Source organism: Lissotriton vulgaris, chromosome 2_1 (assembly GCF_964263255.1).
Source record: "Lissotriton vulgaris chromosome 2_1, aLisVul1.2, whole genome shotgun sequence".
NCBI classification, from domain to species: Eukaryota; Metazoa; Chordata; class Amphibia; order Caudata; family Salamandridae; genus Lissotriton; species Lissotriton vulgaris.
Genome location: NC_141687.1, coordinates 186,431,245 through 186,575,423, shown reverse-complemented (window position 1 = coordinate 186,575,423; position 144,179 = coordinate 186,431,245). Strand labels below are relative to the sequence as shown.

At 46.7% G+C, this 144,179-nt stretch overlaps 1 protein-coding gene across 1 annotated transcript; it reads left to right on the top strand.

The window, feature by feature from the left end:
• The first annotated feature begins 37,781 nt into the window (after positions 1-37,781).
• On the top strand, positions 37,782-122,628 carry LOC147729806 (C-C motif chemokine 5-like). The gene is made up of 3 exons (XM_086954711.1): positions 37,782-38,120; positions 92,039-92,150; positions 118,825-122,628. The coding sequence occupies exons 1-3, from the start codon at positions 38,048-38,050 to the stop codon at positions 118,910-118,912; spliced, it is 273 nt and encodes a 90-aa protein (XP_086810837.1). The 5' UTR covers positions 37,782-38,047; the 3' UTR covers positions 118,913-122,628.
• The last annotated feature ends 21,551 nt before the right edge of the window (positions 122,629-144,179 follow it).

Sequence of the window (144,179 nt, the reverse complement as noted above, 5' to 3'; positions counted from 1 at the left end):
GAGTGGTCCACCTCATTGAGAAGGCCACTCGCTTCAAGATACCAGCAGTTCTGGTAGGCATCGACGCCGAGAAGGCCTTCGTTCGTGTAGATTGGAGCTTTCTATTCCGGATCTTAGAGGCGTTTGGCTTTTCGTCTAAGTTTATCACGATGCTTAGGGCGAACTACAGCACGCCCCGATCAAGAGTCGAGGTGAACGGCCACTGCTCTGCCTACTTCCCACACTCCCGGGGCATGCGGCAGGGTTGCCCTCTGTCGCCCCTACTTTTTGCATTGAGTATCGAACCTTTGGCCGTGGCGATCAGAGAGAATCCAGACATCCGGGGATTACCCTTTACAGGGGAACAGCATAAGATCTCTCTCTTTGCGGACGACGTTCTGCTGTCGCTGGCGGATCCCGCCCACTCTCTCCCCTGTGTCCAGGAGACCCTGGAGAGATTCGAGAATGTAGTGGGTTTTAAAGTCAACCTAACTAAATCCTATATTCTCAGCCTTACCCTTCCCACTGCTGAGGTTGACCGCCTTCGACTTTTGTCACCACTTCCATGGTCGCTCACATCCTTAGTGTACTTGGGGATCCACCTGACCCCCACCATTGGGAAGCTATATGCCGCCAACTTTCCCCCGCTCTTGACGACGATCCAAGGTGACCTAAACCGCTGGAAATCGATGTTTATCTCGTGGCTTGGGCGGATCCACGCGATCAAAATTTCTCTCTTTCCCAAACTGCTGTACCTTTTTCAGGCCCTACCCATCATTCCTGAAGGCGACTTCTTTGGCCGCCTCTGTTCCATGATGCGCCGCTACATCTGGCAGGGGGGTCGCGCCCAATTCTCCTTCGATACCCTCCGGCGTCCGCAGAAGAAGGGAGGAGTGGGCCTTCCAGATATGCAGTGGTATTACAAGGCGGCACAACTCCGGGTCCTTGTAGAATGGTCGCAGCCCATGTCTGAGAAGCATTGGTTACACATGGACCGCTCAGTGCGGGGAGAACGATCTGGGACTTAGCATGGAAACCGAAAAAGGATAGACCCAAGAATGCGTACGTTAGTACCCCTACAAGTACCACCCTGAAGGTGTGGGACTCGGTCTCCCATGATGAGCGGTGGACGTCCTTCCTGTCCCCTTACACACCGTTCCATTTTAATCCCACCTTCCCCCCTGCAGAACAGGAGGCCCTTTCGACTCCTAGCGGACCAGGGGCTGCCACGCCCTTACACACCTCTTTCATGGTGATGTACCACTCACGTTCGCCAACTGCATGCAAGACTATTCGGTCCCACCACTCGAGCAATTCCGCCACACCCAGTTGCTTCACTGGGCACTGTCACCGTCAGTCAAAGATGCGGCCACCAAGCCGCCCACGGTCTTTGAAGCATTCCTTGCAAGAACCTCCAGCATGCGAGGTACCATCTCCTTTCTATACGACCTCCTGCTCTCCACCTCTTTAGCGCCTAGGCCGAGATATATGGGTCTCTGGGAGGATCTCCTAGGGCATCCCATATCTGACGAAGAGTGGACTCATCTATGGCATGACATCGCAAAGCACAACCACTCACTGGACCTCCGGGAGGCCCATCTTAAAACCACGATGGACTGGTACATGTACCCTTCCAAATTGAAAAGGATTTTTCCGGACTCCTCGGATGGGTGCTGGACAGGCTGTGGATGCTGGGCGACTTTCGCCACATATGGTGGGATTGCCCGGTCATTCGTCCGTATTGGGCGGAAATCCTCTCCCATATCAAAGAGATCTTGGGCTATCCTATCAAGGACACGCTAGATCACGTTTTGCTAGGACTTCGAGACCCGGATCTCGAACACCAGACGCAAGCTGATAAAAAGATACATTGGCTATGTACAGGTGCTGCCAAGCTAACCTTGGCTGTGGTATGGAAGAAAAAAGAGGCTCTGGCACTCTCTCTATGGCATGCGAGACTTTGGAGGTTATAAAGTATGGAACGAATGGCGGACATCTTTCATGGCGATTTTAAGAACTTCACCTTTCGCTGGGGTCCTCTGGTCCGGTTTCTATCCAGCAGCTTCCCCTCTGCGGTTTGCTCTCCCTCATTGCGTAGCCTTCATCTATTTCAGACCTGAATTATTTTGCCTGTATGATTCTGTGAGTGAATGTGTGTTACCACTACTGGGGAGCGGGGTGGGAAGGGGTGGGAGGTGGGCGGGGCTATTGGGAAGGAGTTTTGGCGACGACAGCACGATCACTTGGCGGCAGTGTAAGCGATACAGACTATGATGTCAAGCTGTTTACTCGGCGAACTAGCAATGCACCGCTCTGATCTGAAGCCCGTTGCGGGCCAGGAGCCCCTTATGTACGAACTGAACTTTGTTCCCATGCACGATGCGTGGTTTGCGGACCTTGGGCCAATACTACTAATCAGCCGAGTTCAATGACCTCTGTATTCCTACACTGTACCCCCCTGCGAGGGAAGTTAAGCGGTATTGTCGCTTTTAGTGGTTTCAAATTTTCAAAATGTCAATAAAAACAACTTTTACAAAAAAAAAGCATATAACCAATTCACAAAAATGATCTTTGAAAAATACCAGCCAATGAGAGAGGTGATGATTTTAGGGTCATCCCTAACCTAGGGGGGGGGGGGGGGAGCAGATGCCATGAACACAAAGAGCATGTCATGCTGAACGATTCAGTGGCGGTCCCATCCTCCTAGGACCACCCCAAGCAAAGTTATGGGCAAAAGTACAATGCCAACCAAAGGCCCAGCAAAGCATTATGGGGCGAGATTCTAGAGTTTAGTGAATATTATAGTATTAGCTCTCAGCTGAGCCTGGAGAGTCTGCCCCTTGAGGAGTGTTCTGATATTGGATACTATAATATTCACTGCACTCTAGAATCTCGTCACATAATGCTTTGCAGGGCCTTTGGTCGGGATTGTATTTTTGTTCATAACTGTGCTTGGAGTGGTCCTAGAAGGATGAGAACACCATCAATTATTCAGCACGATGTGCTCTTTGTGTTCAAGGCATCTGCTTTGTTCTCTCCCTAGGTTAGTAAGGACACCAAAATCATCACCTCTGTCACTGCTTGCTGTATTTCATTTTCACTTTTGTGAGATGACTATATGCATTTTTGCATGTAATGATAGATGTACTTGTTGTTATATCAAGGGTATGTGAGATTTCAGTTTTCTTAATTGGGGTGAGTTGCGGAGCAGAGTTTTTTATCAATTCTGCAGAAATCTGGGTAGTTGTACTCCGCCAAAGCTGTCTCGTTGGGCACATCTCCTTGCTGTCTGAGATGCGGAGCCTCACCCCAGCACATCTGTGTGACATCATTTCCGTGTGTCCCAGACGGGACTACAGAAAATAGGTTGCCTCATGGGGGATGAAAATGAAATGAAATGAAAAATTATATTTATATCGCGCATGAACTACCCGGAGGCCTTGCAGTGCGTTGACTGATTTGCAGGATAGTCTACTGGGTAGGTTAACACGCTCTTCCGAACAAGTGAGTTTTTAAATCTCTTCTGAATGCCATCTGGTTGTTGTTTCCTCTAAGGGCAAGAGGCAGGGAATTCCATGCCCCAGAGAGCCTTCTTTATTTTGGTCGTAGTGGTAGATGCAGCGAGCTGGAACGAAGGGCTCTGGGAGGAAGGTAGGGGGTGACTAAGGGGTGTATTATAGCTGGTCCTGTTTGGTGAATGGCTTTATGAACAAGGCACATAGCCTTGAATTATACCCTTGCGGCCACAGAGAGCCAATGTAACTTCTTTAGGGCCTGTTTGGCTGACTGCCAGCGTGGAATATTAAAGAGTAGAGCCGCACAGTTTTGAGTGACCTTGAGTTTACTGATCGCTGTTACCGGGGGCTCCAAGATATAAAGCATTGCCGTAATCCAGGCGGGAGAGTATTAAGGCCTGGACCATAACTCTCCTCACCTGGAACAGAAGCAAGGGGAGCACTTTCCGGAGCATTCTCATAAGCCCGAAACAGGTAGATGCAGTTTTTGTGGCCTGGAAAGTGAAGTCTAGCGAATTATCAAGCCAAACTCCCAGGCTCTTTATCTGAGGTTTAGGAAGGGGAGGAGGACCTAGACACGAGGGCCAGATGGAAACCAGAGTGGTCGGTGCAGGATTGCCCAGAAGCATGATCTCGGTCTTCTCCTTGTTTAATCTGAGGCAGGAGCATTCCATCCACTTGGCCACTGCCTCTAAACAGGGGCCCAGTGTACTGGACGACCCCTCAGTGTGGTCCAATGAGACCACCAACTGAGTGTCATCAGCGTAGGTGATAATACGCACGCCAAAGGGATGGACTATCTCCGCTAAAGGCCTCATGTAGGCATTGAAAAGTGTGGGGCTCAGGGCAGAGCCCTGGGGGACCCCACAGCTGAGTGGCTGCTTGATGGAAGCTACCTCCCCCAACACCTGGAAGAAGCGCTCTTCCAGAAAGGAAGTCAGCCATGTCAGGGCCGCGCCCGACACACCCATGCCTTTCAAACGATGTAAAAGGGTGGCATGGTTAACCGTGTCGAACGCGGCGCTGAGATCTAATAAAATGATGGCTGCTTTCCCTCCCTGGTCCAGCACCGATCTTGTTTCTTCCGTCACTGCCAGTAAGGCTGTTTCAGTACCATGTTGAGGGCGGAATCCCGTCTGGGAGGTGCTTAGCAGATTATTAGATTCGCAATAATCTACTAAAATATTGTTAATGTGCTTTTCAAGCAACTTACTCATCCAAGGGAGTAAAGAAATGGGATGGAAGTTTGCTAGATTATTTTGATCGAAAGTGTTATTTTTTAGTAAAGCTTTGACCTTTGCACATTTCCACGCGATCGGGACAATGCTTGATGTGATGGAGGAGTTGAGGACATCGAGGATGACCGGACGGATAACATCAATGACCGTGGCAAGAACCTGCGTAGGTGCTGGATCACTAGGGGATCCCGAGATGACTTTAGGGATTATCCTATCTAGCGTGACGGAATCTAGGAGAGGAAAGTTGTCCAGTTTACAAGGAACTCGGGAAACAGGGCTAGCTATAGTGGCAACATCTGTGTCGTGTCTGTTTGTGACAAAGGAAGAATAGATGGTCTGAATCTTCTGGGAAAAGAAAATGGCCAGATTGTTGCATCGTGCTAATGCACCCTCTGTTGACATACGCTCAGGGGGAGGGGAAATCAACGATTTGGCTATTTTAAAAATCTCTTTGGGGGCGTTTGCAGCCAGATTGATTTTTGATTCATAGAATATGGCTTGTGCTGACTTAATTTTCTTTTTATATAGCCTGATTCCAGCTCTATACTCTGCCTTCTTAGACTGTGAATAATCCTGCCTCCAGGCTCTTTGCAATTTACGGCAGGATTGTTTCCTGACTCTTAGAGTAGGGGAATACCATGGAGCTACCTTAGGCCTCTTTATAGATTGCAAAGATTCCTTCGGAAGGACTGAATCAAGGGAGTGAGAAATCCAGTTATCAAAATTGGTACTGGCTCTATTGGGGTTTGTAGCCTTCGGAGGTTTAAGTTCGGAGAGCGCCAATTCCCACTTGGAGGAGGGAAGTGATGCCCATTTCCTACCCCAATACTTTTTAGGATCTTGTGTTATGGGGGAGGTCTTAGTGGTCCATGTAAAGGGTATTAAATAATGGTCAGTCCAAGGCAGTGGTATAGGCGACTCGACGTTTAGGCTATCAAGATTGCTGTAAATATGATCTAATAGATGCCCCTTGGCATGAGTGGAAAGGAATCCTTTCTGAATCAGGTCGATAGCTTGAAGATTCAGTAGAAAACTATTAGCTGCTGAATCTAGAGGATCGTCTAAGTGCAAATTTAAGTCGCCTAACACAGTAAAATTTGCAGAAGTAAGCACTAAGTTGGCAACTAGGTCTGTTGTGTTTGCGACAAATTGACCAAGGGCACCAGGCGGTTGATAGATTAGAAGGCATGTAAAGGTGTTAGTGGGGGAGAGCTCTAGAGTAAAGAGTAGGCTCTCACAGACTGACGTAGTGGAAGGGGTAAGGCGACACTTATAATGATCCCTGTAGATGATGGCTAGCCCCCCCTCCTCTACCCGTCTTGCGGTCCAATCTCTTTAAGGTGTACCCTTGTGGGGTGGCCCAAACTGTAGTCTGATCAACTTCCAGCTGGAACCATGTCTCTGTTAGAAAGAGAGCGTCAGGCTTATATTCTTCAATCAACAAAGCCAGTTCTGTGCAATGTTTGGGCATCAACGGCAGTTGAGGAGAAACATCTTCCAAATGTGGTCGTTAGAGTGTCTTCCCATAACTTTAGGGAATAGTTCCCAGTTGCAAGCATTACAACGGGCCCTGCTATTCGTAGAGCGCACCGAGTGCCGACAGTGAGGGTTAATGGTTGGTCTGAGCGCGTGCAGGGAGGAGGAATCATAGGTGAGTCGAATCCCTACCATGATGCCGGAATCTAGGAGCGGATGGACGCGAACTGGTGCAGACTGGCATCTCTTAGGCGCCTCTTTGGCACGTCTACGGCGCTCCCGCTGCACGTAACCGCTGCGCGAAGGGACAGGGGATATAAGTAGATTGGGCTTGGGAAAAGACTGGAGCGTCACCCTGCTAAGATGGCCGCCCACTAATGGCACCACCAGGAAGTGGAAGCGCTCTCTTCTCCCTCCACAACAAACAGCATAAATCGCTGCGGTGGACCGGGGAGTCAGCACACGATTAACAGTAGCAACAACAAATTTAAAAACTGATTTTAGTTTAAAATCACTTGCAGCAATAGTTTACGATGTTGCCACCCGAAGCGCTAGTGCAGCAATGATCAGTTTGAGTTTGCTCGAGCGCGTAGGCGCTGTGAACTTATGTAGTCAGGGCTCGGGAAAAGACTAGAGCATCACCCTGCTAAGATGGCCGCCCACTAATGGCACCACCAGGAAGTGGAAGCGCTCAGGGATGAAGTCACTCTCACTGGGTAACCATGTTTACTGACATACACCTGAATTTTCAATTAATGTAGACAACTTTATTGTTTTGTAATTTCATTTTCATCGATCGTGTTGAGTTACGTATATGGAAATCTCATATTGGCCAGATACTGTGTTATGTGACACCCATAGTTTGTGCAAAATGCGGGTGCGAGCCAAGAGCACGTAAATGAGTTATATTAGAGGAAGGGCACTTAAAAACATTATTATTATGCTTGTACCAGCCAACTCACGTTATACCATCAAACTGGCGTTACCTTGTTTCATCAGAGAGGGCGTCAATTCTTACATCTAGAATGTGATATACCATATTTGTTGAACCATACAGTATATTGTGCATCTCTGTCTCGTAGTCCCCTTGTGTTTCAAAGCACGAATGAGAGATGGTTATCATGTTCTCTTGGGAGTAGGAAGTGCATACGGACCCATGGTGTACATGCCCCGCTATCTGTATTAATTCAGTTGAACCTCAATGATCATGTTTCTAGAGTTATAGGGAGCCTAAGTTGTTAGTGCCCCTTTATCTGGGTTGGTTCAGCTGATTCCAAGGTATGGAGTAGTTAAGTCCCTGGATGTGCATCTGCAGCCAATAAACCCACTGCTGTTCCTTCTCTAGTAGTATTTTTGATAAGTTAATACCACTTTTTACCTTCTCAATGATGGTCCATTCTAGATCATTGTCCGTGATGTCCCTTCTCAACATAATGGGCAGTAAGTCTGGTAGCCACGATTGCTTGTCTGATTGTGCTCCTATGCTCACTTATTCATACCTTCACCTTCCTAGTGGCCATGCCAATGTATTTGTCCTTGCAGGGGCATGTGATCATATATACTGTGTTCTCTGTATTACAATTTGTATAGTCCCTTTGTTCCCATGGCGTGCCAGACCCAAATCTACACTAGTGCTGTGAGTGGTGAACCAGCAGACCACACACGAGCTACAAGAGTAATGGCCCTTCACCTGTGGGTGACTCCACAGCGTAAGTTGCGTGTTTTGTTTCTGTTTCCAACTGTCAGTGTGAATCAGAGTGTCCCTAATGCTTTTGTTGTGTGTAAAAGAAAACATGGGTTTTTCAAATGTCTGTTAGTTTGTTGTGAGTACATGCCCTTTTTTATAAAATATTTTCTTCATGGCATTGGATGATGAATTGTAAGTGGTGATACATATTAGTGCTTCAGTTTCTCTCTTTGTGTTTGCTTCTAACAGGGCTGCCTGTGGTGTGCTGCGGGACCTTTTTCGAGCCTGTTCAATCATCATCTTAGGGTAGGATTTCTCCCCCACAGGCCTAATAGTCACCAATGAACCTAGAATCTTCCTATAAGACCCTGTTTTCAAGAAGGAATGGTCACTTATCACGTGGAGATGCACGCGAGATTGGTTAATTTAAATTATTAATACTGCGAAACGCCTGTCTGAAGCCCTACTCGTCAACATCAAAACGAGTGAAGAAGCATTGAACACACAAATCAAGATAACAGTATATCAGAAGACACTAGAGGAGGTCAACAAGGAAATCAGTGAACACAAAGACTACCTCATGCAAAGCAAAATCAACAAGTTGCAAAATTACCTGAAAAAGTTTTCCCATGAAAAAGTCTACCCATATATTAGGGACGACTATAACAAACAGCCGGATACAGCTACTGGCTCATCACATAGAAGTGACTAAGGATCCACATACTCAGACCAGGAGATTTGGTCTAGTGACAATTCGTCCAAGAGCAGGAGACACAAGTCTAGAAGACAGAGCAGAGGGGGTTATTATCAATCATGCCCTCTACCACAGATGTACCCGTGGCCAGGACCATACGGCCCCCAAAGGTATCAAGGACTCCCCCCAGTACCAGAACATGCCATACTTCCAGTCTTACCAAAACCAGCAAAATTTTATAGGCCTGTGCTAGAGAACTGGCACACACGGGAGACCTTGGCAACACCCACTGTCTGCACAATGCTCCCCGACAATCCTTGGCTGACATGGCTGGGCCCATTACTGGGATACAAGACTGTCTAGTCAGACAGGCACCAGCGATGACGGCACAGAGTTGGCACAGATGCGCAGGACAACGGAGACCATGGAGCAGATGCAGGCTGCAAGTATGGCTGCCACGTAAGGGTGGGTGGTAAATTCCGTTCCGCTCGCAAAATTTGCTAAAATTCTGCGATTCCACATTCTGCATGGAACGCGGAATTGCTGATAATTCTGCGATCCGCGGCGTAACGGAGCTTTCTCCTCATATCTACAGTCAAAAATTAGCTGTGATGCTTGATGGAGGTCTTCCTTTGCATCCATGACCTTCTCGGGCGCAAACCCAGTGTGGTTCTTGTGACCAGGAGGATCTCTCTCCTCATCTGCTGCTCTGATAGGTCTCTGACCTTTTATAAACAAGAGGCATTTGAACTCTCATATAAGCCCCGCCCCCCACACACTAGTGGTATGCAATGTCTTCCCGCACTTTACCCACTATGATGGACAGCTCACTCAAGGGACCCTGGCGCCTTTTGGCGCAGTGGCAAAGTTACAGACACACATGGTCACTGGAGACAACTCTTCTGCCCCTTTACGCAGCTGTAGTGTAGGAAAGGTACTATACATTAACCCAATGAGGTAGCACTTACTGATTAGCCAGTAGTACTCCAGTTGACTAGAGGTATTGCACAAAACGGTGGCATCTTCTTGGATAATATGCTGGGCAGGATTCATTCTGGCACGATGCGCCTGTCACAAAAATGAAACCTCAACAGGATGCACTTACAGATGTAAACCACATGCCCGAGTTAAAGCTCGAATTCGGTAACGCTTTAATCAGCCCAAAAAAATTGTGCGCTCGGTCGAGGATGGGCAGGTGTGCTTTCTCCCCATATCTACCGTCAATAATTAGCTGTGATGCTTGATCGAGGTCTTTGCATCCAATCCCTGTGTAGTTCCTGTGACCAGGAGGTTTTCTCTCCTCATCTGCTGCTCTGCTGCTCTGATTGGTCTGTGACCTTTTATAAACAAGAGGCATGTGAACCTGCATAGAGGCCCCGCCCACATACACACTAGTGGTATGCAACGTCTTCCCGCTCTTTACCCACTATGATGGACAGCTTACTGAAGGGACCCTGGCGCCTTTTGGAGCGGTGACAAAGTTACAGACGCATGTGGTCACTGGAGACAACAATTCTTCTGGCGGCACAAGCAATACTGCGAGATCGCAGAATTGTGCGTGCGAGCAGAGATTTTTTGCCATTTCGCAGAACTTTGCGTAGCGCGACTACGCAAATTCCGCCCACCCCAGCTGCCATGGCTGAACACCAGCGAGATGTAGCTAGGATCTTCCATGCCTTGCAGTTCCTCATATTGCCCTTGCTGCTGATCCTCTCCCAGATTACTGCAGCAGGTACTTTGACACACACATCTCCGACCCCTGATGTGTCAGTAGCACACAGTGATGCATCCCTATCACCTACACACCCTGATGTGTCAATGGCACACAGTGATGCAGCCATTACACCACCACACACACCAGACACACCGGACACAGAAGAAGTATCAGAGGAGTAAGATGTGGATGGAAATGACTATGTGATGAAGGAGGTAGTGGTATCCATTCCCGCCATATGGCCTGTCCCTGCCTGGTTTTGTCCTATGCATCATGCCCCAGGACAACACCTCCGACTGACCTCCGGAACACTCTAGACATTCACCTAGACCCTAACAGGGACTGCCACATCTTCACTGGTTGACAATTACAAAGCAATCCTGCTGCGGACTGCACTCTCCCTCTTCCAAATCACTTATTAATCCCCAAAGGACTCTGGGTGGCTCACCACTGGGCTACCATGTCATGTGGGCTTGGCATGGCCATGTACAGCTCCAGCTCTGGCCTTCACCAGAATATGAATAAAACATTCGAAATCACACCGATGTGTCATGTCTATATTCACTCAAGTATGAAAGTATGGATGTATGTAGGGGCATTGATTGCAAGGGGACGCGCTCTTTGACACTGCAACTTCCATTTCTCTACCTGACTACGGAGTCAGTTACCTGCCAGCAGTAGCGCCGTGAGTGAAACGGCACTCGGCACCTTGCTAACGCCGTGAGGGGAATGGCCAACGGTGTCTCCTTTCAGGGACCGGACCGGACCACATTTCCCAGAAGCCCAAGCCCAGGCGCCTGCTAACAGCGTCATCAGGCGGCGCCAGGGCTTCACAAAAGACCAGCCGGTGCCCCGCAGCGCGGGATGCGCTCTTTGACACTGCAACTTCCATTTCTCTACCTGACTACGGAGTCAGTTACCTGCCAGCAGTAGCGCCGTGAGTGAAACGGCACTCGGCACCTTGCTAACGCCGTGAGGGGAATGGCCAACGGTGTCTCCTTTCAGGGACCAGACCGGACCACATTTCTCAGAAGCCCAAGCCCAGGCGCCTGCTAACAGCGTCATCAGGCGGTGCCAGGGATTCACAAAAGACCAGCCGGTGCCCCGCAGCGCGGGCGTTCGCCGGGCGAAGCCCGGGCCAAGGGCGGGCCAGTTTCAGCCCGTTCCAGACTGAGCCAGGCTGGGCTGGGCCACCCCCCTTTATCATTTTCTTACGGACATTGCCTAAAGGTATTGATTTTTTCACCCTTTGGTATTGGACAATTGTTTAACCATTTATTGAGACCATAAACTGTTATAACCATGACTAGGGGTTTAAGAAGTAAAACAGCCCTCAAAGCTGCCTCATTTACAGGTCCTATTGATCTATTTATTTCTAAAACAACTGAGGCTATTAATCAGAACATTGCTGTCCTAGAACGTAGGGTCTCTCAGGACCTTGCAATTGCCCGGAGATCCTCATTGGGCCCCTTAGCAACTGCCCTAACTCCATTGCCATCAGTTACCTCTATCCCAATCCTGATACAATCTGGCACCATAGCACAAGTTCATTCCATCCCTAGTGCGGTGGATTTATCAGCCACTAATCTATCATTGGAATCGGATTTAATGGAGAATCTTGAGACAACCCCTGACCTTGAGCATATTCTTTCTGAAGATCCGGGTCAGGATCCTGTACAAACTAACAAACTTAGGGGGGTCAGGGAGGGCGCCGTTCCAAAGCAGCCCGAACAGCATAAAAAGGGGAACACTAAACCAAACTCTCATATCACCAGTAAAAAGAAAGGGCCAACTATCGCACCATCCAAAAATGCCTCTTCTAGTAAATCTTCTGCTACATCAGATCCTCCTAGTCCTGAATGTCCCACATTGGTCAATGTCCAAGAGGGCGGCCATAACCAGATGGACACATCACAACTCCTTGCTATTCTCAGGGACCTATTAAAAGTCCACCTCCAACCCTTGGAGAAGAGCATCATGGCAATAGAAAAGCAACTTGCCATACTCCTCACCAAACTTCCTAACCAGACCAGGGCGGGTAATACCAAAACTGGAGGGGGACCTACCACTACCACTACCACCACCAATTTAGGGATTACACTGACCAATTCCCCCAGACTGCCGGTTACACCTAAAGTACAGGCAAAATCCAAAGAGCTTTTAACTACCACTTTACCTGCCCCAAACAAGAGTGTATCTGCCAAGCCTAAGGCCAAATCTATATCACAACCTGTACCGCAGCCTCATTTTACTAGTCAACAAAACCCAATTCAACAACCTTCTGCAGTTTTACCCCCTGTTGCCATTACCACCACTGCACAGGGGTCACAGCAGCCACCCCAAGATAAATTTACGGTCACTCAAAAATCAAATCCTATGGATACTAAGAGGGGGCCCAGGCCAAAACGTCCAGTTCATCTCCCACCAGAGGTCACACCATTCACAGTAATCCTAACGGGAGTCCCGGAACTTCCAGTGGGTACTGATGAACCCTCCTGGTCCCTTTTGAACAAAAACCTTCAATGGCTTAGCATCAACAGGCCACTAAAGCCTACCAATACTTGCAGAATATCTTCTGTTCGTAGGGTTTCATGGGTGGGGGCGACTCCCAAAAGTATTCAGGGGGATTGCGTCATTGTTACCTGCGAAGACGCATCCTCGGTGAATCATATTTGTTCTTGGCCAGAGTTGGAGAAGAAAGGGGGAATCGATACCCAGCGGCTCTCCTTTTTCTATCCAGCAGTATTTAATTTCCACGCTCCAATATTAGCCCCTAACTGGGTTATCCCCCAAGAACAACCCTGGAATTTTGGAGGCCCCTGGGTGACCCAAAAGAGCAGGAAAAGGGATTGGCTACCCCGCCCCTGGTATCCTAACAAAGGCCAACACTTGGGGAATGGATGGCAAGGTATCCATACTAGCAACAGATTTGACTGTCTGGAGATGGTCGACTGACGTAGTGCCCCACTACCTTTTAGCGAGCTCGCCACTAAGGTATCTGCTCATGATAAAGTTACGGCACCCCGTATGTCGGAATGTGTACCCACTGGTGTATGGGTGGGCAGACGATATGATACGGTAAAAGAGGGAAATCCCAACGAACAATCTACTTTTTATACTGCTTCCAGTAACAACCCAAACACTCCCCCCTTTAAAGGTACCCATTGTATTGGTCCTGATGCGAGTACACCCATTGATGCCCCTAGACCAGGCTCAGTTACCAGCACCCAGGAAATTAGTTCAACTATACCTCTTGTTACTCAACCGGGGGCTGCTATCCACGACACCAGCAAGTCAGCCGGTCTTACCCTTATCTCCTGGAACATCTCTGGTATTGCAGGGAAACTAGACTCACCCTTTTGGACCAGGTTTATTGGGGAAGGATTTGATATAATCCTCCTCCAGGAAACCTGGTGCCAGGAACAAATCAATATCGAAGGTTAATCATCCCATTGCCTTAAAGCTACCAAATCCAGCTCAGGTAGGGCTAAGGGAGGTCTACTGCTGCTCCTGTCCAACAGGTTGAATAACTGTGTGGTTAGAAGTAGTACGATGGTGGGATCCCACAGCCAGGTGGTGAGGATTAAGTGCAGTAAGGGGATCGATCTGGTTATTGTTAATTTTTATAACAATATCTTCGATGCCTCCAGAGGGAACATTTTATACCCCCTTGAGAAGGAAATTGCAAGGGTCATGGGCATTTCGAATAGAAAGGCTGAGGTTATATGGGCAGGGGACTTTAACCTACAGCCATGCCATCTGTCCAATGGGAATTCCTGCGGTTTAGGAGTAGCAATGTCCAACCAATGGGGGGGAATGGGAGAGAAGGAGGAATTCCTCCACTTCCCACCCTGTCATTATGGCACATTGCTTAACAAAATGTTAACTAAGCTAGACCTGCACCTGTTAAACTGTAATAGAAACACACAGGCAATTACATGTCCTACCTTCACAGGAAGGGATGCTGGGACATTCATAGATCACATCCTGCTGTCCAGTACCGGAGACTTTTCTAATTTATATATTAAAGAAGAAAGTCTCAGCGACCACAATAGTATTTGTATTACTCTCCTGGGTCATGGTACATTATCATCAGAGTTAGGAGAAAAATGCTCTACTGACCTAGTACCCATCAGACCGAATGGTCTAAGGATTAGATGGTCTGGAACTAATTCAAAGGCCAAGCAGAAGGAGGTTATAACTAGCTGTAAATCCCATATAAGCTATTGTCTAAGCAATGTAATTAACCCTGAGCCCCTATTGTCACATTTTATCAACATCAATACCATTATCGAAGGTATTTTTACTAGGGCACCTTCTTCCGTCCGAGGTGTAAAGCGGGGGTGGTTTGATAAACCCTGCATGCTTGCCCTTCGGCAATTAAAGAAGGCATTGGGTATCAAACCACGAGATAGGGATGGAATTAAACTCCTTAGGGCCAACTATAAAATGGCAATCATCAATTGGAAAAAAACTCCTACATCGTGAGGCATGGGATAAGATACAGGAAGCAGCAGAGACCAAAAACTGCAAATTATATTGGGAAACGATTAATAGCCCTTTTCTCAATAATGACGACATCCCGGAACTAACTTCCTATGTCGCATGCAATGATTGGATTACCCACTTTTCCAATATCTTCAACCCGGAAGGGATACCCCTCGAGGCACTAACTATCGAGGCCACACCTTGGATATCCCTACCTTTGGGAGTAACGTTCGAGGAAGTCTATGATGGGCTCTCTGATAGCAAAGGAGGAAAAGCTCCAGGCCTGGATGGGGTCCCGATCGACTTGTTAAAAGCCGGACCGCATCTGTGGGCCCCCATCCTGGCTAGGATCTTTAATTGTGCGGCAGAAGATAATTTTCCTCCTTCCTGGGGCCAATCAGTTATAATTCCCCTATTTAAGAAGGGCAGTAAATCTGAGGCCTCCAACTACCGTCCAATTTCTCTGTTGGATGCCTCAGTCAAGGTTATGAGTCGGATTCTGCTCAAAAGGTTAGAAAGCTGGGCAACTGATTCGAACATTTTAACTAAAGTACAATTTGGATTCCGTAAAGGTATGGGCACCCTGGAACAATGTGTTAATTTGGACCTTATTATTAACAAATATACTGTGGCCAAAAAAGGCAACCTCTTTTTATGTTTTGCTGATTTGAGCAGCGCGTTTGATTTAGTTAATCATGCTATTCTTTGGGAGGTTCTGCTCGAATCTGGGGCACCGAAGGAAACAGTCCACTCTTTAGCCAGGCTTTATGTAAAACTTTCATGTAAGGTCCGTTATGGCACCCTAGGCGAATGCACACCATTTTTCAAAGTTTCACGGGGAATACGCCAGGTATGCGTTTTGGCTCCTCTTTTTTTTTCCCTTTTTATTAATGGCGTTGACCGTATCCTGGTCGATACCCCTGCTGATGCCCCTTTGATTGGAGGAAAACCTGTCCCACTTTTACTTTATGCGGACGACGCTGTTCTTTTATCACGCACACAGATTGCCTCCAGCGCTTAATCAATAGTTTTATGTTGTTCATTCAAAACAGGAGGCTTCATGTGAACAAATCCAAAACATATGTTATGGCATGCGGGCAGGCTGCAAATAAGACGAAGCATAGCTTTTTCCTGGACAAAGATAAAATGACATACGTTAAAACTTTCTGTTATTTGGGAATCACGTATAACAACAGTGGGTCTTGGATTTCTGAATTTGACAACATCAGACTGAAAATGTTACGGTCCACCAGCAGCATATTTCGTTTTGCTTCCAAACTTGGCTCTAGAAGTTTCCCAGATATGATTAATATATATAATGTTCGCTGTGTCTCTTCTGCACTGTACGGGGCAGGTGTATGGGGCCATAGTGAAGGCCCTTCGCTCCAAGTTGATGAAAATAAATTTCTAAAGCGATTGTTATGTGTTCCTTCCTCCGCCTCTGTACAACTGATCCATGATGAGGTAGGGATCGAGTTTATATCTGACTTAGCAGCCGTTCGGCCACTCTTATTGTGGCGTTCTATTTGGGCTAAGCCAGAGACTCGATTCACTCAAGAGATTATTCTTGATTGTATAGGTCTTGACCACTCATTACGTATACAGTGGATGAGATACAGTCATTTCTGGTTTAACCTTCTATTTGATATCGATGTTTTTCTTGACCCAGAGCAGGCTGCTGCCATTTCCAAAAAAGAAATCAAGTCAACATTTCTAAACTTTAAAAAGGTTGAGCGAGACAAAGTGTATGGTAAGCTAGCCACCGTGAAGTTTTATAAAGACCTGAATTTAACTCCGGGGCTACAATCTTACCTTGTGAACGTGACCCGTCCATCTCACCAATTTGTACTAACCCGTGTTAGATTGGGTATCGTACACCACCTTGTTGCGTTGCCAACTCAGAAAGTCAGATCAGAGACTCCCTGCCCGTGTGATAATACTTCGCGACAGAGTTGTTGCCACTTCTTACTTTTTTGTAAATTTTATCATTTTCTTAGGTTAAAATACCTTAAGCCTATTTTTATAAAATATAATATTCACACCACAAAGATAGCATTAATACTATTATCCTCAATGGAGAATGTGGATATTTGCTTTTTTTGGCTACCTATATCTTGAAATGTACAGCTGCCAGGAAAAGTATAGTGCTGTAACCCCCTTATACTTACCTGTCTGTAATTCTTTTGAGATGTACAGCTGCCAGGAAGTGTATAGTGCTGCTATTATTTTATACATTCCTGTCTGTACATAAAAGTTTTTATTAGTTGTAAATATGGAATGGTTACTCATGTTTTACGTCCACAGTATGTATTGTAAGGTCCCTCTTTACACTCCAAAAATTCCATGTACAGCTGCCAGGAAACCTCATCTGTGTGTTAAATATACTGATTTCCTGTCTGTACATATCTGTATATATTCCCATATCACTTCCTTTCTTAAATCATTGTTGCCCAATAACTGATGTATATGTTTTTTACCTTACCTTTTTCCGCATTTTTAATGTGAATATTGTGTACTACTTGTATATATATGGTGTTGTATTTTTAATGTTGCTTGTATGATTTGTATTTTCAAATCGAATAAAAGCTTATGAACTGAACTGAACTGATTGCACAAGAAGGTACACCCTGGTAAATGACATCAATGCACACGTTTGACCCTGAGGCACATGGCCAATTAGATGACTGTGAAGGTGTGAACTAGCTGTGGCCTCATTGCACAGGAACACCAATCCCGCTACCCCCCAACGTAGGCGCACGTCCATGTATTGAATAGGTCCGTTTGTAGAAATGACCAGATCGGTAGCAGGACAGAAGTGGTGTCCTACATCACATGTGACAACTGAACGTCACTTCGCATACCTACTCACACAAATCTGTGTGGACACATTCTGTTTTGATGTATAACATTGCTAGGGGTTGGACGCCATACACACATTGCTGAAGACATGTAAGTGCACAGGTCTGCCAGCAACTATCCCAAACACAATGTCTGGCTCACAGAGGTGGAGCTTTCAAAATGGACCTACTCCCATTGTACATGCATCAGTCAGTCCCTCCCTGTATAGGGACGGTGCTCATTGTGGCACATGATTTGTCACTCCAATCAACACTCATCACAGTTAGCCACTAGTGTAATTGCGTATACTTTATTGGCATGTGTGTGTCAGTACGGACAAGGCAACTGCCACAACATGCAGGGAAATGCTGAAGACACTTACACGCAGCATGGGAACATGTCGAGGTGCAAGAAATGGAAAGGCAAAAATGTACACAAAATGCTGACAGATGGCAACGGTCTCAGCCCACCTTGCCTTGCTGGACGAGGCATGTGATGTTTGGCGTTGGCTCATTGCCCCGTGTGAGGGGACACGACTCCCAGCCCTTGGGATCTGCATAGTTCTGTGCCACCAGACTGCGCCGAATGTCAGCTCTGCTGACAGTGATCAGGTGAAAGGCTCTGAAAAGGTCACATGTTGTGCTACAATGCCATGTGTGTACTCTCCCCACAGCAGTATGTCCTAATTGGGAACGTTGCCAGGTGACGCTGTGCTGCTCCGACCATGAAACTGCATCACCTTGCACTGGTGTGGGTACACATGCATAGTTCCACGTACTTGCATTCTGAGTCCAGACGAAGGCAAACATGTGAACTTTTGTGGTGGGATATGTGAGCATTCCCCATGATGCAACCAGGTGTTGGGACCTGTGCTGTGGGTGAAAATCCGATGTGGCTGCAGGAACGTAGTTACTCGTCCATGAATGCAAGGGCAGCTGCATGGGCAATGTGTTCCAATAGTACGTCATTGTCGGGTTCAAGGTACACCAGGGTGAGCCAATCCATTAACTGGTCCAGGCAGATGTGCTCAGTCCACGCTGTTTCACCAATCCGCAACACAGCCCAATAGGGGATCGCCTCGATGTCGTCACTGCACATGAGGGGTTATGCAATCTCCCATGCACAACTGCCAGCACATACGCCAAAGATCAGTGCATTCCATGCACAGCTATCCTAGTGACACTGTTTGTGGACCAACAGTGGGCATACCTTCAGGCCATAATCCAGTTCAGCTACCGTTGTGTTGGATAGGCAGACCTCCATGGGCCACTCGAATGTGCATAATCAACAGTGGAACCAGGGCTGGACACAGGTGACGTAGGCAAGACGGAAACTCATACGGAAACTGATTCGCAACACTGCCTTTGGCACAGATCCCAACAGATGCAGCATTCATGCAAGGTACAGTTCCACGTGACAGGGGTTGTGCCTTTGCCCTGTGTTAGAAATGGGATCTCTGGTTAGCTAAGGCTTGCGCCAAAGCCAGGCAGAGACCACCACTCTAGTCAGGGCAAGGGAGTTACACGCCAAAGACAACCCCTGCTCATCCCCTTGGTAGCTTGGCACGAGCAATCCGGCTTATCCCAGAGGCAATGTGTAAAGCGTTTGAGCAACACACATGCACAGCACCAACACACTAGGCGCACCACAAAAGGAACTCCACACAAGGTTATATCAAAAATAGCCTTTGTATTATCTTAAAACACATTAGATGGTAATCACACACTATACACTGTGGCAACTGGCACTGGGCAGTATTTACAGGGGATTATATACACACGACAGGCCACATGGACCACCGTCAGAATCATCACTGAGTAGAGATAGTAAAAGTAAGATTCATCATAGACGTAGAACACAACCAGTAATTGCTGGCGCAATGATGACCTCAGCATTACCACATTAGGAGAACGCATTGCGCATCACCAGTGTAAATACATTATGCAGTAACCATATGAGGCACTAGGCCTCGCAAGCATAAAACACTTTAGGAAACAATGGTCATACAGCCAGGGTGCCCCAATCGGAGGCGCAACCCACTGACACTGGCCCCAGGCCAACCGGCCTCTTTCAGGGGCTCAAAGGCCCTATGTCCAAAACAGTAAGGCTGGCTGCACATGCAGCGAAGGAAAAGGGCGCAATTTCACAACCTAAACGTGGCAGCTGCCCACTAATTGCTGGGCAGCTGTGAAAATCAAAGAAAAGGCCTGAAACTTACTGTGCCCTCTGAACCCATGTCCAGAACGTTGCAGCTGCCCTCTGTCTGGCGGGGCAGCTGTGAGTATGCAAATAGGCCCGGGCACACCTGTGCCCTCTGGGCCTCACTGGGGCTCTCCAATTAACTATGCCCCCTCGGAGTTGCCTGCGCTCTCACAGGACAACTGTGAAAATGGCCACCTGGGAGGGAAGGTACAGGCCCCCCTGGGCCCTTTAACAATAATTAGGCCCTTTGTTGGAGCAGCACGCTTCCAGATGGGGCCACTAAGAAACTTAAGCACAGGCCGGGTGCCCCTTATGCAGCCCTCTCGGGGGCTCTTTAAATCAATGTCACAAGTTGGAGCACACGGGCTCTAAAACAAATATGCCCCCAAACGTCGGCGTGCACTGGCTCTGAAAATAGGAGATGCCCCTCCCGTGGGAGCGGTAGTGAAATGTGCCCGTGTCCCCTGCCCAGCCCTCACTCACCGTGACTGTCTGGTCTCCAGGCTGGTGCTTGCCACGTGGGACTCTCCTCTCTGGGGTTGTGTCGCAGGAGCGCGGGGTAGGCTCCCGCCTGCATCTTGCTTCTTTCCTGGTGCAGCGCGGGGCACTCCTTCAAGATGCGGGGCTGTCTCCAAGCATGGGAGCCCCACCAACGAACCTTCGTCCGGCCTCACCTCACTTCACCTGGGCCCCCTCCTGGGACCTGGGACTTTGCAATGGGAGCCCGCGAGGCTCCCGGACTTCCTTCCTAGGCCCCGCCCACAATCAGGCAAGGCCACCTGGCTTCCACGTCTTGGCTGCGGCGCTTTGTCTCATCGGGCTGCAGCAGTGATTTTCTGTGCGGATCTGGGTCAATACGGGGTAGGCTCCTGTTTTTAGATAAATACAATAGCGGGCTGGGCTCTCGGCACCGAGGACGGCAATGCGGGGTGGGCACCCGCTCCTAAGATACCAGTGCGGGGTGGGCACCCGCTCATTTTTTTTAAAGTATAAATACACGGCAATAACGCAGGGTGGCACCCGCCTTTTCAGAGAGTAGCGAAAATCGGAACAAATACGAGGGGTGGGCACCCGCTTTCAGGAATTGGCAAATGCAGGGAAATCCTTCACGCTGCAGCCTTGCGCTGCAGGCTAGCAGCACTCCTTGAAATAAAAGAAAAGCACTCGCAAGAAGCACAGTGTTCCTCAGCAATAAGGAGGTAGCGCTTTTCATCAAAAATCCAAGTAGGTGCTCAGTCCAGAGAAAAGTCCTTTCAGGAGCAAGGGGGCAAAGGCTGGACCCAGGCAGGCCAGCTCACAGGGCCCTCCAGCAGGGAGGCAGTCCCTAGTGGCGGTTCCTCCTGGAGCCCAGCAGCAGCAGCAGGCCCCCCTCAAGTCAGGAATAGCACACCAGAACATTTTCATGGAGTCACAGCCCCTTCTTTTATACTTCATTTCCCTTTGTGTCACAGCACATGGTTTAGGGATACCAGTTAGACCTGGTATATGGGAGCCTTGGAGCACTTTGTTTTGCTCAGCTTTGCCAGGTGGGGGTCAGGGATCAGACGCACCACAGGGGGCGGAGCCAGCATTGTGAAGGGAAGGCAGAGCCATATTCAGGTCCCATGTGCAACTCCCTCCCATCTAGATGTAGATCTCTCTATTTACCACTGGGCAGACTCATCCTGGATCCTGGAGCCACCCACACCATCCAGCACCTGTCACTCACATGCCAGACAAGGCAATTCACATCAGGCAGGCAGACACACAGCACACAGAAATGCCAACTTCTAAAAGTGGCATTTCTCCACTAGTTACCATACATCTGTGCACACCATTGCTCAGCATTTTTTCTCACGAGTTCATACATACTAAACTCGCCCCTGCACTCCTCTCATGTATGGAATTAGCAGGGACACACATATCCCCTATGCATTCCTATGGGAGGGCCGGCCAAACTCACCACACGCACTCAGAGCACACACGCACTTTACACTGGGCCACAGTGCTAAAGGGAGCAAAGGCCAAAAACTACTAATATCAGGTCACAGAAAAGGCAAAAAGTTTAGGGGTGAACCTGCCAAAAGGGCCAAGTCCAACACAACCCCCTTCCAGCCAAAATGCATGGCAGACCAATCACCACTGTGATGGGCTTCCCTGCTTGGGGCGATAGAACATGGACGCGGGCCCACAACTGCAGGGACACCCTCCTGTTCTAAACCATGGTGAACCCATGTGGTTCCTTCTGTAAAAGCTGTCCCGAGCAACTGGGCTACCCCACTGGTACTCCCTACCTGTCAGCGGCCAGGACCAGGCCCTAGGCCACCCAGATGTCATTGGTCCTTGCCCATCCACAGAGTTGGGGGTAGTAACCCCTGGCACATAGTAGCCATTCTCCACTCTTCCCCTCATCAGGGCAGGTCTAGACTACCACTGATCCTCCAGCCTAGGGTCCACACCCTCAGGCTGACCAGAAGTCACTGGTGAGGCTCTCCTCCCCTACCTCTCCTTCTAGGGTTCCGCGCTCTCCTCCTTTGAGAGGCACCCTCAGACCCCAACTCTCCCACCAGTTCAGGACCTCTATCCCACAACTGGTCTCCCAACCTAGGGTTTAACCCCTCAGATTGCACCGGGGTCAGAGGCAAGGACTCCTACCCACTGCAACCCCTTCCAGAGTTCTGCACCCTCCCAACTGGAGCGGTACCCCTGGAAGATGAACCGGCTCAGGTTACAGACGTCCTTCCCTCTAGGTCAAGCAGATCCTGAACCTGGCCTCCCAACCTTGGGGCTAAACCCTTTTGCGGAGTAATTGCCTGGCACTCAAGGACTTCTGGGGGTGCACACAGCCTCATCCCCATGAGGGTAACACATAACTCATGTGTTGTGTGACAGTCTGTCTGGCGCAGATCTCCCGACCCCTGTCCACCTGACAGTGCATGAAGATCCCCCAGAACAGAAGTGGTGTCATCATGGTCACTCCCAAGGAATTCAGCCCTACTGGCTAGACCCTGGCCCACTGGTTCTTCCACTGGGGAACATATCCCCCACTCACACCTCAATCTGGACTTCTGTACCCTCCCAACAGGAGCAGGACCGCCAGACACCAGAACCACTGGAGCTCTATTTACAGACGCTCCAGGTTCTCCTATTTACAGACGCTCCGGGCTCTCCAGACACTAGGAGACCTCAAATGGACTAACAGGACAGCCTAGGCTTCCAACCTGGTGTTCCCTCCAGGTTCTGAGACTGGGTTTCGGGCACCTGGGGACACACAGTCCCACACTCACTCCTACTCCACTGAGACAGGACATAAGCCCCTACACTCCTCCCACTACACTGGGACCTAGCTGGGCTACTCTGAACCTCTTCCTCCACCCAGGACTGGAAGATACCTGACCCACTACTTTTGAAATCACTCCCCAATGCCTCTTCAGAACCTCGGGCACTTTCCCAGAGGTCTGCCTCCTCTGCAAGATCCCATGGATTAGGAAACTCACACTCCAACAGGTGTTGGCGCAACCCCGGAAAACAACAACTGAGCAGGTGCTCTTTGATAACCAGATTGAACATTCCTTCAAAATCCTGTTCCGTGTTAACCCTTACCCAATCAACCAGTGCATCATTACATTCATCCGCAAACTCCCCCCAAAACTGGTGAGACAGTTTCTTACTGCCCCTGAACTTCAACCTGAACTCCTCTTCTTGGGAACAAGGTACCATACTCTGGGAACTGGGAATGGGACTTCCTGCACTGGACTCCATATTGCTGCCACCACTGTACCCCACTTTTACTGGAGATTTCAGAAAACTACAACTGCACTCAGGGGATAATCTACCCTCCAGTGCTAATTTCTCCCTGGCGAAGGCCCTCTCTGCCTCTGCCATCCCCTCCTGTGCTAGGACCCTCTCGGTCTCTAACTTTTGCTCTTCAAGGCCCAACGCCTTGAGACTCAACTCCTGAGCCAATAATGCCTTTTTCTCCTCTAAGGCTAACTTCCCATGCTCCAACTCCAATTTCTGAGCTTCCATATGCTCATAGCTCTCCTTCTGGAGTTTCTCTAAATCCAGCTGATGCTCCCTTTCTTCCCTCCTATCTACCCACTCCTCTAGGGACATGGTAAGGGATGGGGCTCTGCCCCCGACACTGGACCCAGCAAGGGACTCCCTATCTATGGGGTCCTCACTATCTACTGGCGTCCCTGTCCCTGTCCTGTCACTTTCCTTCTCCTCTTCAGACTTCTCAGGGCTCCCCTCAGACCCACCACCCTCTTGGCGTGCGGCCCGGGCCCTCACCTCCGCACCGCGCTTACGTTCCCATTCATCCTTTTGCCAATGGATCAGGTTTTCCCTAAGTTTCGACTGGGTGTCTGACCCACTCACTGCTATGTCTCTCTCCTTACAGAACTCCACCAACTCCCACATACTGTATCTAAACATACCACAGAAATTAAAAGCATTCCATTTTGGCTGGACGCTCATGGACACATGCAACACAGAGACCTAGGTGTCTGAGCTGAAACAAGAGTACACAATTTACAAATTACACTTTTAGGAGAATAATAAAATAGAACTCAGATAAATAATCCCCAAACGCGTGATTATCTAAATGCAGAGTTTGTAGGGCAGCCAGTCGTCGCTGTGGTACTGCGCAAACGCAAGTACTATCCTCACTGCTGACAACCAATGTTAGAAATGGGATCTCTGGTCGGCTAAGGCTTGCGCCAAAGGCAGGCAGAGACCACCACTCTAGTCAGGGCAAGGGAGTTACACCAGTGGTCGAAGTGGGGGAAAAAAAGTAGGGGAACTCTGGGCAGAGATCAGGGGTGGGAACAACACGAGGATTGGGTCAGTGGGTGGAGTCAGAGGTGTGGCCAAAAAGAGCAAATCATTCAAATTTTTTGTGTTAGTTTGGCATATGACTACCTAGCTACAGCTTATTACGTTATTTAATTAATCCAATGAATACATGTTTATTTAAGGTTTAATATGAGTTACAGACATTAAAATACATTCACAAAGTGGGATTTGTTTCCAATCACAGAATGTCCCAAATACGCTTAAAAAGTGGAATCACAAGTCATTTGTCTCCGAGCCATGGAGTTTCTGTCATTAGCACTTCTCCCTTTTTCCACAAGACTAGTTCAAACATGAATGGCAAAATATCCTAGTTTGCAAATGTTTTCTATACAATTATGGCTCTGCAATATTTGCCACATAATGAATCACCTGTTGCATAATTTAACGATTTTAACTAATAAATTGTTTGTAGCTTAAACGGATCAAAGATTACAAACAAACGCAACTTGTGTTTCTGTGAAATGGACAGCCCTTTGCAAGGGTTGACTGATCACGCTTCTCATTGCTGCATTTGTATGATGCACTGCGACTAATAAGGCAAAATCTTTGCAGACTGTTAGCATGTGTAAAAATAATAAAGTATCAGAAAATATACAGCCGTACGCTGCAGCTTTTTTTGCTGCATAATTTATTCAACATTGCAGAATAATTTTGTCCCAAAGCAGGCAGCACATGGTTAAAGTGCTTGTACATGAATCAGAGAGACCGTGAAGTTTGTGAACTAAGTTTGGTGTGCATGCAAATCCTGCAACGCTGACCCCTGGTGAGTGGCACCTACTACTGCTGAAACAAGGCCAATGGAGGTACCAATGGCCTTGGCTACATTGTACCAATGGCTACAGTGGACTGGTCTCCAGGGCAAGGCCGGCTTTAACGCTGTGGAGCCCAGTGCGATAATGTTTGTTGGTGCCCCCAATGACTCCCTCTGCCATGGATTCCCTCACTACCACCCTTCAACAGTGCCCCTCAAGTCTCCATAACCATTGTCTGGCTCAGAATCCTTTACTTTGATTTACAGCGCCACTGATACCAGTGTAGGGTGTCAGAGCACTTTACATCACACATTACAGACAGACAATCAATCATATGTGTGTAAATCACTCTATAGGAAATACATAAGAAAAAGTACTACAAGGTCTAGGAGTTACATGACACTATACTAGTAAGCAGTATGGTTTAATAGTGATTGGTCTGGAGAAACACAAACTCTGAATTTAGAACGTAATACCATGGTTTGGGGTTCTCTTTAATAATAAGAATTGTTGTTATCCATATGATTACCCTTTGCAACATTAGGATAATCAAAGACTGGGGAAAAAACATAACTCTCTAATTTATACCTTGCAGTTTGATTGCAGCTCTTAGATGACAGTTAATAGCTCACTGTTCTATGTTAGGATTTTGACTTATAAACTGAAAGTAAGAAAAAGAGCTCTCTGTCAAAGTGGGTAGCACAGTACTTCGGGACAGTACTTCGGGACCCATAAAGGATTAGCGGTGAATTAGTATAGTATAGTGAAACATGTAAGTAATTTTGAGTGGCAGATATGTTAGTCAGTTATTTGGATCAAGAAGGATAGTGTAACGATAGAAGAGGGAAAAAGGTTTGCATTCAAATAGTGCTTGCTACCCCTAAATGGGGTGTTGAAGCGCTTTTTCGGCGGCTAGCAGGTGGAAGGGCTAGATATTAGATCTCTATCTTATCACTCTAGATCTAAACCCCGATCTGGTCGACTGAACCTTTATTGCCTGTCATTGAGGAAAGAAAGTGCATCCAATACCAGGTTAACCTTGATCAATAATGGGCTCGACTCTGAAAAACCACAGACTACTTCTAAGTTTTAAAGATTTATTACAGAGTCAAAGTTAACTGCAAGTACAGGCATCTCAAAATGAGATTCAAAAGATATACAGGCACCACTACATACATGTGCTCTCTAAAAGCCCTCAGGCGAGCAAAGAACACGACTAGAACTAATTCTAAAATCAAAAGGGCTGCAAGCATAGACACATATTGTGATCTCTCCGTCATTTACAGCAGGAGGGAAAGGTTTCAGGTTAGGCTGTCCCTACCCTGCTCTGGATGGTATCCCTACTTAACAGAATCCCAACCTATCAAAAGGTGTCAGCTGTGAATGACTTCCTAGGAAGATCACCCACTCTTAGTCTCTAAGTGAAAACCTATGATCTCCAGTCATGACCCCTCTCTGCCTACCCATCCGCTCTCTGAAGGGTCCTCAGGCAACTGCTCTAACTCCACCCCGGGGTGCTGACCCTAATACAAAACACAATAACGTTTGAGACGCCCCTCGTGAGACGCCCCTCACGTGGTGTCGATTCTGGCTTTTTCCATGATGATCTTCCTCTGGGCCTCGTGCGTTAGCGTTGACCTTGCTTCTCAGACTCTTCTCCGGCCCGCCGATACCCCCTAAAACATTCCTGAACCCTCCTCCATGTCTGCACCAGTCTCTTGAACAGAACTCTATTCATCCAATTATTAATTGGATCCCCCTCACATATGCAGACAGACATCCGTAGCTGAATCCCCATTCCCATAGACTTCTAACAGAAGTTTGCAACTTATTTCCTGACACAACTCGGCCTGTACCAGTACGTGCAAATCAGAAACCCTTTTATCACTTCAGGCCTACAACAATTCTCGCAAAGGTCAAACTAAAATAGCATGTTAGCATCTTATTGTTAAATAATAAGAAAACACATCTATGGAATATAAATCTAACGAATAAACAAAATCATTGTAACATTAGTGCAATCCATGTCAATGCAAAGGTGTATACGTTTCTAAACCCTTCTGGCCTAGCCATAAGGCCCGTTCCCTTCTATGCCTTGCAGCATGACATTCTTCTATTAGCAGCTACATAACATGGATCATGATTAATCACGTCTAATAAGGTTATACATTTTCACACATTTCTGCATTAGTTCCACTTCTATATGAAATCTCTAGATTAACTACACATTTCGAAGTATAGGTAATATATTCTCAGTACTCATAGCATTTCCCTTATGATTTGGGCGTACTACTTGTAACTTTAGTGTACTCATACATTTTGTTCAGTTTGGGCTCTCTCACAGGCTACTCTGGAACCCATAAAAGATTAGTAATGTAACCCACTGACCTGTTTACATTATGTGCACTTTGTAATCTGCATGGTAGATGTTCTTTGCAGCAGGCACATTAACCCTCTGCGCTACCTTTCCACGAGTCAAAACTTCCCCTTGACAAAACTCCATCTCTCTCTAGGAAGAACATTAATCATGGAGTTGTCATTACATTTTTATTGTTTCCAAAATTGCTGGAGGCCTGGAAGGAGGAAGCAAGTGATTTTGCAAACATAATATACTTGCAAACATAACGCACCCAACCCGACTCAGCACCTCCAGGAATGGTGCCCTTCCCCACCCATGGAAAACAATGTTGTTCAAAGAAAGACAAGAAAACAAGTAGCGCTTCACTGGCAAACTTAGTAAAGTGATGCTAATATGTTTTGGTGAATAAAATCAATCTGGCCCTTTTGAGACCACTCTTTTATTGTATTGTAATTGCATTTTTTATAGCGTGTACTGCCCCTGACACGGCATCTAAGCACTTTTTCTGTGAGTAGCACAGTACTTCGGGACCCATAAAGGATTAGCGGTGAATTAGTATAGTGAAATATTGAAGTAATTTGAGTGGCGGATATGTTAGTCAGTTATTTGGATCAAGAAGGATAGTGTAGGGATAGAAGAGGGAAAAAGGCTTGCATTTATATAGTGCTTGCTACCCCTGAATGTGGTGCTGAAGCGCTTTTTCGGCGACTAGCACGCTACTCTGGAACCCATAAAAGGTTAGTGATGAATTAGTATAGTGAAATATTAAATTAATTTGAGTGGTGGATATGTCAGTCTGTTACACAAATGGGAGGTGGCGGGCATTCAGTGATCTGACTGAAAGGAGCCGACATGTTTCTGAGGCTGAGTTTAGCGTTTGGCCTCACGCTGCACAGCCCTGGGAAGGGTGTATCACCAACGTACTCCCTCTCGCCACCATAGGTAGATCTACCCCTTCTCCTGCTCGACAAAAGGTTGCCCAGCCCAAAAGGGAGTAGTGCAGAGAGCTGGCCCAGCCTTCTCTGTAACCACTGACCCGAGGACATACAGTGCCAGTTTTATCTTAGGGACTTATGTACCCTGGGAGTTGGGGTGGGAGGTTGGGGGCTGCAGCACAAGAGCACGCGTTAGCTACGGCCCAACAGAGCGGTGTCTGCGTGCTCCAGCCGTCTGAACAGGCAAACATAGTATTTCTGCTGGTTGACATACAAAAATAAAATGTACTGCAGTTCACCTTTAGAGTAGGTACGGAAAACAGGTCTCCTTATTGGACAATATATTTCATATATTTGAAGTGTATGTGAACATTCAGCCAATAATGTCCACATATACGGCATAGTACATAAAAGTAATTGTTAACTACCCTTTAATTAGTGTTAAATACTGAGTTAATTCCTTCCCAAAGGTACTCGTTTGATCGCCCTCAGAAGAATGAAAACACGAGTTGGCCCTGCAAGGGTTCAAATGTATGCTACGGACACTACATGCAGATGAATGCAGCATGTGCATAACACACTTTGCTTTCTTATCAGTAACAGAACCTATGTCCTACAGGTGGTCACTTAGGGCCAGATGTAGGTAAATGAGATTTACCGATTTTTAATTACCGAATTTTACCGATTCGGTAATTAAAAATCGGTAAATCTGAGGGGTGGATATGTAGGAACATCCAGATGTTCCTTTTACCGAATCGGTAAATATCTGTATTTACCGATTCGGTAAATACCGAACGGTAATGCCCCATTCATTCCTATGGGCTTTGAAGCCCATAGGAATGAATGGGGCATTACCGGTCGGTATTTACCGAATCGGTAAATACCGATTCTGACAAGGGTGCAGGGGGTGTCACTTTGACACCCTCTAGCACCCCCAAAAAAGGTTCGGGGGCCATGTGGCAGGCATACCTGCCCTAAGGGCAGGTCTGCCTGTCATATGGCACAGGTGTGCATGCACACAAGTGCATGCACACCAGAATCGGTATTTTACCATCAAATAGTATTTGATGCTAAAATACCGATTCTGTAATGCTTGTGGGACTCAGAAGAGTCCCACCTACATATCAATTTTACCGAATCGGAAAAAATGCCGATTCAGTATTTTACAGAATCGGTAAATTTACCGATCGGTAAATTTACCGATTCTGTAAAATACAGGGCCCTACATCTCAAATTGCATTTACCGGTCGGTAACGGCCGAATTCGGCCGTTACGGACCGGTAAATGCCTACCTACATCTGGCCCTTAATCTCTAACATATGCTTGAGCCCACAGAGCACTCTTCTAGGATTCAAACATGTGACATACAGAGCACGCACAGTGCATTGCATCAAACACACTGACCAACTGAGCTATTCCATTAGTTTGAAAGAAAGCAGTGACTTTGATTACACACGGATCGCTGCAGCAAGTCACTTAACCTACTGAGATATCTTATTATCTGATGCATCTGGCCCACATACAAACATTATAATAGCTGAGGGAGGGAATGATTCTATTGAGGATATCTGTAAAGCAGTTGAAACCCATGGACTCCAGTGCCACCGTGGCCAGCACAGCTTTTCATCCCTCTACGGTTGATTAATTAAAACAACTGAGATTGGGGAAAAAAGACACGGATTAATTACAGTGTTACATAACAAAAAGTCTGGTACAGCTAAATACCCTAAGGGCTTATTTAAAGTTTGAGGACGGGATTCTACCTCAAACAAGAATTTGTTATGGAATAGTGTCAATAAGTGAGGAGGAGCAAGACATAAAGAGAGGGAGAGTAAGAAAGTGGGTGTGGCAGCTGCTGGGGGTGGTGGGAAGCTGCAGAGCAGGAGAAGTGAACACTGCATTTCTCTTTAGGAAGAAAATTAATCACCGGAGTTATCATTACATCTATATTGTTGCCTTCTCTGGGCAGCTGAGGCACAACTAGAGCCAAATTCGGGGAGGGGGGCTACAAAACATTTAAGGGGAGGGGGGTCCGAAACATTTCGGTGGGGGTGGGGGACTGACTCTTCCAGCAAAATGCAGAGTGGAGATGCAGGGGCTCAAGAAGGGGTGAAAAGCAACAAAGCATCATTAACACTTAACTGGTCTTTCAAAGACCTGTGAAGTACTGGTGCGGCTGTGTGTGTGTGCCCGGGAAGTGGTCTCAGCCCGAACTGACACACACGACAGGGGTGGTGGGTCAGGAAGGAGGAAACAGAGTCCTTTTCCTTCTCTGCCAGTCCAGCCTCCCCGACCTGCCACGAACGACAAGCCTTAACTTTAAGCCTTGGCTATTTCTGGCCTAGGGACGTGTGTTTAATTAAATAAGTAGGGGAACGGAATTGGTTAAATGAAAGAAGTAGGGGCACACCGTGTCCTGCCGATCCTGCCCACTTCGACACACTGAGTTACACGCCAATGATAACCCCTGCTCACCCCATTAGTAGCTTGGTAAAAAGCAGTCATGCTTATCCTGGAGGCAATGTGTAAAGCATTTGCGCAACACACATACAGCAGCAACACACTAGGCGCACCACAAAAGGAACTCTACACAAGGTTATATCAAAAATAGCCTTTGTATTATCATAAAACACATTAGATGGTAATCACACACTATACACTGTGCCAACTGGCACTGGGCAGTATTTACAGGGGATTATATACACACGACAGGGCCACATGGACCACCGTCAGAATCATGACTTAGTAGAGATAGTAAAAGTAAGATTTATCATAGACGTTGACCACAACCAGTAATTACTGGTGCAATGATGATCTCAGCATTATCACATTAGAAGAACGCATTGTGCATCACCAGTATAAATACATTATGCAGTAACCATAAGAGGCATTAGGCCTCGCAAGCATAAAACACTTCAGGAAACAATGGTCATAAAGCCAGGGTGCCCCAATTGGGCGCGCAACGCACGGACACTGGCCCCAGGCCAACTGGCCTCTTTCAGGGTCTCAAATGCCCTATGTCCAAAACGGTCAGGGCTGGCTGCGCATGCAGCGAAGGAAAAGTGCGCAATTTCACAACCTAAACGTGGCAGCTGCCCACTAATTGCTGGGCAGCTGTGAAAATCAAAGAAAAGGCCTGGCACTTCCTGTACCTCCTGAACCCATGTCCAAAAGGTTGCAGCTGCCCTCTGTCTGGTGGGGCAGCTGTGAGTCTACAAATAGGCCCGGGCACACCTGTGCCCTCTGGGCCTCACTGGGGCTCTCCAATTAACTATGCCCCCTTTAACAATAATTAGGCCCTTCGTTGGAGCGTCCCGCTGCCAGATGGGGCCGCTCAGAAACTTAAGCACCGGCCGGGTGCCCCTTATGCAGCCCCTCTCGGGGGCTCTTTAAATGAATATCACAAGTTGGAGCACACAGGCTGTAAAACAGATATGCCCCCAAATGTCAGAGTGCACTGGGTCTGAAAATAGGAAATGCCCCTCTCGTGGGAGCGGTAGTGAAATGCGACCATGTCCCCTGCCCAGCCCTCACTCACCAGGACTGTCTGGGCATGCTCCTCTGGTCTCCAGGCTGGTGCTTCCCACGCAGGACTCTCCTCTCTGGGGTCATGTAGCAGGAGCTCCCGCCTGCTTCCTGCTTCTTTCCTGGTGCAGCGCGGGGCTCTCCTTCAAGCATGGGAGCACCGCCAACGAGCCTTCGTCCGGCCTCACCTCACTTCACCCAGGCCCCCTCCTGGGACCCGGGACTTTGCATTGGGAGCCCCTGAGGCTCCCGGACATCCTTCCTAGGCCCCGACCACAGCCAGGCAAGGCCGCCTGGCTTCCGCATCACAGCTGCGGCGCTTTGTCTCCCTGGGCTGCGGCAGTGATTTTTTGTGCAAATCATGGTCAATACGGGGTAGGCTCTGGTTTTTACATAAAGACAATAGCAGGGTGGGCTCCCGCCACTGAGCACCACAATGCGGGGTGGGCACCCGCTCCTAAGATACCAATGCGGGGTGGGTTCCCGCTCGGTTTATGAAAAGTATAAATACACGGCAATAACGCGGGGTGGGCACCCGTCTTTTCAGAGAGTAGTGGAAATCGGCACAAATACGCGGGGTGGCACCCGCTTTCAGGAATTAGCAACTGCAGGGAAATCCCTCATGCAAAAGCCTTGCACTGCAGGCTACCAGCGCTCCTTGAAATAAAAGAAAAGCGCTCGCAAGAAGCACAGTGTTCCTCAGCAATAAGGATGTAGCGCTTTTCAGCAAAAATCCAAGTAGGCGCTCAGTCCAGATAAAAGTCCTTTCAGGAGCAAAGGGGAAAAGGCTGGGCCCAGGTAGGCCAGCTCAAGGGCCCACCAGCAGGGAGGCAGTCCCTAGTGGCGGTTCCTCCTGGAGCCCAACAGCAGGCCCCCCTCAAGTCAGGAATAACACACCAGAACATTTTCATGGGTTCACAGCCCCTTCTTTTATACTTCATTTCCCTTTGTGTCACAGCACAGGGTTTAGGGATACCAGTTAGAACTGGTGTAGGGGAGCTTTGGAGTACTTTGTTTTGCTCAGCTCCTCGCTCCTTTGTTAGGTGGGGGCTCAGGGATCAGACGCACCACAGGAGGCGGAGCTAGCATTGCGGAGGGAAGGCACAGCCCTATTCAGGTCCCAGGTGCAACTACTCCCTCCCATCTAGATGCAGATCTCTCTATTCACCACTGGGCAGACTCATCCTGGCTCCTGGAGCCACCCACACCATCCAGCACCTGTCACTCACAAGCCGGACATGCAATTCGCATCAGGCAGGCAGACACACAGCACACAGTAATGCCAACTTCTAAAAGTGCCAAAACTGCTATATTTAATCAACCTTCTTGAGTTCTTCACAATAAGAATCATGTGAGTATACGACTTGAAAATCAGTCTGAATGAATCAATTTTTATTCATATTTTTAGAACATTTGTTGGTTAATATTCACCAAATTTTTACAGTCATCATACAAAAACTATTTCACAATAAAATCAATGAAAAGACTTCATCCTTCACTTTCACACTTCGTTGATCAACAGTACACATTCCATTCTTACACTCTCAAACACATCCAACAACCATACTTTATTTACAAAACTATATACAATAATGCAACTTATTATACCATAGACAACAATTTGTTCATTTTATAGCATTTCAATACAATTCAATGTATTTAGAAGATCTTATGGTGTAGAACAAGCGGTCTGCGCGTTTTGAACCCCTATTTAGTGTGGAGTTCTCATCAGGACATCACAGCTGTGGAGAAGAAAGAAAAATAGTTTTCTGTAACTACAAACGGAGGAACTATAAATCACTAGCTTGCTTTTTGCAACTGCCTCTTACCTTGACACTGGGATGTGCCCTAGTTCTTTAATGCCCGACGTGTTTGCACTGCAGAAAGACAAACCATAAGCACTTATATGTACCAACTACTAGTATCAGCCAATACTTAAAACCACTATCACCAGTTGGGGCCTACAAAAGGCAACTACTTACATTATTTGGGATTGCAGATTGTGTCTTTGTTTTTGTGTGGGTGGACCTGTGGGAGAGATGGGGCTCGTTTAGTATGAGACTTATATTCAGGAATTGTTACCTCTTAATGTCGGTTTTCTTACTTGTGTTAAGTCTCCTATCTGCAGAAAATGACTGTGGAAGTGGCTGGCTTGTCAACCTGGAAGGAATATGAGCGCAGTTGGAATTACCTCTCTCGAAGTAAGGAGAGTCTAAATTGTCGGCAGTGTGAAAACGTGGAAATCCTCTTACCTTCGTTTTTTCGTACGTTCTTAATCACAACGCCTGAGTTTTCACAGGCATGTTTGGTTCGGGTGAACACGCCCAGGATATAGCGTGTAACACTTCCTGGTTGAATGCACAGCGAGGGTGCGCTTTCTGGGAAATGTAGTTCGTTTCCTGTCGCGCACATTTCGAGCGTCTTTAGAGTAAATTCCCTTCTTGTGAACGTTTCAGGGTCGGAGAGTCAGATCTGTGATATTACAGTCTCATTCGTATGGTTGCAGCTGAATACTGGGGAAAAATTAAAATGATTGGTGCAATGTCGGGTCCGTGTATGTGCACGCTTTGTCGGAAATACAACGTGGGGCATTTTGGGATTTTAAGTTTTGTGCATGTATTTTCACCCTTCTTTTTATCATAATGTGTGGGGTGGCACGCGGTATTCAGTCTTGGTGTTTAGAGTTTGCTGGCATAAGGAGCTCTTTATTTTGATATAATGGGGCATAGACCAATGGTGTTATAACAAAGAGACTCAGAAGTGCTGTTCTAATGAGCAACTAGTGTTGTCATTAGTGGGAGGGCCCATTGGGTACTGAATGGTCATTCTTACTGTTTCTGCCATATAAATGGGTTCTAATTCAGCTTATAAATCTCAGACAGTTCATTCAAACCTTCCACAGCCGTATTCTCTACAGTCTCATTCAACCTTGAAAATCACTGTCCACTTGAGGTCAGTTTCACTATGATTCATTCTCTGCCAGTGGTTGACCAATGGAGCAGTGAGTATATTCTTTTTTATTCTCGATTTGTGTTGTATAATTCTCGTCCTCACTTCCTGGTTGGTCATCCCTATATATAATAGGTTACAAGGGCACTTGATGCCATATACAACATAACGGGATTTACAGTTAGTGAACGAATCATGTTTCCTGAAAATGGTCTTATGCCTGAAGTTGGTCCCTTCTTCGGTCATGGGGCAGCAGATACAAGTGCCACACTTTTTATGGCCTAAGATAGTTGGTAGACCAACAAATAATCTCATCGACATTTGCTCTTTTTGTGGAAGGACTGGCCTTACAAGTAGGTTTGCAACACTGCGATCTTTTCGGAATGCAAACAGTGGTTTCTTGTTTAACACCATGGCTGCTAGGTGTTTTCCCCCCCCAGTGCTGTAATCACAGAGTTCCCTTTATTCATGACGAGCTCAGCTTGTCATAAGCACAGCTCAACCGTGCCTCATAACGAGCTGAGCTCGTCATGAGCATCGAAGGGGTTAATGATGTGTGCAAATTTTTGACCAAATGCCAATTACTTGCAATGACTTTTTTAAGCAAATTGGAATTTGGACAGTACCTCGAGACAAAAACAATCCTTTCGGTTTCTTTTTTCGTGCTTCTTTCATTGAGTCCACCATGCCCGTTTCATTGACCTTTTAAGTAGTTTCTTCGGGTAACCTCTTTCCAATAAATTTTCCGTTAGTTTATTCGCATGATTTGTATACTCATCTTTAAAGTGGCAATTACGGCGAATTCGTAGATATTGCCCATAGGGCAAATTATCTTTCAAACTCCGGGGATGGTTGCTTGAAAAGTGGAGTGACATATTCCGGTCTGTTTGTTTTTTATACAGAGTTGTTGCAGGCCCTGCCTCTGACGGATAGACTTCTACGTCTAGGAATGGCATTCTGTTTTTTGAGTAGTTTAGACTGAATTGTATTTCTTGAGTACGATCATTCAACCATAGATGGAATTGATTTAGCTGTTCTTCACTGCCAGTCCAAATGAAGAAGACATCGTCGATAAATCGACTCCAGTGTTTAATCATTTGTAAGAAAGGGTTATTCTGATAAATAAATGTTTTCTTCATAAGAAGCCATAAACAATATGGCCAATTCCGGAGCGAACGGACAGCCCATTGCAACTCCGCCTGTTTGGAAGTAGAACTCCCTGTCAAAGTTGAAATAGTTTTTCTTTAGGGCAAAGCTAGCCAATCTTAGAATAAAGTCTGTCGGGACTTCATGAGGTCGTTCACGTGTCTCTAGAAATTGTTCCAAAACATGAAGCCCTTCTTCTTGGGAGATTTGGGTGTACAGGGACACCACATCCATGGACACTAGGAAAGGGTCATTTTGCTTGAATGTAATCTTTGCAAGTTTATTGATTAAATCTGTCGTATCTCTTAAGTATGACTTAACTTTAATTAAGAATGGTTTCAGGAAGAAGTTGACGAATTTGGCTATTGGCTCCATTAAAGAATCACACCCCGAGACTATCGGTCTTCCCGGTGGTTCAGTCTCGCTCTTGTGTTCTTTCTCTCCCCCCCCTTTTTCTTCTTTCTTTTTCTTCCTTCTCCCCGCTGCACTATTGATGCATTTGATTGCTTTTTATTATGTATCGCTATTATATTGTATCCTGTTTTATTGCAATCTTCTCATTTAATAAATTCCTTTCAAACTTAAAGGTTTATAGAAAACGATTTCCTCTGTGTGCTATCACCTTCTCCGTCAACTACCCTCTTCGTTCTCTCAGAAGAAAAATACATTTGAATAATCAAAATTCTCTGAAACTCAATTCATCGTCATTATTCTACTAACAGTGTACCCATGATAAATACCCACTTCATGCCGGAACCGTCCACTGTTCACTGTACATCTCAAACCGAACCTAACACACCTCTCACTCCTGCAGACAAAACATGCTTTTACACCACCCACACAAAAGCCCCCACGGAAACCCCACCTAATGACTCATATCTTATCTGTGCTCTTCTATGGAGGCGCCCAGACAGAATACTAGCGTATTTAAAGGGCTGCCTTTAATAAACATGCTTTATTTTCATGCTTTTTAAATTAAAAGATATTAATTGTATTAGCACACCACTGATATAGTCTATCGTGCTGCTAATGTTACATTTCGGAGATATGTTGACTCTTCTTAACCTTTTATCTTCCTGAAGATTATTACACCTCTGGACTCCGTCAATAGCACTGAAGGGCAATATTACACTTTAGACAGATATGTATCGTTTTTGTAGGTTGACGGAGATATTATTCAAATCAATAAATGATCTATCTATGACTACTGGCTTGACCTTCATACAGGGTTTGGGTGTAGGTGATCTATTTGTATTGATCCAGAGGACAGTAACCTAGGAGTAGTTCTCCTAATAGGTCTTCAGATAAATCGATTGACTTGTGATATCTCCATGGTGCATTCTACGCCCTTTGTGTGCATAGACTGGCCACCCACCAAACACTCAAAGAAGCCATGGGGCTGTTGACATCCTGTCTGCATATGTTACTTCCACCCAGCCCCGTTGAGAACCACAAATGGAGCTCAGACGAATAGCTAGAGTGTGTTTTGCACGTTCGCCACTTCCTGTGCTTGGTCTGTTGCTCTCTACCTATCCCTTAACGACAGAAGTCATTTGCTCCAGAAAGCAAGTGTCACTTCTCCTCAACGTCTGCTACCTACACAAGGTACATAGAGACAAGGTAGGAGTTGGACACCGCCTCACTGAGCGTAAGGTGACCCGGAGAGCTCTTGTCCTGGTGCTATCAGAGACCACCGCCTGCACCCAGACCCACTATGAAGGTCTCCCTGGCTACCCTCGCCGCTCTACTCCTTGTTGGTATCTGCTGCGAGGTCCTGGCTGCACCAAGTAAGTTCACAGTCGCATATCCTCCATGGGTAGAGAGGGAGGTTTCTATAGCTTCTGAAGTTTATCCAAATCAAAAACAGAATGTATAGTAATTTTGGTGTTTAAAGTTTGTGCATAAATGTCCTGCCTGTATGGGATAGCTATGCTGCAGAAAGATCTATCTAAAATATCTCTCTGCCTTCAGGAAACCTTTTCTGTACCTTGATGGAGACCATTTCTATACCTTGACGGACACCTTTTCTGTACCCTTGCGGACTCATTGCCAGAATTGTCTGGGTTGCCTAAATGGGCATCCAACTTGAGTGGATAGTTCGGCTGTCTCAGGATGCGCCTACCTCCATCAGCAGGCATACCTGGCATGTGTAAGACACCTCTACAAAAGCCTGTGTCCCTCATCAGTATTTACAAAAACAACAGGTGATGGACCGAATGTGGATCAATGTCACACATTCAACCCAGTCAAAAGATCTGGGTCCTAATCCATCGTTTTTTTGCACTCCACACCACCCTGGGTTAGACAATGGCGATATGCAAATCAGCTCTGACCCTGTGCCCCATGGGAACAGTCCAGTCCGAACTACAAAAGCCATGTCCTTCCCAGAACGGAATCAAGCATCCGAGGACCGGACCGGTTTCGAGGTAACACCTCTCATCAGCCCGGCTAGCTTGACTCCAGTGGTGTGGAGTGCCTGGGACCCACGTCTGGGCATCCCCAGTACACTTATAGCGGAATTGCAAAAACAACAGGTGATGGACCGAATGTGGATCAATGTCACACATTCAACCCAGTCAAAAGATCTGGGTCCTAATCCATCGTTTTTTTGCACTCCACACCACCCTGGGTTAGACAATGGCGATATGCAAATCAGCTCTGACCCTGTGCCCCATGGGAACAGTCCAGTCCGAACTACAAAAGCCATGTCCTTCCCAGAACGGAATCAAGCATCCGAGGACCGGACCGGTTTCGAGGTAACACCTCTCATCAGCCCGGCTAGCTTGACTCCAGTGGTGTGGAGTGCCTGGGACCCACGTCTGGGCATCCCCAGTACACTTATAGCGGAATTGCAAAAACAACAGGTGATGGACCGAATGTGGATCAATGTCACACATTCAACCCAGTCAAAAGATCTGGGTCCTAATCCATCGTTTTTTTGCACTCCACACCACCCTGGGTTAGACAATGGCGATATGCAAATCAGCTCTGACCCTGTGCCCCATGGGAACAGTCCAGTCCGAACTACAAAAGCCATGTCCTTCCCAGAACGGAATCAAGCATCCGAGGACCGGACCGGTTTCGAGGTAACACCTCTCATCAGCCCGGCTAGCTTGACTCCAGTGGTGTGGAGTGCCTGGGACCCACGTCTGGGCATCCCCAGTACACTTATAGCGGAATTGCAAAAACAACAGGTGATGGACCGAATGTGGATCAATGTCACACATTCAACCCAGTCAAAAGATCTGGGTCCTAATCCATCGTTTTTTTGCACTCCACACCACCCTGGGTTAGACAATGGCGATATGCAAATCAGCTCTGACCCTGTGCCCCATGGGAACAGTCCAGTCCGAACTACAAAAGCCATGTCCTTCCCAGAACGGAATCAAGCATCCGAGGACCGGACCGGTTTCGAGGTAACACCTCTCATCAGCCCGGCTAGCTTGACTCCAGTGGTGTGGAGTGCCTGGGACCCACGTCTGGGCATCCCCAGTACACTTATAGCGGAATTGCAAAAACAACAGGTGATGGACCGAATGTGGATCAATGTCACACATTCAACCCAGTCAAAAGATCTGGGTCCTAATCCATCGTTTTTTTGCACTCCACACCACCCTGGGTTAGACAATGGCGATATGCAAATCAGCTCTGACCCTGTGCCCCATGGGAACAGTCCAGTCCGAACTACAAAAGCCATGTCCTTCCCAGAACGGAATCAAGCATCCGAGGACCGGACCGGTTTCGAGGTAACACCTCTCATCAGCCCGGCTAGCTTGACTCCAGTGGTGTGGAGTGCCTGGGACCCACGTCTGGGCATCCCCAGTACACTTATAGCGGAATTGCAAAAACAACAGGTGATGGACCGAATGTGGATCAATGTCACACATTCAACCCAGTCAAAAGATCTGGGTCCTAATCCATCATTTTTTTGCACTCCACACCACCCTGGGTTAGACAATGGCGATATGCAAATCAGCTCTGACCCTGTGCCCCATGGGAACAGTCCAGTCCGAACTACAAAAGCCATGTCCTTCCCAGAACGGAATCAAGCATCCGAGGACCGGACCGGTTTCGAGGTAACACCTCTCATCAGCCCGGCTAGCTTGACTCCAGTGGTGTGGAGTGCCTGGGACCCACGTCTGGGCATCCCCAGTACACTTATAGCGGAATTGCAAAAACAACAGGTGATGGACCGAATGTGGATCAATGTCACACATTCAACCCAGTCAAAAGATCTGGGTCCTAATCCATCGTTTTTTTGCACTCCACACCACCCTGGGTTAGACAATGGCGATATGCAAATCAGCTCTGACCCTGTGCCCCATGGGAACAGTCCAGTCCGAACTACAAAAGCCATGTCCTTCCCAGAACGGAATCAAGCATCCGAGGACCGGACCGGTTTCGAGGTAACACCTCTCATCAGCCCGGCTAGCTTGACTCCAGTGGTGTGGAGTGCCTGGGACCCACGTCTGGGCATCCCCAGTACACTTATAGCGGAATTGCAAAAACAACAGGTGATGGACCGAATGTGGATCAATGTCACACATTCAACCCAGTCAAAAGATCTGGGTCCTAATCCATCGTTTTTTTGCACTCCACACCACCCTGGGTTAGACAATGGCGATATGCAAATCAGCTCTGACCCTGTGCCCCATGGGAACAGTCCAGTCCGAACTACAAAAGCCATGTCCTTCCCAGAACGGAATCAAGCATCCGAGGACCGGACCGGTTTCGAGGTAAGTCAAGCTAGCCGGGCTGATGAGAGGTGTTACCCAGGGTGGTGTGGAGTGCAAAAAAACGATGGATTTGGGCCCAGATCTTTCGACTGGGGGAGTGTGTGACATTGATCCACATTCGGTCCATCACTTGTTGTTTTTGCAGTTGCCGCCCTAAGTGCGCTGGGGATGCCCAGACGTGGGTCCCAGGCACTCCACACCACTTGGAGTCAAGCTAGCCGGGCTGATGAGAGGTGTTACCTCGAAACCGGTCCGGTCCTCGGATGCTTGATTCCGTTCTGGGAAGGACATGGCTTTTGTAGTTCGGACTGGACTGTTCCCATGGGGCAACAGGGTCAGAGCTGATTTGCATATCGCCATTGTCTAACCCAGGGTGGTGTGGAGTGCAAAAAAACGATGGATTTGGGCCCAGATCTTTCGACTGGGGGAGTGTGTGACATTGATCCACATTCGGTCCATCACTTGTTGTTTTTGCCTCATCAGTATTTAGGCTGTACGACAGACATGTCCCATTATATCTTTTTCGTTATTTGACATTTATTTAACAATATCCAGTGGTTGCTCTGTTGTATCAGTATTAGTCGATGGACAGGGCTGCTGTCTTGGGATCATCTATGTATCTCAAAACATAGCTCTGCAATCAAAGCACAGAGCACTTAACACCTTTCCGACGAGACCGAGCTCTCTAAAGATTGAGGGCAAAAAATCTGTGTGATCTGAACGATAGCTCTGCCGTCTAGGACCTTGTTTGGAAAAGTCTGTATAATCTACAGGGCAGTTTTGATGGAGAACTGAGACATTTAGGCTTGTCTGAAAGAGAAGTCTCAAAGAACAGGGGGGTCAGAACTGTGGGCCATGCAGCTTGTGCAGGAAAGGGGCGGAGAGCTGTGGGTGGAGCTGTGTGGACAGGAAGCCTCCGAACTCTAGAACAGGTTGTAGGACAGGTATAGGTCGGTGCAATATTTGGAACAGGAGGGCAGGGCCCATAACGCTGTGGAGCATAGAGCTGTTGTAGAACAGATCAGGGAGATACCAAGTCACATGTAGCGGGAATCCTGTAAGCCAGTGGTCCATAAGGCTGTGGAGCAGGGGGGCTTCTGTTGAACAGGTCACGGGGACACCAAGCAACGGGTATCGGAAATTTCATAAACCAGGGGTCCATAGAGCTGTGGGCAATGGCGCCCCTCTAGAACAGGTTATGCATGACCTGGAAACACTTCACAAATAAGATCAACACAAAGACAGTGTCCTTCCAACTGCACACCCTACACAGTTTAGCATGTTGCTAATTTAAGCAAGTACTTCAGCGTCCCACATATGGGAAGTAAGTGCTATAAAAATGCTGCAATATAAAAAAAATACAATACTAAACCACGGATATCTGGAATACGCAGGACAGGGGTCCACAGAGCTGCGGAGCATGGAGTTCCTGTAGATCAAGTTAGGGGAACAAATATCTATGCATAGCAGGAATCGCGTGGGTCAGTGGCCCATGGACCTGTAAAGCAGGGAGTTTCTGTAGAAAAGGTCAGGGAGACACACACTTCATCATCCATCACACTGCAACACGCTGCTTTCCATAACATGATAGCGGCACCTTGTGGTCATCACGCAGGACATGGAAACATTTACCCACATTGGAACAAAAAAAATCTTTCCGATGGCACACTTTCCAAAGTGTAGTGTGCTACTAATGCAAGCAGGTACTTCAGCGCCCCACATAGGGGTAGTAAGCGCTATATAAATGCTGCAATATAACACAATACAACACTAAACCACTGGCATCTGGAATCCGCAGGCCAGGGGTCCATGGAGCTGTGGAGCAAGGGGCTCGAGTAAAACAGGTCAAAGAGACACACACTTCATCATCCATCACACTGCGTTCGATAAGACGACAACCAGCCTTCGGTGGTCATCACGCACGTCATGGAAACATTTCACACACAGGATCAAAGCAAAGACAGTATCCTTCCATCCGCACGCCCTACTCAGTCAGTGTAACATGCTGCTCTTGTAAGCAAGTGCTCCAGCGTCCCACATGGGGGCAGTAAGCGCTATATCAATGCTACAATACAACACAACATAATACTTAGTAGCTGCATCGGTACACCTCGCCCCCCCCTGCCCCCCCCCCCCCCACAACCTTCACCACGCAGCAGCAAAGAGGATGCCGGGAGGGAGGAGCTCACCTATAACCTCCCAGGAAAAAGGGGGGGGGTGGCCTGACCTAGCGTGACCCCGCCTCCCCGCCCCCTCCCTCGGGCTGTCCTTGGTTCCCTGCGCCCTACTACGGGGTTTGCCCTCCCATGGGGGTCCCTTGCAAGGACCTCGGGCATCCTTCAAAACTGCAGGTATCTGGAATCCCAGGCCAGGGGTCCATGGAGCTGTCATGGTCTGGGACTACCGGCCACCCCCCTCCTTACTACACAAAATGCATTACTTAATTCAACAAGTCAAGACATGGGTCTTTGGAAGGCAGGGGGTCAGGGACCCCCTGGCCGTATTTATTAAAATATGAAATAAAATGAAAATTTTAATAAAATAAACATTTTGACAATTATTAAATGCACATTTCAGAACATTAGATTTAACATCCATTTTGACATTGTATGATGGGCTAACCTTAACAAATATCTAGTACAGCGTGTTTCCTAACCTAATCTAAACATCCTGAAAATTAAATGCATTCTAATAATTAAGTCGGACGGCAAGGTCGCTAACCGGTGTCAGATCCTTTACAGCTACGCTCTCACGTTCGAGATGGCGCATGCGCAACCCAGGGCACGTTTCACCCACGTGCGCTCTGAACTCCATTAAACCATAACAGGAGGGCCCACACTTGCGCACCTTGATGACGTCATAGTGTCTGTGAGGGATGGCTACCAGCCTGAGGAAAGCGTGGACTCCCTCCCCTGCACCCTTCTAAGTAATGGATATCATATCCTGCCCCTGAAGTTCTGGGAGAGACCAATCCCTCCCGACGGGCGGCCCTTTCATGAATGGGCCCGCCCCCCCCTAAGGACCTTAAAATGCTGCTCACCGATTATGACCTTACCGCCAAACCCACATAATAAATACGACATTGCTATCTAAGAGGGAAAAAAGGCCTAAGGAGAAAATTAGTTAAAAACCACAGCAAAGCACAACACATCTACATATGTACATTTTCCTGTAAACGGGAAAAAAGCCTAAGGAAAGAATTAGTTAAAAAACCACAGCAAAGCACAAAGCATATACATATGCACATTTCACCTGTAACGGGGAAAAAAGGCCTAAGGCAGCAAGCATTCCTTTCCTATGATCCTGGACATCGCTAGACAGTATACCTACCATTGTCTTTACCCCAATTCCGCTAACCAAGGGGATGGAGGGTGGGGAAAATTAAACAGCCCCACGGTGGGGCGAGGAGCGAGCCTGGGGAGCGCGGACACAAAGAGGCCGCTACCCGCGCTCCCCAGGCTCTTAACCCCTCGGCCCGGAAGTGCACAACTACTTCCGGGGCGAGGGGGCGGGGGCAAGCCACCACGAAGGGAACGGGATATGGGAGGGGCCGGGCCCCGCCATGCATGCGTGGGGGCCGATTGGCCCCCCCTTTTCTGGAGCATGGGGCGCGAGTAGAACAGGTCAGGGGGACAACAGGCTACGGCTAGCAGGAATGTCAGCCAGCAGTCCAGAGAGATGTGGAGCAAGGCAGTGGAGTAATGCAAAATGATGGGGCGCCCTTGCAGAAGGTGATAAGGGGCCCCCAGCCTCTGCAATCTCACAAATATTCAGAATGCACTGAATGGGGGCTCCCTGAGGGGTTGGGGGTCCCCCTGCCCCGCAGCCGCTGCCTGTGCTTGTGTTACACCCCTGTGGAAAGGGGTCCTGTGGAACAGATCAGAGCTGTGGGCAGAGGGATTCGGCAGAGCAGGGGACCGCAGAGAGCTGCTTTCTGTTGGGCTGCTCTACAACAAGGGCGCGTGTGTGGGGAAAGTGCGCCTGCAGTGCAGGGACCCTCAGAGTTATAAAATGAGGGAATATGTCGGGCAGGGTGGGGTCTGTTCGACAGAGATCTCTTCTTCCACAGTCTACAGAGGTGTGGGTGGGCAGTGTTATGGGACAGTGGGGCTGTGAAAGACAAGGAGGCCACAGAACCCCCCTTGTTTAATCGATTGTGTGCTTTACTCATGAAGGTGGTTTCCTGTAAGGAATTAATGAAGGTCATAAAGAGAAGCAGGATTTTATGTTGCCCTAATACAGTTTTTCTACGTTTTCTAAGATCTGTCAGTAACAGGCGTTGCTATTACCCTAGTAAATAGAACTCAATCTGCTGTCTTTATGTGCATGGGAGGCTGAGTCGTCTTTCTGGGATTTTAACTCATGACCTGTCCTGCATTTAACTCACTTAGAAACAGTGGCGTAGCAATGGGAGGGGTGGTGATCCGCCTCGGGCGGCGACCTATTACGCCCTCGCTCTTACCTATGGTTGTCGCGGGGCGGTGAAAGCTGGAATCGCCGGCACCCCTCACTCCCTCTCCGGTGTCTGCCGCTGCCAGGCGGCAAATTTATTTATTTAATGACATTTTATAAAGACGGACTTTACCTGAAGGTGGGAGAGCGCTGTACAATAGAACCAGTTACGTTACATGAGAGAAATGTTACAAAATAAAACGTTACAAAATTAGCAGGACACAGTATTAAAAACAGCAGGCAAGAGGAGGTAGGGAAAAACATAGAAGGCAAGGACACAATATCAAACGCAGAAAAAAGGATTGTACAACATTTTTCTTACAAATTTCCAATGACTAACGAACTTCCTGGCGGAGTCTGAGAACGAAGGAATTAGTTCTGAAAGTGTCTTTGGAATAGAAGAGATTTGAGGTCAGCTTTGAAGATCTGGATGGAGGTGGTGGTACAGAGTAATGGAGGAAGAGAGTTCCAGATTCTCACCGCATTACCTGAGAACGATTGGGCCATTGATTTTTCCCTTTTGAAGGAGGGGGGCTCAAGCAGGAACTTAGCCGCATTCTAAGAAAGGTCTCAAGCCTCCAGAAAATGTCACTTTATTCGCCAGAGAGCGAGGGGAGGACGTGTGCAAGGCTTTGTGGGTGTTGCAGGCCGTTTATGGCCTACTGAGATAGCTAGCCGATAACCTTGGAGTGAAAAAGTTGCCAGCGAGGGTCGACAGAGAGGGCGTTTTAATTATTACAGCAAACACCAGTTTTAACATGTCTCTTATCTTATGCCACAGGAGAAAGAGGCTGCCCGTGTCCCCAGGTGTCGTCATAGAGGAGTGCACAAAAGCATAAGGTTCCACAGTCGCATCCTAGAGGCTGAGTTAGGCAGTGGCGCATTTGTAAAGATTCTAGTGGAGCGTGAGGACTGGAGTTGTGGATGATGGAGTGCAGCGCAACCTTTCGGCCAGAGGTATAGCTACAAGTGTTATAGAGAATGGCTGCATCTTCAGATTAGAAGAGTTAAAAGTATGAAGTTGTGGGATTGTGGGCCAGATGTAGGTGGCCGTTTGAGGCCATTTACCGAGCGGTAACGGCCGATTTTGGCCGTTACCGATCGGTAAATGGGTGACAGGTATGTAGGGGGCATTATTTTACCGAATCGGTAAAATTACAGATTCAGTAATTTTACTGATTTGGTAAAATAAAAATTCGGTAATTTTACCGATTCTGAGGGACCCAGATGTAGGTGGGACTCTTCAGAGTCCCAGAGGCCTTACCGAATCGGTATTTTACCATCAAATCCAATTTGATGGTAAAATACCGATTCCGGTGTGCATGCACATGTGTGCATGCACACCTATGCCATGTGACAGGCAGACCTGCCCTTAGGGCATGTATACCTGCCACATGGCACCCAAGCCTGTTTTAGGGGGTGCCAGTGGGTGTCAAAGGTACACCCCCTGCACCATTGTGAAAATCGGTATTTACCGATTCGGTAAATACCGAATCGGTAATGCCCATTCATTCCTATGGGCTTCAAAGCCCATAGGGATGAATGGGCATTACCGATTCGGTATTTACCGATTCGGTAAATACCGAATTCTTCCGAATCGGTATTCCAGCACATCTGGAATACCTACATATCCACCCCTTAGATTTACCGATTTTTAATTACGGAATCGGTAAAATTCGGTAATTAAAAATCGGTAAATCTATTTTACCTACATCTGGCCCTGTATCTTTAGTTTTAGGACAGAGTTCCAAGTGTGGAGCTGTTAGTGTGTGCGCCTTTAGCTGGCAGGTTGAGTTCAGGACGTGGAGTTGTAGTGTTTCAGATGAGAGCCATAGCTTTAACTTAGAGGTTTAGATTTGGGGGCTACCAAGAGGTGCTCACTCTTAGCTTGGGGGTAGAGCTCCACTGTTTCGGCTTTGGGAATAAAGAACTGGACTGTGCTTTTTGTGGAACGTTCTAGGCTTGTAGCTGGCAGGGTATAGACAGAAAGTGGCCCGTTAGCTCAGAGGAAGTGCTCTAGACTTCCCATTGCAGAGTTAACAAGCACTAGCAAAGCCAACAGATCTGGTTTTAATCTGCTAATGCATGCAAACACAGGCAGGCACAATTGATGTTTGCATGCATTAGCACATTAGAGCCAAACATGGCTTGTGCACTTTGATGTATCTTTTGTGAACATTAAGCTTGGTGACCAGGAATAAATCAAAGGACCGTTCTCCTATGGGCACCACACCCCCACCGTCTCCCTTAGTCTCCCCATGGTATGGCAGATGCCACTCACTTCAGTGCACCCTGTGTGGATTAGGAACTCTTTTGGATACAGGGAGCCATGGAGGAGGTATGCAGCAGTAGCATTGGCAGTATCACCCTTCCCCGCTGCAAGAAGGGCTGTGAGTTGAACAGGCTACAGTCTCAAGAGTGGGCAGCATGCCTTAGACGCACACAAGGTATTGGAAAGGTCAGGCGATGGATGGTTGTTGGAGCAGGGGTTGGGGCTTTCACTGTGGCATGTTAGTGTGTGTGCAACATCAGAGTTTCTACGTCTGACTCGACGTTAGCACTGCACCAACCTCCATTCTCCTCTTGTGAGCGAGAACCTCCAGAGAGCGTTGGTTGGCAGCGGGTCTGTAACTCAGCAGTCCAACCATGTATGCCCCAGAATCAGAGGCTAAAGACCATCACCAGATAACACCACCACAGCAGCCTCCTCTGCTGCCACACTCCATGGCTGGTCATTCATTCAAAATAAGTCAGAGTTATGTAGGCATGGCCGGACTGGGAACCCAAAGCAGCCCATGCAAATTTTGTCAGACCGGCCGCTGTACGGTGCATAGAGCACAGCGAGCGAGCCTAACCACTATAATGGCATTTTGTTTGGGGAAGGTTACCCCCCAAAAAGTGTGGAAAAAATTGGCAATAAAAGGTGCATTCTACAACACATTGTTCAATATATATTCAAATATATACTTTTTTAAGGCATAGTAAATTATAATCTTACTTTGTACCAGGATACAGCAATCTTTCTTAGGGTTCTTCGCAGATTCTGTCACTATCGCCCTCCAACAGTGCCCTTCATCTCTCCATAGGCCCTCTGACATGTATTTTATAGGTTTTATAGAATCTCTCATACCAGTGTAGGGTGTCAGAGCATTTTACATCACACACATGTCAGGGACAATAAAGCACACATGTTCCAATCAGTGTATAGAAAATGTTACATAAAACAAAGGGAACTATAAGGTGTAGGATTCACATGTCATCCATACTAGTAGACATTGTTTTAAGAGTGCACGGTCTGGGAAACCACAAACTCAGGATTCAGAAGTTAACGCAGTGGTTAGGGTTGAGTTTACTAATAAGAATTGATTTCTACCCAAGCAATCTCTTTTCAGCAAAATTAGGGTAATGAGAGACTGGGAAAACAACAGTTCAGGCATATTTATGAGAGCCCTTGTCACTTTTACAACAGGTAAAGTGGTACATGTGTGACGCAGGGCTCTCATTTCAATGTATGAAGCCATGCAAAGTCACCTTGTGTAGCTTTGAGTGGCCTCATAAATCATGAGTAAGGTGCTGCCACGCAAATCGTTGTGTCACCTTACTCTGAGCCCGGGAGGCGTTCCATGAGCGTTGCAGTGGGTTTTACCATGCAAAGCCCATGGAATTTGATGCTGTCCCAGATTTACAAAGGATTGTAAACATGCGGAAGGGACAAATCTGTATGCCTCCCAAGGTGAGGTGTAAAGAGGAGAAATATGTGTATTTCTCCTTGTTTTTTTCTCTTTTCATGTGTGCTGCATTCTTTTTTTTTTTTTTTTTAATTTTTGAAAACCTTTATTGGTGCATCCACAGAAATACAAATACGGGCCCACAACCCTGAGGCCGGCCACGAAAACTGGTTGAGCACAGGTGCAAGCAATACGAAGACGCAATAGTTCGGCAATATCGATAAGCAATTAGTCATCGGTTACACTGGAGAGTACTGGCTATCACGCCTAAGGAGCAATGGAGGTTAATTTTAAAATTTTTGAAGTCTAGAAATCAATGAAGGATAGGTACAAAGGAGATCTGAGTCCGTACATTAATTCCACATGAGTAGGCAGCAGGAATAATAGCAGCAATTACATGAAACACCCCTTCAGAGTGGCAATACAGTAGAAGAACAAAGCAAACAACAGGAACCACGCTCGCGCCACTCCCAGCGCCGCCCACTCCCAACCATCCCCTATCACAGACCCAGAAAGGAAAACAGTGTGAGAAAGCGCAGAAAAGTAGGAAAAAGGCTCATAGAAATTAAAAAGAAAATAAAATCTACCCCCCCACCCTACACCAAGCGGAGGCTACGGCCTACCCCCCCCCCCCCGACAATGTGCCTATCGCCCCATAAAGAACCCGAAATGCAGTTCAAGGAAAAGAAGAGAAGAAAGGAGAAAAGAAAAAAAAAAAAAAAAAAAAATTATAAAAATCACTTTGAAATATAGAGAGTGAGACTAGACCGTTCTAATCTGTGACTCTCAAAAACTACAAATGAAGCGGGAGGAGGAGCCATTCCAAACATTCCCAGCCCCCCCGTCAAAAACACAATCCCCACACAGTGTGCGATTATTAAGAAGTAAACATTAACACGAAAGCAGGTAGGGAAGGACATTATAACGTGTGCGACTGAAACCAATGTGTGCCACCTCTAATCCCGGTCCGATCAGCTAAGCAACCGGCAGCACAAGAAGAACCTAGCCCTGACCCGACCTCGGGCAGATCTCAAAATGAAGCACATGAAGAAGGCCCGCCCCCATCAAGACAAAGAACCAACATGGCCGCATGGCAAAGGAGAGTAAAACAGTTACACATAGCGACAATTGAACGTCACCAGTAAGTCCTTTGTCCGTAGCAATGAAGTTCCGCAGGCCATCGGGGAAATGTGGAGTCTCCGGAGCGCAGGATGAAGGCAACAATAAGAAATCCGCCGGGGGGGCCAGCTGTTGCGAGTCCCGGGCATGAGGCTGCAACACTGTTGCAAGCGGCAGAGTAAGAAGTCCCGGAGACAAGGGAAACAAAGTCTCACAGGTCAATTCACTGGTCGGCCGGTGGCAGGCGTCCGTAAAGGCAGAGGCGACCACGTCTCCCCCGCCAGGAAAGTAAGGCACTGCTTCCCCCTTAGGTTCAGATGAGGATAGACCCAGAAGTGGCTGGCCCTCCACAGTACGATCCCTCCGTAGATCAGCCGCCATTGTGTCGAAGCACTCACCCAGCGCTCGAAAACCCACACGCATTTCAGTCCTCAATTCAGTGAGAACGGCCAGGATAGATCCGTAGGAGAGCGGCGGCAGGAGCCTCTCGCGGTCATGTTCCCGGAGAGGAACGAGCAAACTGGACCCCAGTGCTCGGTGGGCTACGTATCCAGTAGACTGGGACGGGTGTTCGCCCCCAGTCTCTGAGGCAATGGCGCACATCCTGATGATCGAGACACAGGGCAAGTTGGAAGGCGAGAGCAGCGCAAACTGTCCACAGCACAGGGCTGCAAGCCCGTAAAATCGATAAAAGTTGTGCGGCCGAAACTGAGAACTGCAGTGCCACAAGCCGCCTCACCGAGCCATGGGAGCAGGCATTCAACGCATTCCCAACATGGCCGTGTGTCCCTTCTTCTCGCCACCCGTCTCAAACAAAGACGCGTAGCTTGCAGGGCGCCTTGAGGGGTGATGGAGCACAGGGCGCCGATCACGGCGTACCACAGCAGGCAGTACTACCAAGAGCCCGACTCGAGAGGAAATAGCCACCCCCTCAGCGGCAATGGATCGCGGGCAGGACGGCCGCTCCTCAGCCTACCAGGCTCGGGGACGGTCGGCGGCGTCGTCCCAGGGCCAGGGCTCAAAGTCTCCGGTCAATTATCTTCGGCCGCCGGGTGAGCTGAGAGGCGCGGGAACGATGATACAAGTCTGCACAACGTAGCGCTCATTCCGCCGCCAAATAGGACAGGATAGGAATCAGGATACCGGTGCGGAGGATAGGTAGCTGCCGGAGCCGGGAGCCTACACGTCTTCACCCGTCGCCATCTTGGCTCCTCCCCCGTGTGCTGCATTCTTAAGCACAAAAAGGAAGAGGAAAATCCTCTTCGGATTGTTTCTGTGCAGGAAGGTGCCCCATCCTGCAATACAACAAACCTGCATGCAACAGAGGCACCCTTGCACCATGGTGCAAGGGTGCGTACGTTGGCGCTAGGCTGCCGAAACAGCTCCAGTGCAAGGAGAAAGGACAGGAATGCACCAAATTGCTTAAATACAATGCGGGTCTACCATTTCACTTTGGCATAGGGCAGCCCTATGCCAAATGCCCTAAATAAACCCCTACATTTCTAACCTAGATTCCGATTGTAACTTATGAACTACACAGTAACAAAAGAATCTCAGTGACAAAAGTGGTAAACCACTGAGTTATGCACATAAAATACAGTTCTGTGATCTGTATAATACACACTTTTTGCATCAGTTATATTAACCCTCTGCACTACCTTAGATGGGTCAACACTGGCACTAGACAAAACTCTGATCTCTCTACAGAAAGTACCTTAATCACCAGAGTTATCTCAGCACATCTAATATTGCCTGAAAACTGTTGGATATACAAGGAACTCTGCAGCGCTATTAATACTACTGCTTTGCTACAAAATTAGCCCCAGTAAAAAAAGCACCCCCCACCCTTCCAGCCTCCCAGAGAAATGACCAATGCCCTGTTCAGCAAGTTCCTGCCTTGTATGTAGAGTTGCAAGTTTGAGTAGAAGAATGTGTCTCAGACCATACATGTTTTAAATTATATTGAATCAGCCATTAGTTGCTAGGTGCCGCACATTTCATTTCATTATGGTCAACCCAGTGGCGGCTGCTATGAAACAGAGGTGGCGGGATGGGGTATTAAAACAAAAGTTCACTTACCTGTATTGGGACGCCGCCTCTCTTCCGTCCTCTGTCTCTTCCTGACTCTGAGTCTCAAAAGCACACAGGTTCCCAGAATCCCCTAGCCAATCATAACACTGCTGTCACCACCATAACAGCAGCATTGCGATTGGTCTAAGCACTTTGGTTCAGCACGCAGGCAGGGACTGGGAGCGTGTGCATGTTCCCCATCCACCCTTGCAATGCAGCCGGGTGGATAACATGCTGAGTGCGCATGACTGTTTGGACGGCCCAAGACGGATGGGCAATCCATCATGCGCACTTAGAAAGTGCACCAACCACCCCTTCCCATGGACATATTAGCCCGTTCAAACCTAAAATGACACTCACCGAGCTAGTGCAGAAAAATAAAATTACAATAAAATGTTGGTATTATCATTACATTTTTCTTTTCTTGCACTGCTCAGAGGTATTGGGGCGGCGCTCCTGCGCCTTAGCGGAGGAGCCACTGCTTGGCCAGCCCTTTTTCCCCCTTCATTACAGCACACCACTAGCCAGTAATGTAACAAGGATGCCATGGGTCCTGGTGCAAGGGACAACACTGTACCCTTCTGACTGCTGTTGGGATAGTAAAATACAGAAATGATCAGTATTCAATGGCCCCCTAGGGCTTTAGACCGTGGTGCCTTTGCACCTTCTGCACCAATGGTAGCTTCGGCCTTGCCACCGGCGCTTGGCCGATGAGACACCGTGAGTCAGCACCATCTCCCTCACAGAGAGGCATGCCATGCCACTGCTTATGCTTGAAAGATGCTGAGGTTGCACATCAGATGTGTACATTTCTCCCCATGTAGCTGAGGTAGGTAGGCTGCTTCACTAGTAGGGCACCGCGTTTCATAGTATTTATTTATTTAACATGTCCTTCTGTATTTATCCATATTTATTTGTGCTTATCTTATTGGCATTTATCCATATTTATTTTGTATTTTGAGAATGCATATAGTATATAGGTATATTTCCACATTTATTTAACTCTCAGACGTGCACTCATACATGGATGCCTATCGTGTTTAAGTAAATTATGGAGTCACATTTAACAAAACACTACAGGTGCATATTACAGTTATACTACAAATAGATGTTAACATATGCCTGTATTTAAGGTGATCTCATCCTAATTTTAACTCCCCAAGCTGTCTATCTGCCTTATTCATGAGTGACACAATTTGGAGAGCACTGAAAGGAGATGCATGCCATACATTGGTCAAGAACAACATACTGGACAAAAGCGTTCCCCACTTAAGGCAACACAAGCCAAAATAAACCCCAAAACCCTTATATAAAATACCACACGTTAAAAGTTTGAAAGGATTTATATTTTGATATAATCATTTGATTTGTATTTTCATGTTGTTTTTTTCTGTACTGAAAAAACACCTGAAAAAGATTATAGTTTCCCTGATGCTACATGAAAGCATTTGTTTTTGATGCAGAATGTGTTGCTTTTAGCAGGGAAAGCCTTACGGCCAAAATGCCCTCTCCTTTAACGATTAGCTCCTGAAACATTGCAAAAAAACTCCCCAGGATGTGGAATAGCCAATAACAGGATGGTGATATTGAGATACTCCTTTGGCCTGATCCAAAATGTGAATGAGTCATAATTAATATATTGGTGCATTCCATCTCCCATCCCGTCCTATCCCAGTTGGTATGTACCATGTCTTTGTAGTGTGAACATTCCACAGCTGACTCCAGCTGACTGGAACCTGTTGTGGTGTAGAGATCAAATAAATAATTTTCTCATACCTTTCCAGTGTCATCCCTCCTTTTAAGACTGACGATTAATTTACTGTGTGGGAACGGTTCACCACCACAGCCAACTTCTTCTCCAGTGACAGCTGTACTCTACATGTGTAGTGACACTATGTTTGTCTGATTGCTGCACCTCCTGTTTCTCTTGTAGAGACTATTTTCACGTTGGACATTTCAATCAACATGTTTACATTTTGACTCCTACCTGATTCCTTCCTGGGGCAGGAGTTTAGGATCTTATATAAGGTGTCAGGAGAGGAGGATCCGGCCCAGGCCCGGACTGGCAATTCTGGGCACTGGGCAATCCCCCGGTAGGCTGGATGGGGTGGGGGCCGGTTTTATGACAGGGGGGCCGGTTCTGTTGCTGGGGGCCGATTTGGCCGTGTCGGACCATTCCTGATAACAAAAATTGCTTTACCTTCCATTCCTGCACATTGCCGCCTGAGCACAAGAATTCTAAGCATAAAATGCTGGTGCTCAGTTCGTCCGTGTCCGTGATGTGAGCAGTGGCCTGACCCGCCGGCCGATTTCAATGTCATTAAGGCAGCTGGCAGATCATGCCTGACTCATAACTGAACAAGCATTTGCAATGCAATAGGTCTCGCCTTAGGAAAGTTGGAGCTAGTGGTATGGTAAATGACAATTTTTTTATTTATGTGTTTTTTTTTTAAATAACGTAATTAATAGCTTTGTCATTTACAATGCCAATAGTCATAACTTTCACAAATGTGACACCTATAGCATTGGTAATGCAACATGTTTTGTATTTACGTGACTTACATGTGTTGATATTACAAATAAAAATGGCTTTTATTTCTTTTTAATAATTAATACTTAAAAGTGATTCTAATTTATAATGGCAATAGCTTAAACTTTTGTAAATAACTTTTGTGAATATTATGTTCAGTGTATTTTATTGTGACGAAAATCCAAGAACAGAAGTGAAATATTAACATCTTTTTGTGGCATTTGTAATAAAGCTTGAAACATTGAGAGAACATATTTGAACCAGTGATGCTGTGGTGGTGCTGAGTGATGCAGTGGTTGCGCTGAGTGATGCAGTGGTTGCGCGGAAAGTAAAGTGTGCCATACTGCGATATCTACAATAGTTAATTGTGGATGCGTTAACAATTGATGTGTGCACTGATGGCTGGTGGTGTGTGTGCCTGTAGAAATGGTGCACTGATGTCTGGTGGTGTGTGTGCGTGGTGGAAGTGTGCACTGACGGTTGGTGGTGTGTGTGCCTGGTGGAAGTGTGCACTGACGGCTGGTATTGTGTGTGCTTGGTGAAAGCGTGCACTGACAGCTGGTGGTGTGTGCCTGGCTAAAGCGTGCACTGACGGCTGGTGGTGTGTGTGTTGGTGAAAGCGTGCACTGACGGATGGTGGTGTGTGCCTGATGGAAGCGTGCAGTGACGGCTGGTGGTGTGTGCCTGGTGAAAGCGTGCACTGACGGCTGGTGGTGTGTGTGTGTGTGTGCTTGATGAAAGCGTGCACTGACAGCTGGTGGTGTGTGCCTGGTGGAAGCGTGCACTGAAGGCTGGTTCTGTTTGTGCCCAGTGAAAGTGTGCACTGACGGCTGGTGGTGTGTGTGATTGTGCCAGGTGAAATCATGCACTGACGTCTGGTGGTGTGTGTGTGGTGGAAGCGTGCACTGACGGCTGGTAGTTTGTGTGCCTGGTGGAAGTGTGCACTGACGGCTGGTATTGTGTGTGCTTGGTGAAAGCGTGCACTGACAGCTGATGGTGTGTGCCTTGCTAAAGCGTGCACTGACGGCTGGTGGTGTGTGTGTTTGGTGAAAGCGTGCACTGACGGATGGTGGTGTGTGCCTGATGAAAGCGTGCAGTGACGGCTGGTGGTGTGTGCCTGGTGAAAGCGTGCACTGAAGGCTGGTGGTGGGTGTGCCTGGTGGAAAAGTGTGCACTGACATGTTTAGAAGTAAAGTGCACCATACTGCGATTGCTACAATAGTAAATTGGGGATGCGTTAACAATTGATGCGTGCACTGATGCCTGGTGGTGTGTGTGCCTGGTGGAAGTGTGCAATGCCAGCTGGTGGTGTGTGTGCTTGGTGGAAGAGTGCACTGACGGCTGGTGGTGTGTGTGCCTGGTGGAAGCGTGCACTGACGGCTGGTGATGTGTGTGCCTGGTGCTCGCTTCAAGTGTGTGCTTTTAACGAGCCCCAAAGAAGACTCCGGGGGTAGGGTGGATTACAGGGCCTCAGCAAAATGCAATTCAAATGTACTTTATTAGTCATAGCAAGTCAACTGGGACAATTCCAAGAACACGCACTAGTCAATGTTACAGATTTATGTATGCGATTTTATATAGCGCCTGCACTACCAGAGGCATCAGAGCGCTCTACATTGGAGCGAGGAGTGCTACAAGAGAAGGTTTAAAGTAACAAGGTAGTAAGGAACCACATTTATGGCTACTACGGTTATTCGAGGTGAGAGTTACATATTTACAGATTACAAATTCAGGTGGCATGTAGCCTGCCCCAAGGGGAGAACCACCATGACTGACGGACGCCCCTGCTAGGATGCTATTCAGCAACGGAACCCGACCTGAGTAGAGTTTGGGGTCAATTTGCGGCTAGGCGTAGAGTTTAGTGTGAACTTTACTTAATTTTAGCAAGGCTCGTCAGACTTCAGCGTAAGTGCTCCCAGCCCTCACGTTGATAAGAAAGCGGTGGAACTGGGAAATACAGAGATTTGCCCAGTGTCAGACACTTTAGGTGAAGGGAGGGGAGCGCCAGGATTAAGCGGCTGGTGCCCTGGCTCCAAACTTTGAAACTGCAGGGCACCGCACCATCTCTGGAAAGAGATGCGTTTGGAGCGAACAGCGCCCCCCCCCTCCCCCCACCCCCCCCCGTTCTTCTTAAATGTTTACTGATGATCCCCCGCTGAGGAGACTGGCATAAGGCCTGTCCCACCCAGTCGACCCGCCATGGGAAGTATGTTTATCAGGCAGTGTCTGCTCAGCGACCGGCACAGGAAGTTCACAGGAGGTGCGGTGGGCGCGGGCGAGCTTTGCCAAGATTCCCTGGAGACTGCCCGAGAAGGAGTGACTGTCAGTGGGCTTGGAGCACATTTGACATTAGGTTTGGGTGTGCTCCTGTTCCAGTATTTGAAATGGAAATACAGAAGTTTAGGTACTCACTGTCCCAGAATACCCGCGGGATACTGCAAAGTGACGGAAATATTCCCCTGCATCTCTGCTGAGAAGGGCAGGTGCTCCCCCTTCATAAGTAAAGTGCAGAAACTCTGTATCCAACTGTACCTGCCCATTTAAAGTGCACATCGGCTCCGAGCGGGAGCCGCTGCATGGGGTGCACCCCGTGCAAACCATGCAGACTTTGGTGCCCCCACCCCCTGACCGCAAAAATACACAGATCCTAAGCTATGAAGAGGAGCAGAGAATAGGACAACTGAAAGGGCAGATCTCGGGTAAAGACACCGCAGATATGCCCACAGGAGACAGACCTGAGGTCAGATGCACAGGACAGGGCAACTGCGGCGAGCCGACAGAGAAGGAAGGAGGGGAGCCACATTGGGCATGAGGGCACATACAACGGGAGTGATACAGCATGGTGGCGAGGGCACCCTCATGGTATAGGAAGAGGGCAGCATCAGGAGTTGCAACAAAAGCTGAAAGGGCACAGGAATGGAAGCATAGAAATCCTGAGACTAGGGTGACCAACTATCATGGGTGCAAATTCAGGACAGTGAGTGTAAAAATTCAGGACAAAGGGTCAAAATTCAGGACAAAAATTCAGGACAGGGGGTCAAAATTCAGGACAAAATTTCGGAACAACAGGTAGGTTTTACAGACACATCAAAGGAGGTCGCGCATAGTGTATAAGTAATCCCATTTATATCCTAACATATTCATACATTTGCAAACCTATCCATTGTGTATCCTTCCAGACATCATTTCACTCATCCATCCCTCCATCCACACTTTCACTCATCCATTCACCCACCTTTTCACCCTATTCATCGTACACTAATCCATCCACTCTTCCATTCAGCCATTTATCCTTTCACCCATCCAGCTATCCTTTCATTTACTCATCCAGGCACTCATCCTTCCACCCATTCACCTTTTCAGTCCTCCACCCATCCTCCCTTTCTCTCTCCATTGACCCTTTCACTTAGCCATCCATTCTTCCATCCATCGACCCATCCTTCTACTCATCCACTCATGAATCCATCCATTGACCCTATCACTCATCCATCCTTTCACTCATCCATCCACCCATTCACTCATAGATCATCCACCCTTTCACTCATCTATCCATCCTTTCGCTAATTATCCATCTATTCACCCTTTCAATCATCCATTCAGCAATCCATCCAGCCATCCTTTCACGTACTCACTCGCCCATGTTTTCATATTAATTATGAACTGAGACTTTGTCTTCAGAGTTCCAGACAGAAGAGATCCATCAAGAATGTCACCCTCCCTGTGGTTCCTAAAGCAAGGGGTGGGGTGGGGGACTGTTCACTATGCCCCTGCACATAGGCAATCTGAAAAAGTGGAAGTCATGAGTCATGCATGATGCACAGTGCTAGGACGTGATGAAAAAAGGGGGAGGGTCTCTCAAAAGGGGGTGTTTGATGTAATTAAGAGCGGGGCTTAAAACACCTAAGCTAAAAATCTGTGTTTAGCATAAAGTGCCGCCAGACTGGTATTTTTCCTCTTCTGTCATTGTATCCAGATAAATAACAAGTAATGTTACACCTACAACAAGCCAGAACTATTGGCTTTGACAATGGCTGTTAGATGCATAAAATGAAAATGCTGCAACCATGGCTTTGTTGAAAATAATATTTAAACTGTACCTTTCTAAAATGATGAGACTGAAAGAACTCTCGCCAGAGCCTCTTCTTTTCAACTTGTTTCACCAGCTTCTTTGAATGAACTGGATTCTGTAGCTGCATTTGCGTGTTTGCACATTAATATCATCTAACAAAATACGCTGCCCTAGACCAAGGCAGGAGGAGGCCCAGCATGCAGTAACACTTCAGACGGGCCCATTGTCATTCTGTATGTGGCAATCACCCTCATACGGAATGACAATGGGGGGGGGGGTGGGGGGGGGCTGCTCTTGTGCTCCGAGGTGGAGTTCGAGGCGCCCCATCAGGGAGCAGAGGCCTCTCACAGGGAACAGCTCTGTTCCCTGCAAGGCCAAAATTACGGACAAAAGGCGTCCGTAAAAAGGATTCTCACGGACAACGGACGTGAGGTCCAATTTTCGGATGGTCCGTGAAAATTACGGACAGTTGGTCACCCTAAGACCAGGGGGCAGTTTCGGGTGAGGAAAGGGGCAGCCTTGGCCGCCACCCTGAAGTTTCTGCTGATACCATGTGCCGTGCCAGGGCGCCTGCTGCCAGAGAGCTCTCGAGTCACAGGTGAGGAGTTTGCCAAGTCCGCACACTGTTGCATGCACTGATAGGGAGGGGCTCACCCACGCCACGGGCCTCTACATGAACACTTTCACCCTTAAACTACCGATGCATCCTGTGCCCGTGCACCCCTTAGCATGTCAGAGACACAGTTAGCACTGCAGGGGCACTGTTGGCAGTACAGGGGTAGACGACGTCCCATGTCACCGGTTCTCTGCTGCAACAGAGCATCAACCAAAATCACAACAAGGGGGCTGCCCGCCCCCCAGCACCCAGATCTGTCCCATCCGCAGCTCTCCTTACCTGTGTAAGTCTCGCCTTCCCGCACCGCAGTCACAAGTCACAAGCAAAGTCCCGAGGATGGCAGCGAGCGCCTGCGCCATGGCTGCTGCCGGACTGGCGGCGGCGGGAGGCGCCCCTGCACCCCGTTGTTCCAGCCACGCGTCCGCCCGATGCTCCTGCTCCCTTCCGGCTGCCCGCGTGCCCCCCACGCCCCAAACTCCTTGCTCCGCCAGCAACTCTTTGCCCGCGCTCCCGTCTCGCGCTCCATCAGCCTCCAAGCTCAGGCGGCCGCGCCGCTGACGTCATCCGCGCGCGAGCTCTTCTACCACACCCGGCCACTAGAGGGCGCATGACTGCAAGAACTGCTGAAGGCTGGGCGAGCTCCCGGTGGGTGCAGAGCGCGCGCAGCTCTAACTGTACAGGAGGCGCAGCGTTAGGGAGCCCGGGGGCTTCGTCAGTGTTACAGGGGTGTCGGAACGCCCGGCACTCCACATCAACAACTACCAGACGCGTTGACGCCTGCCCCTTGAAAGCAAAACTCACTATGAAGCAAGCGCCCGGCCCACGGTAAACCAGAAGGAGGCGTGCTTGCGACAGGCTGGGGAGCACGCGCACACGTTCCAGGCAGCGAGGGAGGCGTGGCGCGCACCATGGATCTCGTCCCCTGAAGGTATGGCAGATCTCCCGATGCGTACGTGATCCTCAAAGGGCATTTTCACGTCTCAAAGGAAAGCATAGGTAAGTGAATAAGGTGACAACCAAACGTCGGGGGACTTGATAATGTAAAGTCTTCAGTGCGCTGCTGTTGTTGCTTAATTGAACACCAACCTCCCCACCCCCCCATTGCTGGACCAGTAAAGTCGACCAATATAAGCGGTGTTGTGGAAGTAATTTTTGAAAAAAGAGACAGTAATGGCTGCCGCGTATTACAGCTATGTACGCAATGCACGATATTTTATGTATATGTTAAGCAGGACAGCATGTGCGCTGCACAATTATTTATTAGCTATATGGAAGAAGTGTAGTGCAGCGCTGAAAGCGACTAACTTTAAATCATGGAATCACGGTAAGATCACAGACAGATATCAGCACAGCACAATGTGACTTGGAAATAGCTTGCTTAATTTACGTAACAATCCGTAGCGCCTACAGACTGTTACAAATGACTTTGCGCTTTACAGATGCGGATTATTATTATTAGTTATAAGCGCTTAAAAACATGATTCAAAAATAATAGCCGCTTGCCTAAAATAACATCAGAACATGAAACAGCAGCCTGTTTTGTACTCAGCCAGTGCACATACATGAGTAAACAGGCCAGGTACATTCCTTGCACCCGTCTTTTATAATCCACCACTATCCCCTCCCTGTGAACGAGACCTGCAGGCAACACATCGTGAAATGAAATAAGTCAGAAACTAAACAACGGGAGACTACATGGAGTCAAGTCTTCAATACGCTGCTGTATGCCGCGCAATAGAAGATTCCCTTTCTCCCTCCGCCATTGCTGGATTAACAAGTGCAGTTAGTATGAGTGCTGCATTTAAGTAAATTCCGCACTATGTAAAGTCTGCGCTGGTCGCCATTTGTTATTATGTAATGCTTTTGCCTTGTATTACTTCTGTGTATTTGGTGAACTTTTTGGACACGTTGTACTGTGAAGTCTTTGGACACCTTTAAGTAAAGTCGGCGCAGTGAAATGCTTTAACAGTCGAGTAAAGTCTGCGCTATATAAATATGCTGACACCTTCAAGTAAAGTCGATGCTATGAAGTCCTTTGACGCAGTCGGGTAAAGTCCGCGCTATATAAAAATGCTGTTGCCATCACGCTAAAATAATCCTTTTGTTTGGCAAGTCCGCGCTTTATTAAAAAAGCAATAAGCAAAAGCGATCACGCTCTGAGAAACTAAACTGAGCAAAAGCGATCACGCTCTGAGAAACGAAACTGATGGCACGCTCCTACTGACAAAGAAACATACTGAAGGAAAAAAAAGTGAAACTGACTGAAGCAAGCGCCTGGGCCACGTTGAAAAAAAAGCCACACACATTGGATGCAGTCAAGGCGCGCTCACGAGGTCAAATCTCCAAAGGAGAAGCTCGTGACAGCCTGACTACAGCAGAAAAAGCTCGTAACAGTCTGGTGTCCACACCATTCCCAGAAAAGTGGCAACATAAGTTGTCTCGCATAGACAGCAAAAGCTTCGCTTTTGCTTTCGTCTAGGCGAGACCTAAAAACCATCGGACCATGTCATCATAATGATGTAGACGCTTGCAGATATCAATGCTTTCGTTTAGTTCAGCCTTAGGGTGGGGTCTGCAGTCTGCTTTAGCTCATGCGCATTGGGGTTTGCGCAATTAAAAGTGCGCGTGACTCTGAGGAGAGGAGGAAGCAGGCATCGCTCGCTCTCACAGGCAAGACATACCCCATAATTTAATTCCCCCTGTCTGCACTGCCGCCTGCAGCCACAGGTGAGTCTATTTATGACGGGGCCAGACACCGTCCAGTCGTTTAAACTGCATGTAATCCTTCCTGATCCTCGTCTTGGGCTGGCCTCCTGATCCGAGGATTGATCATCTAACGAGTGGTGGCCGTGGCCTAGGCCCTTGTCCCTTAGGCCCCTTTTGCTTTTCATTCTGGCCCGGCAGTCGTGACAGACAGTGCCACCGTGGCACTGTCTGTCACGACTGCCGGGCCAGAATGAAAATCAAAAGGGGCCTAAGGGGCAAGGGCCTAGGCCACCGCCCTGTTCCGCAGCCTGAGCAGTAGTGGCTTTTTGTTCTGAGCAGCCAGCAGGGGTGGAGCGAGGTGGTGGCAGGCCTTAGGCTAGGACTAGGCCAGGCTCTGCCGCATTATTCACCGGCTTAGATAGTTTCTGGGCATTCAGGAAGCGCTCTAAAGAGGTGGAAGAGCTCTCTATGAGACGGCCGTCCTACAATGGGGGGCCGTACAGCAGAAGACGTGTCTTCCTAAAAGTGGCCGGACCCTGTTGATAACCCCCATTCGGGACTCTGACAATGGGAGAAAGTGGGGGTGCCTGCAGAGAGGGGGCTGAGCGAAATTAGGGGGACCCTCCTTACGCCCACCTGCTTAATGTCGGTTGAATGCAAATACACCGCGTGTGACTACCCCTTATGAGACCCCGAGCTGCGGAGCGAGAATACAGTTTGTTTTAAGGGGCCCTGATCTGTGAATCTCAACCGCAGGCATACCTCTAAAATAAGGGGGTTTGGCTGTAGGTGCCACAGTGGGTCCTATGTGAATCAACAAGGGGCAATTCACTTATGGAACTTCCGCCTCGTAAAAGTGTTGCCCGAAATTACGCGTTATTACTAAATTCACCAAAACTGAATGAAAGTTTCGACATTTATATGCAGAAAAAGGTAGGGTTTCCGAAAATGTATTTCCTTTGTAAGAATAACGTAATCCTTGATTAACTAGGTATTATTATTATACACTGTTATTTACTATGAGCTCTGCGTTCTTCCTATTGGATACTTCCTTCCAATAGTCCAGTATATATATATCTTGAGAACTCACTGCTTACTGCCTCACTGGCACTTCTTCCATGTGGCAGTCACTCGGTCTCCAAACTGTACAGGTCCTGCCAGCACAGGGCTTAAACCGAGGCAGACACAACGTCTTACCCTCACAGTCAGAACTGACTGGAGCTCAGTGTGCGCGCGCTCCTTCACTTAAACCGATGTATGTAAGCATCAGCCACCACCTGTACCTTTTGGATTTGGACAGTGAGCAAGAAGTTCTAAAGTACAGCCCCAAGGTAGCGCCATATTGAGTTGGGTAATACTTGTAAGGGCGCTGTCACTTCCATGTTGCTAGGGCAGATCTCTCTCTGTCTGTATTTCTCTGTCGCTGGCTGTGCGTGAATTTGTCTGTCGGATTTTCCTGCTCACTCTCTTAGCCTGCGTCTCTTATCTCTGTCACTGGTTTAATGTTTCTCTGTTTTTGTCTTCCTTTCACTTTCTCTGTTACCATTTTATCTCTACCCCTCTTCCTGTCTAGATCTCCATTTCTGTCTAACTTTGTCTCTCACTGTTTCTCTCTTGCTCTGTCTCCCCTCTCTCCCTCGCTTTTTATGTCTCTACTTGTTGTCTGTTCATCTCTGTGTCTATGTAACTTTTTTCTCTATTATTGCTTTATCACTTCCTCTCTGTCGCACTCTCTTTCTCTATATGGTATTGTAATTGTATATAGCATTTATCACCCATGATGAGTCATTTAAGCGCTTTACACCAGGCAGCACGCAACCCCGGAACCCAGGGCTAGTGGTAAATCGAGTGGGGGTTGTTGGTGACTGCGATTAGTTATGTACTCTCAAGGAGACCATCCGTCACCGAGGAGCCACACAGCCTTCCCTCATCACTGTCTACTCTTTCCACCACCCAACCCCTGTCCTGTTCATCTTTGCCTACGTGTCACACTTCTTCTCTTGTCTCCAGCATCCTCCATCACTTTACATTTACCCTCTTCTCGTCTCTCGCGCACACGTCTCTCTTTGTCTTCATTCTCATCATGCTTTTGCTTTTCCTTCCTTTCTCTTCCTCCCTCTCCTTCCTTCCTACATCGCTTCTCCTTCGCTCTCACTTTTAGACTGTCGCTTATCGTTCCTCCCCTGCCTGTCTCTCTTTCTCTTCCTCCATTCTCTCTTTCCCTTTCACCACATCCCTTTCCCTCTTTCTTTTTTCCCTCTCATTTCCTTCTTCCCTGTACAGTCCACCTCTCTCCTCCGCCTCCACCCCTCTGGTTCTCTCCACCAGCGTTATCGCCTTCTCCCTCCTCAGCCGCTTCTCTTCTCTCCTCCACCCTCAATGTAAACACTTTTTTCTCTCATCAGTGGGTTTCCTTCGTCCCAGCCCGGCCCTAACGTCCATCTCCTCTCTTGTCTTATTTATCTCACACCCTCTTTCACTCCATCCCCCTTCCTTTCTTCATCCCTCATTCCTTCTCTCACTTCCTTCTCTGTCCACTCTCCAGTCCTATCCCTCACTCCATTTTTCCCACAGGTGCTTCCTGCCTCGTTTCCATCTCAGCCCTCACCTGCCCTCTCTTCTCTCGCTCTATTTTCCTGTGCCTATTTCATTCCTCTAACTCACCCTTCCTGTTTCACTACACTGCCTAATCACACTCTCTATCTCCACTGCCTCGTTTCTCTCTCCCCCCCCCCCCTCCCTCACCTTTCCTCCTCGTCCTCTATGTCTGGCTCTGTGTGTGTGCTCATCTCCTCCGAGCCCCCTCTCTCTGACGTTCCCTTTTCTTCGCACTGCTTGTCTTGTCCTCTCCGCCCCTCGGCACTCTTCCTCAGGGCCCCCTTCCAGTCTCCCTAGCGGCTTGCCACTCTGCCTGGTCTCAGTGGCTGCGAGCTGCTGCAGTCTGTGCCCATGGCTGTCTGTCTTTCCCTCACTGACCTCACACAGTCAGGGCTGAGCCCGTCACTCACAGGCTAGGCTAAGAGGAGGGCGCACACTTGCACTGGGCTCCTGTCTGCAGAGGACACAGCAGCCCCACACTCTGGGCTGGGGGGAGGTGCGATGGCTAAGTTTGCGCTGCCGCCCTTCACGCCCGTGAACATTTGCATGTTCTACCTGAATTCAGTCTTTAATTATCCAGCCAATATGGTCAGGTGTGCCCTCCCCTCAACCCAGCCAATATGGTCAGGTGTGCCCTCCCCTCAACCCAGCCAATATGGTCAGGTGTGCCCTCCCCTCAACCCAGCTAATATGGTCAGGTGTGCCCTCCCCTCAACCCAGCCAATATGATCAGGTGTGCCCTCCCATCAACCCAGCCAATATGGTCAGGTGTGCCCTCCCCTCAAACCAGCTAATATGGTCAGGTGTGCCCTCCCCTCAACCCAGCCAATATGGTCAGGTGTGCCCTCCCCTCAACCCAGCCAATATGGTCAGGTGTGCCCTCCCCTCAACCCAGCCAGCTAATATGGTCAGGTGTGCCCTCAACCCAGCCAATTTTTTTTCTTTTGGTTGCAATATTTAAAACGTTAAATAATACTTGTGAGAACATGTATTTGGTACTTTGGCTAATGGTGCTTGAATACATTATTGGACACGGGGGTGGGACACAATTAAAAAGTGTGAAGATCATTGGGCAGATGATAAGTAACTGAGCTTTGAAATCAACACCAAACGTATGACACAGTTCAAATAATTCCTTCTCTCTCTGTGCCTACAAATTAAAATCAGTGCACCTGTGTAACGCACGTATGTGTAAAATCTAGTGTACTGTGCAGAACTATACACATGTTCCAACCCTTCCCTCTCAGCCCCCGCACGTGTTGCAGCCTGGCAGACTCCTGTAAGCACTGGCTGCACAGCTTTTCATCTGAGCTGTGGAGCACAGGGGACATTGTGGTAAACTCGGCTTAGTGGGTTAATGCATGTGCTGGTGAGCAGATCTCTATGTGGAAGGATTAAGACATTTCAGAGCGTTAATGTAGCTGTTGTGAAGCTCACTAACCTCCAGGTTCCAATCCGGCAAAATAGCATAGAGGTTAATGCACCTGCTGCAGAGTACCAGCAGGGAACAGACTTTAACTCGGCATATATCAAAGATTTTAGGTGGACAGTCCTTATCTGGCCCTCCGATTCTAAGGTCTTTAACTTTACAAGCAAAAATACTGGTCAGGCGTATGAGTGAGTTCAGGTTGTGGGTGGGTGTTTATGATGGAACACAATTGATAACTCTGCAGCTGAGGCTGAAGAAGGATGAGTTTCTTTCAGGTCCTGTCAGTAGGTTACACAGGTATTCATAACCCTCGCATGTGCCTATTCAGCGGGGACCCCAGTCTCCATACTTACCGGCCCCCGCATTCTGCTGTTGCCAAGGTGGGAAATAATGTCAGCCAACAAAACCTGGTATCATTAGTGGTCGTTGTTGGCCGCAGTTTATTAATAACCAAAGACATATTAATAACACAAACTGGTTTCAAGCAATCTTCCATTTTGCGAACATTACTCATCAATCATAATTATCAATCATAATTGGCATATTACACATCATGACACCCTCTTGTGATAGCGGGTGTCAGTCTCTTTGTGCCCTCCTTAGTTCGAAAATGGGGCTTGTACCCAAACCAGTTTGTTGCCAGTCTATTGGTGCTCCAGTGGTTGGCTGACCACGCCCTTTGCGTGTTGCGGAGGGGAGCTTTCCAGTCGGGAGTTAGGTCCCCAGCTCGCTACCAAATTGCGCCCTGCCGTCCGGCCGGGTCTGGGCCGCGAGTGCCGTCTCCTCCTGTTACTCCCCTCCTTTATGCCGCCACGTCACCCTGCCGTGCGGCATTCAAAAGTGAGTGGCCATCCTCTTACACACCGCCCGCCGGTGTGTTTTTCTTAGCCAACCAATGTAGGATTTCCGCTAACACCCTTTCCCTTATCCAGCACTGCGACTTTTGCTGCTCCTTAGGTGTGGGTGGGTGGGCTTCAGTCGTTGTTGCTGTCGCGCCGTTCTCCCAGCTCCTCGAATGCGATGTGCTTCTGCTGGGAGGGCAGCGTCGCTTAAATCCTCCTGAGCCCTCCATGCAGGTCTCAGGTGAGTCCCCCTGATTGGGGGGTTCAAACAAAGCCAGGTTGACCATTGGGCGCCCTTTGGGGGCGCTCAGGTCAACAGGTCACTTCCGGTCGGGTGGCTGGTGCGCACCCCGCTTCCGCTGGTTCCTGTGCGCATCGAAGCGCCCAGAACCAGTTTACCCCCGCTGGTGGCACCACGAGGGTTATGGCGCCGGCCTTCGAGCCTCCCCCACCCTTCGGGCGGGTGCGGCGGCCTCTGCAATAACCCTCGCATGTGCCTATTCAGCGGGGACCCCAGTCTCCATACTTACCGGCCCCCGCATTCTGCTGTTGCCAAGGTGGGAAATAATGTCAGCCAACAAAACCTGGTATCATTAGTGGTCGTTGTTGGCCGCAGTTTATTAATAACCAAAGACATATTAATAACACAAACTGGTTTCAAGCAATCTTCCATTTTGCGAACATTACTCATCAATCATAATTATCAATCATAATTGGCATATTACACATCATGACACCCTCTTGTGATAGCGGGTGTCAGTCTCTTTGTGCCCTCCTTAGTTCGAAAATGGGGCTTGTACCCAAACCAGTTTGTTGCCAGTCTATTGGTGCTCCAGTGGTTGGTTGACCACGCCCTTTGCGTGTTGCGGAGGGGAGCTTTCCAGTCGGGAGTTAGGTCCCCAGCTCGCTACCAAATTGCGCCCTGCCGTCCGGCCGGGTCTGGGCCGCGAGTGCCGTCTCCTCCTGTTACTCCCCTCCTTTATGCCGCCACGTCACCCTGCCGTGCGGCATTCAAAAGTGAGTGGCCATCCTCTTACACACCGCCCGCCGGTGTGTTTTCTTAGCCAACCAGTGTAGGATTTCCGCCACGCCGCAGGGAGGCCCATGTCTCACCGCGGCTCCCCCCCCCTGCACCTGGTTCGTGGCTCCCACCTTTCACCATATCTTTTCCTTTTTTTTTTTTTTTTTTTTTTATATGCAACCTGCGAGTGACATTGCACCCCACAAGTTATCCCAAAACACCTTCATCCCCTTCTCGGATAGGTGTACCCCGTCTTGCCCATAGAGCTCCGGGCGGCCCGGGTGGATGAGGCCGTGCCGAATTGATTCCAGGCCATTGGCGAGGCAAAACTTGTGCATTGCCACATTTAGTTTCCTTCTTGTGTTGTCGACGGCCTTGTTGGAATCGGCCCCTCTCCAATGTTTCCTGCTGATCATTTCGGACCAGACTACCGTCGTGGGTCCCAGCCACGCTGCTGTCTTGGTGAGATCCCTTTGGATGGCTTGCCCGACTGCTTTTCGCCCCAGCCGGGTCAGGTCGTTGCCCCCAAGGTGGATGATCAGGACGTCGGGCAACCAGGCAGAATCTGCCATGAGGCCGTCCAGCGTCGGCAGTAGCTGCTCCCATCTCATACCTGGCTGCCCTATCCACCGGATGTACGTCGCTTTGGGCCTGTTTTAAGCTGCGGCCCCCCTGCTGCCACCAAGACTCCATCCGGGACACGAATGAGTGCCCCACCACCCAGACCAGCTGCGGGCGTCCCCCTGTCGAGAGAAAGCATTCTGTTAGGTGGCTTATCTGCGCACCGTGTGCATTTAGGAGAGGGAGGGGGGGTGCTGTCACCCTGCCGTGCGGCATCCCAAGGCGAATCCCTCTCGTTCCATCCCCCCGTGGCTTTCTCTCTCTTTTCTCTTTTCTTTTTTTTTTTTTTTTTTTTATATGAGGTGAGGGCGTATGTACGACTTGTACGCCCTGGAGCGCCATCTGCCCACTGCCTGGATCCTGTCCTCTGGCATGCCATGCTGCGCTGCTGAGGTTGCTGCGCCAATCCTGATACCCGGCTTTACCCAAGCCTTGGCGCATTATGGCTGTAAACTGGAACTTACCCAGGTTCCTCCCGTCCTTATGTATGAAGAGAGGGCCCTCGCCAGCTGGTCGAGCCCCCATGTACTTAAATAGCCAGCCTACCGCACAGAGCCCCGACTCTGGGATGCAATGGAGACGTATCGTCGTCCCCCTCCTTGCCCTGTCCGTTTTGGACTGTCTCAACGTTAATTCGACTGCCCTCTCCATTGGTTTAATGTCTCTTGCCTGCAGGCATTGCTGCGCTGGGCCCGATTTGCTGGGGGCTACCAGTTCGCTGATACGGAATGCTCCGAAGAAAGCCGTCGTGAAAGCCGCCCTAAACAGCAGCAGCTCATATTTATCCGATATTAAGCCCGTGAGGGCTCTAAGGAGCTGGCCCAGTTTGGCAAAATCGATGGGACGCCTGTCGTCCTTCTTTCTACCTTCAACCCTCCTCCAGCCTTTTAAGGCCGTCTTTAGATAGGCCGAGGTAGTGGGGTCCTCGCCTGTGTAAAGCCTGGCAAAATGGGCGATGGCGGATGAATGCGCCTGGGCCCACGATCTCGTTTTTCTCGACTCGAATGCCCATTGCACGAACTTCTCGACTGCTGTGCGAGTTTTTGCCCTGTCTTCCAGCGATCTTAGGCCCCCCACTCTCATTACCGTGCCCGCGTATGTCTTGTACCTTCTGTTGGCCTCTGCGGTAAGTGATTGCCCTATTAGCCATGATAAGTCTACTCCCCCAGGTCCCAAAGGGACGATGGAAAGGGGGTCATCTCCTTGTCCGCCCCGGGCACCAGTTCTCTGAAACGTTTCAGTTGGGCCCCTGAGAGCGCGTCTGCTGCCGAGTTCTCTGCTCCTGGCACGTGGCGTGCTTTCAGCTCCAGGTTCCCTTCCAGCTGCAATTTAATTAACCGTCGCATTAGCCTCAGCATGTCCGGGCATCTCGCTGCGCCTCTGTTAATGGCCTGCACTACTCCCATGTTATCTGACCACAGTGTGAGTTTCAGGTTTTTTATTTTCTCGCTCCAAATGGTCAGAGCCACAATGATCGGGAACAGCTCGAGAAACGTGATGTTCCTGGTGAGCCCCTGCGCATGCCATTCATCCGGCCACTGGCTGGCGCACCAACTGTTTCCCAGGACCGCGCCGAAGCCAAGGCTTCCGGCCTCGTCTGTGTAAAGAGCAATCTGTTCGGCCGTTACCCAACCTGCCCTCCAAATCAGCACCCCGTTGAAATCTTGTAGGAACTCGTCCCACACCTGCAGGTCCTGTTTCACGCCTGCGCTCAGACTGATGTGGTGGTGCTTGTGGGTGACGCCGGCCGTTAGCCCTGTTAGGCGTCTTGAGAATACCCTGGCGGGCGGGATTACCCGAGCCGCGAAGTTAAGTCTACCTATCACTCGCTGGATTTCCCTCAGGGTGGCCTTGCTCCGACCCCGTAGCTTCGATATTTCCTTGCGAAATTCTTTCACCTTGTCGGGAGGCAGCCTGGCCGTTCCCGCTATAGAGTCCAATTCTATGCCCAGGAACGTGAGACTTGTGGTTGGGCCTGTAGTTTTCTCTTTTGCGAGGGGGACCCCTAGGGACCTAGATAGCTCCTCGAAGGCTGCCAATGAGCTTGCGCACACTGAGGACCCTGCCGGGCCTGTGAACAGGAAGTCGTCTAGGTAGTGCAGCTTTCCACCTTCCTGGTGCCGGTCATGCAGCGCCCATTCTAAGAAAGTGGCGAACTGCTCAAAGTATGCGCATGAAATTGCGCATCCCATGGGCATGGCTTTGTCAATAAACACGTCCTCCCCCCATTGGAAACCCAATAAGTGGAAGCTGGAGGGGTGGACCGGCAATAGTCGGAACGCAGATTCAATATCGGCCTTCGCCATGAGGGCTCCTCTGCCTGTCGCCTTAACCAGCTCGATAGCGTCGTCGACTGACGCATAGCTCACTGAGCAAGCTTCGGGGTCGATACCGTCGTTCACGGAGGAACCTTCCGGAAACGATAGGTGGTGTATCAGCCTGAATTGACCTTGTTCCTTCTTGGGGACCACGCCTAGCGGGGAGATGACTATGCCTTCATGCAATTCCTTTGGGAGGGGGCCCTCAACTCTACCCAGTTTCAATTCTTTCTCTATCTTGGCGCTAACCACTTCGGGGTGTTGGCTTGCCGACTTCAGGTTACTCACTCCCGCAGAGGGGAGCGGGCCCTGGAATGGAATAACAAAGCCTTGCTCGAAGCCCTCTACCAGTGATCTGGCCTCTGCTTTGTTTGGGTATTTGTTTGTTAATCTGCGCAGCTGTTGCGTAACAATGGGGGATCTGGCCGGCTGGCGCCTACAAATGTCCACCAGTCCCCTCCTTTCCCCTGCGTTGGGGCTATCGCTTCTTGCTCTTTTCTCTCTTCTCTCTTTTCGCTTCGTGCTTGGAACCTTTGCACGCAACGGTGGCGTGCTTGCCCCCGCAGCTAGCGCATGCATGTTGAAACTTACACGACGAGCCCCATGAGCAGTCCCCCGCCTCGTATCTCCAACAGATCGCCTTGGTTGCGGTTGGGGAGTACGATCTCCCGTTTGACCGCCTTTGATAAGAACCGCTCTTCCCCTTTTGGTAGGAGCTCCGAAAGGGCTGGTCGCCTTTTCCCGCCCAGGCCCTAACATCTTTGGCTGTGAGCATCTTGTGGATGAAACCCGAGACATCCTCCTCATTCCACTCCATTTCGGGGTGCCTCTGCCTTTTTAATCTAAACCCTTTATCGTATTCTAACCAGGCATCCCCCGGGAACTGCCTCTGTGCTAGGTGGATATTGGCCTCGTAAAGCCACAAGTCAGCCGCGCAATGGGGGAACCTTTCCACTATAATGCACGCCATGATTCTAAAGGCATCTAACCAATTGTCGAAGCTGCGCTCCTTTCTGGCCCCACGCCTTTCTCTCCTGTCCTCTTCCTTCCTGTCGCACGTGGTTAGATCAAGTCCCTCTAGCTGTATTTCGAGCAGCGAAAATATGTCAATGAATTCTTTGCGCCATATCCTCTCTTTTACCGCTAGGGGGATGAGACATGCCAAGCCGGTGGCTTTCGTAGTCAGGGACGCCGGACCGGGGGATGGCCTGATGTAATGATCGTTGACTACCCCGCTTGGAGGCGGGCTTCCCGAAACGGGGCCGTAACCCCAACCGGGTAGTGGGGAGATTTGCTCCCCCTGAGTGGACAAGCTTACCTGTTCTTGCACTCTTGTCTGACGGGCCCACCCTGGGTCAACCATATGCCACGTGAGACCTGCCGCTTCCTCCGCGCGCTGCTCCCTAGGCCCTGGTACCCCCTGCCCTGTGCCATTAAGTAGCCCTGGCGCCAGCGATTTTAGACATTCCCTTACGATGTTGCTAATATGCTCACCCTTTTTCTTTTGGTCGGTTGCCTCGCTCTGGTCGCCGCCCTCTGGTCTCGGCGGGAGAGGTTTCTGCCGTACTTTCCTCGGAGGGTTCCTCTTCGATGTTCTCTTCATCGGCGTGTTTTTCAACTTCTTGGGTGCGGAAGGCCCTGGCTCTTCGTCCGCCTGTTCTACCGGTCTGTTCTCTTTCCCTTTGCCCAGGTGGGGGTGAAGCCAGTCGTCGCCGTGGATGGCCGATAACTCGCGGATCTTCAACAGCACCTCCGCCATCTCGTCCGGCTGGCCTTCCGACATGTCGTGAGTCACTGCGCACTTGTGTGTGGCTTCTTGGTTTCCCGCGTCTGCGTCAGGCCGTCAGCTGGGGGCACAGCTAGCTGCGTGTGCTTATCCCGGGCTCTGAGCTTGCTGCGGTTTTTACCTGTTGTTGCTTCGGGGGAGCTGGCACGGCGCGCCGCGCTCCGTACGGCGTCCTCGGTGATGACGACCTTGATCTTCAACTGGAGCCTTGCCGTCTTCCTCTTCGTCCTTCGCCGCGTCGCCTCTCTTCTTCTTCAGTCGTTGTTGCTGTCGCGCCGTTCTCCCAGCTCCTCGAATGCGATGTGCTTCTGCTGGGAGGGCGGCGTCGCTTAAATCCTCCTGATCCCTCCATGCAGGTCTCAGGTGAGTCCCCCTGATTGGGGGGTTCAAACAAAGCCAGGTTGACCATTGGGCGCCCTTTGGGGGCGCTCAGGTCAACAGGTCACTTCCGGTCGGGTGGCTGGTGCGCACCCCGCTTCCGCTGGTTCCTGTGCGCATCGAAGCGCCCAGAACCAGTTTACCCCCGCTGGTGGCACCACGAGGGTTATGGCGCCGGCCTTCGAGCCTCCCCCACCCTTCGGGCGGGTGCGGCGGCCTCTGCAAGACTGCATGCACATCCCATCCTTGGCCTCTCCATGGACCGCACAGAGCGATGGTCTCATATGTTCCAATTATAACTGTTGGGAAGTGTGTGAAGGAAGTACACAGCTGTCAAAATATAGACCGTGCCAAAGGAATAGAAATGAAATGCTTCCAGGTGTGTGGGTTGAGTGTGGCAGGGATGGTGGAGTGGAGAAGATAAAAGCGGGTATGTACAGAAGGCGAGAGTGAACGAAATGGCGCAGAAGAGGAAAGGGATGGCACAGTTTTGCAAATACGTGAAGCACAGATGTTAGTTCCTGTGTTTTTAGCCATACCCTTCCTTACATAGACCACGACTCTTGGAAAATATTTCTAGTTCTACTTCTACGGGTGCTGGTTTGGAAAAATTTGCCAGGGCTGCTTTCAGTTCCCAGTCCGGCCCTGATCCGGCCTCTTCCTGACACCTTAAGCACCCCCGGGGGTTTTAGAGCAAAAGTCTGTCCACCCACCCACCCTACAGGTTTAGGTGGAGGGCATGGTACTAGGATCGGTCTTAGCGTGCTAGTTTAGGACAGGTTGCAGAGTAGCGACGTTACAGTACTTTGGAGGGGTGGTGAGTCACATATGGGCGGATCCACCCCTCGGGGGGGAGAACAGTACACGGGTGACTGATAGCGGGGCGTGGGAGGCAATGAAGGAAATTCAAAAGAGGGTGCTTGGAGGGCAAGTGATGGTGAGAATGGGGAGAGAATGGAGGTCACTGAGTGAATGGGGAAGAGTCGAACAGGTGAGATGGTTTTGAGAAGGATGAATGGAGAATGAGTCGGTATGGGATGGAAGAAGTATATTTATGGCATTTATGTACTGTTTAAAAAAATCTAAAATGGTTGCAACCTTGTCCTAATAAAATGGCCTTTTCCGCTTCAAGTAACGGTGTGGAGTGTAGTTTTTGCGCGATTACATGCGAGAAAGATGGTTAGTAGTTGTTTTGGCAGCGATGAGTGGTGCAAGCTGTAGTGGGCTCCTGGTCAGAGCCCTGGCACTTAATATTTTACAAATTAAGCACTGTCTGGAGCGCCTGTGTTGGTATTCGTGGCATAGAGGAGTGAGTGTCTGTTTGGGAACCTTGTCCCTGCCCTCCTGTTGCATTCACCCTTAACCGCCGGCGCCTGAGGAAAGCCGGTCTGTTGTGCTGTGCCGCTGCTCATTACGAGTCTCCCTGTGAGGAACGCTTATCATGTCCTGTACGCCTCCCGCGAATACCGGTGCTTGTAGTTAGCATATCCTGATCTTGGGCCCAGTGTTCCCTATGCGTTTTCCAGCACCGCTTCCTCCTTTGCTGGCAGCTGTGGGTAGGGCCGGACTGGCCATAGCGGGCACCGGGCGTTTCCCCGGTGGGCCGCTAGGGTGGGGCCGGTTTTGGGCCCCTGGGGGGCCGTTTTTGTTACCGGGGTCGGCAATGTCGGGCCCGGTAACAAAATCGGCCAAAACCGGCCGTCGCAAACTGCTCACCTGCACTCCCCCTGTCCCCTGGGGGGGGCCAGCTGAGCAGTTTGCCAGGGCCGGTTTCTGTTCTCAGTCCGGCCCTGGCTGTGGGCATCAGTACACCGGAATTTTGTGATGGGAGCTCGTCTCTGCTGTTGGGCCACTCCTGCTTCATCTAGTTTCACGGCGGCGAACGTTTGGGGGCGTTCTCTCTCTAAATCCTTCCAGTCAAGTTTATGAGGGGAGTTTTTATCCTCCCTGCAAGTGCTGTGTTGGTCCCTCTTTTTCCTCCCTGCTGCGTTGTTGTCACGCTGATGGGAACAGCTATTCTTTGGTTAGTACTGCCTTAATTATATTTGATTTCTACACCAGCAGTTTTTGTACCTTTTCAGCCTGTCAGCATTCCTCATGCTGATAGGCTCAGCTTTTGATATAATCAGCGACTGTGGAGTTGTAACCTTCCTGTTAGTGCTGTAAAAATGTTCTCCTCTTTCGCCTGCCTGCTGCGTTGCCTTCATGCTGATGGGCACAGGTGTTCTTCATGTTAGTAAGGTTTTCTGAAAACTCTGGGGCATATTACCAAGCATAAGCGATAATTATCGCTATTCTTGGTTAGCGGCAATAATTTTATCGCCGTGCTTTGCCTATTTTTATCGCTTAGGAGCTTTGCTATTATCAAGGTTTATCTCCTAAGCGATAAAAATCGGCCGAAATGCATGAATATCGCTGAAAAGTCAGCGATATTCATGCATTACCGAGCTAATGCTCTTAGCCATGTTATCCACCTAACATTGGATAACATGGCTAAGAACTGCTCAGGGCAGGCGTTAGCTTTTGGAGATATTCGCGCTTAGCGCGAATATTTCCAAAAGTTGGTAATTGGAGATAGCGATGTTAGCAACTGTTTTCAGTCGCTAACATCTTGGCACGCCCACTTTGCATGTCATTAGCGATAATTATCGCTGACATGCAAAGTGGGCCCCTAAATGCCCGCTATCACGTGTAAGCTGTCGCTAACCGGTGTTAGAGACAGCTTGGTAATAGGGCGATGAAATTATCGCCGCATTAGCGGGAAAAAGTCCCGCTAATGCGGCGATAATGGTCCTTGGTAACATGCCCCTCTATTTCTTCTCCAGCAGTTTTTGTGCCTTTCAGTCTACCAGCTTTCCTCCCGCTGATCGCCTCCACTTTGGATATATTTAGTGACTGGTGTTTGCTTCAACCACTTTATTTTATCACGTATATAGCCCTCTAAACGGGAGGATATTCTAATTTACATCACATTGTGTCATCTTGCATTTACTATAATGTTAAGGAATTTGTAATGCGCCCGGCTGCCCGAAGGCTTCACAGAGCTAATGAGTACTGTTTACAAAGCTCTATCCATATGGCGAAGACAAGGGAAACAGCAGAGTTTTGAGATGTTTCCTAAAAACGGTTTCGTTGGGTAGGATTCTTAATTTAAGTGGGAGGGCATTCTACATCTTTGGTACCAGGTGGGCAAATGATCTGCCCCCCACGGTAAACAGCCTTTACACCGCGGTCAAAACACAGCGGTGCCATTACGACACGTCTTTTACAACGCAAGTCGTTACCACGACTTGCGCTGGAGGGCGCTCTAGACTAAGGAATAGTAGATTTACTATTCCAACACCTTCCCTACTGTACGTAGGCTGGAGTTAGAATAGTAAATCTTAATATCCCTAAATCCAGCACCCTACAGCGCAAGTCGTGGTAACGACTTGCGTTGTAAAAGATGCGTTGTGATGTACCGCGATCTTTTGGATCGCTTTGTAACATCATACAACCCTCACCTAGCTCTTTTGGCTCTAGATGTCCTAAGAAGCTGTTGCTGAGCTGGCCTTAGATGACTGGTCGGGATATACCTGGACATCATTTGTATCAGTTTTATTGGGCCTTTTTTGTTAACAGCCCTATAAGCCAAGCAAAGGGACTTTAAACTTTATTCTTGTTTCAATAGGGAGCCAGTGTAGCTGTTTCAGTGCTTCTTTAATCGAAGTGCGTTTGGGGATTTTTAGAAGGAGTCTTGCTGCCGCATTTTGTACTACCTGTAGTCTCTCTATCACATATTTAGGTGCTCCCACGTAAAGTGAGTTGCCGTAATCCAAGTGCGAGATTATAAGAGACTGGATGTCTGTTTTTTTCAGATGTTCCGGGATCACCTCAATAATCTTCATTAGTATTTTAAGCAGGGAAAAACATATTCCTGACAGTTTCCTGGATTGGCAATCTATCGTGAGTGGGTTCTCCATCCAAACCCCAAGGTTTTTATAACTGGTTTGGGGATAGGTGGCTTCCCATGCAAAGGGCCCACTAAGTCAGGGGTGCCTGGATAGTAGGTTTTCCTAGTAACATATGCCTAGATGCATCAAACTGAATTGCATTCGCAAACGGTGCGAATCGCATTTTTCGGCCGTTTGCGAATGCAATTCACTCATTTGGAATGCATCATGCATTTCGCAATTTTAGGAATCGCAACCATGTTGCAATTTCTAAAATTGCGATTGCATTTAAGAAATCGCAATTTGAGATTCCTTAAATGCTATGCATGATTATTTTAAAATTGCGAATTCGCAATTTGGAATGGGTAAAATAGCATGAAGTTGAACTTCATGCTAAATTACTGAAAATTTTCAAATATGCACAAATTGCATTTTTGAAAGTTTAAATTTACACACACACATGCCCCAAGGGCATGTGTGTGTGTAAATGGATCTTAAAGTTAAGTTTCAGGGGTGCAGGGAGGGGTTCTTTGGACCCTTCCCACACCCTTGAAATTGCATTCACATTTTGCGATTCGCAAAATGGAATTCGCAAAATGTGATGGCCTTCCCATTCATTCCTATGGGCCTTTTGGCCCATAGGAATCAATGGGAAGTGTTTCCTTAATTGCGATTCGCAAATTGTGAATCGCAATTAAGGAAAAATACCGAATCGCAAAAAAATTGCGACATTTTCATGCATTGCCATTTGCGATTTCTAAATTGCGATTCCTTAATTTTCGCAATTTAGAAATCGCAAATGGAAACAATGATGCATCTACCCAATAATCTCTGTTTTTTCAACATTTAACTTCAGATGGCTATTAGCCATCCAGTTTACCACTCTCTCCAGACAGTGACTCAGCTGCTGGTTTGAGTTATCAGTTAGGGAGACTATCAGCTGTGTGTCGTCAGCATATGACACCACCGAGGTACTATCTTCCTGTGCTATATTAGCCAGCTGTTGTATATAAATATTAAATAGGGTAGGACTAAGGCGAGATCCCTGTGGAACACCACATGTAATTCGGAGGTGAACTGAAAAACAGTCCCCTTCCATCACTTGGAAGGACCTGTCTTCCAAAATAGAAGCCAACCAGTCCATGGCAAGGCCATGGACTCCTATTTCCCTTAGTCTCCCCATTAAATTGGTATGGTCTACTGTGTCAAATGCTGCACTGAGGTCTAACATAAGGATGGCAGCAGAGCCACCCTCACCCAATAGTGCCTTTAACTCCTCTGTGACCACCAACAGTGCTGACTCTGTACTATGGGAGGCTCGAAAACCCATCTGAGTGAGATGCAATATGTCATTAGTTTCCAGGAAGTTAGTCAAGGTATTGCTTACATGCTTCTCTAAAAGTTTACTGATGAATGGCAAAAGTCAGATAGGGAGTAGATTACAGTAGGGTCCATATTGGCTTTTTTGTAAAGGCCTAATTGCATGTTTCTAAGGTTTGGGGGCCAAAGCTGTTTCTAATGATAGATTAAGCATTTCCGTTATGGAGGGTAAAATGGTCTCCAGTGCTTTAGCTAAAATCTGGGAAGGAGCTGTATCAATAGGTGATCCAGATTTAGTAGCTTTAATTAGATTACGAACATCTTCTTCCTCAAGTCTGGGGAAATGTTTACTCTTATGTATGACATTTTTTTAATGGATTTTGAATTTTCCTGGAGACTTGTTGATGCTTTTTCTATTCTAATGTGCAATATTTATTGGGAATTTCAGTCCTCTTTTCAGTGATTTTCTTTTTCTATCTCTATGGCTGAAACTAATAGGTCGCAACCACCTCCTTTTTGGGTCAAGCTGCAGCGCATGCGCTGTCTGCAAGATCTGCTGTAATCGATAATCTGACATTTTTCCCACCTCCTGCTAACAGTTGGTTGATCCTCGTGAGTACCGTTTCCTTACTACTTCAGTGTTCATTTGTTGTTTGGGGAACTCTATTTGGTATGCTGCATTGCCGTTTATTCTTTCTGCTACCTCTTCAGGATGATACAGTCACAAAGCATTATTCGTCCATCCCCTCTGTTGGACTGGTCTCGTGAGTGTCGGGCTCAGGGTTAGGACAAAGGTGTGTGTGTAGCTGGGCCTGTTTGCAAAAGCTGTTTCCTTGCATTAACACATTTAACTCAGATACAGTGGCTTTGCTTGTGCTTTTTTATTTTAACTTTGTGAGCTGCCTTCTGGGATACATGAGGTGTTCCTTTAATTTTCAACAAGAAGATCAAATACATTAAAGCCGGTGTCCGTCTTCTATCTTTTCCACTGCCCACGCCTTTGTTGGTGTGCAGCAGGCGCGCAACACCCATTGGGCTCACCGGGCTTCAGCCCCCCCCCCGTCGTGTGTGTCAGCCCGGGCTGACACAGCTTTGCGGCTGGCGACGTTTTAATTACAGCCGCACCCGAGTACTTCACAGGTCTGTAAAAGACCATTTAAATGTAAATGAGGCTTTTGTTATGTTTTTAGCCCTTCTTACATCCACTCTGGTTAGGGCTGGAAGAATTAGCCCCCCCTCCTCCACCCACACACCTCTGCTGATTCTTTACAGTGGGATTGGCTGGGATTCGTATTCTCTGGTGCATTGTAAACCCAGCCTAATGGCGCGAAGCGAGACTTTATTTGCTGGGAGGTGTGAAGGTTTTAACGTGACAGTGGAAAGAAAAAAAAATTGACTACCCAGATTCGTGAATGTCCTGAAAGCTGTCTCCTCTGAAGTCCGTAAATAGGCAATAGGCGTTACGTGAATAAGGAAATTATGCAGTATTCTCACGTTTCCCCATTCCTTGCGCTAGAAATGTCCAGTTAACGTTTTCTCTGCATTCTGGTTCTTGTAGTCCTAAATTTGTAACGGGATGAACACTTCTATAAGTGCCTGAATTTACAGAAAAACCTTAACTGGAAAAGCTACTCGCGCACAGAAACAGGAGGCCTGAAACCTGCTTGAACGTTGTGAAAATTGCTGAGGTTCAAAGAAGGGAATAAAGGAAGCGTACTCTTTTATCTGCAGAACTTCTGCTGTTTGTAGACAATCCACGTTCTTCAGCAGTTCTGAAAAAGTGGGTGTTCTCAAAGCTGCACTATAAAAAGAATGTACGTCTTCTGCTGAATGGGAATAATGAAGCTCTTGGTGGAATGGCCAGGGGACGGCAGTGCAAAATGAAGGTACACAGCTACAGATTAGTGTACATATCTGCCAGGCTAAGATGATCATGACCGCATGACACTTTACTGACACGCATTAAAATAATTAAAGCATGGAAACCTTTCTTCCCCAGTTAAATTTCTATTTAGGCTGCGTGTAGCATCGGATGCTTTAGCATCCGAGAATGTGATTTTAATTACCCTTTCGGAGAGGCCCAGTACCAAGCCCTGCCAGCCCGCCTCTGAAAGGTTTCAGCAACCCTCCCTGCCCCCCACCTCTTGTTTTGCTTGAGACGGGCTGCCACCGAGGTGATATCCTTGCCTGAATGCAGGGATTTCACCTAAGCACTTTTCGTGTGTTGACTTTGTATTCAGTTGTTTTAACAGGCAAAGGCAAAGCAGCAGCAGCTTTTAGGGGAACTATGCTTGAAGATAGGTGGCGCATGTTGTTTTGGGCACAGGGGCCTGACATGTCAACGGTTGTTTTAAGAGAAATGGTACATGAGCGTCTTGGCACCTGGGACATCATGGGCATGGTGTTAGGATTGAGATTCAGTATGGACGAGACTGCATAATTGCTGTCAAATTCACTCAGTCTCCTATGATGGTGATTATCAACAGTGGTTGAGGTGACGTCTGTCACTGACCCTTGGGAGGAAAAAGGGATAAGGGAGAGAGAAAAGGGAGACCCCCCAAAAGATCACCACAAGGACGCGCCAATCAATGCGTTGCCATGGTCCATCTATCCGAGGGAAAGTCTGGAGTAGGTTAGAGAAAATATGATCAAATACAAGGTAAGAAATGTGAACCAAAAGATCTCCACAATAACACAGAGAATTTTACTGCTAACATTCAGAACAAGAGTGTGACCAGTCTCCCAACTGCCTGAATCCAGCCAGAGAACCTAAGAGAAGAAAGGCAGGACACTTTGCTGAGGTGGAAGACACTGTCAACCCCATAGAAAGAAGTGAAGTAGCTGCAAGCTCCAGATTCAGGTCCACAGAGCCAACCCCATACGGAACAAAATAAAACTGTAGTGACACAGACATGTGATAGAGCATCGCGGAGTGAAGGTAACTCACCAACTGCTGTCGCAGGTGAGAATACTCAGGGGACTGCGGCTCCTATTCTATCTCTGTTCCTCCCTTCCTGGGTCTGCTCCCATAACCAGTGCTCTCCCAAAGCTGCGCCATGAGTGTTTCCATCTTTGTGAACCCAATCTATACTGTCAACCAGTGCATCCTTCAGCCGTAGCCTGTTTGGAATTCTCCTTCGACGGGACAGGTCAGTCCTACCAATTCTGACACTTTTCATCAATAGTTGAGATACGTTAATGCAGAGGGCAGGCACAGTCCTCACATAGTCATTGTGTTCCAAGAGAGAGACACAATGCAGGGCGTATTATATTGTATTTTAGAGCACTTACTACCCCTATGTGCGATGCTGAAGCACTTGTCCATGCAAGTAGCAGGTTACACCTTATGCGTGTGTGGTTGGAAGAGTGTTTTCTTTGCTTTGAGCCTCTGTGGAAAGCATCTCCATGCGGTGCATGATGAATACCAAGGTGCAGTTTTGTAATGCAGAATCGCCACTTCGGTTTCTCAGCTTGGCCTGAGCATTACCTGATCCTGCTTGTCTGCCATTTTTGCTCCGCCCCCTCGATTAACTTTAGCCACGCCCCTTATTTGCTATGCTAGCCACCCCCGAAGTTAAGACCAAGTTGCAGTCGGGAGAAGAGGCCTCTACCTCCCACTACGAGGTCCGGACTCTTATTGAACAGCCATCACCTGCAAGTGAGTGTTGGGTTTTCATTTTTAGATCTTACCAGTTGCTCTGGTTGCAGCACCCTACGGGCGGCAACAACAGCCTGGCACTGGCGCTGAGGTGCTCCCGCATTTTCCACATTGAGGCAGTGCATTTAATAATGCAAATGTTGCTTTCACCTTCCACCCATAACAGTTTCTCATGTGGCCTGGTGCAATTTGTTTTAATTCACACTGACTAAGGGTTAAGGTGTGCTCCAACCAGGAGGAGCGTAAGCACTGAATCAAACCTCCAGAACTTCTAGATACCGGCGCTCGAATATGATGCTTAAAAATAAACAGTCTAACAATAAAGATCTAGATCTTGTGGAGTGTTGACCCCATAAGGCCAGAAAAACACACTAGGGTCTTGACTCATAACTCAGCTAGGCTGAGCCAAATTTAACTGGAAAACAAAACAAGGGCCAATGCTGAGGAATTCTTTTGACCAACAAGGCTTTCGACCAGCACCAAGAAGGACCACAAGAAGCACAGCTATCTCACAAACTCAGGAGCAAAATAACTGTAACACCCCCCCCTACCAAGGGCTCATTACTCACTTCTTCCTGGCCTCAGGTGGTCCAACAGACATGCTGGCAACTCCCTCAGGAGGGGAGAAAGGTGAGGCAGAGACTACCTTTAAATCGTCCGGACCCCTAGGGGACAACAGTGATCGGAGTGGTTACCACTTTAGCGATCCCGCTGAAATACAAAAAATAAGGAGCCCTGAGAACACTCCTAAACCTGCAGTTAAGGCAAAGAGCCCCTTATGGAACACGGCAGAAATCCATCAGTGGCTGATAGAGGAGGGGGATAAGGAGAAAAAAGAGGTGCATGTGGCTAATCTTCCGATACCCACCTGCATGAGACCTGCTCCTACAGTGACACCCTGGAGAGATCATCAGACCAATTCTCCAGGTACAGACGATTTACCCTACTCCATTCCTACAGAAACTTGAGCTGACCATTGAAAGAACATTGGACGCCAGACCATTAAGTCTTGGAAGGAATTCCGACATGAGAACGCAACAAACAGAGGTTGGAGCCCGATGGGCCAAGAAGCCAAGCAAAATGCAGCAGAAGAAAAAGCAACTCACGAAGAGTTAAATCTGCTAGCACTTAGAGAAGCACAGGATACAATTGCCAGGGCCTTGATTTGGCAGTCTACAAAAATGGAAGTACAAATTGATCTATTGCAGCATCTGGTGCAACAAGATGACAGGCTGGCAAAATTAGAGGCTTCACTCAAAATACACAAAGCCAATTCAGCTTGCACTAGCTCTTGTGCCCACATCATAGAAAAGTGGTCAGGGCTACCAGAAGTACTAAAGGACATGCTGGTGCCAGCTAAGGGACAGAGAGAGAGGTTCCTACTAGAACAAACAACCACCAAGACACCAGTTGAGAAGATCATGAAACCAGTCAACACTACAAACAACCTCCCGTAAGATAGCAGAGTACTCAAGGAGTATCAGGCAGGACTAAGTAATGAGTGCAATAAGAACAACAGAAAAGTACTTGGGTATGGAGACCCTAAGGACCGATTAAGCGACACAATACTCAATGTCCCACAGGAATAAGTAACCCCCATGGAAAAGGTGGAAGGCGCAGTGGCAGGGGCGGGAGTCCCACTGTCAAGGAGGCTCAAAAAGTAACTAAAGAAACAAGTGAAGAAATCCAAAATTAAAAGAAGATCAATATTACCAGCAATACTGAACTCTGGCCGCATAGAGAAAACAAACAACTTAAAACCACTTTTTCACATTTTTAACTTCAAACAGCCGAGCAAGGACGAGACCACAAAGGAAGAACACACTGAGACAGGTGTGGACCGAGTTCAACGGAATACTCACTTGGAGTGCCTACAAATAGCAGGGCAATCAACAGAGAAGACTCAAGAAGACACAGTTTGCCAGCCCATATCACAGGAGGCAGTTTGGCAGCCCATATTACAGGAGGCTGCCATTACACAAGTCAGGGCCACTAACTCCCTGGGTCCTTCTAGACAGTGTGCCAAAACACCTTAAAAGTAGCCAGGCTGATCTGATTGAAGAACAAACTTGGGCGGGATTGCCTAATGGGGCAACAGGTAGACTCCAGGAAAGAGACGCCCACAATAACTCACTAAATGAGAATTTACCAAGGCCCTCCTTGTGGAAGGACAGATTGAGACTGCACACCTCCAAGCATATTAACCAACTAGTAATCTACGAGGTGTTGCTCACCCCTAGATACTTGGCTAAAGATTCCTATGACATCCTGAACAGGGCCAACATTTTACATCTCTTTGGACACATTGAATCACTGGCTCAGATCACTCCAGATAACATAGAGTGGATAAAGTTCAGAAGTCAAGGGAAACTCCACCTTAGTTGGTTTCAACCAACAGCAAGTACAAAAGGCTGTCCTTATCGAAGCTCCACATCTCACAGAATGGGGTATCGAAGCCACCACTCTCAGTATACCAAAATTCCCACACATTCTCAAACCCAAAGATAATCAGCGGGAACCGACTTCAATCCTCAAAGGCACTACAAATAGAAGCCTAGGATGGAGAGAAAAACCCGGGTGACTAAGAACCCCGTTAAAAATTAACATCTTGCACAGATTCATGCAGCGCAGAGTGTAGCGGCTCCAGTAAGAGCATGTCTGAATGGAGATGCCATGGCGACAGCATCCCTAACCAAAGAAATAGCAATTAGTGGTCAACAAAGTAAACTAACCCTTATTTCATGGAATATCGCAGGGTTAAGCAACATCTTTAGGGACAAGGAAACACAAGATTACCTCACAAAGAGGAATATTTTGTGCTTCCAGGATACCTGGACCCAGACAACTACTCCAATTGGCAGCTTTTATAAACATCATATACCGTGACTAAAATGACCATCTTTGGACGCCCCTAAGGAGGTCCTTCCAATTTTATCAAACCTTATTTGCAAATTCAAAACCAGTCATAAAAATGGGAACACCCGGCCTCCAAGTTATTACAATTGAGTGGCTGAGAAAGGGACATCAGCCTTGTTCCCTGCTATTAATCAATTGTCATATTATTCCAACAAAACTTCAAATACAATAGGCTATGGAATCGTTTACTAGCACCTTGGAAGACATACTCATTAAATTTCAGCACCGCACTGTGATAATTGCAGGAGATTTTAACACAAGAGGTCTGGATCAAGTGCCAGTTGTACCCAGCAGTAGGAAGAAGTCGGCCCATTGATCTACCTCCTTAAAAACTTTAAGTTACAACGATCCACTCATGGAATAAACAAATTTAGCTGCCCCTCGTTGATCCCCAAGTTGGCCCTGTAGGAACATATCCATTATAGATTACATTTTAATTAATGAAGGGCTGGCACACAAACTATGTGACTTTGTAGTGAATGACAGATATGAAAATGATCATAGGCCACTTGGTGCAATTTTCAATCTGGCACTGGAACCAGCGGAAGTCCAGGAAACAATCGGCGTGACCCTAGGAGAAGAACAATATTTAGTCCTGAAAAGATTCAAATGGACCACCAACCTTAGTAATAACCTGTTGGAGTATGTAGCCACAAGGGAGGAGGTATTTCAAACATGAGATACAAAGAACATAATAAGTCTTTGGGAAATGCTGATAGTAGATGTACAGAAGACCCTGGGAAATGTCAACCAAGTAAGAATAACCCCCAACCTGAAACAACTTTTGCCGGAACCAAGATCACTTAAGTGCCTGATACAACATGAACTTGCTCTCAAAAAAGCAATAAAGGCAAAAATGAAAGGAGACCATTTGTCATTGACAACCTCCAATTCTGCCCTGTGTTCCATATATATAAGAAGAAAGTGTGGGAGCTGAAAAGACAGCGGACGGAAAAGAACTGGCTTTAAGTGTTCTCATTAATTAAAGAAAATGATAACAGCAAGCTATGGAGATACATTAATAGCTTGAGCTCCTGAAGCAAGCCTAAAGAAAATAGTGTTGCTGGCAGTTTATGGGAACAGTATGTGAAGGGTCTGAACACGAGCGAACCACATAAGGTGTTCCCTCCAATCTCAGAGTGGAGACAGACTGCAGCTGAAGTCAACAAACCTCAAAAAAGCATACAAACCAATGGGGCCCCATGACCAAACGGCATCCCCGCTTAAGTCTTCTAGTCTGCCTTAGTCTCCTTTGCATCCATCCTTACTCCGTTATATAACCACTCATACTTCACAGAAATATTACCACAATCCTGGAAAGGCTCTATCCTGTTTCCAATCCACAAGAAGGAAGATCACTCGAAATCTGCCAACTATAGGTTAATAGCCCTGCATGACATTGAACCTAAGGTTGATGCCAGCTTACTATTAAGGGACTTAGGTGGATTAGAATGGAATCCTCCCACCCTATCAACCGGCATCAGGGCAAACAGCTCCACCATGGACAACATCCTAGCACTGTCTTACCTCTCGAAGCAAGCAGTATTGAGCAATAAATTGCCCTTGTTCTGCTGCTGTATATACTGTTCTATGGCTTTTGACAGAGTTGTTTGAGGTCGCCTTTAGGCAAAACTTGAATCTTGGGAGATTGGGGGAACCCTTTTAAAAGTGATAACAGCCCTTTTCGAGGGGTCATGGGTCTGTATCAAATTAGGTCCAACAACTGCAACTGCGAGAATTGAAACCAACAACGGGCTAAAGAAGGGCTGTGTGCTTACTGCACTACTATTCAACCTGTACACGGCAGATCTGGGGCAAGCCTTCAAAGACACCGGCCTAGTACCCCCGAGATTGGCCAAAATTACCCTGGAAATTTTCAATATGCGGACGACAAAGTGATCTTGGACCACAACAGGTGGGACTCAAAAGAATATTAAAAAGTCTAACATTGTACAATGAGGAAAACAGCCTGTAAATTAATGAGACCAAGACAAAGATAATAATCTTCGGTAAGTATCCACACAAAAAGTAAGCAACCTGATCTCTGGGAGAGTACCGAATTAGGACAGCTGCATCTTACCAACACTTGGGGGTATGGGTAACAGATAGGGCTACAGCAGCCAAACATGTAAAGGAGTTAATACAGAGAAATAACAGAATAATTCTGTCACTTAGACATCTAAGCTACCACCTAAGTCCATCCATAGAGCCCATGCTGACAGTACTTAAGGCAAAATGAATTCCAGCAATTAAGTATGGTCACAAAGCCTTACCTGGTGCATTAGAGAAAGTCATCAACGCAGCTCAGATAAAAGCTTACTAGAGCTTGCTAGAGGCGCCCAGGCAAGCATGGAACAACAGGCTGAGGCTGTAAATAGGGCTAAACAGGCTGGATTTGGAATTACAGGGAGACCCAATAAAATATTATAACAGAGTACTGAAAGGCACGTAACCACTCTCAATTTTTTTTTTTACGATTTTAACGGCAGTGGTTCCCCATGGCACCTCAAGCTATAGGTTGTCTGAAAATAGGGGCAGAGAACAGGTCACTTCATGAAATTCATTACTCCTCCTGGGCTAATGCTGTGAAACGCCAAGTCCGGACTATCTCGTTTGAACTGGATCAAACCTCACTCTGGTATAACTCCCTCAAATCAGTTCTTGATAATTCATATACTCCCAGGAAAGCTCACACATACTTGTGAGATCCACGTTCAGTTCAAGCGAGAAAGAAAATTCAGTTTTTCCGCCTTACAGCCCTCAAGATCCTGATTTTAACCCAAAATGGGTACGAAAAGATAACATCGTCCCCTGCCGGCTATGCAATTACTATGGGGAATCTTGGTTACATCTTTTTTTGCTGTTGTCCCAAACTGTCCATCGATCATCAACGTTTGTTTCGCCCAGCTCTAAGGGATTAGGGCCTCAGAACCTGCAGGGAGGCCTCGGAATGGTGCTTTTCTCACCAACAGGCTGCAGATTCCAGAGTCGAAATCATTCAGTAAATAACAAAGCTGGCGGCAAAACCCAGACGGACGTTCCTCAACCTAGGGGCCCCCCCGTACGGTCAAAACTGAGAAAAATTCTAACTTTAAGACTTTTGGTATATACAGAAGGTATTCAGGAGTCCTAAAGTTAGGAGTCCTATCTTTACTACTCCTAAACTGAGAAAAATCCTAACTTTAAGACTTTCGGTATTCACAGAAGGCATTTAGGAGTCCTAAAGTTAGGACTCCTAACTTCTGTGAATACCAAAATGAGTAAGTGCGTTCAGTGAATACAAAATGAGTAAGTGCCTTCTGTGAATACCAAAATGGTAGTAAGTTTAGGATTTTGTCTTAAGTTAGTTCTGTGAATCGGGCCCATTGTTAGCTTCGGGTGTAATTGAACTGATTGAAAGCTCACAGTGGTTGGCTCCAATAGTTCTTGCAGCTAAAGCTTCCAGCAAGGACATTAGACTTTGTATTGATCTAAGACATCTCAATGTGAACTTATAGGTAGGCAGACATCCCTTGCCCCACATCCATGAAGTACTTACTTTAATTAAGGGTGCAAGTTGTTTTAGTGGCCTGGATCTCACCACATTGTTTACTAACTAGGTTAAGCTACATCCTAACTCATGCCACCACACCTCCTTTGAGACTCCTCTAGGGGAGTTCCAGTACTTATGTATGCCTTTTGGGTTGGCATCTGTTACGGCTGCTTTTCAGAGGATCAAGCAGCATGTGTTAAGAGTCATTCCTGGGAAACTATGTTTTCAGGACGGCATTCTCATTTATGGCAAGGATGTGGAGGAGCACAATGTGATGCTTAGACAGGTGTTGACTAATCTAGAGAAAGCAGGGCTCATTTTGCAGAAGGAAAAGTTTCGCAATGGGGTTAGGTTCGTAGAGTACCTAGGACACACCATATCACAAGACGGCATAAAACCCAAGTTGAATTTAGTGGAAGCCATTCAAAATATGACAACCCCAACCATTGTTGAAGACCTTAAATCCATTTGGGACTGTCAGAATACTATTCTAAATTTGTACGGAATTATGCCAGCATTCTTGAACCATTGCAGATGTTACTAAATCCAAGGTCCCTTTCATTTGGAGTAAGGAGTGTCATGTAAATGTAAATGTATGTAAATGTCATGATGTCTTTATGTCCGTGAAGCTCAGTACATGTAAATGTAGTAGTATTTGTATAGCGCCCGAATCGACCCCCGAAGGGGTATCTTAGGCGCTTGTACGCATACCGCTGTGGAACCTTTCCTGGCTTTTCCCTGTGAAGCGCCCACTCCTGGGCACCCCCAAGGTGAAGCCAGTCATCCTAGCATTGTTGGGGCCGTTGTGAAGATTAAGCAAGCTATTGCCCAGAGTTGCAGAGTGGGACCCATGATTAGAATAGGCACTGAGGCGAGAATTATCAGGTCCGCGGAAATGGAGCCCAAGACCCACTGAGGCGGGAATTAAACCCTGGTCCCAGGATAGACCTCTACAGTAGGGTCTGCCGCTCTAACCATTGAGCCACACTTCTCCACAGTACAGTACAGTATAGTAGCAGCCCGTACAGTATAGTAGCAGCCCCTTCCCTGGATATATTTAACCATACTAAGCCCACGGTTTTGAGCACAGATGCAAGCAACAAGGGATTAGGTGACACAATGGGTGGATGGTAATAAACAAATTGTTGCTTTTGCCTCTAGGGCACTAAAAGGGTCTGAGAAGAACTATTAAGTTGTTGAAAAAGAGTCTCTTGCTTGTTTCTGGGCAGTAAGGCATTTCAGATTTTTATTGTGGAGTATACCGTTTATGGTAAAAACTTACCAAAAGCCCTTAAGGTATGCCTACACCAAAAAGGTTCTGACAGAAGCCACCCTGGATTGTGAGATGGATTTTGGGGCTAAAAGGGTACAATTTCATGGTAAAATACTTACCTGGAGCACAGAATGGCAGGTATTTTGGCCCACTCGCCTACAAACGTTGGTGTGGATACCGACATCGAGGAAGAAAAAATGTCAGACTTAAAATGATGAGTTTGAATAAAGAAGAATGGGATGAATGTGTAACATCTGACATGGAAATGGTTTCATTGAAGGAATACATAAGAAATTGTTGGCCAGATACCAAAAGTGATGTCCCAGCGTTAATGTCTAAATACTGGGATGTGAGGTTGGAGTTAAGTACACAGGATGGTACAGAGTGTAGGGGAGAGTAAATAGTTTCTCCTGAGAAGTTAATGGAGAATATAGTACAGTTGGCACATGTGGGACATTTAGGGCATAGTCTCACCAAAAGCAAAATACGCCTAAATCACTGGTGGCTAGGTATGGACACCATGGTTGAGACCAAGGTGAGAGGGTGTATGGAGTGCAGGGTGAGCGATAAAACTCACCAAACCAGGAAGTCTCAATTGATACCTGTGGAGGTCCAGGGTAGCTCTTCATCCAAATAAGCACTTGATATAATTGGCCCCCGCAATCTTAAACTGTTGAACTAGCATTTCATTCTGGTATTAGTGGATTATCACTTTCGTTGGGTGGTTTTCAAATGTGTACATCAACTCAATACCAATACTCTCATCCAGTTCCTAGAAGGGGCATTTTTTGAAGAAGGTATTCCTGAGATCTTGGTGACAGATGATGGGGTAGAGTCCATATCTGAATCTTTAAAAGACTGCATTGTATTGCCCTCATGCAAATGGTCTAGTGGAAAGAATGTATCACATGATTAAAGAGCGTTTACAAAGGGCGGAATCGCTGGGTGCTGCTGCCGTGGCTACCCTACAAGATACCTTGTGGGCATATTGCTCCACCCCAGATTGTGTTATGGGGATCTCTCCTTTCACATCATTGAAGGGCAGTGCTCCTAAGACCAAGTTGGCTGCTTCTTGCTTGATGAAATGGAGTGTGTGCTTGGTTGACCGAAGTGAAATCTCCAGGAGAGTTTCTGGACACCAGGATAAATACAAAAGCAGGTATGACTAGACAAAGCATGTGAACCCCATTGAGTTTTATGAAGGGGAATGGGTCCGCAGAATTGTCAGGGTAGACATAACATAACATTGTTCCTCTCGAAAATGGTCAAATCTGATGTAGGGACAAAATTGTTTCACACAGGCACGCTCGTGTTCCCAGTGTGCGCCCTGCTCCAGAAAATGTATTGGTGGACTCCATGCCTTGTGTTCCGAGGAGATCTCAGAGAACTGAATCCTCTCCAGTGTAGCAGAGTATTTCTCCTCCTGTTTGGCATAGGTTTTCAGTGTGATGTGATTTTATTAGTCTTATTGCTATTTGCCTTTTCTCCCTCCCCTTCCTCTCTGTTCGTCCCTATTTCCCTTACTGTTTTTTCTTCATTGCTTAATGGTCATCCCATATGAAGGAGGTGTGTTATAATTAATGTATTAGTACATTCCATCTCCCCTCTTGTCCTATCCCAGTTGGTATGTACCATGTCTTTGTAGTATTAACATTCCACAGCTGACTCCAGCTGACTGGAACATGTGGTGGTGGAGAGATGAAATAATGAATCTTCTCGTACCCGTCCAGTGTCATCTCTCCTTATAACAGAATGGCACGGTCTTAAAGCAATGGCTGAAGGGAGCTGACCCAAAGCCACCAAAGACTGCCTTTGCTTACCAAAAGGCTCAACATGTGTATGGTGCTTGCAATAAGGTGTTTGACTGCCCCAGATTTAAAAAGGGGCAAAACTCATTTAGCTCTTGGGTGTGGATCCACTGCATGGAGATGTCCGCAGGTCTAAGTCTGATCACTTGGTTAGAGAAAGTTCCCTGTAGACTCTTCCTGCATGCACCTCGTAGGAACTCTGCACTGTCACCTCCAGGTAGTGATGCTGTCTCCTTTTTTCTTGTAGCTGGATCCGACACAACGCCATGTTGCTTCTCCTACGCCAAGAACCAGATTCCTCGGACCCATGTGAGAGAGTACTTCTACACTAGCAGCCGCTGCTCCCAACCTGCCATCGTGTAAGTATCTCGTTACACTCAAGTGTTTGTGTGTGTGTCTCATGGGCACAGCTGTTAACACCTGTACCTATGGACATCATTTAAGGGTAGCAAGGGGTAGTCATGGGCAGGGGCTGCTATTACTTGCTAGCACTTTGGTACTATTGACACTGCCTGTGCTACCACAAGGCCTTGGAGTTACGAAGGCACCAACAGGATAGTAGGCATTCTTTACGTTCATACATTTCTATCCCTTGACCTTCCTCTGTCCCCTCAGAAGAAAATAAGAGTCGTTTAAGCAATTAAAGGCAGGACAAGTGGTCAACCCTGGTATGTCATCTGGAATGAAAGGCTACATAATATGCAGGAATGAAAGGGTACATAATATGCAGGAATGAAAGGGTACATAATATGCAGGAATGAAAGGGTACATAATATGCAGGAATGAAAGGGTGCAATTTCACCACCCTTGGCACCAGTGTCTACGCATGAACCCCGAGTTTGCTGTGGTGTGTGAGTGCATGCATGCAGTGAATCTGGATCACTAGACAGTGTCAAAACATTAGCACAATGAACTATGTGGTTATATATCAAGGTAGAACTGGGTGAGATGCATGCGTCTGGTAGAGGTCACGTGGTCCAGTACTGGAATAACAGAGGCCTGTTGAGGTCAGGGTAGAGGTACATTTGCTGAGTGATGGGATAACCAAGCACTAGAACGGCTGTTGAAGTTGCAGGTCAGGTGCACACTGCAGTAGCAGAGCAGAGTGAAGATACTGTTTGGATACTATTTAACTCAAAACATTCTCTGCACTTCAGCCCTACATTGCTTGTCACTCTCTATTATACACAGGTAGCTTTTCTCAAAGACAAACCCCTTTCCAGAAACAACTATGCAATTTCTCTGCACAATCTGGAGGCAGAGATTTTCTCCCCTTGATTAATCACTTCAAGGACCAGGTCCTTTTGCAGTGTGTCTGCATTCATCTGAATCATGCGTTCCTCATTGTTCCCCATGGTCCTCATTATTTGGGCCTGATGAATGTCCACACCAGAGAGTCAGAAAGTTCCTATTGTGCCCCCTATGCAGCCTGTCTGCACTCCTATGAGCAAAGGAGCACCTCTCACAATACTACCAACAAAGCACTCTAGGGTCAGAGTGTAATGTAGTGTTCCTGCTACTCTCAAAGGTCCCCCAAGACAAAAAGTCCCAAAAAACACAACAGAGCATCAGTGCCCCCTGAGCGAGGAAGCTTCTTTCACTGATAAACCATATCCAAGAACATAATCAACTGCAGTGCTTCTGTACACCTCCCACTACCAACCACTCCAAATACAAACAAATGCAGTGTGACGGCACATCTCAGAGCCAGGGAGATTCACTACTAACCAAACCCCAAAATAAAACCTAATTCAGGGTCGGCAAACTTCAGAGGCAAGAGGAATCTATCGCTAAGAAACCATCCCAGCACCAGAGATTGAGAGTGCTTCAAACAAACTCAAGCCAAGCAGATAGGAAGCAAATGTATCACTAATAATTCATCCACAGAAAAAGAGCCTTGTTAACATGTGTCTGCATACCTCAGAGATAGTGAGCAGCGCCCACTTTCAAATTCTTCTACAATAACAGCGTGCATAAGCGTGACGTCAGAGGCCGTTAGCTTACATCTGCATCACACTGTGATGCAGTGCTTAATTTGTAAAAAAATAAGTGCCAAGGCTCTCATCAGGAGGCCACCGCAGCTTGCGCCACACATTGCCCCTGCCCTGCTGCCAATTATAGTAACCACACAACTTCTAACCATCACACTCCTACAGGTGTGACGATTTCGTCTATTACAGGCCCCCAAAGCAATAGGAATAGCCTGGGTGGCAGGCAATAGTCATTTTAAATGGATATTAAATTAATAATTAACTGTTGTTGTGTCATTTATTAACTATCTAGACAGCCCACCTTATAGCAGACTGTCACAAATGCCAGTGTTGACAATTAAGTGCCAGTGCTGAGCATCAGAAACTACTGGCTCAAATTAAGCACAGCTGTGATGTCCCTATTCCTAACACCCATCCCATCGTCTTCCACCTTTACATGGAGTCCATTTTGACTCTACTCAATGATAACTGCATCAGTATTAACCAACACACTGATTACACAAAACTTAGATTGCATGTCTCATTCGCTCCAAAAATTCAAAGCGTCAAACACTCTCTGCACCTCACCCAGACCTTAATGTCCAGCACATAACTTTGGTTCATGCTACAAAGAAAAACATTTCTACCATTTGCCAAAAACAACAAGCAACAACTAGTCCAAACCTGGCACAACAACATGAACCTGGGCAGATTCTTACCCAACTTTCAACCAGTGTCAAGTCACTTGGATTTACCCTGGATTCTGATGTCACCCACAAAGAACACATCACCAAGAAAACCATGACAGCCTGTTACCAGCTTACTCTACTGAAGAAGGTGAAACCTATCCTCCCAAAAAGTGACTTTAATTAGTGCAGATTATGCCCTTATAATCTTGCATCTCACACTCTGGTTCACAGCTTTTTAGATTGCACAATTGCCCCCGCTCAACGTCATGCTACATGCCATAGCATGCCTCATCAGGGGCCTGAAGAAATATGAACACATCACTCCCATTTCTGAAGGAACTCCACAGACTCTCCTTTTCAGCTCGCACCATATTCCAAACCAGCTCCATCATCTTCAAAGCTTTCACGACTGGTACCCACGCCTGTCTGACTGGCTCTCAGCACTCTGCAGCCAGAACACTAGCGGATTAGTGCTAAAGAAGTTAAAAAAAAACAGAACAAACAAGGCAACATGCCTTGTCCATTTCTGTATCCAACGTCTGAAAAGCTATCCCTGGATCCGTCAGGTTTGCCCCAACCCTGCTCCAATTAAGAAAGGAGCTGAAGGCAGATCTGTTTAAGAACACTACTTTATGTAGATGCATCAGTCTCCTTTCTCTCTCAGATCTCAACTTCCCCCCAATCACTCACTGACAGTATCATTCCTATACAGCACGCTTCTCCATTTTCAGTAGGTTTGCACTAATACAAACACCAGCTAAATACATTATATAAATATATATATATATATATTTGTATGTGTGTATATATATATATATATATATATATATATATATATATATATATATTCTCGCTCCGTTGCACCAAAATCCGGGTCACTCGCAGGCGGGTGCCTCTCGTGGCGGCGCCCCACGTGATAAATCACAGCTCAAGTTTCTTTCAAGTCCAAAGAAAGAAATTACGGCACTCACAGGGAAAGTGTTCAGTATGTTTTTACTCGCTCAGCAGACAAACGCGTTTCGGTATTCCTTCGTCAGTGTCTACCATTGACACGGAAGGAAGCGTGTTTAAAAATGTTTACATCACGTTTGTGCATGCACATAGAAAGAGGACTGACGTTATACCTCCGTGAGAAACGCTATTAACATAGTGAATTACTTTTTACATCAACATTTCAGTATTCACAATCATAAAGGCATGTAAATTGCATTTCAAATTTTAAGGCACTTTGTATTTTGTGATTTACCAACATTTTAGCATACAAGTGTAAAGTATATTTGCCTTGGTTGTGTGGTGTGGGTTATTAAGCCGTGGATCGGCATTGTTCACGGGGTATAATGAATCTCATTTTTACAGAGCTTATGCTTTACCCAGGTGGGAGGACAATTCTTCATTTCTATTTAATCCCAGGGGGGCCTTAGTCTGAAGGTCGATTATGTAGCGGGATTCTAGTCTTCTTAATTTCCGCAGCCTATCTCCACCCCTTGGGTCTGCTGGTATATGGTCTAGTGCAAAGAATTGTAAGAGTTCCCTATTGCTGTTATGTTTCAAAGCAAAGTGTTTAGCTACGGGGTAATTGAAATCTTTATTCATGATTGCACGTTGGTGCTCCAATACCCTCAGCTTGACATTTTTCACTGTGCTGCCTATATACTTTAATCCACATGGGCATAATAAGCAGTAAATGACATATGTGGTGTTGCAGGTGAGGAACTTGGATATTTTCTTACTGTGTCCTGACCCAGGAATTTCGAAAGTTGTTCTTCTTTTACTCTTTTCACAGGCTTTGCACTTGCCGCACGGGTAAAAGCCCGGCATATCTTTGATTCTGCCTGTCACTATAGTTTTTTCAGGTAAGTGACTGTGTACAATTTTATCCCTGATGGATCTTCCTTTCCTGAAGGTTATCAGGGGAAAAGTTGGAACCTCTTTTCCAATAACCTGATCCGTTTTCAGGATATGCCAACTCCTCTTCAGGATGGTTCTCAGATGATTAGAATCTTCTGAGAAGGTAGTTATAAACCTAAATTTTCCTTCATTTTCTGATTTCCTGGTTTGTTCTTTTAGGAGTTGGTTTCGGGGGATTCGTTCCACTCTTTTCAGAGTATTTTCTAGAAGGATATTATCATATCCTCTACCTTGGAATCTGATGATGCTTTCTTTTGCAGCTCGTGCAAAGTCGGTTTCTTTGGAACAATTTCTCTTGATCCTAAGAAGTTCTCCGTAAGGGATACTTCTAACTAGGGTCGGGGGATGGCTGCTTCCGGCATGTAGAACCGAATTGCCAGCTGTTGTTTTTCTGAACAGTTCAGTCTCAATTCTCTCACCATTCAAATTGACTCTTAGGTCCAAATAGTTCACAGTGGTTGTATTAATGTCTGCAGTGAAATTTAAATTCAAGTTGTTACAGTATAAAAATGCTACAAACTCTTCTGCTGAAGTAACAGATCCCTCCCATACAAGGAAAAGGTCGTCGATGTACCTATACCAGACTTTCAAATTTTCTGCCCATTTTTGGAACTCAGGGCTTTGGGTCACCTGCTCCTCCCACCAGCCCACGAATAAATTCGCGTAGCTGGGGGCGAAGCAGGTTCCCATCGCCGTCCCGGTGACCTGTCTGTACATTTGGCCTTGGAACAGGAAGATATTATTGAAGAGACAGTATTGAATGAATTCCAGCAGCATTTGGCTATGTTTGCTGAACTTCATGGGTCTCTTGTCGAGATAATATTTCATTGCAAGTAATCCCTGGTTATGATCAATACTCGTGTACAGACTAGTAATGTCCATGGTTATTAAAATGCACGAGGGGTTACATTTTACATTTTCAATCTTGTTCACAAAGTCTTTAGTGTCTCTGATATATGATTTGATATGGAGGACACTCGTGCATTTTAATAACCATGGACATTACTAGTCTGTACACGAGTATTGATCATAACCAGGGATTACTTGCAATGAAATATTATCTCGACAAGAGACCCATGAAGTTCAGCAAACATAGCCAAATGCTGCTGGAATTCATTGAATACTGTCTCTTCAATAATATCTTCCTGTTCCAAGGCCAAATGTACAGACAGGTCACCGGGACGGCGATGGGAACCTGCTTCGCCCCCAGCTACGCGAATTTATTCGTGGGCTGGTGGGAGGAGCAGGTGACCCAAAGCCCTGAGTTCCAAAAATGGGCAGAAAATTTGAAAGTCTGGTATAGGTACATCGACGACCTTTTCCTTGTATGGGAGGGATCTGTTACTTCAGCAGAAGTGTTTGTAGCATTTTTAAACTGTAACAACTTGAATTTAAATTTCACTGCAGACATTAATACAACCACTGTGAACTATTTGGACCTAAGAGTCAATTTGAATGGTGAGAGAATTGAGACTGAACTGTTCAGAAAAACAACAGCTGGCAATTCGGTTCTACATGCCGGAAGCAGCCATCCCCCGACCCTAGTTAGAAGTATCCCTTACGGAGAACTTCTTAGGATCAAGAGAAATTGTTCCAAAGAAACCGACTTTGCACGAGCTGCAAAAGAAAGCATCATCAGATTCCAAGCTAGAGGATATGATAATATCCTTCTAGAAAATACTCTGAAAAGAGTGGAACGAATCCCCCGAAACCAACTCCTAAAAGAACAAACCAGGAAATCAGAAAATGAAGGAAAATTTAGGTTTATAACTACCTTCTCAGAAGATTCTAATCATCTGAGAACCATCCTGAAGAGGAGTTGGCATATCCTGAAAACGGATCAGGTTATTGGAAAAGAGGTTCCAACTTTTCCCCTGATAACCTTCAGGAAAGGAAGATCCATCAGGGATAAAATTGTACACAGTCACTTACCTGAAAAAACTATAGTGACAGGCAGAATCAAAGATATGCCGGGCTTTTACCCGTGCGGCAAGTGCAAAGCCTGTGAAAAGAGTAAAAGAAGAACAACTTTCGAAATTCCTGGGTCAGGACACAGTAAGAAAATATCCAAGTTCCTCACCTGCAACACCACATATGTCATTTACTGCTTATTATGCCCATGTGGATTAAAGTATATAGGCAGCACAGTGAAAAATGTCAAGCTGAGGGTATTGGAGCACCAACGTGCAATCATGAATAAAGATTTCAATTACCCCGTAGCTAAACACTTTGCTTTGAAACATAACAGCAATAGGGAACTCTTACAATTCTTTGCACTAGACCATATACCAGCAGACCCAAGGGGTGGAGATAGGCTGCGGAAATTAAGAAGACTAGAATCCCGCTACATAATCGACCTTCAGACTAAGGCCCCCCTGGGATTAAATAGAAATGAAGAATTGTCCTCCCACCTGGGTAAAGCATAAGCTCTGTAAAAATGAGATTCATTATACCCCGTGAACAATGCCGATCCACGGCTTAATAACCCACACCACACAACCAAGGCAAATATACTTTACACTTGTATGCTAAAATGTTGGTAAATCACAAAATACAAAGTGCCTTAAAATTTGAAATGCAATTTACATGCCTTTATGATTGTGAATACTGAAATGTTGATGTAAAAAGTAATTCACTATGTTAATAGCGTTTCTCACGGAGGTATAACGTCAGTCCTCTTTCTATGTGCATGCACAAACGTGATGTAAACATTTTTAAACACGCTTCCTTCCGTGTCAATGGTAGACACTGACGAAGGAATACCGAAACGCGTTTGTCTGCTGAGCGAGTAAAAACATACTGAACACTTTCCCTGTGAGTGCCGTAATTTCTTTCTTTGGACTTGAAAGAAACTTGAGCTGTGATATATATATATATATATATATATATATATATATATATATATATATATATATATATATATATATATATATATATATATATATATATATATATATATAATATATATATATATGCAAAACTAATGCCCACTCAGAGGAAAGAATGAGCCCGACATATGCTAGGGCAACACCAGGATTTATTCCAAGTAAATGGAGGCACAAGGCATGCAAAAAGAGTCCCAATTATGCTGGAAATGCCAGGCAGATGCGTTTCAGCATTCCGCTTTCATCAGTGCCGGTTTTAAGTTTCCACGCAGAGTCTCAGGCTTGGGGATGTGCTAAGAGTCCTGGTCATTGGCTCTTTATTATGTTCTGCCCCCAGTTCGCAGCTGTAGTGCATCCTTTATTCCTGATTGGGACCAGAGGCATGCTGGTCAATGGAGTCCAAGCGGTCCCCCATACAGTGAGGGGCTGACGAACACCAAGTGGTGTGTCTCTCGTAGACCTTCAATTCTCTGTCCCCAACTTCGGCGATGTATATATATATATATTCATTTTTTTCCTTCACTGAAAAATACAAAGGTTGCAGGGATGTTATCGTTAGGCTGACATTTCACTTGTACATAACCAGAGAAATTTAGCAGCTAAAGTTAGCTTAGCTAACTATAAATCGCGCCCGCAATGATTTGATTTGATTTTTTGTATAGCGCTTGAATCACCCCAGAGGGGGTATCTCAGCGCTTGGAAGCGCAGCATTAGCAGTGGTGAGGAGTTTAGAACAGGACGGTTTTCAGGATTCTCCTGAATTTTCGGTGGTCCTGGCAGTTTCTTAGGGCAAGCAGGAGTTGGTTCCAAATAAGAGGGGCTTGGTACGAGAAGGACCTGCCTCTGGTTCTAGCCTTTTTTATCTTGGGGATTTTGAGGAGAGATTGGGTGCTGGAGCGCAGCGTCCGGGACGGGGAGTAGTGGTGGAGTCTCTCTGCTAGATAGGGTGGGACGTTACCCCAGATTGCTTTGTGTGTGAGGCAGCAGATCTTAAATTTCACACGTTGCAATGCACTGCTTATGCCTTCTCATATTACATCACTCATGACATGGTCAGTGACATCACTGAGGATATCTCAAATTACATCACTGATAACATCATCCAGTGACTTGAGCGTTTTTAAAATGTTTATGAGTGTTAAATATATGTAACTAGTTGTATTGATGAATCAGTGGCCGCATGAGTGCCTGTATGGATGGTTCAGTGGGTGCATGACTGACTGTGTAAGTGAGTGATTAGGTGTCTCAGTGAATGTATGGGTGAGTGACTAGGTTTCGAGAATGTCTGTATCAGTCTGTCAGATGGTGTCTGAGTGGCTGTATGGGTTACTGAGTGGGTATGTGAGTGGCTTCATCTGCGAATGACTGGGTGTCTGAGTACGTGTATGGGTGCATGAGTGTCTGTGTAGCTGGATGAGAGGGTGTGTGACTGCTTGCATGGATGAACGAGTGGGTGAGTCCGTGGCTGTATGGGTTAGTGAGTGTGTAAGTGAGGGGCTGTATAGGTGACTGAGTGTGTGTATGGGTGTGTCGGTGAGTGAATGAATGTCAGTGGTATATGGGTGAGTAACTGAACATGTGAAGAAAGTATAGGTGAGTGTTGGAGTATAAGAGTGACTGTATGTGTGAGTGAGGGATTGTGATAGTGGTTGTATGGGTGATTGTGCGCTTGCATCAGTGACTGTATAGGTGAGTGAGTATGTGTTAGTATTTGTATGAATAAGTGACTTAGTGTGTATAACTGTAAAGGTGAGTAAATGGCTGTGTGAGTGACCCTCTAGGTGAGTGAGTAGGTGTATGAGTAGCTCTATGAGTGACTGATAGTTTCTGAGAGGGTGTATGAGTGGATATATCAGTGGTTGTATTAGTGAGCAAGTTAGTGTATGAGTGGCTGTATGGCTGACTGAGTGGGTGTGAGTGTAGACCTATGAATCAGTAAGTGAGTGTGTAAGTACTTATATGGGTGTATCAATGGTTTCAAGAATGATAGTGTGGAAGTTGGAGTGGGTGTATGAAAGGTTACATGGGGGTGTGAGTGGGTGCATCAGAGACTCTATGGATGATGTCATTGGTAATGTTGTTTGAGATGTCATCATTATTGTCACTGACCATGTCATGAGTGATGTAATCTGTGAGACCATGAGCAGTGGATTGTGGGGGTGCGAGTTATAGCTAGCTCAGCTGGCTATAACTGCTGAATTTCTCTGGTTTTGTAAAAGTGAAATGTCAGCCTATCTATAACGTCCCTGTAACCTTTGTTTTTTTTCACTGAATTTCTAAGATTTTTTTTAATTCTATTTCCGAACGATAATGTCCCCATAAACTTTGTTTTTTTCAATTAATTTCTAAGGCTTTTTAAATGCTAAATCCTCACTATAACATCCCTGTAACCTTTGGCTTTTACAGTAATTTTGTAAGGTTTTTCAAATTCTATATCTCAACTATAACATCCATGTAACCTATGATTTTTTTCATTGAACTTTTAAGGTTTTTAAATTGTATTTTCTATCTAAAATGGCTCTATTAAAGGTATTTTTATAAGCCTGTATTTTCTTCAGTGGATTAATAAGCAATGTTTTTTATTTACATTTTCTATATTCACTACGTCGATAAACCTGTGGTGACGTAGCAAAAAACAGAATACAAAATCAGACATTCAATTTCCACCAACACATCAAAAGATAGTATGTAAAAAAATACATTCTGAGCATTACCTTACACATATTACTATATACATACTTCCTTCAAAACACGTTTAAACTCATGGTTTTGTACTAAGTTTCTTTAAAATCCATCTTTCAGACCTATTTCACATTTTTGCCGTTATTTAGGATGTCGCGATGGCGTTGTTAACCGTGAAGATCGCGCCTTTTCCGTAAAGTGTAAAACACATATATCCACACATACTACAGTATTTTACACACTAGGAATTTCTTACAGTATTCTTTAAAGTCATGTTTTAGTAGGGAGTTTCTATAAAAAACAACCCCATAACCTATTTTATCTTTTCGCAGTGATTTCAAAGACTGCAATGACATCGGTAATTGCGATTCCTACTGATACTTCGCAAGAATTGGAAAAAAAAGCAGACATTCAATAACCACCAACACATGCAAAAATAATATGTAAAAAAAATCCATTCTGTGCATTGCCCTACATATATTACTATATACATACTTTCTCAAAGCATGTTTAAACTCATATTTTTGTACTAAGTTTCTTTAAAATCCCATCTTGCAGATCTATTTTCCGTTTTCGCGGATATTCAGGATTTAGTGAGATGTCGTTAACCGTTTTCCATAAAGTGAAAACACATATATGCACACATATTAGAGTATTTTACGCAGTAGGGGTTTATTACTGTACACTTCAAACTCATGTTTTTCTAGTGTATTTCTAGAAAAATCATCTCTAAAACCTATTTTCCGTTTTTGCGATTAGACCAGAGATCGCGATGATGTTGGTCGTTGCGAACTCCGTGTTTACATCGCGAAAGAGGAAAGCAAAAGCAGGAACTCAATAGCCATAACCACATTAAAAAATTATAATTATATAATTAATACTAACCATCAAAGTAGATAACTCACTATATAAATAACTCTATGAAAACATTTATCAAAATCTCAATATCTCTATAACAATGTATACTAATGATTCACTGATATATTTTTTATATTTTCACAAATATTCACGATAACGTTGATAGTTGCAAAGTCCCTGTGATGATACAGGTGGCCGTACTAATGCTTGCGGCATCGGCGTGAATATCACACGCAATTAAAAAATAAAATTTTGGACACATAACTTGTGTCACTAACACCTCCATTTCTCAGACATGGGGTCAGAGTATCTCTATTCTGACCCCTTATTTTAGCATTTTCAGAAATGTTCATCCCCGGGAACTGTTCCCAATAGATAAATGGTGGCCGCAACTTTCTGTTCAGGTTGCATCCAGCCAATCAGAGCATTCCCGTTGGCACATGCATTTGCAATTCATTGCCAAATCACTGCGAAATATCCACGGCCTGTGATATCACTATAATTTTAAACTTACATTTCCCAACAACCACAGAACAGATTTACACCAAATAAGCAAAAGGTACTCCCTTGCACCAACATCTACCTCCCTGCCAAATTTTGTGTAAGTCCGTTCAGCGGTTCAGGCTGTAGGTGTGGCGAAAGGTTCCTATGGTGATTAACATTACAAATGCAACCTTATCTCGCGCCCAAATTCTCGGTCCCCACTGCACGGATCACCCCCAAACTTTCCATAAAAATAGAACCTACCTTGACACTTTTTGGGAAAATTTCATAAAGATTGGTCAAAAACACCAAAGTTATAGCCAAGTAAAAAAATGTTTTACCCATAGAAACTATTTCCAGCAGGTAATATAGTTATATATATGCAAATTTTCATCCCCCAGACAGCCAACCCCACACTGCACACGGCCTTCAGCCATGCACTGTGAGGGGTTGGCCTCAGGCCTTGGCCCTGGTGACCCCATTCCCAGGGGCCAGGTTTCATATTTGTGGGGAAGAGTTCAAGCACTCCCCTCCATGGGCTGATTTCAGCCTCGGAACCCCATCCCCTGGGGCCCAGGGACATTTTCAGGGGGAGGGATGCATGTGACCTGCCTCCGGGGGCAATTTCGACCCCGGGTACCCCATCCGCCATTATGGAGCCCAGTGGCCCCATGCCCCCTCGGGACCAAGCATGATTATAAGGGGGGACATGGCCCCCCTTCCCCTGCCAATTGTGGCCCCAGGGACTCCATCCCTCGGGTTTGACTTTATCATTAGGAGGAGGAGGCACACAGCCCACCTCCCCGGGCCGATTTTGGTCTTGGAACCCATCCCCAAGGGCCCAACTTAAAAATTTGGGGGCAGGGCCACGTGGCCCCCCTCTCCGGGCTGATTTTGGCACCAGGGATCCTATCTCACGGTACCCAGAATTGAAATTATCGCGAGGGGGGCACAAAGCCCCCTCAGGCAGTCAATCAATTTCCCTAACCCCTGGGTTTTAAATTAGGTGGCGAGAGACATGCAGCCCCCCCATAGTCATTTCGACAACAGGGACCCAGCATAGTAACATTGCGGCCAGTGGGAAAGCTCCTAAGTCCCCTGCTGACCCAGCCCGCTCCCCTGTTCCAGCTGGAGATGTAATTGCTCTCACCCAGATAAAGCAGCTAATAATGCACCTCCCTCTAGGCAGGAGTAATATTTAGATCAGTTTCCCTGCTCACTTCACTGCAGGCAGGGAAGCAGATCTCAAGTTCGCTCACAGTTGGCGGGAGCATTTTTCAAGCTCTTACCCACTGAGAGGGGACTTTGTATGTGCTCCGGCTTGGTATGTGCTCCGGCTTGGCGGGAAATATGAAAATGCCCCCTCCCCCCAAGTGAGACCAACCACAGGTTTTCCTGCCCACGCCAGTGTGGGTAGGAGAATGGCTATGTCCTGAGGTGGGAACCACGGGACAAAGCTGCTAAGCCAGACCCAGGGTTGGGCTCCCTGGGATCCCCTTCTCTTTAAAACATGTTGCCCCGTCCTCCTTTCCACATGAGACCGGGCCCACGGGGATGGGCTGATTTTTGCTACATGCGTCCCTCACACAAAAAATAGTGCTGGGCCCCGATGGATGGGGTCCCCCGAGACAAAAATTGGCCTGGCGAGGGGGGTCACCCACACCCCTTCTCCCCCAAAATATAAACATCTGTTCCCCCAGGACCTGGCCCACCCAGAGGGCTTAAAGAAAAACAAGAGTGGGATACCACACTTCTTTTTTTTAATGCATTTTGCCACAAATTCCCAGCAATATTTTTTTGGGGGGTGGGGAGTTTTTGATCCCAGGCCAAGGAGGTCAGGGTATTCCTACCCTGCTCCCTTGTGTCCTTTTTGTGTCTGAACAATTCAGAGCTATGAAAGTCAACCATCTGACCAGTGTCCCCATCCACCAGGAGCCCAGGGGCGTAACACAGGCCCCCCAGCCCTCTTTCTCCAGGGGCCCCATCAATCTCAGCAGAGGGAGACAGCTGCGCCTCTTTAGTCTTCGCAAATAAAATGGTGCTCCTGCACGCACAGCCTCCCCAAGTCCCCATAAATTAAACTGTGCGCGCACGCCAAGGGGACGGCCTCTAAGCCTCCGAGTCTTCCCTCTCTTTCTGGCTCGCTCCTAGGTGAAAACCGAGACTTCAAGAAACGGGTATTACCCTCCCTTTCCTCCGTTCGTTTATTTGCTCCCTTGTGAAATGGATCCAAAAAAGAAGAACATTTTTGCTGGAACCTTTGTCTTTTTCTGACACAAGTGTAGCCTCGGGGTGGAGAGAAATAAAACATTACAAATGTGAAAAATAAATAACTAATTAAAGCAAGACGGAGTGGTTGCTGTAATATCCCCAGACTGCGTGTCAGCATTCTAGTTGATCGCGCACGTAGACGTGCGCATACGCGGGCGTGAGGCGTCACCCAGAGTAGTTTAAAAATAAAGGAGGCGTGGCACCGGGGTTAGTCCGGACCACGCGGATCACTAATGAGTGTCCCGGGTCTTTGTGCTGCGCGTAGCGCCTGCGGCCCTGCGTATCTCTAGCACAAGGTCCCGACAATGGCGACGAGGGTCTGAACGGACCCATGCTGTGCCCCGAGTTCATATCCTAACAAAGAACAACGGTTCCTGTGGTGTGATATTTGTATAAATAATTCAAATATTTGCTTAATAGCAATTTAGCGAAACATCGAAAGGTTGAAAAGAGATGTCGAAAAGAGGTGCAAGGACAAGTTTCAATCAGTCTTAGTAATGTTTATATTTCAAAACATACGTTGTTTTAATTGTACAATCGATATATAGTTTGTCACATAATCATGTGAAAAGCACAACAAAAAACTGTACGGGTGCACAGTGTCCCAAGTGTATACATATGAAACCAAAAAAATAATTACAACAACACACAAATAAACATAAACATAACGGTTTCTTATAGGATGACCAATTAAGGAAAATGACCCAAATATTGATAAATGATTCTAACTAGTGACCATATCTAGTCATAGGCACTGTTTGTAGGTTCAATTCCTTATAGCGTCGACGGCGTTTCAACCCTTGAGAATGTGGGTCTCATCAGGACAGGACATATGGGGACATCTACAATTAAAACGGAGTGAAAATTAAGTGTTGGAAGTGACAATTTCGTAATCTAATCGATGTATATTTAAGGGATCAATGTACCTGTATAAAGACTTGTTATCACCCATGCGTGATGAAAAAGATAAAATTGACTTACAGGTAGCCCAGCCGGGTACTGTTGTCATATGTGGGACAAAAATTAGGGATTAGTGTCCAAGAAACAAGATGATACTAATTAATTTACATATTATGTGAGTTATTAAGGAAAAAGCACATAGTACTCACCACTGTAGTGGTCAGCGACTCAGAGTGATGAATTACGCTCTCCAGAGAGTTTGTTATATCTACAGGACAGTACCTGAGAATATTGCGCTGGCACCTAATAGTGCTTGGATTAGCAGCGACGTAATACGTCAATATTACCATGCAGGACGATGCCTGGTGAAAAAACGGACACTTGTAAGTGACACGATGTATCCGAAATGGAGAGGTACGTTTGGAGGGCAATCACGGGAAAGTTATCCTACCTGAAAGGATCTTCTCACGCTCAATGGCGTCTCCGTGAGTCAGTAGTGCAGAGGCGGTCTGCACTTCCGGGTATTGACGCTTACAGACCTGACGGGGAGAGTTACGAAAACTCGATCCACCGCCGGGTCTGTTAATGGAATGTCGAGTTTGATAGAGGTGTATGTGGGCTAACCCGACATTAATGTGACATCTCGTAAACACAGCAGAGAATAGCTGTGAGGCATATTGTTGTTATGGAATTAGCATATAAAGACAATGTTATGGCTACTGCCTCCATGCGTTCAGACTGTTTAAATCACTTTATATTCGATCGTCTATACACATTAATTTTCAACATTTAGCAATTTACAAATAATGATATGCAATACAGGGTAACTACTTACTGCTAGTGTACAATGTGCAATAATGTACATAAACGCAAGTGAGGAGGAACAACTTATGTGTATATGAGGAACAGTACAAAAAGGACATATGGCTACAGTGAAAAAGAGAATCTGAATGATCTAAACAGAGAGACAAAGGATAATGGTATATTCACAGGGAACAGAAATGTAAACAATTTAGTTTCTAATACTGGATACATATCCTCTCCATTCATCCGCTGAATTCAACCCATGATTAATGGAGTCAATTCTTTCAATCCAGTGACACTCCCTGCGCTGTAAGATTTGTGCGATATCACCTCCTCTGTCTGGCATCGTTATGGTATCAATCACTTGCCATTTGATTTGATTTCATATCCAGCATACCCCACGGTGGAGCGCGGTGGTGCGACCACCCTCAGCGGCCCCACATGCGACGGGCGCGATCGGATCTCTCTGCCCCTGTCGCATGCATCAGCTCGTGACGACGCGCACGGCCGGAGGCCCCGCGACTGTGCCCAGGTGAGAGGAGTGGCAGCAAGCGCAGTCCCCAGAAGGCGGGGCAGGCGACAACAGTACCCCAACCAGCAACAAAGGGCAAGGACAGAGCGCGGCCTGCAACCGGCCAGGGAAAGCCCCAGTGAGCACCCCAACCTCTCCACTTAGCCTGGTCCTTGCCGGATTGTCTCCGGCACAGCACTATCAAGAGGCCCATCGGAGTGGAGTGCCAGGGAGACTCCACTACCAGCAGCCCCTGCTCCAACGCCCCCATCGAGGTGCTGAAGAACACCGCATACCAATATGGCGGCTATTCCCCCCATCGAGCCATTTGTGGTCGACGGCGTCCCGGCGCCACACTGGAAGGACTGGACGGAGCGGCTACAGTTCTATTTCGAAGGCGCTGGAACGGCGAGAGAACGGCGCAGGGCACTCCTCCTTCATCTAGGAGGGAAGGACATACACAGAATCTATAAGACCCTGGTAGAGGCCACTCCACACACCTATGTCACGCTCCTCAATGCGCTTAACGCACGCTTCCAACCCATGGCGAGTAAAGATTATGAGCGTTTCATCTTCAGGCAGGCACGACAGGAAGCCAAAGAATCGCTGGACGCATTCCATGGTTAGGCTTAAAGAACTCGCCAGCACATGCGGTTTCCGCGATGAGCAGGAGGAGATACGTGGCCAAATAATTCAGGGGTGCTACTCATCCAACCTGAGAGTAAAGATCCTCCAAGAACACGGAAAGCCGTTAGCGGACATTTTGAAGCTAGGCCGCTCCAAAGAGCTGTCACAAGCGAGAGCGTCGCACATGGAAGCAGCACTCCACAGAGCAGTCAAAGTGGAACAAGTCAATACCGCTGAACAGGTAAACGTTGTCCGACCTAAACAACGCCAATTTGGAGGAAGAAGACCGCAAGACCGTCAAAAAGAATGTGGATACTGCGGAGGCACGCCACATCGTGCTCAGGACTGCCCGGCACGAGGAAGAAAATGTGGCTCGTGTGGGCGAATGAACCACTTTGCATCAGTCTGCAGGTCCTCCAAGCAAAAACCCGAAGCCCCCCATGTCATCAGAGAAAGCCCAGACAGCGAAGACATGGACGATGACTCAAATGACTACCCAGTCCACTACGTGTTTGCCATCGATCAACCACAAAGGAAAAAGAGGCGTCTACCAAAGTGCCGCATAAGAATCCACCACCAAGAGGTGAGAGCCACGATAGACACAGGAGCCTCGATTGAACTCATGGCAGCAAGTGTGTACAACCAGCTGCGAGAAAGACCAGCTCTGAAGACGGCAAAGATCCGAGTCTTCGCCTATGGACAGAAAACCCCAATCCCGCTAATTGGATGCTTCCAAACAGAACTACAACACCAGGACCGTAAAGTCCCGTCAACCGTCTACGTAACTAAAGAGGGCAGTGGCATGCTTCTCAGTGGTCAGGCGGCCGAAGAACTCCAACTAATATCCTTCGCAATGGCGGTACTGGAAAAAGAGTTGGACACGATTCTTGAAGAATTCGAAAGCACATTCCAAGGGATAGGATGCCTAAAAGGAAAAGAAGTATCCCTCCATATCGACCCATCCATTCAACCGGTAGCCCTCAGGCACCAAAGAATAGCATTTCATCTGAGAAAGAAAGTGGAACAGGAGCTGGATACTCTGGAGCAGCAGGGTATCATCGAAAAGGTCAGCGGGCCCACACCGTGGGTATCGCCAATCGTGGTGGCGCGAAAACCCAAACAGCCAGGACAGGTCCGCATCTGCGTCGACATGCGCCTACCCAACGCAGCTGTAAAGAGGGAACGGCATTTGACACCCACCATTGATGACATTCTGGGAGAACTGAATGGTGCGAAGTGGTTCTGCAAGATGGACCTCCGGTCAGGATACTATCAACTGCCCCTGCACCCGGACTCCCGATACATCACCACTTTCTCCACCCATGTGGGCCTCAGACGGTATCGACGACTCAACTTCGGGATATCCAGCGCCGCCGAAGTCTTCCAAAACACCATCAGGAAAGTACTGAGCGGACTTACAGGAGTCCCAAATGTCAGGGACGGCCTGCTCATATACGCAAACACCGTCGAGGAGCACCACCAAAGACTGAGGAGCGTGTTGCAAAGAATCAGGCTTAACATTGCACCGGGAGAAGTGCCAGTTTCTCCAGAACAAAATCAGTTTCTTCGGATACACATTCTCGGACCAGGGGGTTGCCCCTGACCCAGACAAAGTGAGGGACGTGCAAGCGGCCCAGCGCCGACAAACATATCGGAAGTACGAAGTTTCCTTGGTATGGTAAACTTCTGCAGGAGATTCATCCCGGACTTATCCAACCTCACCAGGCCCCTCCGAGAACTCACCAAGTCTACCACCCCGTGGCAGTGGGTAGAAGAACAAAACATGGCATTCCAAAACACCAAGGCAGCGCTGTCGGCGGATAAGACCCTGTCGTACTTCGACCCGGCCAAACCGACCAACATAGCCGTGGACGCGAGCCCGTATGGTCTAGGAGCAGTACTAACCCAGCGCCAGGGAGAAGAAGACTGGGCACCCATCGCCTACGCCAGCCGGTCACTGACGAAACTGAACAACGATACTCCCAGATCGAGAGAGAGGCAATTGCAATCCACTGGGCCTGCAGGCATTTTCACGTGTACGTGTATGGACATCCATTCACTGTCTCCACAGATCAGAAACCTCTAATACCTCTATTCCGAGGGTCAGTATCCAAACCACCACCCAGAATAGAGAAGTGGATCCTACAACTCCAGGAATACGATTACCAGCTGGAATTCAAGCCGGGAGCGACAAACCCGTCTGACTATCTCTCGAAGCATCCCAGAGTGGCAACCAGCAAAGAAGAGGAAGATGCCGAAGAAACAGAGGAATATGTAAAAGTAATACTGGAAAGGTCGAGACCACTGCCCATGAGCATGGACATGATCATCGAAGCAACCCGCAGTGATGAAATCCTCCAATTAGTGGTAAATGCCTTACAGACCAACAACTGGAAAACCCTTCAAGAGTCACTAAACAAGAGGGCTCCCCAGTCAAAGAATGCCCTAGAGACTCTCCTCAAAGTAAGAGAAGAACTGTCCGTGGACAGTCAAGGGTGCTTGTTAAGAGGACCACGGATCGTGATGCCAACAAACCTGACCCAACAAGCAATTGAACTGGCTTACCGCGGGCACCAAAGGACGGTGAAAACTAAGAGCTGGCTCTGTGCAAAAGTGTGGTTTCCGGATATGGACACCAGAGTAGAACAGACTGTCAAGGAATGCCAGTGGTGCCAGGCAGCAGGGCAACCCGAATGCTCGCCTCCAGTCATCACTGAGGACAACCCACAGAAGTCATGGGAACAGGTCAGCGCAGACTTTGGACACCTTCCAGATGGCAGATACATGCTTGTCATCATTGACGACTTCACTAAGTACCCAGAGGTGGAGATAATAGCAACGCTCATGGCCAAGGAAGTCACAGCAAAGTTCGAAAAGGTCATCGCTACGCACGGCATCTTCGAGCGAGTCAAGACCGACAATGGACCCCCCTTTCAGGGACAAGAATTCGCAGACTACCTCAAGGAGTGGGGAATTCAACACCGGAAAGTGACACCCCGATGGACCCAAGCCAATGGGGAGGTCGAGAGGTTTATGCGCACCCTCAACAAAGTCATCCGGATCGCCCATGCCGAAGAGGCTCCTCTGGAAAGAGCTATCTATACCTTTCTGAGGGAGTACCGGCTCACACCCCATCGCACTACGGAGGCACCTCCCGGCCCATCGGCAATGGGAAGGATAGTCAGAGACACCATCCCCAACCATCATACCTGGACTCCCAACAAAGCGAACCCCCGAAGAACCATGTTCAATCGGAGGCGATCAAATGACTAAGCCAGCTTCCGACGCAGAGCCAAAGACAGCTCCATCTGGGAAAGAGATCACATCTATGTGAAAGACAGATACCCTGGGAGCAAGTTCAGGCTCCCATTCGAACCGAGACCCTGGGCGGTCATGCCCCGCACCGGCACCATGGTGACTGCTCAACGAGGTGGAGAAACCGTCACGCGTAACGTGTCCTTCTTCAAAAAAGCCTCTACTCCACCAAAGGATCGTCCGAGCCAAGAATCTGACCAAGAGCCACCTGTTCCACCGGAAGAGAACAACAGTCCACCAGAATGGGAGCACGGGCCCACACAAACAACTCAGCTGCGAGTCCCCTGGCCGCGGAAACACCAAGAACCATCAGCCCCCAATTCCCGAGGGGGCCCCAGTCTCCTGGAACACCACCGCATGAGGCCCCACGGAGAGTACTATTCCGCGGAGAAGCAGCGGGCTATGGACTAAGAAGAAACCCGGCCCCGTCTTCGCAACTGGCGGACTTTGCTGTCGGCTGAGAACAGAATACCTGACCTCCAGACTGGTAACTGGCCGGATGGCCCTTTTGTTTACCTGATTAATATTTGTTCTACCTAATGACTTTGAAACAACTTTTTGTTTTTGTTCAAATAAAGGTTGAAAGGAATGTAATGTCCCCAGACTGCGTGTCAGCAGTCTAGTTGATCGCGCATGTAGACGTACGCATATGCGGGCGTGAGGCGTCACCCCGCGTAGTATAAAAATAAAGGAGGCGTGGCCCCGGGGTTAGTCCGGACCACGCGGATCACTAATGAGTGTCCCGGGTCTTTGTGCTGAGCGTAGTGCCTGCGGCCCGGCGTATCTCTAGCACAAGGTCTCGACAGTTGCAAAGTGGCCAGATTGAGTTCGCTACTTTACAGTGTTTGCCAGTGAATTGATTCTTTTGTTTTCTCCTCTCTCTTTCAACAACATTGTTTTTCCTGTGTGGGAAAGTGCACCTTGCCTGGAGGTACTGAAATACCTGCTTGATGGGTGAATTGGAAAACAAAATGTGTACAGCTACTGTGTGTTTATGAATGTGGTCTTTTTAAACCATACTTCTTACTTTTTGTAAGGATATAAGCAATGGGCACTGAAATGGGTCCCTTCCGGGCCCTGTAGTCATGGCCTTACCTTTTCACGCAAAAGCACTCACTAATTTCAGAATAATAAGTGTAAAAGGAAAAAGGTAACCATGTTTTTTCCTGCTTACATTTCACATGCTTTACTTAATCTTGCATTCCCTATGAGTGTTTGCTTTTTCTAGGATGTTGTAAAAAATGTTAGGCAGCATATTGCTCTTGTCTAGTGCGTAATTAGAATTGAGTCACATCCAGGTGTTTATAGCGGGTCAGTGCAGAGCAAGTTTCTCTAATTGGGGCAGAATGGTGTTTAGTGGGGGAGAGGATGTGGCGCTATGGTCAGAGCTGCTCAAGTGAAACTGGTGAACCAGGTTCAGCATTAATAACCAGGCTCCCAGACCACTATCCTGAGGGAGCATATTCCTGTGCTACACCTTAGAAGGCGCCGCAAGATCTTAAAAGCCCTGGTGTCTTAGCACCTGCAGGTGGACACTAGCAGTGCCAAGTGTGGATTAACCTTGATGACCTGTCCACCACTATCCATGAAGTTCATCTCCAGTCTTGGGGACAGACCTATGAAGCAGCACACCATAGAGTGGCAGTGGCTCTGTCACTGAGGTCACAGGACCCTTGAGCAGGATGGCTACAGGGCAGTGCCACCACACCGGGCGCTAACTTTAGGTGGGGGTGTCGTGTTTGTAAGTATAATATGGTTTTAAAAGCACTTGCTGCCTCCTTCCTGGCCTCCAACATTTTTGGGCAACAATAAAAATGTCTTGATAACTCCAGTGATTAATGTTTTTCGTAGAGAGAGTGGATATTTTGTCTAGTGGAAAGGTTTGACTCATGAAAAGGAATGGCAGAGGTGTAATGTGCATGCTGCTAAGAACATGTGCCATGCAGATCACAAAGTGCACATAATGTGAATAGGTCAGTGGGTTACTGCTTTTGTCAGAGAGACCCTATTGTTACTTGCAGTTAATAAGTTAAAATCCTAACATAGAACAGTGAGCTATTAACTGTCATGTAAAAGCTGCATGCAAACTACAAGGTATAAATTAGAGCGTTATGTTTTTTTCCTCAGTCTTCGATTATCCTAATGTTGCAAAAAAGGGTTCATTTGGGTAGAAATCAATTCTGATTAATAAAGAGAACCCCCAACCATGGTATTATGTTTGAATTCTGAATTTGTGTTTCTGCAGACCAATCACTATTAAACTATGCTGCCTACTAGTATGGTTGCCATGGGACTCCCACACCTTGTAGTCCTTTGTCTTACGTAACATTTCCTACACAGTGATTTACGCACATATGAATGATTGTCTCTGTGTAATATGTGTGATGTAAAGTGCTCTGACACCCTACACTGGTATTAATTGTGCTGTAAAATTTCTGATACTTAATTATTTTGAAAGTTTTACACATGCTAATAGTCTCTGCAAAGATTTTTCATTATTAGTACCAGTGGAACATACAACTGCAGCAATGAGAAAGGTGACCAGTCAACCTTTGCAAAGAACCCTCCACTTCACAGCAGCACAAGTCACATGTTTTAGTAACTTTTGATGTGTTTGGCAAATGTATTCGTTAAAACCGTCAGATTATGCAGCAGATGATGTATTATGTGGCAAATATGGCAAAGCCATGGTTATGTGGAAAACCTTTGAAAACTAGGATATTTTGCCATTCATTTTTGAACTGCACTTGTGGAAAAAAGGAGGAGAAGTGCTGTTAACAGAAACTCGATGGCTGGGAGACAAATGGCTTGCGATTCCACTTTTAAGGATGTTTGGGACATTCTGTGATTGGAAACGTATCCTACTTTGTGAATGTATTTTAATGTCAATAACACATATTTACCCTTAAATAAACATTTGTATCTATTGGTTAAATTAAATAATCTAATAAGCTGTAACCGGTTAGTGAAATGGGAAACAAATACTAAAAATTGGGATATTTTGCTCTTTATGCCACACCTCTCACTCTGCCCACTGACCCAATCCATTGGTTATTCCCGCCCTCTTATTTTCCTCCCACAGTTCCCCTACTTTTTCCCCCCACTTTGACCACTGCCTGGCACTCACATGCATTAGAGACAACTGTGGGCTTTTACCACTGGGTCTCTTAGAGAATGACACCTCAGGTCCATACACGGGGGCTAAACACAGCACGTTTCTGGGTTCACCGCACAACTAAGCATGAGCGAATTTTGCGGATCTCGCGTTCGCGAATTTTGCGGATTTGCGGATTCGCAATCCGCAAAATCCGCGAATTACCGCGAATTTGCGGATTTTTTTTTTTTTTGTGTTCGCCCGTGTTTCTGCCAGTTCGCGAGGGTTTTTACAATTTCGCAATTTGCGAACTTACCTGTCGGGTCGCAAGTTTTGCGAACTTGTTGTTTCTACGTGTCCAGCCTGTTTGGGACACTCTTCTTCATCACTGCCACTCTCTGTCACCACTGCCACTCTCTGACTACTCATGCCACCCTCTGGCCCACCCATGCCACCCTCTGTTTCATCATCACACCCTCTGGTTGTCCAGTGTACATTATTTTCGGCAAAGCAAAGCACACCTTCCCTGCCTCAAGTGACCTGAATTAATTTGGGGCTGATTAATGTGTCACAGAATATTTTTTTAGCTGGCACCTGCTTCCTTAGTGCGCCCTGATTAGTGATCTTTTGCACTTGCTAAGTGCTTTCATTGTTGCAAAATTAGTTACAACACCTGCCCTGCCCCAACTGACAATAATGAATTAGGGGCTGATTAATGGATTTTAACTTCCAGCCTGGCTCCTGCTTGTCTCCCTTAGCTGTAATTCAGGACCTTTGTGGCATATGTGTAACTATTCTGAGGTTCAGAGCAGGGTCACATAATAGTTTCAACTGGCAACTGAACTCTGGAGGGGCCCCTCAGGAAGCACTACAGGAAATGGCTACTAATGATGTGCCTGAACTTTTGAACCTGGTAAGTAGTTACTTTCAGTTTTGCTAAAATCGTATTTCTGCAATTTTGCACTTATTCGCGGGGCGCGAACTCACGCGAACAGTGCGAGCAGTGCGAGCAAAATCCGCTGCTCGCGGATTTGCGGATTTTGCGGGAAATTCGCAAATCTCGCGGATTGCGGATTTCCCGAAAATCCGCAAAATCCGCGAGCGGAACGGATTTTCCGCCCACACCTACGCACAACGTGTTTGCTATTTGACGCCAGACTTCTGCAACTTATGTTGAGGAAATTAAACATCCCCTTGTGATTGTTTAAATCATAGCTGCCAAGGGGCATTGGTACCATGTTGTGTCCATTCGTAGCTTTTATCCAAGAACACTTTGCATGCTGGAATGTTTAACCCCTTACTTAGATGGTCACAGCACAACTCCCAGAATACAAGGTGCTGTTGGCTTAAAATCCAGGCCTGTCTGGCAGTGTCACACGTAAGGATAGAGCCATTTGGAGGCAATGGTGAATCTGGTATTTAGCAGGCGTATCTATACTCTTGGTAAATTGTAAATACCGCCAGTGTTGACACACTGAGGTCTGAGGCCTCTGTTTGCTACGAAGTAAGGCCCAGTCTGGTGGTTCAGGTCAGTCCTTGTAAGGGAAGCTGCTGGACTGGTTTTCACCATGCACTTTGAAAGTATTTTCACCTTGATGCAAGAAGAAAGTTGGATTGTTTTACAAAACATGCTTGATTTTTGTATATTGCTGGACTGGTGATTGCTTTATTTTGCACTTTGAAAATATTTGCACTTTTTCTTTTGCTTTAACAACTACAGTTTGTATAGATTGTCATTAGGTACTTGCTGATATGGTTTGTTTTTATTCTACATACAGTGTTATATATACTTGTACCTTAAATCTTGTATTTAGCATTGTTTACACTACAGAAATGATCAATTAAACAGACAAACATCTGCATCAATGTTCTGAAGCATTCAAACAGTTTTGTTCCTCAGCCTTGTTTGCCTGCCTGTTTTGCAGTGCTTACTAATTAGACATTATGATTGAAATGCTTCCTCAGTTCACGTTATTATCATGCACAACCCTTGACAGTCGCTAGTGTGTGGCATGCAGATCATTCACCAGTCTATTTCTCTTGTCTTTCACAGAATACTCAGTTATAGCTTTTGTACTTCTCATGTATATTGTCAGTCAGTGCTTTAAATGGAAAATAATAAGTGTAGGTAATCATTAACATGAGCTAGAGGTGGGGCTAGGGGCGGGGCTTATGGCTACATATGATGATACATAATGACTTCTATATCAATTGCAGCAACTATGAAAAACACATGAGAAATGTGTTTATATAAACGAAACAGGTTAACTCATTACACAAAATGAAACCCAAATTGGATGATATGTGAACAGTTCCATGTTTTGCAATATTTGCTGCTTCTTAATGCCATACAGATATTTGTTGGTGTTTGGCACAATACTAGATACACTTAAGCGTGCGCGCACGCACACACACACACACGCACACATACACAAAAACAAGCAGACGTACACAAGCATTCTACACATTCCCTCTAAAATCTACTGAGTGTCCTGATTCTCTCCCTTTTCTCTCACAGAAAACAGGCACACACACAAGTCCCCTGTTCTCCCCTACATGCTGTACTCATCCCCTAAATTTGCCGTCTGGAAAATTAAAGTCAAGAAATGCACCAGATTTATGACTTTACAAAAATGTTCCTTGGCTGCAGCTGGCATGTTTTTCTTATCAAATTCGTTATGAAAGCTTGCACGCTTTGATTCCACAAACCTGCTGCAAAGAGGATCTAAAGGCATTAGGGAGCAGGCTGAGGCTTATGCGCCGGGTGTTCTGTTTGTTTAAAAACTGAATTATCACACCATTGCATCTCTCACCCTCCCTGTCACGCCTTCTGTTTCTTTAAAGCATATGCTCCGAAGAACCTTCTGATGATCTCCCACACTTTCACCTCCCTCCCTGTTGCTGCCCTTCTTAACGATTAATGTATTTAACTGCCCTCACACCCGATGGATCGCAAGACAGTTGTTTAAATACATTTTAAACAATTGCCGGGATCTTAAAGGAAACTGCCTTATTTGCATGTTCAGTTCCAGTTAAAGTAATGCAAAGTACTGGCTCTGCAGCCTGAGTTTTGCTGTGGGTTTTAGTCACTTAAGCCAATTATCGACCTCGGAAAGATAGACACCTGCATTGTTAAGCACAGCGTGACGCACAGCAAGCCCTCTTAGACCCCTGCAGTCTGGGGCCATTCACATGGACGCTGCTGAAATTTCCAGCAGCGACTGCAGGAGGCTTGGGGCCCGTACGAGTTCCTGAGAGGCAGATCGGCATCTAATCTGTGTTAGAGGAGATAAACAACAGGAGCCTGCAGTGCCAACTATTAGGGTACCGGTACTCTCCCTTGGCTTAGGAGAAGTGCCGGTACTGAAGGCCCGAAAATTCAGAAGTGCCGGTACTCAGTACCAGTGAGTACCCGCCCATTTAAAGCACTGTCAGTCAAGTTTTTATGGATTTGCAGGTTTGGGTTGGTGTTTCAAAGTTTCAAGGTATTGCCAATTCCATTTCAGATCCTTCATAGTTGTTCTTTATTCTTCAGCCATAGGCAGTTCCTGAGATAATAGGATCATTACTTGGCATTGTTCTGATTGCTGCCTCACTTAAATAATCTGCTTTTGACAGTATTGTTACAAATGGCATAGCTTTTATGTTAAGAGTCTTTCCCACTTTCTCATTAGAACTTAGAGAAAGACAATATAGAGGCATTTCATTTTAATGTTGGAGGTTTCAAATCAAAGTATGCTAGATTTCTGGGTGGTAGGGCACAGTGGTAGATGTTGGGTCGTGCCACCAGGGGAGGGGAGCCCCCTCCATGTGCTTTGCAGGGGGCATTACTTAACGGGAGGGAGCGTTTCAAAGTCACAGACCATTCTTGCCCCAAAGCTGCATGTGCTCCCCCGTATCTCAGAGGTTTACCCCAAGTAACGGTGTGCGTAATCTAGAATTGCAACATCTGATGATAAAATCCTGCAAGATGATGCCCCTTATCAGCAGAAACTCATTCTCTACCTCGTTTCTCTTTCTCTCTCGTTCTCAACAGTTTTATCACAAGGAAGAATCGACAGATTTGCAGTGACCCCGAGATACAGTGGGTGAAGGACTACGTCAATTACCTGGAAATGAACTGAGAGGATCTGGAGCACGTGCCATGCTGAGGATGGGATCATCACGTCACACAGCATGGACTGATCCAAGGATCCACTGGAGATCATCCTCCTTCATGGGGGTCACCAGCTTATTTCCCTTTCCTTGTTCAGCCTTCTTGAACAGAAGCTTTGTTGCAAATTTGCAAACTCTCCAGTTTGTTTATCGTGTGGGCTTTGCATTGGCTGCACAGCAGAATATCTGACCTGGTTCAGGGAGTGAAACGGAGGCTTCAGGAATAAAGAGTGGTGCCTCAGACAAGGCACAACTGAATCTTGTGTCATAACCCTTTTTGTCGCCTTTTACTAACAGAGTCTACCTTGATGGGCCAATCACTCTGATTGTCAGGCCCTATCATTAGCTAAAGTCAAGCAGTGCTGTTACTATATTGTGAGTTCTTTCAAAGCTAATACTTCAATAGTTGAGTGATTTCTGCCTATATGGGTAGAAGAGGGACGTCCTTCACAGCAGAATACTATAGAAAATGGTGCATAGTGACTGCATCGGGGCATTTGTTGGCTTGCCAGCTGTCAAAGCCTTTGTTTGCGTCAGAGTGGATGGAATACCTGCCTTGTTATGGTTGCTGTTCTGCTTGGGTCTAGGTTTTGGTTGTTGTTTGGGTGAGAGTAAATACCATAGAAGGCTGCATTGTTTCTGAAGAAAAGGTAGGAACTTCAGCTAACAGGAGTCAAGATAACACCTGCCCCACAGATGCTTATATTACATATGAGGGGCATATGTACAAGCCCCTATCGCCATGGAAACATCACTTTTTGTGATGTTTCCGTGACGATAGGGGTTTCACCTTATTTACAAGGCAGCATTAAGCCACTTAATGTGACTTAATGCTGTTTTGTAAATAAGCTCCCTTTCACGCTATGCTTAGCGTGAAAGCGGTGGGCAGTGGGGGTTGGAGTGGGCGTTCCACCGCAACACCCGTTGATTTTGATGCTGTCCCCTATTTACAAGGGCAGCGTAAAGAGGAGGCAGTGCCAAAATTAAGACCAGGGAAAACCTGGTCTCAACTTGGCAAAACACAGAGAAATGCTTTATTTCTTCTTGTTTTTGCTTTTTCCATGTGTACAGACATGTGAAGCACAAGTGGAAAAAGCAAAACGCCTTGGATTGTTTCTGTGTAGGAAGATGACCCTTCCTGCACATAAACAACCCTTTAAATAAATTACATTTTGTAACTTCCATGTCCGTGGCATTATGCAGCACATTTAGAAGTGAAAAAATGGCATTTCAGGATTGTTTATGTGCAGGAAGGGACACCTTCCTACACATAAACAATCGTCCCTTACACACAGACACCCTTGCACTATCATGCAAGGGTGCCTGTGTTAGCGCTAGACTGCTAAGTGTAGCGTCAGCGTAGGAGGAAATGCTAGGCTGCATCATATCCTTGTAAATATGGTGCAGCCTTGCGTTTATGAAGTGGCGGCATGAGGCAGGACGGAGAGTCCCTCACTCCGCCACTTCTGTTGTACATATCCCCCTGAGTGTGTAGAAAGTTTTATTTTGTTGAGAGGTTACACCTCCCCTATAAATACCCATATTGTATGTGTGTCTGAAGAAAAGTTTTTTTCGGCTGAGAGGGAAAATCTTCTCTGTAGGGACTGGCCTTTACTTACTGTTTGGAAGAAAGACTGCTCTACCAAGGCATGTACCGTATGTGGGTCTGTAGGAGGATTCAGAATCTTCTTGGACCCTCTATGCCTGTTATTCTGCTGCACTCTGTGTGGGTGAAAGGGACCACCAACTGAAGTCTGTGTCGTGTTGGTGTGGAGAAAGCCTGTTTGCGTGGCATAGGAGACTTCTAATTTCATTGTTGTAAGTACTGCAGTGAACTTTTCTTTGTGGCAATTATTTCATTGCAGTTCTCGCCACTGGAAAAAAACTCTTCAGTTTACAATGCCATAGAGGCAGTGCTTAATTTGTAAAAAACATAAGTGCCAGGGCTCTCGTCAGGAGACTTCCGCAGTTTGCTTCACCTATTCCCTACCAATGACAGTACCGACACAACCACTAACCATACCACTGCTACAATTGTGACATTTCAGACTGTTGTAGGCCCCCAAAGCTGTAAGAATGGCTTAGGCAGCAGGTATTAGTTGTTTTCATGTATATTAAATTAATAAACTGTTTTCTGCTCAACTCTAAATTACACACACAGCGCCACCATGTGGCAGCTGTCATGAGTGCCGGTGTTAACAATTAGGTGGCGAGCACCGGAAAACACCAGCTCATATTAAGCACTGCATAGATGGTAGACCCCACTTTGTGCTGCTCACTTTCCTACAGCCAGTAGGGTATGTGGAGGGGAGAACATGTCATTGCACAGGAGGTGGGAGGGAAGTATTGACTGTCCTTGACCGCCTTCTCTGCCCAGACCCGCCAACAGTTCTGTCCCACTACCTTTCATCCTGACAAGCGATGGAGTGGTTAAGGTCTCCAGTGAACTAGGTAGGAGAGAGCGTAAAAAAAATCAAAAGGTCAATATGACCTTGTGAAATGTAACAGGTGCTCATGTAAAGCACTCCAAAACCTTTGGGTTGAGTTAACTCTATATAAAACTGCAAACAATGATTTAAAAAATGTCCTGCTTCCAGTGCCTAATTTGAGGCCATGGTTGCTGGTGGGGCCAGTGGCACTCATTTTTGAGGTGTGGCACATATTTTTCGACATCAGACATTTAGCGAGAGCAAGAGAAGGAAAAACACATAAACTGGAAAGACAGAGGAAGAGAATGGTGCTAAAACTGTCACAAATTTTGAAAACAGGAACCTGCACAAAGGGGCAGGGAGTGTCTGGTAGTGGATTAAAAGGACATGTTGTGGAATTCAAGACTACACATCCTTGGTATTCGGCGCACCCACATTTAACTGCCACAGGCTTCTGAACAGGGACTTGGTCATCAGCACACAATCTTTAACAAATTTTAAGAACCACCCACCTCTGTTCCTCTAGTATCAGATGTAAGTATTGACAGAATATTGAAAACACAAATATAGTGTGGACAAAATATTGTGTCAAAAATATCAAGGACCAAAGTATCGAGAAGTTACTTGCAAATGGGTAAGTATAGATTTACTATTCCAACCTCCACATCTATTTACCTTGAAGATATGCATCGTCAAAGTACATATATATGGAGTTATATATTGCAAAACTTCACTTACCTATAGAAACGTACCTTCACTATATTTTTGTCCTCAATATTTTTTACACAATATTTTGTCCCACTTTGGATATTCTGTCTAAATACCAATTCAATATTCACTGGAAAAGGAGGGGGTGATGCTGGTAAATGGGACCACATAATCACAATATTTCTATATCATTTACATTACACATATGAACGTATTTCCTTTTCAGAAACTACATTTCACAGATTGACAATATCAGGCCCAAAAGCTTAAAACATAAAATATTGTTTCAAAAATGCTTAAACAATGCAATCCCTTGAAGAAATATTTGTTTTCTAAGCTTGTGTCTATTTTCTGCAGCTCTATTGGAAGAGAAAGTAATCTTCAACATCTGCAAGGGGGTGTTCTGAGGCTGTAGGCACGTGTGGTTTATTGGCAGCAAATATGCGCTATCCTGTGTCACCCCCACTACCGCCGTCTGTGCCTGTGGCATTCTCCAACAAGTGTATGACTTTTTAAATTTTTAATAAAAAATGCATAAATAATGTTAATGCTCACTGCCTACTGGTTGATTTTTTCCTGACAGCTTTTTATTTTCAAGGCTCAAGGGAAAATTTGTGTTGCTTTATCAGTTAAGGGTCACATCCCATTAATGAGATGGGAATAAGAATAAGAAGCGAAGAGACTTACAGCATCCTACGCCACATACGCACGCTAAGTGGAGATTGAGATGAAGGAGACAGCTGTCGGCCATCTTGAAAGTAATGTACTCTTTGTTGAAATATTCTGCAGCTCATTTATAGGTGACTTTCCGTAACACTGTCTCAGTTGGTACTGCTATCAGAAACATCTTAACAGCAGTCTATCTACTACTAGGCGAGAAGGCTAATAACCCTATTTTGAGCGAACTTCCAACGTATTGCTGTTTATGACCTCCTTGAAAGAAAAGATGGTCGCAGACAGGAGCAAGCATTGGCAAAGCCAATGAGTTTCGGGTAAGCAAGACCTATTGGCTTTGTTTTAGGCATATTATACGGTAGCGTGGTTCCTTTCAGCATCCTTTAGTTAGTGGCATAAAGGAGAGTGGCATGGAGCAGAGTGAAGTAGAGTGGCATGGCGTAAAGTGTCATAGAGTGGAGTGGATTGGCGTGGAGTGAAGTGGAGTGGTGCAGAGTGTTGTGGAGAGACGTGGAGGGAGTAGAATGTTATAGAGTGGAAGGGCATAGAGTGGGAAGAGTGTTGTAAAGTTGAGTGGTGTAGAGTGTGATAGAGTGGCGTAGAACATAGTGGAGTGGAATAAAGTGGATTAAGGTAACGTAGAGTGGTGTAGAGGGAGCTGAGCAGAACGTCATAGAGTAGAGTGGTGTAGAGAGAAGTAGATTGTTGTAGAGTGGAGTGGTGTAGAGTAGTGCACTGTAGTAAATGGAAGGGCACAGAGTGGAGTAGGGTGTTGTATAGTGTTGTAGGATGGAGTAGAGTCATAGAGTGGAGTGGCAGAGAGTGAAGTAGCATTGAGTGGAATAGTGAATTGGCATAGAGGGAGTTGTGTCAAGCGTCATAGAGTAGAGTAGAGTGTCATAGAGCGACATAAAGTGGACTAAAGTTTCAGAGTGGAGTGACTAACAGGTACATGCATCAAAGGATTTTGCGATCGCAAACGGTGCGAATCGCAAAAATCGGCCGTTTGCGATCGTAAAATCCTCTTTTGAACTGCATGAAGGTTCAAGGCCCTCGCAATTTAAGAATTCGCAAATATTTGCGAATTCTCAAATTGTGATTGCATTTAAGGAATCGCATTTTGCGATTCCTTAAATGCAATGCAAGAAACCTTCTAAAATTGCGAATTCGCAATTAGGGGTTGCAAATTACCACGAGGGTGAACCTCGTGGTAATTTGCGAAAAATTATTAAAATGCTAAAATTAGCATTTTAAACACTGTCATGTTACAGACACACATGTCCTTAGGACATGTGTGTGTGAAACATGCACTTTAAAAGACATTTCAGGGGTGCAGGAGGGGGTCCTTTGGACCCCCCCTGCACCCATGGAATGCATTAACATTTTGCGAATCGCTAATTGCAATTCGCAACATGTCAATGCCTTCCCATTGATTCCTGGCCCATATGAATCAATGGGAATTGCGAAATCGCAAATTAGAATTCGCATAATATTTATGATTCGGTAAAAATTGCGATTTTTACAGAATCGCAAAAATTATGTGAATAAATTGATGCATCCCGTTTTGCTATACGTTGGTGTAAATAAGGAATACCTTCAAAAATGCAAATCTGTGCATTTTCAACTGTGCCAAGTGGCAGACATACATTCCCCCTAGGGCATGTATGTCTCACATATAAGTTTCACACATAGGCATGGGACTGCTTCTTCAGAAGAACGAGTGAAATATGTTCAGTGTGTCTTCATTTTCTCGCTTCAGTAGCCAAGAACTGGGCATGTCTCTAAGTCAAAGACAAGAACTTCCTGTGGACATCGTTATCGTGAGCAGGGAAACATAACTGAAGCAGGTTCTAGCTATGCTAATGCAATGCTTTTTATTTTACGCTTTCTTCCTCTCCTTATTTGCTTATTGTTCGGCAAAGCTCTTTAGAGGCGACTTGATACCTTACCTAATGCACAAGATGCTGGCAATCGTTGCCTCTCAGTATTGAACAAGGGTATTTACAGATTTCTTGTAACCACCTCTCAGCTTGTCTAGCTCTATTCTAGGATCCCCTTTTGGGTAATCACTTCCTTTGGAAGAATATTAGAAAACAAAAAATATTTAAAAAGTCCATGGCTACTAAGTAATGGAGTTCCCAGGTGTGGTTTATAACTGACCATCCCGTAGATAGATAAAACAATACTCAAGGGATATGTGATGTTACAATGCATGCCATTACATTTATTGCATGCCGTTACAACGCAAACCTTTACCCCGACTTTCTGTTGGGGGAGTGCTGGAAGTTGGAATAGATTAATTTTCTATTCCGACTCCAGTGTGTGCAACAGTAGGGAAGGTGTTGGAGTTAAATCCAACACCTTTTACCCACTGCTGCACACCTTTTGCGTTGCAACGGCATGCAATTTAATGGCATGCGTTGTTACCGACCGGTATTGGGCCACCTACAACTGGCCCTTTGTTCTTACTCTCTAGGTTTGCTCCACACAGATGTTTGGATGAGATATTCACTGGCTGACTCTGTGATTCACAGATTCTTTTTTCTTTTGTTAATGTACATTTTTAGGCTACAATTGGCATGTCAGGAGATTTTGTTTGACACGAGGAAGGGTTCTAGTAGCAGTATATTTGTAAAAGCTTGTGTGGAGGTAAGAGGAACCTCTTTTTCTCACAAACCTTTAAAATTGGTCCTACTTCTCTGTAGCGGTCCTCTTGGGGTAGCCTGAATAGGCAGTGACAAGATTCTGCTTGGGAAGTGCAAAGAGGCAAGTTACAGAATTCTCAGACCTTGAGAGGCAATGTATGCTGGGAGTCCAATATATAGGGATTTACATTAATCCATGCATGAAAGTGTCACCACCTAAATCAGAGCAAAGTTCTGGTGTGCGGAAATGGGGTGTATTATATGGTGTGGTCTTGAGACCTCACCATGTAATACACTGCCAACATCTAAGGCCCAGTCATTTGCCATACCTTAGCTCAACCCTCTGTAGCTCTGACTTCAAGCACTCTGGCTTTAACAAAGGAACACATGCAAAGCATTTAAAAATCACTAAAACAATTGATGAAGAAAAGTGGGTTTCTGTTGCAGTAAACACCCCACCTTTTGCCATATTTCTGATTCACTTTGACTTGATGTGCCCTAGGTCCCTGCCAATCAGATTCCCAGGGTCTGTGATCTTTCCCAAAACTGTACCTTTGTACCCCCAATTTGTACCTCTCTGGCCACATGTAAGTCTCTTGTGAAAGGTACCATGGATACCAAGGGCGCTGTGACCAGGTAAGGCCTCTGAGAGCTGCAGCACATATTGTGCCACCCTTAGAACTCCTGTACCTTAACACGCACACACACTGCCATTACAGGCTGCATGTTTTAGTGCAGAGAAAAGTGAAGAGTCAACATGGCACACATACCTGTGTTCCATGCATGCAACACACTGCCTATGGTTTATGTAAGACACCCATCTTGCTGGGTGCACTACACCATTGGTGAGGGTACAGCTGCAGGAGCACAGTACCCCTACAGTGTCTAAAGCCATTCTCAGACATTGTAAGTACAGTAAAGACATCAAGAGTATCTGGTCTGGGAGTTTGTCATTACGAACTCCACAGCACCATAATGGCTTTATTGAATTCCGGGAAGATTGGTATCAAATGTCTCAGCATAATGAACCCATGCTGATGCCAGAGTAGGATTTATTCTATAATGCACTCAGAGGGCATTTTAGAGATATCCCCTCAAAAACTACCAGCCTCTGGTTGGTTCCCTGACTATTACACACTAGCTTGCCACCACGAGACATGTTTCTGGAGCCCTGGGGTGGGAGCCTTTGCTCCCTTGGCCCAGAAATAATGCTTATCCTGGGTGGAGGTGTTCACATCTCCCCCAGGTGAGAAATAGCCGTCTGTGGCATGGGAGCTTCAAAGGCCTTGCCGCCTCTGTAAGCGACCCCTCAGTCTCGCCTGCTATCAGGAGCAGGACCCTTCCTGTGTCACCCCCTTTTCAGCAGGAGGACAGGCAGAAAAAATTAGAACAGCTCAGAAGGTGTGCCCACCTCTGCCAATCCCACCCCTCAGGTGGGGGAGGCAAGGTGAAGCCAACTCTTCAGTGCCCACCATCATGCAGATGGCAGACACTCTCCAATCAGTGTTAGGGATTGTGCCCACTCCCCCACATGGGGTGAGCACACCGATAGAACCCTAAAACGCCACCAAAATACAGTATTCAGGGGGCAGCCCTGAACCTGGAAGGCAGAATCCTGCAACCTATGAAGATGAAGGACGAAAGGAGGCACCCAGCAGAGGAAACTGCAGAGAACAGGCTTGGCTCCAGCCCTACCAGCCCGTATCCAATTTACAGAGATCCTATGCCAAAAGTCGCCTTATCCTGAAGTCAGTGACCTCCAGAACCCCTGGGACTGACTGCCTTCAGCAAAGACTGGATCTTCTGCGAATAGCAGTTCTGTTCGAAAGAATCATCAAAGAAAGAATCCAAGCCTCCTGAGGACAAAGAAAAACGACGCCTGAAACCACCACTGCACATGACGCCTTAGGCCCGAGTCTGAGTGGCCCACTGGTCCCAGCGAGGTCCCCTAGGATTCCAGAGTCCGAGTCCACCATGGTTTGACTCCTCTAGGATTCCCCGGCATTGGCTACAGCCTATGTATGGAGACCCCCCAACCGCAAGTGGCCTGGTAAGGTGAAATCCGACCTCAAAAGGAATCCCTACATCTGGCTGCCCTGCACCCTGGAGAAGAGGACTAAAGGTGTACCTACGTCCCGAGTCCTCCAACTTACCTGCCCAGGTGTTGGTTACTCCAGCAAGACCTCCTGGACCGAGCCTGCAGCCAAAATCCAAAACCAGCAACTCCCATTGAAAACAACAGGGCACCCGACACCAAAACAGCACACTGCACCCGGCCGCCCCTGTGCCATTGTGGGTGTACCTTGGGTGCCAACTTGGATCCCTGTTTGTCCTGAGCTTCACCCTAGGAGCTTTGCTTCATTTGCTTTCCTAATTCAGATATATTCTGAAATATCTGTAGAGTTAATTTACAGACATTTAAATTTTGCTATGTGCTAGGAAACAAATAACACTGTACAGCTTTCCTCAAGCACACCCCCAGTATCCATTAAATCCGGAGAAAAAAAGTGAACAGCAAACTCCTTTGGAAGACAGAGACTGACATTTGACCTTTGTCTCTGAATGCACAGCAGATGTGAAAAGATTTAAAGGCCTGTTTACAGAAAGGAGCACTGGTGAAAGAATACAAGGTGCCCTTGTAAACAGGCTATGCTCCACAGAAAGGAAAAACTCAAGCTGGACAGACTAAAATAAATAAAGTCAGCAAATAGAAAGCAAGCAAATGTGAGTTGCGAACTACAAAGGCAATGGTAAGCAATGAGTAGAATGCATTCCCAGGGAAGCTTTCCAAATATATCCAATATGTTTTTAGCAAACCAGTAAATTGCAGAACCCAGAATGTAAATTACATGATTCAGTGTCCCTGCCAAAAAGCTAATAAGGAATCGCAAAACGTTTTGTTGATGCATGTCACCGATAGAGTGGAGCCGAGTGGAGTGCCAAAAAGCCTATATAGGGGAAACGTCAAGAGAAATGAGACTGAGGCTCAATTAGCACAAATCCGCAATCCGCACAAAACGTATAAATGCCCCCCTAGTAGAACATTGGGAATCGACAAAACATACTGTTGATGAGCTAAAGTGGTGGATTGTTGAGGTAGTGAAACTGAACACTAGAGGGGGGGATCTGGATGCGAAACGTAAAAAGAGAGAGCAATATTACATGTCAAAATTTGACACTTTCAGGAGCGGACTGAATAGTCGAGAAGAATGGGACAGAATAGTCTAATCCCGAAAAGAATTAAAATTCAGTTGTAAGCTTTATATAAACAGTATTCCTTCAAGAGTATCCATAGAAGTGAACATATTGTTTTAAATAAATAATAGAACCCTAACAACTATCAGTAACTATTTACAGGGAATAAATAAATACTATACAAACAACAGATTCATACAGGAGGGAAACGGCAAATTTTGTCACTACAAGATGTCCGCCATAATTCTGATCAAACGGAGATTAAAACTCGAGACGCTCCCTCACCTCAAATTGATAAGACAAATTAGACACGATATGACACTTATGTCCATGAGCAAACATGAATCAAAAAGCAAGAGCAAAAACTGCGAGGAGGTCCCATTGACTACAGATAAAAATGAGGTGCTCATTAGACGTAAGCCATTAAAAGCCATCACAAGATGGCCGCCACTCCAATGCTGTTTGAAGATTGATGTCCGTCACTAAAAGATGGCCGCTGCAATTTTGATTAAGACTCGAGACACTACCCCACTTCTTACTGACGAGTTACATACAAAAAATTTAAATACACTTGTTTCCTCAAATGGATAAGGTTAGATAAGCAAGAATAAATATTGCAATGAGTACCCCGATGATAAAGTCGAAAATGAGGGTCTCATGCGTCTAAAGCTTTTGAAAGCTAGTACAAGATGGCCGCCACGCCAACGTCCTTTGGAGTGCGGAGTGATTTTGAAACCACAGGTGCGAGTGATCGAACGCCTAAAAGTCAATTAAGAGAGGTATAAAAGCAAAGCCCAGGGAGAGCAATGCCATTACAGCCCTGAAGGACGGTCCGTGAAGTCATCATTTTTGGAAGGAGAGAAGAGCAACCCAAGTAAGTAGAAATGCGACCCTTAGTTAACCTTTAGCTAAATAGACCCAATTTTCTAGTAAACGATAAACAAATGCTATATGCACCCCTTTCCTTTATAGAAATTGAAGCAAAGCACCGCTACAAGCAAAGTGCAGCTGTATCAACTAGAAAGCAAGTAAAAGTTTGTGCTTCTCACACACAGATGTCAGGTAAGACATAAATAGAACAAAATAGAACTAGACTCTTAGTGTGAGCTGAATAAGACAGCAGCTAATACGGATCTACCTTTCCCCATAGCAAGAAAACTCTACCGTCTTTAGCAAAAATTAACGGCCGTCCTTCCAAGGATTAGAATACAAGCTATTATGGTAACCGATCTAAATATTTTTGGTGCTTCTTTAAAACAGGTTTGCCAATTTTAAATAAAACAACCTATACAGATAGGCATTGACAAACCGATTGAAGGAAAAATACATATGGGGATATGGAAATGTAACCCTTCACATATCAAGCAAAAGGGAAAAACCCTGAACAAAACATCGATGAGACAGGACTCGGGCTGCTAGTAACAGTAAACAACGAATGCTCCCTTGAATAGTTCAAAGATCAGTCAGTGGAAGTCAAATTCCGTGAAAACAAATAATCATTCCTGAATTTAAAAATGATGAAAAGATAGTATGCAGAATAAGGTTGTAACTTAAGAGAAAACCAAGATGTTTAAAATACATAACGATAACTGTGGTTAGAATCTGAATAGGATGTAACTAAACGATCCCGTTCTCAAACAGTGAGCATTGATGTATCACCTAGAGGACCTGTAATAGAAGAAGAAAAGAAAAACTCCTTCTACTAAGAATAACCGTCATAAAAATAAGGTAAATTCCAATTAACTAAGCGGAGCAACATATCAACAGTATATAATTCTCTGTCTGATGAGCCCGTTTTTCAATTTTTAGAAATGATGCAAAAATTGTGAGAGCTTGAAATCGCCCATTGATTAAAGCGACTTTCAGGTAGCTCAATCAGGTATGTACTATGTATACCTGACAAAAAAATTTTAAGTGTGCGTTTGGAATGGCAAAACCACCCATAAAAACTTACAGTGATTTAGGACCGGGCATGATGGTAGAGTAAACCACCCAAAGAGCTTAAATGAAGTAACGATTGAGCAAGATCACCCAATAGCTTAACCGTAGAAGCTCACAGGGATTTGAGGGTAAGATGAAGTCAGCCCTAATAAAAATAATAACTCTCCCGGGGACCCCAGAGAAGAGGGTGAACACATTGAGGTTTTTGGATCAACAAATATTGTATAGGTCTGTATTATGGGAATAAGAAAACCTTATCACCGAATAACCAAGATAAGAAATGTTTTTTCATATAATAAAAAACAATCTAGAAAGTTTTGTAGTAGTAAATGAAAGATGATGAGGAGAATGTGGAGATTATAATGTGGTTAAATTATGAAATGTTGATCTTTGTGAAAAACAACTATGAAGAAATTTCAGTTTTTATAACAAGTATTTTATACTTTTGTCTTAAATTTAGAGTGGTTTTAAATGAAAAATTGTCCTGAAGAAGGTGACGATCTATATCACCGAAACGCTGTGTCAACATATTTTTCTTTGTTTAAATGTATATTGTTTTTAAATCATGAAATGCTTTTTATGAATAAATGTGATGTTTTTAATCAATGATATTTGTATAAATAGATAATAAATCTCGGAGATATACCTGATAAATCCTTTTGTCTTCACATTCTCATTGGCTCTACTTGATGTATGATTCAAATATTTGAAATAGATTTATCTTGCTGAAATTGTAGATTTGTCAATCCTTATACAACCTCAGATACAACCTAGTGTTTCCCCCTAGAGACTGCAGTCTCCTTACCAAAAAACATATGAAAAGGGAATCTTTACATTTGTTTTATAGTATTTAACCCCTCCCTTTTCATAAAAGGGTTTCTCCTTAAAAACTTTTTTCATTGAGAATGGTACAACACATGAAGGATACGCTGAGTATGTGTGTGGTAATGAAGGGTACAACACATGAAGGATGTAACACTGCACGGTGTGCACATATTAAAGTAATATACTGGGCAGTGTGTGCAGGTTGAATGTATGTTGGGTGTATGTGTGCCTATGAGTGTCACAGTACATGAAGGATACAGTGCTGAGCATTACATGGATGGTAAATGTATGCGCTGAGCATATGTGTGCCTATAAGTGGGACAGTACATAGAGGATACAGGGCTGGGCAGTGTGGATGCTGTACATATGCACTGGGTGTAAGTGTTCCTGTGAATGGTACACAGCATGGATGACTCTGGGGAGGCAAGAGCCAGGACCCCCCTGTAAGTATCAAAGGGTGCACTTTGATACAGTGAGAGATCACAAGGAAGTGTCCTGGGCACATCTCAAGAAGGATATGGAACTGAATCATAAGGAACAGGGCAAGCCTTTTGATGTACATAAGACTGTGGCTGATATCCAGGTGTGAACAGTAGTCACTCCCATGGCCTATGTTGTGGGACCATCAGCGTCGGAGTTTCCCCTGCTTTGAGAGACTGATTTTTAACAGGAAGAGGGTGCAAAGGAGTGGATACTTCAAAAGAAGCAGAACATTAAACTTCAAAGACTCAGACCCTGAATCATATTTGATGTCTGGAATTAAACTATAAGAAAGGGAGTTTGAGACCTCAACAATTGTCATCTGCCAAGCAGCCAGTCAGACTGTATAAGGAGAAGCTATGCAATACTTCTGCCTATGACCCAGGAGCAGGGGCGAGGGCCTGCTTCTCTTCCCTTCTGGGTGAGGGGACATCCCACAGGGACACCAAGATCACCTGTCCTATAGCCTGGAGCACCAGCACCTGCCCGATTGTCAAGACCAGTGTGTCCTGTAAGGAAGAGGAGTGTGTTGAAGAGAGCAAGATCCAGTGGGGGGGCCTGTCAAGTGGACTCATTTACCATCCCTGTCTCTCTGCTCAGTGTACTACCAACAAACAAAGGTCAACACAAAAGAGAAAAATAAATCTTCATATCCTTCAAAGACTTCTCTCCTGACACAGTATTGCTTGAACTCATCTGTCATTTCATCAACTTCATGTCTGAAGCCAACACTCTTCTAGGAAGCTGCATGGACATCCACACCTCAAATACTCAATCACAACATACAAGTGGAAACCAAAGGGTTCCGCACCCTGATATTCTGAAGACCTTGCTGACAATAAACAATCCGTTTGCAACTATGAAATAAAATGAAAGAAAAACAGAACTCTTGAGGAACTCTTGATACTGAAGGCTCTTTGTTCAACATGGAAACAGCTCATCACATCACCCAAAGAAAAGTACTATAGCATTCCCATCAATGAAGTAAATGAAATCACCAGCCTGTCCCCAGGGCCGATCGCTCCTCGCACCACACGGCTCCCTCTGAGTGCGCCTGGTCTCCCCCGCTGCCACTGCGAGTTCACCGCTGCCCCTGAGGTGTTTTCTTTTCTGTATCTTGTCTCTTTTTTATGCCTGATTCTGTTCTTGTGCCCTGTTGTTGCCCCTGTTTCTCTCACTGTATTGTTGTGCATATGTTGTGACTGACTCTGTACGTGTGCCCTGCTGCCGCCCCTGGTATCAGCTGTTATTTTTCGCCACCCTTAGGACCGTTTTTCCCGCTCATTTCACCCCCCGCGCTCCCTCCCGCTGCTCCCCTGTGGCCCGCCCCTTTTCCCTTCTGTACCCCTCCCATTCGCCACCCCGCTCCCGCCTCCCAGCTGCTCCTCCCTCCCACTTCGCCACTTATGGCGGAGTCCACGCGTACGCGCAGCGGGCACGCCGAAGGTGCACCAAAGCCAAGCCCGTCTGCGCCCGTCCGCGCCAGGACCGCGCCTAGCGCCAGGACCCCTGGCCCTCGACGAGGCCGGCCCACCCGACGGACTTACAACGCCGCCACCCTAAACGATCTCAACACCGGTCGGAACCCCGCCTGCTTGCAAGCCATCCCAAAACGCACCCACGGACCCTTCACCTGCCAAGCCTGCAAATTCACCTGCCTTCGAACCTGCACCGCACCCGCCAAGCCAAGCACCAGCAACAATCACCTCAAGTGCATCCTGCTCAACACCCGCTCCGTCCACAGGCACGCCGTCGAATTCTGGAACCTCCTTGACACAACATCACCAGACGTCGCCTTCCTCACAGAAACCTGGATGAACGCCTCCTCAGCCCCCAACATCGCCATAGCCATCCCGGATGGCTACAAGTTTACCCGGAGGGACCGCGTCAACCAAACCGGAGGAGGCATCGCGATCGTCCACAGAAACACCATCCGCATCACGACCAACTCCGACGACACCCTCCCCGCCGCCGAGCACCTTCACTTTCAGACACACACCGACCCCAAGACCACCCTCAGAGGCACTCTCATCTACAGACCCCCGGGACCACGCACACAATTCAGCGAAACCATTGCAGACTTTGTCAGCCCGCATGCCCTCTCCTCCTCAGACTACATCCTCCTAGCGGACCTCAACTTCCACCTGGAGAACAACAAGGACTGTAACACTGCCACCCTGCTTGACAACCTCGCCAACCTCGGACTCAAGCAATTGGTGAACACCCCCACCCACTACGCCGGCCACACGCTTGACCCCATCTTCTCCTCCATCAGCCACTCCACCGGACTACACTGGACAGATCACAGCTGCATCCACTTCAACTTCAGGAGAACCACGACCCACCACCACTCGCAACAGGTTCCCCGACGAAGCTGGAGCAAGATCACCGCTGACCAGCTCACCACCGCCCTCAGCCAGAACCCACCCACCAACGCCCCGAACCCCAGCGAGCAGCCCGCAACCTCACACGGTGGCTCACCAACTGCGCCGATGACCTCGCACCACTGAAGAACCCTCCCAACAGACCCGGCAGCAAGAAAGCCCCGTGGTTCACCAACGACCTCAAAAACTCCAAGAAAACCTGCCGCACCCTCAAGAAAGCCTGGCGTCACAACCAGACAACAGAAAACATGACTGCCCTCAAGAACACCACCCGCAAACACCACCAGCTGATCCGCACCACAAAAAGGACAACATTCAAAGAACGCCTAGACAACTATACCCACAACATCAAGGAACTCTTCAGCATGGTTAAAGAGCTTTCCAACCCCAGCGCCTGCAACAACGACATCACACTCTTGCAAGACCTCTGCGACTCACTCGCCTCGTTCAACCACCGCAAGATCACCGGCATACACAACAGCTTCGGCGCACAGACCACGCACGCAACCACCGAACCAATGCCCCCTACCACCACCCTCTGCACCTGGACCCCTGTCAGCACTGAAAACACCAACTGCCTGATGAACACCATCCACTCCGGCTCCCCAACTGACCCCTGCCCACACCACATCTTCAACAAAGCCGACTCCATCATCGCACCCCATCTCCGTAACATCATCAACAGCTCCTTCGCATCCGCCACCTTCCCGGAGAGCTGGAAACATGCCGAGCTGAGTGCCCTCCTGAAGAAACCCACCGCGGACCCCACGAACCTCAAGAACTTCTGCCCCATCTCACTCCTCCCTTTTCCGGCCAAAGTCATCGAGAAGACCGTCAACAAACAACTCTCCGCCTTCCTCGAGACAAACGGATCCCTTGACCCCTCACAGTGAAATTCAGGGAAAGGGTGAAATTCAAATCCCTCTGCCTTGGGCATAAAATATGCAAGGCAAAGGCCCTCCTGTACTTCAAAAGATGGTGATCCCGTATAAAGCCAGTAGAACTTTACGTTCGGACCAACAACATCTGACCGTTATCCTCAGGGTCAAAAAGGCCCGATCAGGAGGAAGGAGATTCTCCGTTAATGTCGTAACCCTTTGGAATGCTCTCCCGCTAGGTCTACGCTCGGAACCAAGTCTTTTGCGTTTTCGAAAACAATTGAAAACTTTCCCCTTCCGCTAATCTTCTTTGCCTCTGGTCTGTTTGTAGTAATACTCTGTTTGGCAAGGCGCTGGGATGCTCTAGGGTAAAAGTGCGCTGTACAAAACCGATTTAATAATAATAATAATAACAGTCCGGCTTCTGAGCAAACCACAGCACCGAGACCGCTCTCATCGCAGCTACTGACGTCATCAGGTCCCCGCTCGACAACGGGGAAACTGCTGCCCTCATCCTCCTAGACCTCTCAGCAGCCTTCGACACCGTATGCCACCGCACCCTGATACAGCGCCTCAGCAACACCAGAATCCAAGGAGCGGCCCTGAAGTGGATAACCTCGTTCCTCGCCGGAAGAACCCAGAGAGTCCGCCTCCCCCGTTTTGATCCGCGGCCACCGAAGTCATCTGCGGCGTTCCGCTAGGATCCTCACTCAGCCCCACTCTCTTCAACGTCTACATGAGCCCGCTCGCAGCCATCGCACACCAACACAACCTCAACATCATCTCCTACGCCGACGACACCTAGCTGATCCTCTCCCTCATCAACGACCCCGCCACCCCCAGAGCCAGCCTCCAGGAAGGAATGAAAGACATCGCGGAATGGATGAAGCTCAGCCGTCTGAAACTGAACTCAGACAAGACGGAAGTCCTCATCCTGGGACCATCCTCTTCTGCATGGGACGACTCCTGGTGGCCAACCGCCCTGGGCACCGCACCCAAGCCAACGGACCATGCACGCAACCTGGGCTTCATCCTGGACTCCTCTCTCACGATGACCAAACAAGTCAACACTGTCTCATCATCCTGCTTCAACACCCTGTGGATGCTCTGAAAGATCTTCCGTTGGATCCCCACCGAAACCAGGAAGACGGTCATCCAGGCCCTCGTCACCAGTCGACTGGACTACGGGAACACCCTCGACGCTGGAACCACAGCCAAACTCCAGAAAAGACTCCAGCGCATACAGAACCCTTCTGCACAACTCATCCTCGACATCCCTCGTCACAGCCACATCTCTGCCCATCTGAAAGATCGCACTGGCTCCCCGTCAGCAAGAGGATCACGTTCAGACTCCTCACCCACGCACACAAGGCTCTCCACGACATGGGCCCGAAATACCTCAACAGCCGCCTCACATTCTACACACCCACCCGCCAGCTCCGATCCGCCAGCCTCACCCTCGCCGCCGTACCAGAAAATCGCAAATCCACCGCTGGAAGAAGATCCTTCTCCCACCAGGTGGCCAAGACGTGGAACTCCCTCCCCACCCACCTACGACTGACCCAGGACCATCTCTCCTTCAGGAAACAACTCAAGACCTGGCTGTTCAAACAGTAGCTTCTCCCCCCCCAGCGCCTTGAGACCCTAGCGGGTGAGTAGCACGCTTTACAAATTTGTTTGGTTGATTGATTGACCAGCAGAAGCAGGACTCCGTTCAAGACAATCAAGCACTGCATCAATCCCCTTCCAGACCCACCTATTACTCATTCCACAGAAAAGTGTAATGCCATCGACCTCTTCTTCAGCTAAAATAATATAGAAGATCTGACAGCCCATTGATGATAACGTGTCTGTTTCATCTTTCACACCCACCCTATCCCATAGAATCCCACAATGGTCAGCCTTTAAAGTCCTATTTCTCCAAGATCTTGCTAACATACTCGAGTCCCTCAAAACCACTTCTAATGCAGATGATGTCTTTCCATTGAATAACCAACAAAGTATCGAAGGTCACAATATCGACCTGTTCCCATGAGGCACAGGGTCAGTCTGATTTGCATATGGCCATGTGTGAACTGGGGTGGTGGAGAGAGCTAAAGAATGATGATGGATTAAACCCAGATCAGTTGACTGGGGTCAGTGCTTGCAATGTTCAACACTCCGTCCATCATCCCCATTGGTTTTGCTTTGTGAAGTAGTGTGGCTCACTGGTGAAGTAGTGTGGCTCACTGGTTAGAGGCGGCAGACCCGAGAGCAGAGGACGGCCCGGGACCAGGGTTCGATTCCCGACGCGGCAGGTTTCCGGACCAGGGTCAGCGGACTCGATAATTCTCTCGCCTCGGTGCCCACTCTGATCAGCGATCACACTCGGCAACTCTGGGCACTAGCTTGCCGCATCTTCACTAACGGCCCCACCAGACCGCCGGGGATGCCTGGTCTCACCCTGGAGATACCCATTAAGGGACCATCTCTCAGGGAAGCCAGGAAGGGTTTTGCAGCGGTCGAAGCGCGGAGGTACCCCTTCGGGAGTGAGTCTTGCGCTATATAAGCACATAATTAATTAATTAATTAATTAATTTGTTCTCCCTAAGTTGCAGGGTATGCCCAGATGTGGGCCCCTTGCCACTTTGCCACTGGATTCAAGCTAGCCTGGATGATGATGGCTGATTAGCCAGAAACCAGTCCCAGGATGCTTGTTTACCGTCCAGCTCCATCCTTTTGGAACTCTCTCCCTTCTGCCCTTAGAGCTTCTACCTCCTATGCGGAATTCCGCAAACATCTTAAGACCTTCTTGTTCTCCAGATCCCTAGCAGTCTAGCCTCCGTCTTTATGTCCACTGGTTCACCGCTACCTAGCGCCATGAAACCGTCCCGGTATAAGCGCGCTCTACAAATCTGTTAAAATTCAAATTCAAATTCAGGGAAGACATGGCTTGGCAGTTCGGGCTGGACTGTTCCCATGAGGCACAGGGTCAGACTGATTTGCATATAGCCATGTCTGATCTGGGGTGGTGGAGTGAGCTAAAGAATGATGATGGATTAAACCCAGATCAGTTTTCCGGGGGTGAGTTTTTGCAATGTTCAACATCCGTCCATCATCCCCTTTGGTTTTGCTTTGTTCGCCCTAAATTGGCAGGGTATGCCCACACGTGAGTCCCTTGCTCACTTTGCCCCTGGATTCAAGCTAGCCTGGCTGATGACTGCTGATTAGCCAGAAAACCGGTCCCAAAATGCTTCTTTCCAGTCCAGGGAAGACATGGCTTGGCAGTTTGGGGTGGACTGTTCCCATAAGGCACAGGGTCAATACTGATTTGCATATAGCTGTGTCTGAACTGGGGTGGCAAAGTCAGCTGAAGAATGATGATGCATTCAACCCAGATCTGTGACTGGGGGTCAGTGTTTGAAAAGTTTCAGCACTCCATCCATTATCTCCTTGTGTTTGCTTTGTTCGCCCTAAGTTGGCATGATATGCCCAGACATGGGTCACTTGCTCACTTTGCCACTGGATTCAAGCTAGCCTGGCTGATGATGGCTGATTAGCCAGAAATCGGTCCCAGGATGCTTGTTTCCAGTCCAAGGAAGACATGGCTTGGCAGTTCCCATGAGGCACAGGGTCAGACTGATTTGCATATGGCCATGTCTGAACTGGGGTAGCAGAGTGAGCTAAAGAATGATGATACATTAAACCCAGATCAGTTGACCTGGGGTGAGTGCTAGCAATGTTCAACACTCCGTCCATCACCCATTTAGTTTTGCTTTGTTCAACCTAAGTTGGCAGGGTCTGCCCAGATGTTGGTTCCTTACTCACTTTGCCACTGGATTCAAGCTAGCCTGGCTGATGACGCCTGATTAGCCAGAAACCAGTCCCAGGATTTTTGTTTCCAGTCCAGGTAAGACATGGCTTGGAAGTTTGGGCTGGACTTTTCCCATAAGGCACAGGGTCAGACTGATTTGTATATGGCCATGTCTAAACTGGGTTGGTGGAGTGAGCCAAAGAATGAGGATGGATTAAACCCAGATCAGTTCACTGGGGCTGAGTGCTTGCAATGTTCAACACTCCATCCATCATCCCATTTGGTCTTACAAAAATATCGCAGCAAAAATGTCGAAGTCAAGAATATCGACCTCCCATCAACATTATGGTAAGTACAAAAATATTGAAAAAAATATCGATGTCAAAAATATTGTTGTTAAAAATATAGTTTTTTATTTAAGTTGAAATAATATTGTAAAAAAAATGAACAATACATATAATTAAAGTAAACGTAGTTAAAAATATATTAACATGATTCAAAATTATAAGTAATATATATATAATATAAAAAACATTAAACATATATATATAATATATACTTACTTATTAATATGTTTTAATATTTATTTTAATAACTTATAAATTGTTTATTTTTTATAAATTATAAATACATCTATACACATAAAACAATAATATTTACACTACATTACGTAAAATAATAAAAAAATATTAGATAGCGGAGGAAATAAAACTACAATTCCAACTCCAGTGACTGCAACAGTAGGAAAAGTGTTGGATAGCATAGAGGTAAAAATTACTATTCCCAATCCAGTGAGTGCAACAGTGGGGAAAGTGTTGGATAGCGTAGGGGTTAAAATTACTATTTCCACTCCAGTGAGTGCAACAGTAGTGAAAGTGTTGGATAGTGCAAGGGTTAAAATTACAATTCCCACTCCAATGAGTGCAACAGTAGGGAAAATGTTGGATAGCGTAGGGGTTAAAATTACTATCCCCACTCCAGCGAGTGCAACAGTAGGGAAAGTGTTGGATAGAATAGGATTTAAAATTACTATTCCCACTCCAGTAAATGCAACAGTAGGGAAAGTGTTGGATAGCGTAGGGGTTAAAATTATTATTTCCGCTCCAGTGAGTGCAACAGTGGGGAAAGTGTTGGATAGCGTAGGGGTTAAAATTACTATTTCAACTCCAGTGAGTGCAACAGTAGGGAAAGTGTTGGCTAGCGTAGGGGTTAAAATTACTATCCCCACTCCAGTAAATGCAACAGTAGGGAAAGTGTTGAATAGTGCAAGGGTTAAAATTGCAATTCCCACTTCAGTGAGTGCAAAAGTAGGGAAAGTGTTGTATAGCGTAGGGGTAAGATTTACTATTCCAACTCCAGCGAGTGCAACAGTAGGGAAAGTATTGGATAGCATAGGGGTAACAATTACTATTCCCACTCCAGTGAGTGCAACAGTGGGGAAAGTGTTGGCTAGCGTAAGGGTAAACATTACTATTACCACTCCAGTGAGTGCAACAGTAGGGAACGTGTTGGATAGGGCAAGGTTTAAAATTACTATTCCCACTCCAGTGAGTGCAACAGTAGGGAAAGTGTTGTATAGCGTAGGGGTAAAAATTACTATCCCCACTCCAGTGAGTGCAACAGTGGGGAAAGTGTTGGATAGCGTAGGGGTTAAAATGATTATTTCCACTCCAGTGAGTGCAACAGTAGGGAAAGTGTTGGCTAGCTTAGGGGTTAAAATTACTATTCCCACTCCAGTGAATGCGACAGCAGGGAAAGTATTGGATAGCGTAGGGGTTAAAATTATTATTCCCACTCCAGTGAGTGCAACAGTAGGGAAAGTGTTGGAAAGCGTAGGGATTCAAATTACTATTCCCTCTCCAGTGAGTGCAACAGTAGGGAAAGTGTTAGATAGCGTAGGGTTAAAATTACTATTCACACTCCACTGAATGCAACAGTAGGGAAAGTGTTGGATAGTTTAGGGGTTAAAATTATTATTCCCACTCCAGTGAGTGCAACAGAAGGGAAAGTGTTGGAAAGCGTAAGGATTAAAATTACTATTCTCGCTCCAATGAGTGCAACAGTAGGGAAAGTGTTGGATAGCGTTGGGTAAAAATTACTATTCCCACTCCAGTGAGTGCAACAGTAGGTAAAGTGTAGGGTAGCGTAGGGGTAAAAATTACTAGTCCCACTCCAGTGAGTGTAACAGTCGGGAAAGAGTTGGATAGCGTAGGGGTAAAAATTACTATTGTCAGTCCAGTGAGTGCAACAGTAGGGAAAGTGTTGGATAGCGTAAAGGTAAAAATTACTATTCACACTCCAGTGAGTGCAGGGAAAGTGTAGGACAGCGTAGGAGTTAAATTAACATACTTATCAATTACATATTTTTTATAAAATAAATAACATATTAATGATTATTTAACAAACAAATTATTAATACATAATAATTAAATTACAATAATATTTACTTAAATAACATTAAATTACTTCCCACCCTAGTGCCCTATAAACACACAACACGTTACAAATATAAAATAACACAATTAGTGTAATTATCAATTAATCAATTGTTAAAAATATATTTCCAATTAATAATAAATTAACAATAATGTAATTAACAATAACAAAAAATAAAAACTCATTAAAAATAATTATAATTAATATAATTAAAAATTAACCAACTAAAAAATTTAATTACCGATTAATAATTAATTAACAATAAATTAATAATCAAGAACTATACATAAAAACATATTTATTAATTAATTATATTTACATTACTTCCCACCCTATTCCGCTGTAAACCTACAACCAACTCTGATACTAAAATGCAACAAAAAAAGTTTTTTAATTACTATTTTCTAAACACTTAATACATATATTTAAAATTAATGTTAAACATACGTATAAAATGCATGCTAAAATACATAACACAAAAAAATAAATTCAGTAATATTTACAATGATATTTTTGCTAACAAATTTATTTACTTCAATATTACTTACTTCGATATTAAATAAATCGATATTACTTACCTTGCAGTCGATATTCTGGTCAAAGATATTCTTCACTTCGATATTCTGTCCCTAAAATATTAAAAAATCAATATTAGTGTAGGTCGATATTAAAATTTCGATATTTTGACTGCTCACCCTCTCCATAATTCTTCATCAAAGCTCTCTCCCTCTGGGGATGTTCTCTTAGCCCTACTTACCATTGTCGATGTCTCCTTAATTCAAAGCATTTTCCCAGAAACTCTAAAGACTGGCCAAATCCTCCCACTCTTACAGAAATCTACATTAGACTCTGATGACCTCTGATGACCTGGCCCAACACGCATCTACTGTTCATCAGCAAGATCATTGAAAAACCAATCTATGTTTAACTCCAAGATCATATCCACAATGAAGCTTCCTCACCGATTACTTGCCGACTATAAGCTTGCTTTTGACCAACTACATTGCTCGGCTGTCTTTTGTCTAAGTTTGCGCTTTAGAAATATCATTTACATTGTGGTTCTGAAATTCTGGACCCTGCTGTAATATGGTACCGAGGCCCAATCCTCGTGTCACAAAATATCATCGTACCATGACGAATTTGGTGTTGACAGACCGGTAATGATTAGGACATTATCCCTATCCATTTGCGTCGTGATTGAGTGATGCTAACACCCTTAAATCATGGTCTTCGTTCTGAACCCTCGGACTCCATTTTGTGAACGGCATCCATCTTATGGCTTGCCCTCATATAGTCAATTGAATCGAGGCCGAGCTTGATCTAAAAGGACACGTCCACCTTAGCTGACTTCTTCATGACCTGGCCGAGCCGACTCCACTGCCTCCAGCCAAACCTGTTTGGGCAGTTCCTCGCCCAGTGGCCGAGTAAGATAGCATCAAGGCAAAACATGCCATAAACCATTCACTACATACAGACCATGTTTTCTACACACATACAGCTGTCCATGTTTCTTGTTTATGGCCAGTTTTACGACGAGGAGGTGCCCGATTTTATTGGGGTTTCATCGATATCTGATGGTAGTTCTGGGCCGGGCTGGGCCATCTATCACAAACTGGACATCTAAAGTAAGGGTTGGCCGACATGACTGTGCTTTTTGCTCTATTGTGGAAATATGTCTATGACCGTATTGTAACCTGAAGAATTCTTGCCTGCAGCTGTTATTTTTGTATAAAAGGAGAAGGCTGGTTCTGTAAAAACGAACAGTCTCCTGAGAACTTACGACCCGTGCTGTTGTAATTCTAGGACGCTTGTTACTTGGTTGCAGCCAATAAAACTCGATCTCTGACTTCACCTAGAAGACTCTTGGTTTCTGTGGTCCGGAACAGGCAGAACTCAGAGGTCTTCGGGTGTTATCCCCTGGCACCACCAGGTTCCTAAAAACCCGGCACCTCAGTTGGCGGTATCAGGCGGTGACGGTCCAAGCCAGATGTTCGTGAGGAGCTTCGTGTGAAAATTCCAGAGGACGGCCAGCCACTTCAGCGACCCCTGTATGTCGACGTGGTTCCGAAGGTCTTTGCTGCAAGGTTCCCCGCGTCCCGACGGCTACGAAGGACTGCTGCCCTGACTATCGCCCTGTTTTGGACCCAGTGATCCTTGGTAGAGCGAAACGATAGACGAGTCTTCTAGTGACGTCATCGATCTTCAATACTTCAGTTAAGTATAAGTGGAGCGTCTCCCAGTCCTTAGTTTTGTTCTTAGTTTTGGTATCCTTGAGATACACCTTGTTTGGAACTTGCAAGCGCCAAAACCGAGGGATTCGTGTATTCACGAGAATATCATAAATAGATAATCCCTTGAAGTTTGAAGCTAGACTAGTGAGCAAAGATGCCTGGTCTTAGCAGACTTGGAAACTTGTTTTGTCTTGGTTGTAGTAAGGACTCCCGATTAGAGGATTCGTGTCCGGTTCCTCCGATTGGAACTCCAACATATGAACTTTATATAAAGCACGGAGTAGGCCCTATCACATATAATGAGGTATGGATAAAATACACCAGAAAAGATGGTGTTTTAAAATGGTCCCAATATGGTAGTTTTGACGCAGAAATTTTAGATAACCTCGAGGTCAAACTCTTCAAGAAGAAAGCCCGGCCGGCGATGTTTGACTCTTTTCGCTTGTGGCGCAAAGAAGCCAAACAGAAAGAAATGAAACTAGCTAAGAAAAATAAAAGAGGTATGTCAATGGTACAAGCTGCCATTGCATACAGGGATAATGAGGAAGAGCAGGAAAGTGAACAAATGCTCAGAAGCAAGAAGTTAGCAGTAGATAAATGCTACCCAATGTTGCCA

Bases quoted from the DNA above. Each gene is read 5' to 3' on its own strand.
- LOC147729806 (XM_086954711.1), top strand. From the start codon at position 38,048: ATGAAGGTCTCCCTGGCTACCCTCGCCGCTCTACTCCTTGTTGGTATC. The intron at 38,121-92,038 runs GTAAGTTCACAG...TTTTTCTTGTAG, and splicing joins CGAGGTCCTGGCTGCACCAA to CTGGATCCGACACAACGCCA. The intron at 92,151-118,824 runs GTAAGTATCTCG...CGTTCTCAACAG, and splicing joins TGCTCCCAACCTGCCATCGT to TTTTATCACAAGGAAGAATC.